The sequence below is a fragment of the Bactrocera dorsalis genome, chromosome 2 (genome assembly GCF_023373825.1).
Source record: "Bactrocera dorsalis isolate Fly_Bdor chromosome 2, ASM2337382v1, whole genome shotgun sequence".
In the NCBI taxonomy this organism is placed as follows: Eukaryota; Metazoa; Arthropoda; class Insecta; order Diptera; family Tephritidae; genus Bactrocera; species Bactrocera dorsalis.
The window spans coordinates 30,293,601-30,400,272 of record NC_064304.1 but is presented as its reverse complement, the minus strand read 5'-3'; the positions used below and the strand labels follow the sequence as shown (position 1 = coordinate 30,400,272).

Here is a 106,672-nt window from a genome sequence, read left to right as displayed (position 1 = left end):
AAAGTAGTTATTTACTCAGGGCATAAATAGATAATTATATATTAAGTTGTTTAAGGTGTAATTTTCTCGAATTATCTATGAGGGTGTTCCTCTGCAGTAAACACAATTATTGATTACTCTTTATATGGCAACTTAGCAGGAATTCGGCATAATAAACATTCATAAAATAGAAAAGGAGACCGAAAACGATTTTCCAGGTACAAAAGATAACAATTATTGCATAATTTTTCACTAAAACAAGTAGGAAAGGCATAAGTTCGTTAGTTCCTAAAGCATAAGTTCCTTAGTAAGGCTGTATGCAATTTTCATAGATTTTTTAATACATATGTATGTACATATCGTCACCTGAAATGCAAATTAACGTAACAACATTTTCAGAAATTTACAGTGGCATGAATGAAACACGGAATAAAATGGAACATGAGTGAAACAAAATATTAATATTGGTTAAAACTGGTTTATATATGACCGCAGAACCAGAAAATGTTGAACATATTTAAAATTATGTATATAATTTGAAGTAGTGAAGCGTAATCAATAAGACACTCAATTTCGAATTTTTTGATGATACGTTATTTTGCATTTCAGGTGACGATATGTACCATCCTTAAAAATCCTGTAAAGCCTTACTTAAAAAGACGAATATCTCGAGAAGTAGTAATAATAGCGATTTTGACCTCTGACCTTTTTTTATAGCAAATCAAATTTCCTACAAATTAGTCAGTTTTTCTATAGCTCCTGTCATTTACGAGATATATACAAAAAAATGCGAAATTCTTGGAAAAATCGGGTTTGGAGCCCCTTACTACCTCGCCAGTGTGAGTTACGACTTTGTTGCACTGAGCACTTTTGTAGAGTGAACAATTCTAAGAAATATGCGTCTGAAGTCAAAGCATTGTCATAAAATACCTCTGATCTGTAAGAATTTAAATATAAAAACTCACTATTGTAGTGTATTTTCTTTGGAAAATTTTTACAGGCCTTGGTCCAGTTCTTAATGGTAATCTTAAGGGCTAAAATTTTTAGGGAATTTTTTTAGGGTATTTCCAAGGAAATTTCGTGACGGGACTGAAGAAAATTAATAGATAAAAAAAAAACACCCTAACATACACGTATATATATGATATAGAGTTTTTTAGATGATACGTACAACCGTTAGAAATTAACCGAAGAAAATTATTATACTCTGTAGCCCACAGGTTGCAAGATGAAAAAACTGCAATCAATATTTTGAAAGGTGCTTGGAGTCGTGTCAGTGAAGAAACCCTAGCTAATTTCTGGAATAATATTTTAAATTTTGCGGAAAACGATGATGAACATGAAGATAATGAAAATGAGCAGCTGAGCTTCGTTCCTTGATGAGCAAGACAATCGAAGTCTTCCACAGTTTAAATCATGAGGTTTGTTTTTATCCAGAAAAATGCTCAAAGATATATAAGCTATTGCGAATTTGCCTCATTAAATTATTTAAAGAAAATGTACATTACCGTGAATAGAACGAAGATATTGAGGTAAATGATGCGAACGACGATATTGGACCAGAGGACGATTCAAAAGAAGACTGCGTCTCTGAGACACCGGAGACATTTAAACCAAATGAAACAGTTTAAGTTTTCAATAAAGCTCTACAGTGCGTTAGTCATGAAGGCTTCGATCAAAACAATTTAAATGTACTGAGACGCCTAAAGGATAAAGCTGTACTTCAATTATTAGAAAAACAGATAGAATAAAAACGATGACTGATTTTTTTTTTAATAATGGTTTTCACAAACTGTATAAAAACATCAACAACATATCATGTCCTGTGATATTTACTCGACCGAAGAGGCTACAGTTAATACAAGTATATTGAGTTGATGGGGAAAACGTCAACCCGAGAAGAGAAATTCTTTATATTAGGGATGTGAGGTTTAGACTAAGTTTTAAATTCAGTGGTAAACCACATAATTTTCATTAAAATTTCACACATCTTGACTAACTACAAAGTCAGTCTGTAATTCGGATTAGATTTTAGCGTTGTGTTGGACAATAATCAATGATGAATAAAAAAAAGTTTTTCTTACAAGGACTTATTTTAGATCGACAAATTTGTATGAGAGCTATTTACTCTAGTGGTCCTATTTCGTCCGTTCCGACTGTTCGCGTACATACAGGTGGACATTCGGTCAGCCTTACTGACGGAATGGGCTAAATTCACTTAGCTTATCACGCAGATCATTTATATAAGTAAATAAATATATTTAAAGGATCTGAGATATTTCGTTCTGCTTGTTACAAACTTCGTGCAGCGCGCGCAACCACTCGTTGGCAAGAGTTTATTATATACATACATATATTTACATACCTGCAAATATACACAGAAACATATATTCATATTTTTTTGTCTTAATTACGATTTACCTTTTTTAGTTTCGCATTGAAACTCATTTTCGGAACTTCCATTATTGACCAAAGCAGATGCACACTTATACACACATACATATGAGTACACTTGTAAACTTGTACACAACTAAAAGTTCTTCCCAAACTATTCTTCACATTTCGAAGCACTAACACATTCAACTGCCCCATTGTAGCATATTATGCCATAAAAATACACTGTTTGCATAATTAATCAAATTACGTTATATAAAACGCACACAGCACTACATAAATATTGATAAAAGCAATATTTTTGCACTTTTCATTGAACATTTTTGCAACTTTCCACAAATGAATCGGAAGCGAATACGTGACGTTTGAAATGGCGGCGGAAACTGGAGAATGCAATCGGAGAAAAGTTGCCAATGCAGTTGGTAAAAATAATAGATATTAGTTTAAGCCATTTAACTTTTAATTGTTCAAAATATACTCTTAAGTAGTTCTCAAAACTAGTAATAAGCGAAGAAATATCAAATGCTAAAAATAATTATATGTATATGTGTAACAACTTACATATGTATGTTATTTGTTTGTATTTGCTATCTACTCCGTTCTTGATAGACGTGGCAACACTCTGTTTATGCTTCGTGCATATCTAGATCCTGAAGAGTATATTGTACCATCTGTCGGTCAGGGGCTGTATATTGTGAATGCCACAACAAAAGCATAGAAATGTCATCCCTATGTTTATTTCCAGTTTCCGCCGCCATTTCAATTGTCTTGCATTCGCTTTCGAGGCGCTTGTGAAAAATTTGTGAAAATCGTGATTTAAATATAAAAAGTATAAATATATGTATATTGTTATTTATAAGCGAAGTATGTATGTAAACTCATGCATTTTAATTAATTTGTAGCCCAAGAGGCAAGAGTTTTTAGCGGTTTATGAAGTAACTGCGCTATCATTGTAGAAATATGGAAAGCTTGTGAGTTATAAAAATGCTTAATAAATTAAAACTGAGAAACTAGCTAATAGCTGCGCCATTTTTGTGGTGGTGAAGTCAAAGCCTCATTGTGTCCAATTGGTGAAAATACATGAGGATAACACAATCCCTTATTAAAAAATGCAATACTATTTGTTTGATAAATAAAACAAGAAAAAACGTTAACTTCGGCTGCACCGAAGCTAATATACCCTTCACAGGTGCATTTCTTTTAGTAACTATGTGTTCAGTTTATATGGAAGCTATATGCTATAGTAATCTGAAAAAATTTTTCGGAAGATACCACGTCAAATGCAAAAGTTTTCCATACAAACTCTTGATTCCGACCGTTCAATTTTTATGGCAGCTAAATCTTATAGTGAAAGTGAATGTGAAAGTTTTCCATACAAGAACTTGATTCCGATCGTTCAGTTTGTATGGCAGCTATATGTTATAGTGGTCCGATATCGGCAGTTCCGACAAATGAGCAGCTTCTTGAAGAGAAAATGACGTTTGCAAAATTTCAAAACGATATCTTAAAAACTGAGGGACTAGTTCGTATATATACATACAAACGGACAGACGGACATGGCTAAATCGACTCAGTTCAACATACTGATTATTTCTATATATATACTTTATAGGGTCTCCGACACTTCCTTCTTGGTGTTACAAACTTCGTGACAAACTTAATATACCCTGTTCAGGGTATAAAGATATGTACTTGTATTGAAATATTTTTTGCACATATAAATATTTTATATGGAAATTTCGGAAACGATTACTTTTTTAATTAAGAAAAATATTTGAATATAATTTTGTTGTTCAATGTTTAGTACTATTAATTATAAAACCAAAAAAATTCAAATTCTTTCACTGTTTCTTTTAAAAATTATCAAAGTTAAAGTATTGCACATATAATTATTTGACCTTGGTATACGATATAGACTCAACCAGTAGTTCGAATGTCGTTCTGTTAGGTATTTGTGGGCTAAGGAAAAGTATTGGCTCGATTCAACCATTTTTGACATTCAGACATATGTATTATTCTCAGGATTATGTTCTAGTTTCACTTACATATCTCACATATTGACGGATATTTTCGATACAAATTTCGTAATTGGAACTGTGATCCACATAATCGGTATCTGGAGCTTTGAAAAATATTGTTGTTAAACAGGAGAGACTTCGTCTTGTCCTCGTCCGCAACCAGATTCATACGTTTCGGTTTCTTATCCGGTCTCGAGAATATCAATATCATCGGCGTACGCCAGCAGCTGTACACTCTAATAGAAGATTGTACCTTCTGCTTTTAGCTCTTCAGCTCCGTTCGAAGAGGTTCTTTCCGATTCCGACGGTGCTTTTGGTGTTGCTCAACATCAGCTTCCACAGCCGTATTAGCTCTGTGACGATACCAAGTTCAGACATAGAGGCTACCGTAGGCGGCTTTAAAATGGACCAAGAGGTAGTATGTGTCGATCTTCCTTTCACGGGTCTTTTCCAAGATTTGGCGCATGCTGAAAATTTGGTCGATAGTGGATGTTCTAGCTCTAAAGCCACACTGTTTAGGTCCAATCAGTTTGTTGACAGTTGGCTTCAGTCTTTCGCACACTACGCGGCATAAGACCTTATACTCGTATGCGATATTAAGGAGGCTTATTCCACGGCAACACAGAAAATGTGTATTTCGAAGATTTTTAATTCTGACGATTTGCAAAAGTATAGTATGTCATTGACTCTTGTACTCGTATTCGATCTGTCTCTCATATGAGACAAGATTTCGATGACTTTACGCCCCCCCTGAATACTTTATGATGGCCAAAAACTTGTATATGTGATAAAATAGTCTCCGCAAAACTCGTCCGCAAAAGTATTTTCATAAATTTGCGTAATTAATTACTCAGTTGCGTATTGATTTACACAATTTATTTGATGATTCGCCGTTTACGTCGAATAATACTTACCGATTCGCTATTTTAAGACAAACAAATTAATTAGCATAGGTATATTTAGATTTTATTATTCTCTTTTTTGTGTTTGCTTTCTGTTTTCACGTTTATTTTATTTCGATATTCCCATTTAGCTTAGCTTAGATTTTTTACAACTATATAGTATGTATAATATTAGAATTCTATTAAATCTAGACTTTGAAAAAAAGTAAATAATTTCTATAAGTTCTGAACATTACGAAAACAGTAATTAATTACCGAAATAAGTATATATTTTACATATTAATTTAACTAAATTAAATAATTTAAGTAGTAATTAATGGCATAATTGAGTTCTAAGCAAACATTTATAGATCATTATGTCTGTTTTTGTTTTATAAAAATTCTGTTTTATGCGTCCAGACTGCAGTGTAGATTGAGCGTATCAAAAGTTACAAGTCTAAAGGTATATTAAAAAGAAAACGAAATCTATTTCGAAATGACAAGTCGAAAAGTTATGCTAAATTCTAGCAATTACAGGTATGTAATTCTAAATGAATGCTCATGTGTGTACACGATGTACGAATTTGTATGTTTCTATATATTGAAGTATTGTGAAGTTTATAAAGCAATAAAAAATTTGGACGGACAAATTGCCGAAATGTAATGTGAAAGAAGCGAAGAAAATGACTGAGTAAATTTCAAAATAATACACAAAAAGTTATATATCTACATAATTATATGTTATATAAAGAAATATGTGGATTATTTATATTAATATTCTAAATTCTGGCGGAGTTGGTATGTGATTCTTTATTGAAAATTTATTTTCTACGGAAAATTTGAAAAAAAAAAAATATTTTTTTTTGATAAATACGGTCTAAAGTTGGTTTCTAAAATATAAAAAATATCGAAAAAATTTTATAAGTATCATATTTGAGAAATTTAATTTGAAAAATAATTTATTAGAAAAAATTGAAAGTTTTTTCGAAAACTTTTTTTCTAAAAATAGTCTTAATTTTTTTGGAAAACACAAAAAGTTTTGAAAAAATTTATACATATAATTTATACACATAACCGACTTTAAGAAATTGAATCATTTGATTGCATTTTAATAATAGGAAGAATACCATATACGGTAGTTTCGAAGAGTTAAAACTTGAGCCTCGAAGTTTTTCCATGAATGTCCAAAAATCACTAGACTCCATTCCGATTGACTCCACATAAAATTACATGGCTTTAAGAAGCCTAAAAATAGCCGATATTTTATGAAATCGATTCTAAAAGCTTGATTAATATACAATTTCGTAGATATCAGAAGTCTTAATGTAACCGATTCGAAAATTATTGAAAATATTTGTACTCACAATTCAGTGGATGAATCGCTTGATTCAGCTTTAAAAATACTGAAGTGTTGAAAGCTGAGCCTTGAAATTTTTCATTGAACGGCCTAAAACACTTGACCATATTTCGATCGAGTCCATATAAAATTGATATAAAAAGCTTAAAAGTAGTTGATATTTTATGAAATCGACACTTAAAGAGCGTTTGTACTGATTGGTCTTAGGTCGAATGTAAAGTATTGTAGAACCGTTTTCAGTTTCGTAGACCCGATATTACAAAATTTGAGAACGGAATGCTCAAAGACTTATAAGTCTCCGTATAGAGGTAGAACGCTGAAGTAACAGTTCTTAGTTACAGTTGAAATATAGTTCGATGGATAAAAATATCGAACCAAACTTCGTGTGCGCAATCATTGCGAATGTTGGAAAATGCTACGATGATTCAGTTTTATCAGAATCTCAAGCCTACTAGTGGTATAAAATCTTTTAAGACGGTAGAGAGTTCGTTGAAGATATGGTGCTTGAAAATTGTCAGACAAGTGTTAAAGAGATGGCAAGAGAGCTCGACATCTCTCGTAAGTCCGTTCAAGTGATTTTGGGGAACATTTTATGTATGAAATGCGTTCTTGCTCAACTCGTCCCGATGAAGCTGAGTTTTTTTTTTCAAAAAGAATACAATCCAAAGAGGACATGCTTGATCGGGCGAGTTCTGATCTGAGACATGGGTTTATGAGTTTAACATGCAAACAAGTCAATAAACTGGACTTTTTCTCATCTCGACGTACCAGCTTTGTATGCTTAAAGCTCGCAGGAAAACATTTTTTTAAATTTCTTAAACTTTCAACTCCACCAAATTATATTAGAAAAAACCATACTTCTATAAATTACTGATTGTATTTTTGTTTGCATACGCATATACTATATAGCAGGTATGCTTTTTATGTCTGTATGTAATTATGTAGAGTTGCTTTTTTATACTTGTTCACTTCTTATTTTCATACACTGTAAAATCTACTGTAAAGTTGTCTATAAAGTTTTGCTCACAAAAGTCCATTTTGTTACTGTGTTTTGTTTTTGTTTTCTATTATCATTTGCGCAAATATTTGATTTTCTTTACACTTCAGTTTGCTATGCTTCAATGTTTCCAGTTTTTTTGTTTTGTTTTTTCGTCTTAGCTAAATTTAGTATTAAAGAGTAAAATATCTCCAAAATGTAATATTCTTCACTAATTTGTTCTGTTTTTTTTTCTATTTATTTGGTACTATTATTTTTTTTAATGTTTGTTTTTGAAAATTTTTTATTTATTTTATTTGTTTTTGCAGTGGATTGACTTTATTTGCGCATTGTTAGTGTAAACTTGCAAAGAAATTCTCATTAATTTTTATATTTATTAACTAAATTATTTAATGCTAAAGAATTGGTTTAAATTGAACTAAATTCGTAATAAAATTCGCTAACATTTAAACATATTTATTTACGTCTATTTTACGTGTTTTAGAAACTAGTGAGTGTAACAGTAATTTTATGCAAAAAACACCGTAAGCGAGTAACTAAGTGACTTAGGAAACCAAAGAGAACACAACTTAGTGTTAGAAATTTAATTAATTAATTACTAATTAAGTGTGTATGTACGTATATATATTTGTCTAAAAACATACATATACACATTTTGATTCCTACTTACTTTAAATATTGTTTGCTGTTCAATATTTCAATATATCCACGCTTTTGTAAATATTTGTAAGTAATATTTGCTTGTAGTTTTATTATTATAATTAAATTATGATTTATATTATATATACCATCAAATTAGTTTATTTATTTATGATGTTTTGTTTTGTTACTTTAAGAGTTTTAAAAAAATACTTGCTTGTAATTACTATGGTACAATTACAGTTTAAGTACATAAATAATCGCTATTTACTCTTAACTTATCTCTCTCTGCTTTACTGCCAGTGGAATCTGGAAACTTTCAGAGTTCCGTGTGTATTCTATAGGCAGAATCATTTCTTAAAACTATATATTAAGTGCCCAAAATGCCTTAATTAGAAAAAATAAAAAAAAATTGTTTGAAAGAAATAACAATAAGAAAATAAAATTGAATGAGAACAGGCAAACATCTCTTTTGCGCCGAAACTACAATATCCTACAAAATAGAAAAATTTCCGTACAAGAGCTTTGACCTGCAGCTATACGCTACAGTGGTCCAATATCGACGGTTCTGACAAAAAAACAGTTTCCTAGAGAGCAAAGAACGTGAGCAAAGTTATTCCCTGGAGAAGGCCGGAAACACTGCAATAATCAGAGATCTTGGAAAATATTTAATTTTGTTAATAATATTACTGGAAAGTAAAGCACAAAAAATATATTTCGAAAAATTTAGCAGTTATGTGTTAAACTTGCGCCCAAAGCTTTTCGCCCGCAAAACCAATATTATGTTGACAGCTCTCTCCATCCTTTCTCTCTCTCCCTTTATCTCTTAAAAAAAACTATGCATAATCTCATAAGCTTCACTTCAGCTCTGGTGATCACGCAAATAATGTTTAGCGGTTTTAAATATTCTCTGTTAAGACAATTTTAAATAAATAACTGTTGGCCAATATTTAAAGGCAAATAAAAAATAAATGTCTATACTTTACATTCAAAGTGTTATTTTGAAGTTTTGTGAACACATACACACATATACATACTTTCTGTGTTATACATTTAAGCATGTGTTAGTACCACTATAGTTATACAAAGTATATAATTAAATATCTATTTCTTACCAGCTTGAAATTGGAAGGGTTACTGATATTCTAAACATTATAATACATACATACAATTAATTTTAATAATAATTATACGTTTGCAGTGTTTATTTCATAACAATTACGTTTAATTACTCGTACTTTAATTAGACAAATAAATATGGGCTTATGCGACTTAATGTGAATTATTATTTTTTTAATAATTATTTTCATTTTGAAAACTTATTTTTTTAATTAACTAATGGTATTGGAAAATTATATAAGAGTATATATTATTTTATTTTGGAAATGAATACATATGGTCTCTTATGATAATTTTTTGAGATCAGTTATAGAGTTACTTGGCTTTCAAAACTGAATGAATTTGTTTGTCTACACCAAAAAATATATATTTTTTATGGTTTTTGGACTTTTAACTGTATGGTATTACTATAATTACATATCGTCACCAAAAATGCAAAATAACGTAACATCACTTTTGATAAGTTTACAGACGAAGGAAAAACGATATAATAGAAACCACTCAAATTGAAAAAAAATTGAGTTTTGGTTTTGAAATGGTTATGTATCGGTTATCATACACTCATTCAAAATTTGTGTTTTGGTTATGAAATGGTTATGCATTGGTTATCATACACTCATTCAAAATTTGTGTTTTGGTTATGAAATGGTTATGCATTGGTTACCATACACTCATATCGAAAGAAAATTTGAGTTTTGGTTATGAAATGGTTATGTATTGGTTATCATACACTCATTCAAAATTTGTGTTTTGGTTATGAAATGGTTATGCATTGGTTACCATACACTCATATCGAAAGAAAATTTGAGTTTTGGTTACGAAATGGTTATGTATTGGTTGCCATACACTCATATCGAAAGAAAATTTGTGTTTTGGTTATAAAATGGTTATTCATTGGCTATGATATCAGACAGCGATCTCCGATTTGTTTTTGATGATACGCTGTTTTGCATTTTAGGTGACGATAACAACTAAAACATAAAACCACCATTAAAATTATTTGAAAAAAACCGTAATTAAATTAAAAAAATTTAAATTGAAATTTTTAATCAAAAATTAATAAAAAAAAACCAATAATTTGAAAAAATGCACCAATTCTTAGTTTTCTACACACACTTAATATAATTTAGCTACTATACCCTTTAGATGATATGATAAACTTATATTCCAGTACCTTTTTCCTAACCTATAATTAAACCTAGAAGACTCCCTATTACTGTTTTTGCGCCAACCACTAGCCATAAGCGGCCCAATAATGCCTAGAGCTGCGCGATTTACGCATTCTATGTATGTTATGTAAGTTTGTATGAATATGTATGTATGTATAAATATTTATGTAGTAGATAAGGAACATAATTACAAATGAGGAAATGTATGCATGCGTGTTTGACTGCTTGTTATATATATATGTATATAAATATATGTAACTATATATAAATAGTATGTTTGTATGCACATGTGTAGCTACATTCATATGTATGTCTATATGTACGTTGTGATAACTGTTAGTATGTATGACTTTTACAATGATTTTGAACATAGTTTTAGCTGTATGATGAGAATCTCTACAAGTAAACTAAAAAATAGAAACAAGATTATCAATAATATTGTTGTTGCTTTTGTTTTGCAAAATCAATGCGAATGCAAGTTGCTCTCCACCCATTTATACAACGATGTCTGAGAGCGCGCCACCCACTCGACATTGGAAGCGACGCTGCTGAGCGTCATATTCAGCACTTCCATGCCGGGACCGCGTCCAAAGCGATGCACCAGCGATTTAAGCTAAAATTTAGTAAAAATATTAATTTTCAGTTTCACATTAAAGTGTAATACGAGTAAGTAAGCAAACGCACCTCATCATAGTCGAACTTCGTCGCACCATATTGTGTTATCGCCGATATCACTTTGGCGAAGCTTAGCGTACCGTGACCGAGTCGCGTTTCCAATTCAAACCATTTGGCTTGCAGAAAGCGACACGCCATCGCGCCACCTGTCGGTGTGCCAGCAATGGCCTGTAATACTTGCACCACTTCAACAGTTGGCAGCATGGTGACATGCGACAGTAGGCGGTTTTGTAGCCAAGCGTCTTTGGTACGGCCGAGCGCACGCAGTAATTGCATGCGTTCGACGAAACTCTCCGATGTACGCTGGAGCGCGATGAAGCGTTCCCAACAATGCTGCCAGTAAATGTATTCACCGGACAGTATGGAGCCGGTATAGACTACCTATCAGTTGAGCAAATTACGCTTATTGAAGAGCCTACTAATAAATGTTTTACAAAAATCACTTACCTCTCTCAGGTTAGGTGGTATCGCCGTGCCGTTGTAGTACAGAAATTGGTTTAGCATGTTTTTGGCCTTAGTTATGCTGTCAATATCTTCCCAAAGCACTGAGCTTAAGAGTACTTCCGGTCGCATTAGTCTAAGGGTTCAGGAAAGCACATATTATTTGATACGAAATAAATGTAAGACTTAATTTAAGATAAGGTATTGTTCTAAGGAACATTAAGCACTCGTAAAAGTTTCAGACCCTCTTAGAGCTTCAGTAAACATTTATATTAAAATCTCTGGTTTTCTACTTGCTTGGTGCCAACTCGGCTAGGGTAAGATTGTAAATTATCGAAAGAGTTCTAATGACTACTATCATTGGGAAGGCCTTTTCATAATCAAACTAAAAACAGAAAACTTAATTCAATAGAAACGATAGTTAACCACCTAGAGGGAATTGTAGAACGTTAAACGAATGTTTCAAAGTTAGGTGAGGAGGTTAATCGTAGGTTAGGTTAGGTAAACAGGTTGTTAGTTGTGAGAGCACGAAGAGTCGCACTTGAACACTTGGAGACGCCTGTCCTTTGTGACGCACAGAACTCCAAGGTATCGGCAAAAATAAACCGTCGAATATCGGCAAAGTGCCTAAAGTCAATTCCATTCAATTCGCCAGGTTCTTAGTAAGTATGGGATCCTTCAACTTTAGATTGGCGAATGCTGGTCAGTGAAGGAGAAAGTGTGTAGATGTTTCTAGTTGCGAGTAGAATTGACAAGTTGCATCAATGTGGAGTTAGCCTCCGGTTGTTGTCAGTAGGGCAGAGTTCTGTTAGTACACCTATCATTTCGGCGAGAGCTAGTAGTTCAATGAATCTTTTACGTTCCTTTCTGGGACAGAAAGCTGACGATACCCCACAAGTGCTGGTTACTAAGCTATAACACAAAAAGACAGGGGAACACAGGCTTGTTCCTATCCTGAATGAATTTGAGTAAGGGCGCCCTTTCATGCAAGCCGAACGGCTTTACTTTTTCCGACGATTGCTTTATGATCAGGGGCCTAGATTAGTATAATATGGCAGTAGTAGCGGAACCGTCAGCGATCGAAATAAATGCAATTTTCCCTGCAAAAAGCCAGATTTCGGGGAAGTACATTTTCAGCTACCTTTGGAGCCTGATAACATAACCAAGGTTGTACATAGTCTTAAAAATTCTTGCATGAGCAGTCCTATTTATAAGAGCAATCCCTCTTAAAGCTATGAACATTTTTCTTACAGACAAAAGGTAATCAGTTTTTTTAATCGATTCCGCCTAAACCAAAATTGGCTAGAGGAACCTATCTATTGTATAATGTTAATCGAAGCGTAATGTTATGCCGGACAGCTAAATGTCAGATGAGCTTACTAAATTGACATATGCTATTACAATAATTTCTCCTTCACTCACCTCTTTGCTTCATCGCCATCATCGGTCCAACCGATTTTCTCAATCACCGTAGCCAATTTCATTTTAATAAATTCCGATAACATCAGGAAACATTCTGAATACTTCAATATGCGACGCCACTTCTCCAAGTGCCGCAACGCCACTGTCATTGGACCCCAATTTGTTTCACTAGGTAAATATTGTATCATATTCATGGTGATCTCACAGGGCAATAGATTCGCGTGACAAAGAGTAAACGAATCCGACAGCAAGCCAATGCGATCCTTAAGTAGATGAAAAGAAAGATTGTGTAAGGCTTTTGAGACACCAAATTCATTGAAGTCACTTACTTCACTCGATAACTTCTCGGGGTTGTTAGAAAGTTCCTCAATCAAATTTGCCCAGTTGTCATCGTTGTACAAGACGCGATAATAACCAGATTGCATTGCATTAACCTTGATCCATTTAACATTCTCCGGCACATTGAAAGTTACTGTAAATTAAGAGGTTTTGTTGTTGGTTGAATTTTCCGTTGTATGATTCCAATTTTGTTTATTCACACTCACCGTCAATATTTTGTAGCCATAAAGTCTCACTAACATTATTAGTATCGGTTATGTAGGTTATTGGGAATATCCACTTCATCTTTGTCGGTTGCTTGGTTTTGCCCGCAGCCGTTGGTGCCACAGTGCTCGGCGTCCCTGTGACATTCACCACCGTTTTATTGTAGTTGTTGCCGTCGTAAGTCTCATCGTGTATGGCAAGGAAGTCAGCCGGCTTGAAGGGCCGCTGTGATATGGATACGCTGTTGCCCAGTTTGGTAACAGTCAGTAGCGGGAAGCCCGGTTGATGAGTCCACAAAGTCATCATGTCCTGTGGGATATATGAAATATCATTTTGACTGATAATCTAAATGTCTATCTTGGGTTTAAACTAAGACAACACTTACTTTGATATTTTTGGAACCGTTGGCTTTCTTTGTACAAATCGTCCAAAGATCTGTGGGTTCGGCAGTTTTAAAACGATTAATTTTCAGAAAAGCGCCAAGGCAACCGCGGAAGCGATCTTCGCCAATAGCAGTGTGTAACATTGAAAATATGGCAGCGGTCTGAAGAAAGTTAACCGTAATTTATATTAGGCCTCTACTGTTTCGAAGTCAAAATTACTTATTACCTTTTGTATGAAAAACTCCTCATTATTACCATCATGCTTTGTGCCGTTCATAATGCTATCCCATCCTTGTATGGCGTCAATGTCCAAAGCCGTTGTAGCTATTTTAAGCAGGTACATTTCTCTCAACGGCCAGTTGGTTTGTTGCGGTGAAAGCGAATGTATGCCCAAATATTTTATGAGCCCCTCCCACAGCCAGACATCTTTCAATACTTTCCTCGATGTAATGCCACCAAAGAACTGTCTCACCATAGCCTCGGCCACTTGCAGGGCACTCTTCTGATATTCCTCCGTAGTTATGGACTCGGGATCGGTGAGAAAGGCAGTCTTCAGCGTAACCAAACCCAACGAAGAGATAATGTTACGATCCAGTGAAGGTAACGCCACAAAATCGACTTTCGTTAGCGGATACAATATGTCCAACCAGGTTTGTAGATGTTCCAACACGTCACGTGCAGTGTGTAGTATAAAAGATGAGCGTGGCAGTAGATCACGTGGCGCATAGAAAGTATACGATGGCGCACGTTTAATTAGCGAACCCGTCGACTGGCTGAGCGATGTAAGATTCTTGCCATTGCTTTCGGCAGTGGGCGTAACGGTCGTTGTGGTGGTATTCTTCATCAGATTAATATTTAATGAATGTGTGAGCGCGGTTATATTGCGTACGGGCGGCTTCTTTTCCTTCAACTGGGGGTAATTGCTGAGCTGTGTGGACTTCTTCGAACCAACGCTGCCAGGCGGCGCCGGTGTTGTTGGCAAATAAGCTGGCGATGGCTGCAGAGATTCACGCTGGAAGTCGCTCACCACCCAAGCGACAGCATCGGCGGGTAGTGGTGGCGTCTCGATGAAATCGTCACGTAGCTGCGGAGTATGAATTGCAATTAGCGTGATGTAGCAGATAGAATTTGGCGCATACTCACCAAACCGGTGCCCATGTAGAAGCCCACATCCTCCGTCGTATGCACAATGGAATTGGAAAGACCAATGTGGAAGCGATCACGGAAAACAGATATGCGAAATGGCGCGCGTATTTGCGGTTCATCAAAGCAGGGGAATGCGCGACGCGCGCTATTCGGCCGAAATACCGTGGCTGCTAGCAAACTGCACACGTCGCGGGAGAGTTATGGAAATATTTGTTAAAGTAAATATATTTGCTTTCTTTTTAAGCGCACTTACCGCTCCAGTCCGTTAGAGCTCTCATACTGATCCACGTAAAAACCCTCCGGCTCCGGATTTAATTTCGAATACCAGCGTAAGTTAAGTGTGTAATTCGACTTCTTCTTCAGCTTCTCCTTTACTTCGATGTACAATTGCTGTCGTGGTGGATATTCCAATACTTTGACAATTTTAATGGCGTAACCCTTGTTGCCCGTCGTCACAATGGCCTGTGAAATAATGAAAAATGTCAGAAAGGAAAAATTTAATGCAAACTTAGTGGAATTTCAGTGAAACGGGGACCGGTTTTGTTCATACCCCAAGTAAAACTTATGTAAAACATACTAAAGTGAAAGAGAGTACAAGGTAAAGCTTACCCTATCGGTGACGTTTAGGTCCTGTATATGCAACACTATGAAATTTGTTTCTATTTCCATGAAGAGATCGATTGTCACTTGACCTAACGAAGAAATGCCAAAATTAATTTTCTTAAAACTTTGAAGTTCATTGCATTTATTTCGCTTGCTAACCTTTGACGTCCAGCGTCGTTAGATTGGGATGTATTGTCACCATGTAACGCAGTGGACGCGTGCTCGTTGGCAGTGCCACCTCCAGCCATGGATAAGGCTCCCCATTCGTCGCAATCGGATTGAATGGCTGTGTGTCGTTCTCTTCATCCGTTTCGAAACCCGGTGCCATTTTACCAGCGCACGAACAATCTGGAATGGCAAGCAAGCGAGAAGTGATGTAAGATGTGCCATTTCATGGGGGAAAGTACTCGTTTAGTTACTAGAGTTCTTTAATGATAATCTAGTATATAGTTCATTATAATTGCATGTTATGTGGGATTTTGGGTACATTACATACGCGCATTTCGATACAACTAGTAAAAAGTTTTTTCTTTTATAATAACTAAAGTTTGCTAAGCTTTAATATATAGATAAATATTGTTTCTGACCTAAATATTATTTGGTGTACTAAAATATATTTCCAAATAATAAAAGAAATAATTCCAGTGTAAAATCTCTATTATTCTAGTGTTTACGGCCAGTTATATCAGTGCATAATTCAAAAAAAAAATATTAAAAGTAATATTTTTTATTAAATCTAGTAAAAGAATACATATGTTATATTTACACAATTTTCTATGCGGAGACATATACGATCCAGAAAACACTGTTGTAATTCACATATAGTCATGCATTAAAGGTATTTTTGCAAATGTACAGTAGATATATGCAATGAAATATTCTTGTGAAAGCTTTCCATTATTTTATTATATTACATATTTAACCCAAAAAGAAATGTAAATTTTAGATTTAATGGATTATTTTCAAAGCATGCCTACATGCACTGTGAACCTGATTAATGGCTAATCTCATCTTATATTGTTTGGTCTTTTTGAAAACGCTAACATTTAGCGAGTGACGAAACGAATGAGCGAATAACACAAATAAAACTCTAACAGTTAAAAAACCCTTACAAATTCGTTAATGATGTTATAACTTCGTACTGAAATTACTTAATAGTTATCTATAAATCAAGAGTACGAGTAGTTTCCCTAAATAGTCTTTCATACTATATTATCACGAGTAAAAGTTCAACGAAATCAAAAAATCTTTTCACTCGTTGCTAACTGTTAGTGCTCCGAAGTTTTCCACACGTTCGTTTATTTTTGAGCTAGTATATTTACTAAAAAGATGTAAAACCTTTAAGCAAGAATGATTTTTGCCAACAAGTTCACCTTTAAACTGTGAACTTCGAAAGTAAGATAAAGCCTTCTCTCATTGAAGAAAGTTAATAAGGCCTTCGTATTACATATACTTCCTAAGATTGACTGTTGGAAAAATATTATAACAAGTGGTCCAAGTAGAGGTACTTTTTTCGATCACTTTTTTTTTTGATAAATCACGCGTGAGTCGTGTCAAGCTGTCATGTTATTTTTGTTCAGTATTGTTTGGTATTTCATCAAGGAAAGACTTACGTCTGAACAACGTTTACAAATCGTTCAACTTTATTTAAAATTCACCTTCTATAAAGAATATCTTTCGCGCGCTTCGCTCAATTTATGGTCAACATAATCGACCTACTGAGCTTACAATTCGCATCTTGAGATCCAGCATTCGTTATTGGATAATATTCGACTGAATAGTCCACGTCTAGCACGCAGTGGAGAAAATATAGCAGCCGTAGCTGATAGTGTACACGAAGACTGTGGGAAGTCTATTCGGCGACGTCCGCAACAACTCGGACTGACGTATGGAATCCATATTTCTTCAAAAGTAATGCCGGTGAGAACGTAATCGTCAATGGTAACCGTTATCGCGCCATGATAACCGACTATTTGATGCCTGAAATTGAAGACTTTTGGTTTCAACTAGACGGCGCTACATCCATCGTATGAATGAGTGGATTTATTGAGAGAATACTTCGATGAGCTGATAATTTCATATTTCTGTCTGTCGTTTGGCCATCAAGGTCGTGTTAGACTTTTTCCTGTGAGGATATGTAATGATCTATCGATCAGATCTTGGATCAAAACATCCCGCGTTTCATTCGCCAATTATAAATTCTCGAACAAGTAATCGAAAATTGGACTCAACGGATGGATCATCTGAGACGTAGCCGCGGCCAACAATTGAAAGAGATAATGTTCAAAATATAAATGCCAAGGAATGTTTTTTCGAGTGATAATAAATATTCCCGATTAAATTTGAAATTTCTCTCGGGAACCTCGAAATAAATCACCCTTTAATTAGGTTGACTCTTGGAAAATATTATTTAAGAAGAAATTAAAATATCGAAAAATTAAAAAAGAAAAAATTAAAAGCGTCAGAGTACCAGGTTTTGCACCATAGTTTACTTTAGCCGTCAAGAGGTTTTATAATCAACGCCATTATTATTTATATACATATACGTCCGATATTAGGCAATTGATTTTTGAGAAAAAATGTAGAATCTGTTGAGATTCATCGTTTGGCCGTTACGCATTCCGCTCACTAAAGTACGATTGTGATCTTTACTAATTTTCTATATAAATGGAAGTGTTCAAAGACCTCAAATTACCAAAACCAAATGGCTCACAGCTTCAGCTTTTTAAAACCACCATGCATGGTTATTTCTGCAATAAGACGGCACGTACGAAGTGGCGGGACGTGAGGCATGCTTTCAAGGCATGAAGCCATTTCATGAATCACTTAGTCGCAAAGCCTTAGTGTATTCGCATATTTGCTGATGCTTTTAACTGATTGTTTAATTATTGGTAAACACATGGTGGTTTTTAGACATGGTGTTTTCAGAAGAAATTAATGTATATAACTTAAAGTTACGGCCAAGAATTCAGCTTTCTTTTGAAATTAGCCGTGAGGCTCAATTCTCGACCATTTGTTACAGCAATTGGGGACATACATATATCGGCAATAACACGCAGAATATTCTCTTCCAAGGCATCAATCGTCTCGGGCTCAGCGACTTTACATAATCCCACAAAAATTGTCAAATGGTGCTAAATCGCACGATCTTGAAAGCCAGGCTACAGGCCCACGACGTGAAAGTTTACTTTAATAAATTAATTGTTTCGTTGGTTGTTTATAGGATGTAATGTCGTCCTGTATTGTCATGTCTTGTTGCAACCAAGGTCGCCACATCAACATCCTCTAATTCAGGCGCGCAAAAGTCATTAGTTAGGGCTCTAATATGGACGAATAACTGTATAATTTTAAAACACTATTTGCGACAGTTATGAAATTTTCAACTTAGCATTCAACTATCTTAACAAAATATATTAAAAAAATATTAAACACGTGTGTAATATTCAACAATACTAAAATTTGAGCTGTCTAGTACAGTCCCTACTTTTTAACTTACGAGTGGACTTACTATTTTTAATATTGGGTCGTTCACTAAGTAAATTCGTTTGATGACAACAGCTGATGTTATTTAATTTTTTCCCAACCAACTTGACGGCATTACCGTCATATATTTGAACAGCTGATACAAGGGGGCTTGTTTGTAAAAAATTTTGTCTGGTAGAGTTTTTGTTCGGTCCTCTATGGAAGATAGAAGATCGCTAACAACCGACTGATTTTACTGATTTACTATCAAAAGGGTAAAAAACAGTTCAAGCAAGGCAAAAATAATGTGACACAGAGAAATTATGTTGACCGAATGCCAATGCAAAAATTGGTTTGCAAATTTCGTACCAGCAATTTCCGTCTTGAGGATGCACCACGTCCTGGAAGGACTCTTGAAGCCGATGTGTATAAAATAAAGTATTTATTCGATGTAGATCGTTAAATAACAACTCAAGAGATTGCTGAAAGGATAATTTGCATTAAAATATACGAAATTACCGGTGAACGACTGAATATAATTTTAATTGAAACTATATTAGTATTAATTCAAAGAGGTTTTCACTCAAAAAGCAACTGGTTTTGTGAATATTTATATAAGAATAAGGCAGGCAAAAACAAAATAGTTGAAGAAAAGGTATATAGAAACCTGTAAATATAACCTTTATTTACATATTTATTTCGAATAAATTAAGACATTTAAAACAAAGAATAAATATTATCACAGACATCAATATGCTGGTACTCGCATCTATATCATACATACACACTATTTATCCAACGTGTATTAAATTTTTTTCACATTTTACTAATGAATGTAGAGTGATGCCTATTTTTACCCGAAAACAGCGTCATATGAAAGATGTTACTAGATGTCAGTAACTCACTCAAGAATGCTAACATTTTTAAATGTTTTTGTTTTATTTTATATTGCTTCGACACCAACATGCCATAATTAATAGAAAAAGGTACGATATTTATTTAGAAAATGCGTGAGAAGTAAGGTCTAAGAGATGTGAAGGTATTGCGCATTAGATAATATTTCTTTAAGAATTTTACTCACATTTTTTACCAATCAAACAAGCATAAAGTGAAATCGTTATTTATTTATTGTTGTTGTGTTTTTTAGATTTAAGTTTTGTTCAAAAAAAATATCAAGTAAATATAAACAGAAAATATATATAGAATATATTGCATTTGATTAGCGAAAAATGTTTGCAAACGTTAAATAATACATATATATGTATGTTTGTAAATATATTTATTTATATCTTTAAAATATATATTTTATACCTATGTATATAAGTTGATAGTTATGTTTTATAGGTAGTACAGTAGTTCAATTAGCGTACACACTCACACAATTTTTTTTTTTCAGTGTATGAAATTCGGATATGAGTTAGTTGTGATTAAAGTGTGTTTTAACAATTAACATTTTAAATATTTGTCGCTTTAATTGGAATTTTTATTGAATTTTTATTGTTATGTGTGTCTTCGGAAGTGTAGGCGAAGAATGAAAAAAACAGAAAACCCTGTGCTTATTTTTACACTCTTGCAACATGTTGTTACACCTAACGGTTGTATGTATCAACTAAAATTAATCGAGATAAATATAGGGTTGTGTATATATGAATGATCAGGATAACGAGACGAGTTGAAATCCTGTGGGGAAAATTTAAAAAAAAAGTGGGCGTGGCACCGCCTTGTAATAAATTTAACGTATACATATATCTCCTAAAGCACTTAAGCTACAAACAAAGAAAATACAAATATTGTATGAACTACTACCGACAGTATAAAAATGTACGAAATCGGATGGTAATCCTGCTCATTCGCCATATAACGGTACTTTTAAAAACTACCAAAAGCGCGTTAAATCAATAACTAAACTAACTAACTAAAGCCATAGACATTAAGTTTTACCTCCGAGATGGTAAGACAGGGCTTTTATGGAACCATGGTCTGGACCATGGTCATAGCACCACCTAATTTTAAGTTTCTCATTTTTAGACGAAAACGCATCTCTCGAGACCAACCCGACCCAATTCAACCAAATTCGGTATATGACATTCTACTGACTTTTCTATGTCACAGTGTGAAAATGAGTGAAATCGGACTACAACATACTTCTCATGCAATTTTAAATTTCATTTGATTCCTTCATTTCCTTGCAATATGTGGATCCTAGTACCCATAATTGACTCTTTACCGAAAATATCGTCAATGTGTAAGATATCTAATTGAAATGCAGAGGAATCCTTTCCTGATGATAGTATGCCTAGTATAAAAATTTTCGAATTTCCGGTGACTTTACCGCATATATCGAAATTTGCACAATATTTTTTACTCATTACAGTATATCTTCGGGCCTAAAATAGATAGAATACCACCAGACGTGCCGAATATCCGGCTGACTTTGCTCCATATGTTGGGGATTGTATGTTAGGTACATTGATGAAACCAGGGAACACTTTTTTAGTTTGTTTTATGATAATAGTTCCTAGATGAAATCGGCTCGATACTACCCCAACTCCCATATACTACATATGTACATACTATGATATTCATTTTTCTAACACACTTTTGCTGATTACTTGTATTCACCTAGAGAAAACTTTATTTGTCTCTCTCCTACTCGATCCAACCTATTTTACAATATTTAGAAGACCTATTCCACTGTTGGCGCCATCAACATTCCTTTAGATTGGAAGGAATACGACAACAATATTATTTGTAAGTTGAAGAGAAGTGGAAAGCATTCGGCTCCACACCTCGACAATCGAAGAAAACTGTCAACATAACCTTGATTTTTGATCTGCTTTGCCGTGGTTTCTTTGGCTTCGCCTCATCTTTGCCACGATATTCGGCCGATAGATCGTCTGATCCCGGGTCGTAAGCTTGGATCTAAGACTCATCGCCTGTAATAATACGTTTCATGACGTCATGGTAGTTGGAAAGCATGTTTGATCTTGTTCTTCTTTGTTGAATCATCGACTCAACGTAAAAATTGCCGAATACACTTTATGTACTTCCGAAAGACAAGCGTGTACTAAACTCGAATGATTATTTTGTTGTGACATTTGGCACAGTCGTACAAACCGAAATTGAAATTAAAAAGTCCTACTATTTTTTGCCCACAGCAGTCCCAACATTGTTTTCTTTGTTTGCTTCGTTGGTACTTTCGGAAAGTAGGACTAAGGGGTAATGGAACTTAGCCATAACTTTAGTTAATCTTGACTAAGAGTTCAAGTTCACGTTTTTCTCTATATGAAGTTATCAAGTTTCCTTTTTCTGTCACATGTAAGCGTTGTGAAGCAGTAGTGGTTGGGCAGAAAAAATTACAAATATTACATAAACATGTCTGAAAATCCTTCGAGTTCAGTTTTTCAATTTAGTATGTTCTCCACGCCTTGCATCCACCGCCGTTTTACAAGTTGCAAATAATAAATAATTGATTTTGTCCCAGGTTCATATAATGTCATGGTCTTAATAACACCGCATTTTTCATGTATCTTATGCGAACACACCCTTCTTTAATCACTACTACAGTCAAACACACTTGTGGCTCTTTCTACTGCTCGCTTGTCAATTCAATTTACTTCCTAGCATTAAAGGCCATTAAATATGCAATGATAACCTGATGTTTACGCTTTGCATAAATTAAGCGTGTTTTATTTATTTTTTCTTACGTTTTCTTTTCACCTATACTGCCATGTAGCTTGTTGCTACTAGTGTTTTACTTTTTTCGATGTTGCAATAATTACTTTCATCTCCTGCCTTTTGTCCCTCACGGTGCGTAGCTGGTTTAATTGAGTTGATGTCCTAGCCAGCCCTTTTACAAACACACACACACACCTTTTCGTATACACTGTGTTATTAATTTGTATACGGTACGTCGATATCTCTCTTGTGAGCGGCAATGGTGGCTTAACAAGGTTAACCTCATGGCAACACGGTGCATTTGAGCGACACAAAGGACTTTTTACAGTGTGTTCGATTGTTGGTTTATATATACACACACATTTATATATATACTCATAATATATATATATATATGTGTTAGTATGTGGTATATCAAACTACGCTTGGATGCGCGTGAAGATAACCGTTAATTGATAATGCATTAGTCAAGGCTTTTTAGCGGTTCCGTTGCGGTTACTTTGTGTCTCACTTACGAAGAATTAATAGACTTTGCTAGTTTCCGTTCAATGTTAGATCAATAAGCTTTTATAAATTCTTTAATTTAAATTGCAGTGAGAGCAAGTTTATATTACGAGTATGTAACATATTTAGTCAATAAGAAACTCGTTCAGACGTCTAAATACTTTTAGTGGAACATTTGTATCAAGATCGACTTTACCACATTTTTATAGTCTATCATGATGACGAGACGAGTTGATAGCTCCTCTCGATTGGTCGAGAGAATTGTTAAAATACGATAACGGTGCTTCGAAACACGTCTATGATCTAGGATCGTAACATATGCATTAATAGTAGAATTACGCCTACGAACCCGAAAGTCAACAGCAGACGACTGTAAGGGTGTTTCAAGATAAGCGGAATGTAACAAAAGTTGTTTGCGTACGAAGTACTTCCAAGTAAATGGTTGCCTATTTTTTTGGTTAAGCCGAATTCGGAGTTATGCACAACCATTTTTCCCAGTTGTTTTCAAGAAATAAAGAAAACCAACAACCGAAGACATATGTATAACTCTTCACCACGGGAATGCGAGGTCTTACACATCGACTGAAACGACTGCACTTTTGAGCACTCAAAGCATTGATTTTATGAGTGGTCCTCCGTATAGTTCTGACTTGGCACCGAATGACTTCTTTTTATTCCCGTTTGTAAAAAATAAGCTAAAAGGTCTACGTTTTTCGACACCACGGTACCACCAGTGGTTTGATAATACTATGATAATTGGTTCAAACGCATACAAAAGTGTATAGATCTTAAAGCCTATCTCTCTTAAACGCTGGAGAATCAAGAAGGAAGTGTCGAGATGCTTCCACATCGTCTTCTTCAATAAGATAATAAGATTCGCAACGTAACAACGTGGACGTCGATGACCTATTAGAAACATCACTACTATGGAGCGGTTCGCCTTCCTTAAGGCTAAGAACTTGCTGGATCTTTTTCGATGAGTCTTGGGGCAAATTGGGGATTTTACGACGGAGAACCGATGGTAGCCAAGCGCTGGCCAAGCTTCTTTTATGAAGATGTTTGTCTTGTTTTTGACTAGTTAGTTGACTAGTTTGTATGTTAGCTCTATCCGATATAAGCAATTTGTACGAAGATTGTCAATATGTATATATAACCTATGCCAAATTTCATGTATGCAGCTATATCTTATTCTATAGTAATGCAAAATTTCACTTTGAGGGACTTCTTCTTTTTTACTGGCGTATACACTGTTTATGTGTTTACAGCTGAGTTAACAACAACGTCCCAGTCGTTTCTTCTTCTCGCTATTTGGCGCTTATTCGAGATAACAAGGGCAGTCAGGTCCTTTTTCACCCCAGATCTCCAACAGAGTGGAAGACTTCCTTTTCCTCTACTTTCTCCAGCGGGTACTAAATCGAAAACCTTCAAAGCTGGACTCTTCCATCCGGACAACATGACCTAGCCAGCGTAGTTGTAGTGTTCTGATTTGATGAACTATATCAATGGCGTCGTATATGTCGTACAACTCATTATTCCGATCTGCGGTACTCGCCGTTGCCAATGCGGAAAAGAACATAAATATTTAGCAAAACTTTTCTCTCGAATACTCCTGAGGCCGAACTATCAGATGATGTCATTGTTCATGCCTCCACATCATATAGCAGGATGGAAATGTTGAGGGACTTGCAGAGTTTGGTCTTTGTTTCGTTGGGTGAGGACTTTACCTCTCAATTGCCTATTCAGTCCAAAGTGACAGACGTTAGCAGGAGCGATTCTGTGTTGGATTTCAAGGCTGATATTGCTACTGGTGCTGATGTTAGTTTCAAGATAGACGAAATTATACGAATGCGATTACTGTTTGTTTAATGACAGGAGATATTTCGTCTTGTTCTCGTTCACAACCAAGCACATTTGCTTCGCTTCCTTATCTACTCTGGAGAAAGCAGAACTAACAGCGCGGCTGTTATGGCCAATGATATCGATGTCATCGGCGTACGCCACCACTGAGGGACTAGTTCGCGTATATACACACAGACAAACGGACATGGCTAAATCTTTCTGGATAATAAAATATTCGTGGAAAACGTAATAAACCCTGTTTTGTGTATACAAATATAAATCTAAAGGAATATACATATCTGCTTATTGCCCTCAAACATAAAATAGTATTAAAATAATTTTAAAGTTTATTACGTTACTACTTTTTAGTCAGAAGAGTACCTTCCCTGCAAGAAATTTCTTACTAATCAAATGTTTGGGTAATGGAGAAATTCTAATCGTAAAATGTTATAGACGTAGAACAACATTTTCAGTCGACTATACGAATCAAGTGATAACAAGGTTGAAAAGATATGTCTAAATACACGCCTTAGGATTCCATCCTTTTAAATTAATTTGTGAAGATTTTTTTTTGTTTTTATTAAAATAATCTTTATGAGATGATTTTCATATGAACTACACTTCCGACATGAAAATGTTCTAGACAAAACTCCCTTTTCTAAATTTTGCTTTTTTCCACGGTCAGGCTTTGAGAAAGACTTTAAAAATATATGAATAAAATATAATTCCCTGCCCTGGTACAGTTAAATTAAATCAAGGTATAAAAGGTATACAAATTTCTGGAACACAAATGAGGTAAAAATTAACAAAATAAATGTATGTGTTTGTTCAATAATTTTCCTGCAGGGGTGCTATATGCTGCCTAAATTTGATAAATATTTCATTTGCATATGCTGCCGTATATTTTTGTGCAGATGTATGTATACTACATATATTTGAAAAATTAAAATAAGTAAATGTGTGCAAAAATATGTATGTCTGTATGAACGCATAGCCACAAATATTTCAAATACCATACACCCGTATTAGATACTCGCGCACTGAAGCACTCAAATTCACACACACACACACACATGCATGCAAGTCGGTTTTCAACCTACCATTTTGTGGTCCAGCATAGGCAATTATCAGCGCGGTGAGCAGCAGCGAGCTGAAAACGACGCCAGCAACCACTAGCGCGCGCCTCTGTGAGCAAACAGCGACTCCCTGACGCGTCTGTCGACCACTCGATTCGCCACCTGTAAATTTAATTAAAAACTTTATTCGTTTTTATTCCCATTCTGTTTCTGTTTGTTTGTGTTTTTGTTTTTGTTTTTAAATCTTTTATTATATTCTTCATTGTGCAAATGCCCGAGTCAAGTGAGTTAAGTGTAGACAGTTAAACAAACCGAAGGGGCATGGCGCGGCAAGCACTGGGAAGCCCACTCAAACCTACCAACAACCACAACAAGTACTCAACAGTTAAAAACAGACAGTTACGGCGTAAAAGTTTATTTCGGTTATTTGTGGGTAGTAAATAGTTTTGATAAAGTGCGGCGATTATTTTTACTTTAATTATTTTGCTGATTTGTTTTTGGTTTTCATTGAATTGTTGTTGGCGCTGATATCTACAAGTTCTCATCGTAAATAAGATATTGTTATATAGATAAACATACCTAGACAAAAATAGTGTGTTTACTTGGCAATTTGTTTTATAATTTAAATCACTATAATTTATATTATGAGGCTTCAGTTTCTGGCCTTGACTTTTATACCTTCGCAACACACAATAGTTTTATACACCCAACGATTGTTTGTAATACTTAAGACTAATCGTGATAGATATAGTGTTATAAAGGGTGTTATCATAGGGACCCCACAAAAGTAGACCAATAGGGACGGCAAACGATGCCATATTTTTTCAGCTCTTTTTTGACATTTCCCTTCTGTAAGGTTTGCCATTTTATTATGGAAAAATATACGATCCAACAACGAGTCAAAATTATTAAAATTTACTACCGAAATTCGGAGTCAGTGGCCTCAACTTTAAGAGCGCTTCGTCCAATTTATGGTCATCATAATCGTCCTGTCAGATCAACAATCGAGCGTCTAGTGGAAAAATTTTAATCCACAGGAACAGTACAAAATGTTCTCGTGCTAGTGAGACAAAGAAATGCCCGTAGTGTCGAGAATATTGCTGTCGCGAACGCATCAGATGAGTAAAACCCAAATCAGTCTAACACACGTCGTTCTCAAGCATTTATCACCCCTGTTACGTCGTTGTGACGAATTTTGCGAAAAGATATTTGCCTACATTCTTACAAGATCAAATTGACGCAAGAACAAAAGCCGTTTGACCACCAGAATCATCGTATGTTCATGAATTGGGCTGAGCAACAACTTGAAAATGATTCGGATTTTCAACGAAAATCAACTTCAGCGAGGAGGCTCATTGCACGCTGAATGGCTTCGTCAATAAGGAAAGTATGCGTTATTGGTCAAGTAGTAATCCACACGTACTCCATAAGTCACCATTGCATCCTGAAAAAATTACGGTTTGGTACGGTTTATGGATCAGTGGCGTCACTGTTTCGTACTTCTTCCGTGACCGACACGTTACTCTGAATGGGAATCGCTACCGGTCAATGATAACCGCATATTTTTGGCCCGGATTGGATGATATAGACTCGAACAATATGTGGTTTCAACAGGACGGCGCCACAAGCCACACAGCGAATGTTAAAGTCGATTTATTGAAAACCAAGTTTAATAAACGTGTTATCCCACGATATGGCCAAGTCAATTGACCGCCTCGGCTGTGAGATTTGACGTCGTTAGACTATTTTCTGTGGGTCTACGTGAAGTCTATGGTCTATGCCAACAAGCCAGTTACGATTGAAGAACTTCGTACGAATATCGAACGTGAAATTGCAGCAGTGTCGACCGATTTATGCTTGAAAATCGTCAAAAATTGGGTTCAGCGTCTGGACTTCTGCAAGGGGGCCCGTGGTGGTCATGCAAAAAAATCGATTTCCATACATAATGGCATCCAATTTACTTTCACAGGAATACATAAATAATTTCATTGTCCAGAACGCAGTGTAGAAAATATAGCAACTGTAGCCGAGCGTGCACACGAAGGCAGTGGAGGGTCAATTCAGTGCCGTTCGCCGCAACTCGGACTGACGAGATCTTATATTTAGAGCACTTGTGCGAGAACTGAAAGCGGTCGATCTTTCCGAACGACATCGCTTCGCTCTATAGGCTCTTGAAGTTCTAAGAAGATCCGACGTTTCCGAACCAATTTTTATTCAGCCCCATTTATGGCTCGATGGGTATGTAAAAAATCAAAACTGCCGTATTTGAGACGAAGAGCAACATGAAGAGATTCAAGAGTTGCCATTTCATGCAGGAAATTTAACGGTTTGTGCGATTTACAGGCCGGTGGAGTCATCGGTCCATATTTCTTCAAAAATGATGCCGGTGAGAACGTCATGATAACCGACTATTTCATGCCTGAAATTGAAGCTCGTGATCTCGGCGATATTTGCTTTCAACAAGACGGCGCCACTCCGAAACATTCCATCAATCAATAAATTTATTGAAAGAACACTTCGGTGAGCAAATAATTTCACGTTTTGGTCCGGTCGTTGGGCCAAAAGATCATCAATTAGAGTTTTCCTGTGAAGATATGTAAAGTTTAAAGTCAAGACAGACAATCCCGCTTCGATTCAGGACTTGGAGCAAAACATCACGTAAATATGCCATTACCAACGATTCATCGAAAGTTAGACTCAACGGATGGACCATCTGAAACATAGCCGCGGCCAACAGTTGAAAGATATAATCTTCAAAAAATAAATAACAACAAATGTTATTTCGAATCATAATAAACATTCCCCATTAAATTTGAAGTTTCTGTATTTTTCTTTAAAAAATTAAGGGACCACGAAATGGATCGCTCTTTAGTATTAAGTTCAAATTTTTCAAAATACGACCATGGAGTAGTTGATGGTAGCAATTAAACGCAACCTTAAAGTTGCCATCTTTTTACAAAATTTTTTTTTTTTAATTTGTAATTCTTATGAAATTTTACCAAAAGCCCTGTATTACTTCAAAAGAATCGATTTATCGATAAACGCTTATACCGAAATAAAATTATCAAACCTTTTACCTTTGCGAAGTATATTATAACAAATGAGAGACTATCAAAAACATCCATAAAAGACGCTTGTCAAACAGGCTACGCGAATCTTTCTTCAACAAAATAATCGATAATATTGTTTCATCGCTATGTAAAAATTTCTCATTAATTATATGTAAAGATATTTTTATACCTGATAGAAAGGCACAGTCATCTAAATCCGGATCATTTGTCATTTCGATGCGTTCGCGTCGCCAAACTTTCGAACCTCTCTGACCGCCGCCAACGAACGATATCTTAACGGGGCCCGCTGACCTTTGTCTTCCTGCCAATACGTACGAATTTTTGCGTTTTACTTAAGACACGTAGAACGAAAGAGAAAACGACGTGGACGCGAATTCGTTCGTTCGACGTTCAATACGGAAATCACTCACATGCGCGAACACTTTTTGCACTTAAGCTTTACGACAGAATATTTTCAAATAAAACAATTTGTTTTTTTATTATTTTTTTTTTATTTTGTAGTGATTTTGATGGCAGATTTTAATTATATTTAGTTGAGTGTACTTTTCCTAAAGTTAAACTAATTATACCGTTTGTCAGTAGACGTGAAAAGTGAGCAAATATAAACCGTTAGAAACAAAGTTTGCAAAAGCAAATTCGCTGATTTTGAATACACTATTTTTTCGTGTGCAAATTCACTTTGAAGTGCTGCCCAGTTAGTCGCGTCTGCCGGCAAAATGTAAACAAGCTCAAGTCAACAAAACACTTCACGGCATAGAAATCTCGGTAATCATTATGAACGCCGGCTGCATCCCACTTAATCCAGCTCATATTTTATTCAACTAAAAGTACACACATCGCCGAATACTGATTTTCGTGGGCATCCATTCTGCATGTCCTTGCCAACAAGCACACCTGCAGCGACCCAAAAAAAAAAACTAAAAATTGAAAACATAAAAATAAATAAAAAATGGAAATTCCGAAAAGGTTGAATTTCAAATTCAACACAGGCACGTCGTCGCCACCAGCAGCGTAGAAAACATAAAAGTCTGCTTTTATTTTGGGGGTAGTTTATCGCCTACGGCCTTCCGCTTAATGCTTTCGAAAATTTCGCCGTCTCCTTGTTCCGTTACGTCGACAATCGCGCAATCTTTGTCGACTCTTGTAAATGGAATAAATGTAATAAATGCAAAATGCGAAGAGTCAGCAACACAAAGGACACGCTGTGTAGGTGGCCGCCTCAAAAGAGCAGGCAGACAATTTTAAGAAGACTACGGCCAGACAGCCGAAAATACACACACATACACACGTGTACGAAAACTTTTGGCGCAAATGCAGTTACTACTTGAAACACTCGGCACAGAATCCGCCACCATCTCCACGTAGCTCAGCTGCCACCCACCCTTGTGCGCCTTTTTATGCATGGCAGGCCATAACTTCCATCCCCATCACCTTAATCGTTCTTATCAATGTACTTTTGCCGGTTTCGCTACCGCCGTGTGCTTGCTGTTGTTTGTGTTTTTGTAAAGCAGTCTAGTACTCGTAATCATGTAAAAGTGAGGCCTCCAGCCGACAGCAGCGCTGAGGTATGCCCCACTACCTACCCTTATTTATAACTTTTCGATATTTTTGGTCTCTTGCTCTTAGGAAATTTTTGCTTTCGCATGTTTTCAATGCCGCATTGAATTAATGAATAAAAGCTTTAACATTGGTTGAATGTTTGCCGAACAACTGTGCCATGACATTTAAGAGGGCCATCGAAGCTTATTTGACTATTTTAGTGAGTGCTAGTTAAAAAACTACAGTCAACCTAATCATTCGAAGGTTTTTTTATTTAATTTAAGATGCCTTAGCAATCTTTGGAGTGTAGCGAATCGAACAATCCGTACCGCTTTAACGAGGTATTCGAATATGATGTTACTTCAAATTCAAATGGTTTTTTGTCAAGAAGCAGTACATTATGATAGTGAACAGAGCAATGTTGAATCGAAGACAGCTTTGAACTAATTTTATTTACTTTATATTTTGAAGTAAAATTCTCTAAATTTAGAGGACATACAAGTATGACAATTTAGTTTATGTATTCCCATGCCTTTACTTAAATGCTGAGAAATTTAACCTGTAATCCTCACATAGCTTTCTATCTCATTTGATCAGTAATGTTTCTTATTGATACGAATTACTTGTTATATTTCATTCATTAGCAACCCAAAGTATTGTTTTGACCACAAGTAAATTAAATATAACTATATAACTGTAATCTAGTACTTTTCCAAATAAATATAAAGCACATGCTAAGGCCTAGTAAAAATTAGATAATTTACATAGCATTTACATTACGAATGATCCGATCTAGTTTAAATAAGCAAATTTTCTAGATAACTTTTTTTTATTTGGAAAGTAATTTCATAATGACACTCTTCAGCGCTATTAGGAAAAAACTAAGACATTTTAGTTTTGCAAGCTTCTCTTGTGACGAATTTTTGACCGGCAGTAATCATTTTTTGCCACGTCCGACCTACTACAAAGCGGATGCATAAGCATCTCCCATCTATGTAAGCTACTGGAGTTTCTGATGAGTGGTCATCAATATGTGTGGCTTTGTGCTGTCCCAATGGAACACACTTCTCCTGCTATTGCCTAAAGCTGTCCACTACTGGGCGATTGCTTCTTCTAAACAGTATAGTGAGTAATAGTTTCCATCAAAATTCCCTGCCAATCGTATCAAACATGTCGCAAAACTGTCGTGACCAGAATCTTGTATCGGCTTACCGTTTTTCGATCACGACCTTTTTGGCTTTACGTTGTCCTAAGTGACCCACTTTTCGTCACCAGTAACCATCCGCTTCAGAAAATGATCAATTTTCGCAGATGGAAACTCGGTTCATAAGAACTTTCGCCTTCATCGGAAGAATGACTGTAGACCTAGATTATATTTATTCTAGGTAGTCGGAAAAGTCTTTTCGTATTTTGTGAACAGATGTCATTGCAGTCGTATATCCCCAGTGCTACCAATTACATTGTGTCATACTATATAGTGTTAGAAAGGTGAGATTTTAAGTTTCATTTAAATTTCAGAATGTCGGAAATAGGCTTCAGCGATAATTGTTTGTCGCGTGCAAATATTTTTGATTGGTACAAATTATTCAAAGAGGGTCGAAAACGCGTTGTCGACGAATAACGTACAGAACGGCCATTAACAACAACTGATGATTCATACGTCAAAAAAAAATTAAAGGAAATGCTGCTTGAGAATCGACGATTAACAGTCAGGAATCGTACTGACATCGTTGGAATATCGAACGGATCAGTGAAAACCATTTTGAAAGATCATTTGGGTCTAAGAAAAGTAAAAGCACGCTTGGTTGCAAAATCACTAAATTTTTTTCGAAAATCAGGTTTGCGTAAACGTCCGTTAAGCAATGCTTTCCGATTTTCTGGATGTTATGAAACCTATTATTATTGGCGATGAGTCATGGATCCATGCTTACCAACCGGAAACAGACGATAAATCGGCCGAATATGTTGGCAAAGGTGAGCCGAAGTCAAAAAAGGTTAATGTGAGTGAATGTGAAAGGTTATGTTGACAGCCAAACTATCAACAAGGAATACAATTTGAGTGTTAGCATCGTTTGCGTGAAGCTGTTCGTAAAAAGGGGTCGCAAATATAGAAGGCCGACATAGATTTTGAAAAATTATAATTTGAAAATTATGAAGAAAGTCTTGTTATATTTTGCTAATAGTAGTATCAAGAAATATTTGAGGAACTTGGAGAAAGCTCGAAAAGGATATAAATTGGACAAAAAAAAATAAACTCGCTTACTTAAAGCAATAAACAACTATACTTTACTTTTATATTGATTAATGAGCATTCTATTAGGAGACCAAATGTAATTACTGCGCTTGTTGCCGGAAATGCGTGCAATGGTATACATTAGACTGTCAGTATGTCGGCAAACAGAAGCTATTTATTTTGATTACGACATTTTATTTCTGTAATTTTTATTAGGAACGATTGCCGCAATTCCGTTTTGCGCTGCTGTTTTGTTTACACGCGCGCTCAACATATGATTGCCACAAACATTTACCCACACGCGCCTTTGTATATGAACGGACTATATACGTGTGTGCATGTGTTAGTGCGGCAAATGCCAATGGCGGGACTTTTACCAAATAGGAAATAAAATGAAAGAACAAGCGAAACCGCAAACCACCGGAGGATTTTCGGTGAAAAGTGTGTATGGGTAGAGAACGAGTGGTAGAGAGAGGGAGAGAAATAGAAGAAAAAGTAAGAGAGAGAGAGAGAGAAAGTGGAAAATGAGCGAAAAATTGAGCAATGAGAGAAAGAGCGTAAGCGAGTGCTAAAGCACAGTTTTAGGCGCCAGTTGAGCTCACAGTGAATTAAAATAATTCCAGGCTGCAAAGCAGATAAATTGCAGAGAACGATGGTTAGAAAAGTGAAAGAAGAAAATTTTTAAGAAAAAAAAATCAAAGAAGTAATGGAAAATGCTTTAGAGCAATAAAAGCTAACTTCCAGTAAAAGCATTTCGCTTTCAGGTATTAAAACAGGAAATTGTTGTTAATAAATTAATTTTTTTAAAACTATACGACAAATAAAAAATAATAATTTTATAAAATAAATAAAAAAAAACCCAGACTTGCGTTGGTGCTTCTTTTAAGCCTTCTACATCACTTGTATTTGAGTTGCATGTATGTGTATTTCTTTAAAAGCCTTCACGCTTGCCAGTCAAATCGGTTAAAGCAGCGTCAAAGCGTTGTGGAGTGCATGAAGTGCCTTTGCTGTCAAGCTAAGCAGCACAAAGCAGCGCGCACAAGCAAGGCGTTGCGGGCGGAAAGGCAGGCGCAAACAAATGCGCGGCGTATGTATGTCAATAGTGCGCTTTCCAATGTATTCTTTTTCACTTGTGCTCATTTTTACTTTTCTTTCAGCGCTGCTGCCGCACGACACAAACGCTGTTTGCCATGGTGCTGCATTGTATTTATTTGTTTTTCCGATTTTTTTGCATTTTATTTTAATTTTTCTTTTGCTGGATTTGGCTTAAAGGCACATTTTATATTTGTTTTGCATTTATTTTGCTTATTACTTTTTGCTTAAACGCGCCGTGTTCGTTTTGTTGCTTGCGTATACATATCCACAAAATATATGTATGTATGCATGTATATATGTGTTGGCTTGTGACCTTTGCTGCTTTAATTTAGCCCTATCAATGACCGAGTGTTTTTATTGGAGTGTAGTTAACGCTGGCCTTTAATAAATAGCCACAGGAAGTCACAAACGGCGGAAGTGATTCGCTAGCAGACCCAACAACAAGCGCTAAGGATAAATATGTACATAAGTATACGGCAAAAAACTGTAGTGTGTATGTATTTATAGAGCGCACAATAATTTATGTACACCCTACCAAAAGCAAAGCGCTACCAACATCTTGACATTTACTTTATAGTTATGTAGGTTAAATATCACGTATACGCCGTGTAGGTGCACTGCTACACAGCGATTAGCGTTTAACCATCGCCGTGGAATTTTTTGTGCCTACATAGATTAATAGTTAGCTAAATTTAGTCTTTGCCGTGCATTCTAGTTAAGGATATATATATAATTTCTTCAAAGCTAACGCCAGAATTTCTTTGCTTTTTGCCTACGAGACGCTGACTAACTGGACTTGGAAAATTCAATAACACTTGTATGCGCTACTTTCTTACAGCTGTAGATTTTCACTTTTTTTGTACACACACATACCGAAGAAAGAAACACTTTCTTTGCCACCACGCGCCGTACTGTGGTCCCCGGTGGCGTATACGCAATATTTTCACTTCACTTCACACAAATTAAACATTCGCTTTGCACTGTACAACAACTGTACATTTACAACAACCACCGCCACGGCACTCCGTTGTGCTATTACTACAACAACAACGCCACTCACTGCCTGTATATATTCACTTTTGTGCTGCTGTTGCATACATTTAGGGGCGTATAGGCAAAACAGCGCAAGTACGGGTATTTAATAGCGCAGAAAAGCAGCACATGTATCACTTGTGAGCAATATTGAATTATGTACTTTTTAACGTGATTTTAGTAATATAATAGTCCACACTTTACTTTTAAATTTTGCTTTTAATTTCCATGCGATTTCACGATTTACTTTTTCATGCCCGCACTGCGCCGCCTCAGACATGCATCATACGCCGTGGCTGCCCTGTCTGCGGCATGGATAATTCATCAGCCGCCCAGCCGCTATGCCGCCGTGCTGCTTGAACTTGATACCGAGCAAGGTTCTGCTTTAATCTTTTTATATTTGTAAGCGTGAATATCGCATGCGATTTTTCTACTTCAGCACAGCGCTAGCGAACTCAAGACTGATGAACGATTTTTCTACACACTTTCTTAGAAATATTTATAATTTTTATTTGAGCAGCAAACACATTGAAAATCCAAAAATTGTTTATTTGCTTAAGGCAAGCACAGAGTAGCGGACGCGCGGTCCGTCAGTGTGTTGTTTGCGCTTACAGACGTTTCCCAACTGGATGCTGTTCACTGCCAGTGCCCAAAGTGAAGTTCCAACTCAGCGCTTGAAGAGCGCAACCACCACGCGCAACCCCCACCAAGCCACATAAACTCTCTGCAATGTTAAACTAAAAAAGCATTTTTGTTGTTGTTGTTTCACAATTTCTTTTATTATTTTACTGCTTTGGTGTAGCGCTTGGTGTTTCACCACTTAGCCGTTGCAGCGCATGCGATTCGCTCCGCGTTAAACTTGCATCTGCTGGAAATCCCGTTACTGGCCAGCGCCATGCGAAGCTAACAGCTGGAGATTTATGCTCGCGAGCGCATTTCTCTATCTTTACTCGCCGCTATGTATATATGTAAACACCGTATTATTTCTGCACAAGAATGGTGCGTGCCGAAAAGTTCGTAAGCTCACGCGTCGTTCGTTTATTTGAGCGCAAGTTTTCGAAAAGTTTCCTCACATAGTTTGGCGCGCCAGCTGTCGACGCTGCTACCTTATATTGTTGATGTGCCGCGTGCTGGTGTTATTTCAGGTGGTTTTCCACTGTCAACATTGCCTATAGTCACCCCCAGTTGCCCCCCTCCACTCGTACAGCTACGCCGGCTTACAAGCCGTTTACCTAGCAACCCTCCTGCAACCCATCCCCCAACTGAGTCATTAAAACCACCCTGCTTTTAGCCCATCGAGCACATCAAATGCACGCACCGAAGCGCACTTAACGATGTACACACACACACACACAAGCACTTTAATTGCATACATATGTACGCAGTAAATGACTATCGAATATTCGCATTGTCTGCTCGGAAGTGTAGTGAAACGCGCTGTCGAAATACTTCTGCTGTGTTTACGAGTGTTTATGTCCTTATGCTGCTGTCAGTTTGCTATTTTGTTTGTATTTGGTTTGTGTGTTTTGTTACTCGGCGCCTTTTGCCTTTCACTTACTTCCGTTTTTCATACTCCGTTCGTGTGTGTGTGTGTGTATGGGGCTGTAAGGTATATATTTAAGGGATGCTGTTGGTATCGGCGTTGCTTGTGGGCTGACTGCCATTTCAGTGCTTTGGAGATTTATCGTTTTGGGGAATCCCTCATAATATGACAATGTCAATGAATGTCTACGCTCATATATTCACGCCATAAATTCTACGATTAGGCAGCGTGTTGAGTGTGCGAGTTTATTTTTAGGTTTTATGTTCTAGATTTTTAGCAGTCAAAAACTGCCGAGTATGCTCAAAATATTCTAAAAGCCGTTAATAATTTTTTAGGTTCGGGCTGAAGTTTTTTCCATCAATTGTGAATTCGAAAATCTGATAAATTATTCAAAGCAAGTTGAAGGCCATTAAAGGGGTTTGGATAAAGGAATTGTCAACCTACGGATTCATAAAAAATTTTAATAAAAAAATGCTATAATCCTCCAGCTCCAGCTCTATCGATTGTCAAACACCCAGACGTACATTAAGCACAGAAAAAAACTTGATGGAAGTTCAATCTAAAAAGTCTATTAGTGCCTGTTTACCACTTCGCCGATTAGCTTTTCGAAAGCTGTCCGCCACAAGCGTACTGCTGCAAAAATTATATTACTTACAACTTTGTCAAAAATTTGGCCTTCATGAGACCATGGAATAATCCGCCCTTTTTAGCAAAATCTTAGATTCTCTTTTATGTGTTGCGTGAAATTAATTAAGAGTGACTCTTAGTGACTAAAAGCCGCGGCTAGGATGGGCTTCAATGTGGAAGCCGATTTCTCAGTTTCGAAAACAGAAAAAGGTCACAGGGAGCAAAAGCAGGGAGCAGTAAGCTTTATCGTGCTTTAGCAAGAAGTGGTGTGTTTCGAGGGCACCAGACCTTTCTATAGGTCCGGGAAGAGGTCGCTGATGAAGACCGGAAGAATGAGCAAATCCAAAGTGAAAATCGATGTTCATTGTCTTTTTTGACATCAAAGGCATCGTCCATCACGAATTTGTTCCTCCTGGACAAACCGTCAATGCCAAGTTTGAAGTGGAAGTCCTCAAGAGACTCAAACGAAGGGTCAATTGGGTACGACAAGGCATCGCAGTCGATTGGAAGTTGCACCACGACAACGCTCCGGCCCACACAGGGTTTCTTGTGAACAGCTACATAACCAAGACCGGCATCCCAACGCTTCTGCAGTCGACCTTCCGACCAGATGTGACCGCCTCGGACTTTTTTGTTTCCTTGCCTGAAAAAGCCGATGAAAGGCAAACATTTTGAGATGACAGAGGAGGTCCAAGCAGCATGCACTTCAGCGGCTCTTAAGGCTGTTCCGGAGAATGCCTTCCGTGACGCCTGCAATGCTTGGATCGCATTGGCAGTGTTGCATCGACGCAGAAGGTGCCTATTTTGAAAGTTTTTAAAGATTTGTAACGACTTGTGTAATCATTTTTTTTAAATCAACTTAGTCCTATTACTTTCCGGACAAACCCTATATGTACATATATATAAAATTGCTTAGATTCCGATCCTCTGGTGGACGTTTTACATCGTAAGGTATTTTCCTGGTTTTGATTTCTGCAAGTTGCAAGAGTATAAAATGTTCGGTTCCACCCGAACTTAGCCCTTTCTTACTTTTTGTTTTAAATATTTTCAAATTTGTTCCACCGTGCCACAAAACCCATAGTATACATATGATGTATATATGTACTTTGTGCAGTGTGCTTCCCAATCGGCACTTGCTCCATGGTAATTTCATTAAAGATTCCCATAGAAAATACACACCAAATACAATACACAACAAATAATGCTAAAATCAACAGTAAAGTAATGTATGTACGTATATATACACAATAAAAGAATTGAACAATGGAAAAAATAGGAAATCAACCCTCTTCTACGTGGTTTGAGAAGCTGTGGTGGTGAGTTGCTGCTGTTAATAGTTGGAGATGCCGGAACAAGCCACACAATGGAAACATTACACATTAACAACAAATGCAAACTCGAACGTACAAATATACATATATATAGCAAATGTTTGCATACAAGCGCCCAGAGGGATAACCCAATAAACATAATTGTTGAATGTTGAATGAAATAAGTACGATTTCAGTATTCTAGCTAATTTTATGTCGAATATATTTGTCAGTGAGTGAGTTATATTTATGAAATTTATCGAAAGCATATTCTCTAGTATACTTGAGTCTTATATTATATCTAGTACTTATATTATACAATATCTACAACCTGAATAAGTTCAAACATATGATCATCTTCTCTAAAAACGCAGTTTGTGGCGTTATTTACTGATCATATGTCATATGCATAAAATGAGAATCAGCTGGGCAGAATGTGGGTCCAGCGGCCTTGCAGTGTAGACACCATAGCTTACTTATGTGCTCCGCAATGTTAAGAAGATGAAGTCGGCCATCGGAGCTATAGACGGGTGAGAGAGTTACGACATGTTCAGGCGCGCTGCTAAGCCCATTTAATGTGACTAAACTAGATGCAGTGATATGATAAGAGGAGTGGCCATAATAGATCACAAGTGGTAGTGTGTTGTATTTCTCATCATAAGTTCTAATTTCACTTATTCTATTCTTATCTATGACTTAAGTCGATCTTATTTCCGAACAAATTCCTATTTCGTTCGTCCGTCTGTATTTACACGAATTAGTCTGTCAGTGTTTGTGATATCGACTTAAAATTGTGCACATTTCCTTTTTCTTCCAAGAAGTTACTCGATGGTCTTAAACGGCGATATCGACCCATTGGATGATATATGTAGCTGCTATAATATGGAAAACTTTTTTATTTGACAAGATATTCAAAAAATTTGGTTTATATTCGTTTTCTTTCTCTTTCGCACTACAACCGTGAATCAGTCTGGGCCGAGAACAAGAAATTTCACTAGTTGCCTCAATCCTTTGCGAGGTTACGCTAGATTTACAAATCGCTATGCACTTGGTCCTTCCATTAGATGCGTGAGATTGCTTCAGCTTTTCGTTGGAGCATCATCTTCCATGCGAACTACATGGCCTAATCACCGCATTCGTTGAATGTTTATGCACTTAACTATAATATCCATTCCGGCGTATGTATAGCACATACAGTTTGTGGTTTCATCCTCTTCAATACTCATCCCTCACGTAAAAATCTCTAAAGATCTTGCGAGGAGCAGTTCTTTCGAATAATTCAAGTGCTTGCTCATCTCGGATCGTATGCGCTGTATAACAGGATAATAATGAGAGACATATAGAGCGCAATTTTCAAAAGTCGACAGAGGGATCTGCTTCTCAATTTCCTATCGATCCCAAAGTAACACCGGCAAGAATTACTCTACGCTTGATCTCCAAACTTATTTTATTTGTGGAATTTATGCTCCTTCCGAGATATACAAAGTTTTAACTTTATCGTATTTATAGCTGCTAACGGTGACTTAGTTCTCTAGACGCGGGGAATCTTTATACAAGATCTCCAGCTACTTTGTCGTGCTCTCGTCCACCACAGAACCAAACTCTTCCGCTTCTTTTACTAGATTTGGAAAGACTGCGCTGACGGCTCTGTTGTTAAGGATATCAATGCTGTCCACAAGGTGGAGTTCTATACCACCTACTATGGAGCTTACTAACAATGGGATTCTGTGCCAGGGGTATGACGATGACATTGTCATAATGGCACGAAGAAAATTTGAGAACACTATCTGCGACATAGTCCAAAGTGGCTTAAGTCTAGCAAAGGTATTAAGTCTATTACAGCATGTAATAGGGTAGGGTTAAACATCAACCTGTCAAAAACAACCGTCGTCGCTTTCACTTGGTGGCAGGGAGTTAGAGGTATTTAAAGAGGTCAAAATCCCAGACCGTACATCAGACTCAAGATTACGGTGGAATGGGATTGTGAAAATAACACTGTCCAGAGCCACCGAGGCACTTTTGTATGCAGACGCCTAGCCGGTAGTCTCCTTGGCGCGCTCTATACTTGGCACTGCAGGCTCATAAAAGACTTGTCCAACATAGGCCTAGACTCTTTCGAAAACTGCCGATTTTGCGACATGGAACCAGAACAACTGATTCTAGCTTGCCCAGCTATTTTTGTTTTCCGATGGGTGAAAACCGCTGGCGCTCACGTTTTCAGTTTGGGATAAACACAGAGTTGCTATAAGAAATGGACCTAAGGAAGGGATGACCTGAAGGGGTTAAGTACCCTACTACTAATGAATACTTGGTATATATTGGAGATGAGCGATATTGCGATTTTTAAATCACTGTGATTTTATATTGCTATTGCGATCGCAACTAAGTCGACGTTAAAACGGAGACCTTTTGTTGTTGTTGTTGTAGCGGCAGATTCTGCCGATTTGACAGTGTGTGGCCGAATACAAGTCCGGGTCCCGTCCAGTTTACGTACACCCGACTGTCGTGGGAACGACTGAACCTTTTGTCGGTATTGGCGGTAAATTCTCTTTTGGTTCCTGTAACTCGAGTCAAGCTTTTACGCCTTTCTTTTCACTACATTTTCGCAAATGTTGGAGCGGTTCGGCTACCTGAAACTTAGAGCTTATTGCATAGTTCATTTGTATGTTGGTATGATCTGCTTTTAATATTTTCAAAGAAAAACTATAAACTCCATAATCCATCAGAATGTTTTGAATACCCGCTAATAATATTTTCAAGACCAAATAAATAACGGGAGTTTTCCTAATCTTTGGGAAAATATTAAAAACCCGTAATTTTTTTTTATTCCATAGTTTTTATGAAATTAATTAGTTACAATTCTTGTTTTTCAACACAAAAAGCTTTCAAATTTGGTTTTAACAATAAGTAAAATTAAAAATTTTATTAAAACAAATTAAAATATTCCATTTTGATTATATTTCATCTACCACTTCAAACATCACACTTCACTTCTTTTCCTTGATACATTTCCTGCCATTATTAAAAATTATAAGAACGTTACACTCAAAATTTCAAACCGCTATGACGAAAAATAACATATACGTTATATACAATACCCTGAAGAAAGTTGTTACTTTTCTGCTATTTGCTATTGTGATCGTAATTCACAGTTTCGAACTGCGATCACAGTTTCGCGAACTGCTATTTATAAAAAGTGATCGCAGTTGCGATTTGCGATTTTTCAATCACAGTGAAAAAATCACCGGTAGTGAAATATCGCTCATCACTAGTATATATATTTAAGAAAATAATAATAATACATAAAAAAACAAAGATAAAAGATAACGATAAAGAAGAGTACTTCGTAGTCAAGAAACTAGTATTATCTACAAGGGTATCGATATTAAACATTATTCAATTGGTTTTCTGGGTAGTCAATAGACTGAAATTTCCCTCAAACGAATGTTGAATGTTGACTGCGTCTGACAGTGAATATTCACTCACTTTTGTCTTGCACTGCAATACCACAAGTTTGTAACTGTACTGCATTGGTGTGTGTTGCTGACGATAAGCGTTGCGCACAATCACGCAACCCATGCGATAAGCACGTCACAATACTCGTACGCAAACCCATCAAAGTTACACATTATGTCACTGTGGATGCACCATTAATAGCATCATTGTGGACACCACCCACTGCGTGCAAACGACGGCAACACAACCAACCTGCGCATCGCCCGTTCCTCGAACGCCATCGTTATCGATACAGTTAAGCATAAATGTGTGTGTTTCTATATTTCTGTATGTATGTATGTTTGTGTGTTTGTGTGTGTGTGGTGATTGTCGTCATCATCTCAAGCGACGTCTATTCGCATTAATTTTTGAACGCTCGAGCTGTTGCCAAAGCTGATAATTATGATGACGTCTATGCCCAAAGCAATTTTATCGGAATATCATTGATTACGCGCCAGCTTACTACATACATACATACAAATGCGCATACTTGAGCAAGTTTGTTAACTAGTTGATTGTTTGTAACGGCATTGCAATGATTTCTGTTTTGATATTGTTGAAAATAACCTCGAGGGGAACAATCGACTAAGTCTCGTTGCATATTCGACAAGAATAGTCAATTAGCCATGGAGCATACTTCACAAGAGTCTTTATGGATTTTAACGACTGAACTTGTGCTGCTCATAATCTTATTATATTAGAAAATAATTGTTAAAGGGTTCTTTTACGCAAATAAAATGGAAAAAGTTTTGCAATTATTGATTCTAAGTATTTTTCTGCAAAAGCCGTCGCATAAAATAATTATTTTTGCTCTTCACAAAGAATTTAGAATTTAGACGTTTTGGAATACAAAAAGTGGCATTTTTAGCAATATGATCTCTTACTTTTTCGAGTAAGTTTGCTGAAATATTTGTCCAAGGATTGCAGACGTATGCTTTATTATATCCAGAACAGGGGATATTAAGTTTACCACGAAGCTAGTAACACTCAGAACGGGATTGATTTGCACGGGGACGATTTGTTTGTAATATCTAAATCGGGATACATACAGCGTTATATACATACATAAATGCATAAATGATCAAAGTAACGAAACCATTTGAAATCCAGGCATCTTTGTTTCCTTAAGTCTGTCTGTGAAAGCGATAACTTGAGTCAAAAATGAGATATCGTAAAGAAAATTTGTACAGCGATGCCTTTTCCTTTGGATTTTAATGAAACCGACAATTTTTTCAGTCCTCGAAACACTTTTCATAAGCATTTTTTATGATGGCCTTCAGCTACTTCAATGAATTTTGTTTTATCTCTTCGATCGACTGAAACGGATTCCACGGAGCGAAATTTTCGATTTCGGGAACAAGAAAAAAACACTTGGAGCCAAATCTGATGAATACGTTGGTTGAGCGATGGTATTCATTGCGTTTTTGGCTATAAATTCGGTCCGAATCATGGCTCAATGCGATGGTGCATTATCATTGTGTAAAATCCATGAATAGTTTACCCACAATTTCGGCAGTTTTCGACTCAACCAAACGCCTCAATATGGCTAAACAGTACTCCTTATTGACCGTCTGTCCCACCGGAACAAATTTTTGATGAACCAAACCCCCAATATCGAAAGAAACAATGAGCATCATCTTGATTTTTGAGCGGCTTTGGCGTGTTTTTTGGTTTAGGCTCGTTTTTCCCCTCCATTCCGATGATTGTTGACTTGTTTGCATAATCCCATGTTCTTATCGGCAGTTATAATGCTTTCCGTGAATGTGGGATCGGATAAAGCATGTCCAAAGCGACTTGTTTACGGTACTCTTTAAAAAAAAAATCAACTTTATCAGGACGAGTCGAACAAGAACGTGTTTCATACTCAAAATATCCACCTAAATTATTCGAACGGACTCGCGAGAGACGTCGATCTCTCTTGCCATCGATCTAACACTTGCCTGACGATTTTCAAGCACCTTCACTTTATCATCAGTTGAAGAGGTCGAAGGCCCTCCAGAACGAGGCATTTTTCAGCGATCTCTCGACTTTCTTTCAAGGCTTGGTACCAGCCGTAGGCTTGTGTTTCTGATAAAACTGAATCACGGTAAGCCTTTTCTAACATTCGCAATAATTTTGAAGTTATCTAAAAATGCTTGACTACTCTGCAGTACTATTCCTTTTCTCCTTCAACGTTTCCACCTATTTAACGTATACGAACTGCTCTAGATTCACATATATCTGAAGATTTCGAAATAAGACTTTACATTTGGGATTACTACACCTCGCATAAATCAAGCGCACTTGGAGCAGGTTCCACTAACCTCAATGCATAAATTGATATCAAGCTTATAACGGGTGATTTTTTTGAGGTTAGGATTTTCATGCATTAGTATTTGACAGATCACGTGGGATTTCAGACATGGTGTCAAAGAGAAAGATGCTCAGTATGCTTTGACATTTCATCATGAATAGACTTACTAACGAGCAACGCTTGCAAATCATTGAATTTTATTACCAAAATCAGTGTTCGGTTCGAAATGTGTTTCGCGACAAATTTTGTTCAGCGATGAGGCTCATTTCTGGTTGAATGGCTACGTAAATAAGCAAAATTGCCGCATTTGGGGTGAAGAGCAACCAGAAGCCGTTCAAGAACTGCCCATGCATCCCGAAAAATGCACTGTTTGGTGTGGTTTGTACGCTGGTGGAATCATTGGACCGTATTTTCAAAGATGCTGTTGGACGCAACGTTACGGTGAATGGCGATCGCTATCGTTCGATGCTAACAAACTTTTTGTTGCCAAAAATGGAAGAACTGAACTTGGTTGACATGTGGTTTCAACAAGATGGCGCTACATGCCACACAGCTCGCGATTCTATGGCCATTTTGAGGGAAAACTTCGGACAACAATTCATCTCAAGAAATGGACCCGTAAGTTGGCCACCAAGATCATGCGATTTAACGCCTTTAGACTATTTTTTGTGGGGCTACGTCAAGTCTAAAGTCTACAGAAATAAGCCAGCAACTATTCCAGCTTTGGAAGACAACATTTCCGAAGAAATTCGGGCTATTCCGGCCGAAATGCTCGAAAAAGTTGCCCAAAAATTGGACTTTCCGAATGGACCACCTAAGACGCAGCCGCGGTCAACATTTAAATGAAATTATCTTCAAAAATAAATGTCATGAACCAATCTAACGTTTCAAATAAAGAACCGATGAGATTTTGCAAATTTTATGCGTTTTTTTTTTAAAAAAAGTTATCAAGCTCTTAAAAATCACCCTTTATAATATAAAACAACATAGTCATGTGTTTGGAATTGTGACTACCATATATAGGTTTATTTTTTAAGTTATATACTCACTCATCCGGTTAATAGTTATTTCTAGTATTTTTAGTTCATATTTATATTTATCTAAGCCTTATCCATAAGCATTTGTAAGAGCACCATAAACAACACAAAAAATTAATACCTATTTAATAGTGCCTCAGCTTTTATATCAAATCTCCTACTTAAGTAGGACGCCTTGATAGTATTGAATATTATTATTATTTTGCATATTATAATAGCTATTGACACGCGAGTCGTGGCATATACCAAACACTATCAAAGTGTATATAACACATGTGTGTATGAACCCTATACATACTCGTACCACAATAGCACCAGCACTATCTGCCTTTCCATTTAATGCTGATGTGTATCTTTATGTTTTACTTATATTATATTGTATGTAGGTATGAATTATGTACACGATTGTGTAGGCTATAACTGGAAACCCAACATCGATATCAGATGCCTGACCAATCGATGGTATGTATTAATCTGTCGCAATATGACCTTAATCTGACGAAAAAGGACGGCTGAGAAGGTGGAAGACTAAATAATTTAATGCTGATATCGATTTTCCCTAATTTAATATGACTATTATTATTATTATTATTATGTTGTTTCTCTTTGAATATCAAATAATATAGATAATATAAAACGAACACACACACGCCCATGTATTGAGTTGTAGAATGAAAAATAACCCCATGTCTCAGGACAATATACATTTAATTAGTAAAGAAGGGCTAAATTCTGGTATAACCGAACATTTTATATGCTTGTAACTTATAAGGATTAAACCTGGTGTAATACCTTCAGATACATCAGACTTGTTAGTTATATGGGGTCTGGAGCAAGTTTTCACTCGATATTATTCATTCTAATACAAAGATGCACCGTTATTAGAAAAATACGTTCTCTCAATTTTATTAAGAGAATTGACATATTGGCCGATATATGCGGTATAATGTCAGCCGTAAATTCGAAAATCTTTAAATTTGATGTATAGACGGAAAAGGGAAGTGTTTACCCGATGCAACCTATTTTCGGCTTTCAGACATCCTATTATTAGGAAAGGATTCTCTATGAATTTTAATTATGTATCTCACTCATTGACCAATATTGTCGGTCAAAAGTCAACTATAGGCTCTGGGGTCCACACAGTCAGTACTTGGAGGCTTGAACAGTTTTGATTCGATTTGGACAATTTTGGTCATAAATGTGGCAATTCTCTCATTTCGCAGTGTAACAACAGAAGAATGTTTCTTACCGAATTTGTTTAAAGTCGGTCGAGCAGTTCCCAAGATACAATATGTGATTTGCCCTAAAAGTAGGCCGTGCCCGCCCATCGACCAAATTTGACACCGGTTCCTATAAAGCCCTGTTGTGCCATCCTGAATGTATAATTTAATGTCTCTGACGCCAAGTTATTGATTTATAGAGATTTTATTAAATTTTAAAAAAGCAATACTTCCTTTAGTCCCAATATAAATAATATAAAGATTTTCGACCTTCAGGTATAAAGTCACCAATATGTGAGTTATTATTATTATTATCATATTACTTTCTATGATTATTATTATTCCACCAAGTTTTATACCGAATTTGTCGGTCAGTGTATGATATACATATGTATATAATATATGTATTGATTTCGATCCTCTGGTTGACCTTTTGTACCTTAAAGTTTTCCCTTGCTTTGATTCGTGCAAGTTGCAAGGGTATTAAATGTTGTACTAGTTCTGGACTGGCAAGCTTGCGGCCTGCGTTGAGCTGCCTTTCAACTCCAAGGACGCCATACATAGGGATGGGGTCAAAATAGACATTAATAAGTTCACTTTGAATGGCATTCAGAACTTAGATGAAGCTAGTCACGAACGAATTACCGGCGGTATAGTACTGAATCTCGGTAGCGTATTGTAGGCTCTCTTGATGTTCCTAGGTGGCGGTTTCACTACAAACAGAGAAGAATGATTTCTGCAAAAGCAATTCAGCAGAAACTGCTTGGAGAAGAGTGGATGATATCTTTTTAGGGATCATGCGGGTCTCATACGGTGCAACGAGAAACATCTTGCGATGTCTGTCCGAAATGCGGTGTTGTGTCAAGTCTTTATCTTCCTCAACTAAGTGCTTTTGCATCAAGGCGGGCTTATCTGTCGTGAGTAGTTTAATACCGACCTATCATTGACCACATAAATGGGCAACACGGTTTCTTTGTCGCGGCCCAAAGCACTGCCCGTTAACGACTTGAAGATTTTGTTAGGCCTCTTTACCTTGATAATTGATCGAGATCGTATGCAGAGTGAAGAAATACAGACTGTCAAATATAACATCTAAAACTTATGTGTAATTGACTGTAAGAATTTTAGAACCATCGAGAAGAATGTTGAGGCCTAGTATCATGCGTTCACTTTGTGCATATGGTTGTTACGAATTTAGCAGTGGAGAGTTTTATGCTCCTTCTCCCTCTTCTTCCTCGTCTGTCGCTGAACCACGCTGTTGTAACGCAATGTAATGTAACAGTTGAAAGAGTGGAATTCGCTTGGCTAATCTGCGAAAAAGAGAAGAAAACTCAACGATTTATCTCTCCGTCATTGCTTCGGTCAAAGAGTTTGAATTAGGATACCCCTTATGGTACTATGAGTATAAGAAGGAAAATGGTGCCTTCGAAAGCTAAATTTCAAATGAGAACAAAATAACTCGTTCATCAAATAAAATATTACCGTTAACAGTCATCAATTGTTTTTTGTTAGCTTTAATGGTATTTATAGTTCCAGTATGATTTGAGCACGGATAAGATTGAAGGTTAAATTTGCATTTAAAATAATTCCTGCTCAATCGAAATTGCACGAATCGAGTACTCGTCTTGATATACAATATTCAAGTGGAAATCGATGGCAAACAAGCAAAGCCATTTCACTGTCCACTGCTCGATTGTAGAGGTCGCTCGCTGAAAGTGCACACGCTCAATTTCATACAACTTTTGAAGAGTCTTAATTAATTGGCAGACCGTGTTAAAGGGCTCAGCATAAAAGGTTTTCGCAAACAAAAACAACAAAACTCAACTTGGTTGAATGGTGCATTATTTGCTCAAAGACGCGCACAGCAATCGCACATTAATGCAAGTCATCAGGCAGGCAATCAGACGTAGCCGTGTAATAATTGACTGATTACAAGTAAAAATTCCGACAATCCGACAAGTACCAGTCAATACAATCGCAATTAAAAGTGTGCTTCGTACAAGTGCTTGTAGTGGCATAACGGCGGAAAAGCGTCGGGCAACTTGAATGCACTCACACACCTACAGATGTATGTACCTCTGTGTGATGCTTATGAAATGTGAATGTGATCAAAAAAGGCACATATACACACATAGACGTTTACACACAAATATTTGCACGGCAAGCAAGGCAAGCGCCCGGTGGCAAGTGGTTGTGGCATGTTGCATGTGGCATATAGCCATTTCGTTTGGCATTTTCCACGGCACGTGCATTTAATATTGTTATGCGCTTTTGTTACTGCTAATGTTGTTGTTGTTAGTCAGTGGCAAAAGCCAGCTTACAACAAATCGTTGCAAATAAGCTGCTGGGCACATACACCATAGACCCACAACGGTTGATTGAAGAAGATGTTAATCCTGGTAATTGAAAATGTGCGCCGCTTGTAATTTTTTGGATTACTACAGCGGGCCACTGCACCGAGCGCCGTAACAACAAGCAATCAATAAAATCTAATAGGAATCTGCATGCTTTGACGAGGGTCAGTGGAGCAATGGAGGCAGCGCCAGCATGCAGTCGATGCAGCAGCAACAACTCGCTTGTTTGGCTTAGTGGGTACAATGAACTTAAGGCAAATACCTGCAGTTGATTTTAGGAAAAATCCTACAATTTTTCTTCAGCTCCTCTCCACAGCAGCATTGGTATGCTGTTCGCTTAGCGCCCTAAATGGCATTGGCGCAATATTCACCGTTGAAGTGATGCAATATTGATGGGTGCATGGACCCCATATAATGTGCATGTAAGCTCCCTTGCAGAATCAGTGTGTTTGTACATGCGATTGAATGTGATCACAAGTAGGCGCCTGTGAAATGTAACTTAATCGCCGTAGGCAGGCACAACGTAAGCACTGTGTTTTATGGTTGACAAAATGTTGGCAAATAATTATAAAAAATAAAAATATTAATGCTAATATAAGCCAGAAAGTGAAGAGACACACCTATTGTGAAATTCCGAATTTTTTTTTTTTTTGTATTATTTCCTATATTTATAGGGTAATCGAGGTTCTCTACATATAAAGCTCAAATTAAATTTGTTTATTATCGTCCGAAAGAACATTCTTTGGTATTTATTTTTTGAAGATTATATCTTTCAAATTTGTACCGCGACTACGTCTCAGATGGTCCATGTGTTGAATTCCATTTTCGATGACTCGTTCGAGCGATTTGACTGGTAACTGGTGAGTGACAGGCGAAATCTATTGCTCGAAGACCTGAATTGAAGGGGGATTGTCCGCATAGGCTTTAGATGTTACATATCCCCATAGTAAAATAATAATAAAATAAAATCTTTTTCTTTGTAATTATAACTATGCAGTGTATCAAAGAGTACTTGAATGCTGTATACGGTGACTCTTCTAGTTCGATAGCGACCGTCAGAACTTGGTTTAATGAGTTTCAACGCCTGACAAAAGACGGAGTGTATCATTCTGGCCAACAAGCTGACGACTACCGTTGAAAAAGATTTATAAAGTGTGATCTACATCGATTACCTGAAGAAGAAAACAACCACGGCCTTTCTCATGCCAAATTAGATTCGGCGATTCGACATCGATTTGCCGTAAAAATAGCTCCTTTCGGCGAAAAAATGTTCTTTCACCATAACAACGTACCGGCTCAGAACGGCGCCGTTTTTATTGGCAACTTGGTTAAGGGTGTATTTTAGTTTAGAAATTTGAAAAACTTAAAAATTTTTTCATAATTTAAATAAGTCGTTCTTCCTTTTCACCATTTGATGCCACTTGTAGATTCCAAGTGTAGCCACGTTCTTCTCCACCTGGTTTTTCCAACGAAGTGGAGGTCTCTCTCTTCCTCTGGTTTCACCGGCGGGTACTGAATCGAAAACCTTCAAAGTTGGAGTGTTCTCTTCCATACAGACAACATGACCTAGCCAGCGTAGCTGTTGTCTCTTAATTCGCTGAAATAAATATGTCAATGTCGCCGTATATCCCGTACAGCGTATCGTTCCATCGACTACGATACTCGCCGTTGCCAATCCGCAAGGGAACAAAATCTTTCGCAGAACCTTTCTCTCGAAAACTCGTAAGGCTAACTCATCAGCCTCACTGATAAATTCCAATATGTTTGCTGACGGTGGGCTTCAGCCTTTCAAACACTGCTCTCAATTAGACGTAATATGCGATATTAAGGAGGCTTATCCCACGGTAATTGGCGCAGATTGTGAGGTCCCCCTTTTAGTGTATTGGGCATAACAATTGTTGCGATTTACGTGAGTACCTACTGGCGACGGATTAACCGCACGGTGCTTCCTTTGAAGCACATAGATCAATACAATGCGTTGATCAGCGCCCCAAAGTATAAATGCTTTTTGCATGTATATTTTGGTTCCAATTGATTCAGGTGAATAAGGACACCTTAGACGCCTTGGTGGGGTACGATGCCGATCTAAAACCTCTGCCGTACTTTGGGTTCGCCACCCGGTCGCAATGCGATTCAACATTGGACTGAAATTTTTCAACCCTGCCCGCATTTAGGTCCAAACCACAGCCATCACGAATATCTCACAAAGGGCCAAACCCAATGAGCAGATTGCAGTAAACTCTAAGGGCTAACTGCTTCCCGTGGTACCAGGTTATAGTCTCTGGTGATACTTTGTAGCTTTTGCTACTGCCAGTTGAGCCCCTAAGAACTCAAATGACCGGTGACATTTGTCTCGTAATTCAAATGCCTTATACCAAGAATAAATATAAAGTGACTAATAACCAATTTACGGTGAGTATTATAGCGCTATTTCTGACATGGACTATGCTGCCATTTCAAGGCAAGCCTAGAATGCCAGACATAGTGCATATGGATTTTAGTCGCCTCTTACGACAGGCATGCCTTACCACTGGTATATTCTAAGTCCTACCCGCAGGGGGAAGTGTATTGGGCACGGTACACTTGGGTTCTAATCGTCGGGCATGCTTTCATCCGAACGCATCTTGTAAAGAAGCTGATGCATGCTTGTCAGTTCTTCGCCGTCGCATTTGTATATATCGGCCAGTAACCCAGCGGCTCTCAACCTGAAAATGTTAGTAGCCCTTGTGTAAGATGCGATAGCCAACCCATGTGGTGCCTGGCGTCACGTATAAATGAAAGGAAGGTTCAGCGCAGCGGTTTTTTCCGACATATTCGGTTAAAGGGTTCGCTGAAGTCTAATTGCAGCGTCTGCTCACTAGAGGTGTTGCTGCGAGCGTGCGTTGGTCTTGAAACAAACGTCTCGCTTTATAAAAGTGTATAAAGCTTTATACTACTAGAAACCACTCCAAATGAAACAACAGGAAACAACAGTCTCGCATGAAAGTCCACACTTTCGATGACGACCACAACAAATTATTTACCCAACTAAAGGAAAACTATGTATGTAAAATTGTTTGCAACTTTAAAAATAAGAAAATATGTACATATATATGGTCTTATACTGTATATATATATACAAGGTGCGTTCCAAAGTAAACAGGACATACAAAAAATAGGAAAAATGGTTTTCTCGAAAAAATCAATTTGTTTTATTCAAAGCAGTCTCCCTCTGCTTCAATACAGCTTTTTGCACGGTTCAAAAGCGTGTCGAACGAGTGATTTAGCTCGTTGGCTGGTGCAAGCCTTTTGAATGGCATCTACGTCTGCTAACGCTGGGCAAATGCATTTTTCCAAAAAGGAAGAAGTCGCACAGTGTCATATCAGGTGAATACGGAGTGGTTAATGGTTAAAATGTGATTTTTGGTCAAAAAATCATCCTTCGAATGTCGATTCTGAGCAATATTGGGTCGTCAGTCAATTTGTGCGGAACAAACCGTGCACACACCTTTCGTAAGCTCAAATGTTCGGTCAAAATGCGATAAATCGATGTTTTGGAGATGTTCAATTCCATTTCCATGAATTTCAATGATGATTTCGGCTGATTTTTGATGGATTCGCGCACAGTTTCGTTGGAATTTCCGGTGATCACGGATTTTGAATGGCCCACATGTTGATCGTCATTTATGTCCTCAGAATCACTTTGAAAACGTTGAAACCACTCGTGTACTCTGCTACGGGATAGGCAATCATCGCCATAAACTTGTTTCATCAATTGAAACGTTTCGGTAAAAGTTTAAAAAGAAAATTTAAGTTGGTTCTTTGTTCGATACTCATTTTCGCACCGATAACACAAACATACTGACACATAAAACGCAATAACTTCACTTCCAATCAATGAAATCTCATGAAATTCTCACTGGACAATCGATAAATATAGCAGATTCTAACGCACCCATCGACATATATGTAGATGACGCCACCAGGGGGCGTTAGATTCAAAAAGTGCTGTTTACTTTGGAAAGTACCTTGTACATATATATTAAATACACAGTAAGATAGCAGGCTTTTACCACAATAAATGCTTTAAAGATAAAATGCAATTAAAAGCGTTTTAAGTTGATTGTTAACAAGCACAAAGAAAGCTCCACTGTGCGTGTGCATTACAACGGTAGTTAGCAGAAGGCCACACCAACCAGTTGAGTGCAATTTCAATTTAATTATGTGGCCAAGCTAACCAATGGAGCGGCTTGCTGCAACGGCAGGATGCAGAATATTGCATATTATTTATAGCCAACTTTTTTCTTGCGCGCGGCGCAGCCAGCAGCTGTGGCACCGCAAAACTTATAGTTCGTGTGTTTGTGTAGGTTAGCATATCAACGCTTAATATACAGCAAATGCAAATTTTTTAGATGTATGTGTGTGTGTGTGTAGTGCGTCTTTGCTCATGCCTTCATCACTCACTTTGCACGCTTTGTATCTAAATTGTGCCACAATTCCTTTACACTATCAAGCGAGATGACAGGAAATACAGGAGCCGCTGCCGCAGCCGCAGCCACGTTAAAAGCAAATGCAGCAACAGTGCCGCGCCACATCCGTTTTCGCACTACCAACGCCAAACGTTATGCCATGTACACACACACAACCAAACATCCGTTGCCATATCCGTTGGCATTTAAATTGCGACTTTTTTGCTTACTTCCTAGCTTCTCCTATTTTCCACAATTTTCATTATTGAAGTACCCACTTTGACCTAAAAACACATTTTTCTTACAGCTGCACTCCACTTTACTTTCACTTGCAACACACGCGCGTACTCACGTTAATGTACATACATACATATATGTAAGTATGTTTGTGTGTATGTAATTGTCACATATACATATATATGTTTGCACTCGTATTTGCAATGAATTGCAACTTACAGCGCTGACAAGCAGGAAGGCAGCACGGCACGTTGCATGCAACACTCTTACATATGCCATAGAAAATGGAATAAATAGAAAATAAACAAAAGTGCGATAAAGGCAAGATAAGAGGCGAACATAACGGTGAAGTAGAGGAGCAAAGTGAAAGGCATTTGCCTATTGGCTTATATACATACACATACCATTATATGTACATATGTATGTACCGCAGATTATTACATAAAATTTGTAAAAATGTTTATGTGTATGTGTGCTTGCGCTATCATTGTTCCGTCAGCACATCAAATGTTGATTGTATCTGAACCACTTAGCACCTAGTCGCTCCCTCTGCCCACCACTTGCTTCGTCTCACCCATTTCGCAACCCGTTGCGCTGATAACGCTCGCTAAATTCGAGTGTGCAAATGCAAAGAGTAAAAAACAAAAGCGCTTACTCATAAACGTGCTCACCAACACATAACCACACATACACACATATACGCACACATACAAATGTATTTGAATACGTATCAACTTTCAAAAAAAAAAATACAACAAAACACTGCTTATACTTTCTTTTCTATGCTCAAAGCTTTCATATGAGCGCAATTACTTACAGACAAACATTTACCGTTACATCTATGCAGGCATCATGGCAACAGCAAGCACAAAAACTCACAAACGCACGTAAATCGCATAAAAATTTGTTGTTGTTGTTGTTGCATGTTGCATGATATGATGGCATGCCACATGGTAATGCCGCACCGATATTCATCCGGCAGACTGGCGCTCCTGCATGCTCCTTCGGGATATGCCACGTCATGCTCCTCAACGGAGAGCATTTAAGCTTTTTCGCTTTTATTTTGTAGCGTTTGTTGTTGTAGCATTTGTTGTTGTGGCATCTTAAGTGGCACCGCCGTGTTGCAAAAGATGTGATGTGCAGCTCGTTTGCACAGCATGCAACATGCGCTGTTGCATGCATATTGTCTGCACAATACGTTCACTAAACGTTTGTGGCAAATGAACACTAGGCCACACACACACACACACACACGTCGCGCGTACCTTTCTATATAGGTATTCGTATATGTATTAGCGGCACAGCACGACATGCCACTCCACAGCACTTCACTGTATGCTCCAACTCAACTCTGCACCACTCTCTTCATCACCACTCGACGCGTCTCGGAGTTCGACTCGACTTGTGGCTTGCTTGCCGTCAAGTTGACACACAGAATTCTTCCCAAGTGGATTTAAGTTCGCGAATGTTAATTGCTTATGTTCAAGTGGCACAACATACTCAACGCATAAGCCACAATTGCGCATACATACATACATACATACTGCTAACTGCATTGCTCCATTATTTGGCTCTGAGTATGCATTTTATTTTTGTTTAGAAATTCGTTGTGATTTTTCAATTAACTGTACATAAGTATGTATTTGTTGTTTTATGTTTTTGCATATGTAAGTGCATATTGTCAAATTGAATGTAAGGAAAAGAGTGCGCTTCATCAGAGATGTAATCGTAAGCACTTGGGTGCGTATTTTGGAAATACATATGTTGATACCATATGTACGTATGTCACATTTTTGGTGTAATATTTTTATTCGAAACGTTGTTTCCAAAGTCCGTAAGGGAAATTTCTTCAAAGCGGTTAAATCGATCGTCTAGAAATTTTAAACGACCTTCTTAAGGTCAGGTAATGGTCGAAGGAATAAGAATAAGGAATAAATTCCAGTCAAGACGCCACTCTGGCAGAAATTATGGCGGTATGCCAGCAATTACGAGTCGAATATTTGGTTCCAACACATCAATTTGACATAACCGAATAAAATGTAGACAAACGGCGTTAAATCGCATGATCTTGGATCTTCAAAGTTTTCTTCAATCAATTAATAATTTTGTTGATTGTATAGCACGTTTCGCCATCTTGTTGGAACCAAAGATCGCCAAACCATGGCTTCTGGCTTATATATACTCCAAATACGACAATTTGATTTATTAACCTACCCTTTCAACAAAAAGCTTCATTGATGAACAATATTTTCTTGGTGGTCATCTCGTTTTGACCCATCGCACCGAACGTGCGAATAAAATGAATGGGCACAGATCCAATTGATGCGACCGATAGCGGATGAACTCATTCGGGTCTTCCTTGATACTCTGCTCCGCAGCAGCAAAGCGCTTTCGGTGCGCACTGTATGGCGTCCACTAGAGTACACATAGTGCGAAACCGATCCATTATTGCTCGAATTAGTGACTATGTTGGGCGCTTATGTCGACCGAATATTAGAAGCAGAGAAAAAAACCTCAGGTCTAAAAAAAAAATTATTTCAAGTTTCTAAACCTCTGAAGTATACATTTTTTCACAAAACAACAACTTTTTTGGGATACCACCATTTGTTAAAATTTTGACGAGTCATGTCAATCTGTCATGTTATTTTTGTTCAGTATTGTTTGGCATTTCATCATGGAAAAACTTACCCCTGAACAACATTTACAAATCGGTCAACTTTATTATGAAAATTCACTTCCTGTAAGGAATGTGTACTCGTGCTTCGCTCAACTTATAGTCAACATAATCGGCCTACTGAGCATACTATTCGCAACACCATCGCACTTCTTGGGACCCAGCATTCATTATTGAACAATATTCGACCAAACCTACCGCATCCAGTGAAGAAAATGTAGCTCCGTCGGACTGATGTATAGAACGACTTGGCGCATTTTACTTCGAGATCTTAAATTGAAAGTGTATAAAATTGTACAAGAACTGAAGCTGCTCGACTTTGAACAAGCGACACCACTTCGCTCCATGTGTTTTTGAAAAGTTCCAAGAAGATCCGATGATGTCCAGCTAAATTTTGTTTAGCTTTGAGGTTCATTTCTGGCTCAATGAGTATGTAAATAAATAAAATTTGTCGCATTTGGGACGAAGAGCAACATGACGAGATTCAAAAGCCGCCATTTCATTTAGAAAAAGAACTTCTTGGTGTATTTCTTCAAAAATGATGCCAAAGAGAACGTAATCATCAATGTCGACCGTTATCGCGCCATGATAACCGACTATTTAATGCATGCAATTGAAGCTCGTGATTTCAACTGATTTCGGTGAGCAGATCATTTAACGTTTTGACTGGTCAAAGATCTTGTTATATCACACCGTTAGACTTTTTCTTGTAAGGATCTGTGAAGTCTAAAGTCTATGCGGACACTTGTAAATTATAGAAATAGTCTCAGATTGTCTATGAAGCTCATTTTCTATTTAAGATATTAGACTTAACTACTACGACAGAATACATATTGCAATAGTTTTTGATAATGAATTAAAGATGGATCTGTTTCGGTTACGTAGACCCGACTGTTATGGAAACGGTTACTAAATTTTCATATATTATTCCAGTTCATTTTGATTCAGTTATTACATATAGAGGCTTTACTATTGTTGTTTTTGTTTGGCAAAACCAATTATGTCAAAAAGTCAAAACGAAAATTATAAAAAATAATAATAATGCCTACTTATACTAAAACACTTGCACTCTATTTGTGCAACCATCAATGAAGTTTCAATAAATCGCACACAAAACGCCGGCAGAAAAAGATTGGCAGCGATGTCGTTACATTAAAAGTGTCCGTTACAAATTAGATCTAGCCCAAATCTGTCACGTTTCATTTTTACAACACTACTGACAATGGTGACCATCAATAAATGGTATGCCAGCCAACTTATAAGTACAGAACATATTTTCTATGACGAAGTGAACCAATGAAAAAGTACCCAGTAGGAAATGCATTTAAGAAGAAACATTTCCCGTAATGAAGACCAACAGCTTAATTTTTTGACTTTTCCGAGAGATATCACACTTTCATATATAATAATTCCAGAAGATGATGGATTAACTAAAAATCTTTAATTTATGCATTACAATGTAGTTAGATTTATGTGATTTGGGTCAAATATGCAAAGTTTCGTTCGATAATTGGTCGCCATTTAAAAGTAATTAAAAAATGCTAGTCTCATAGAAATGGTTTTTTCTGTTGGACTTGGACTGCCGATTTTCACAAGCTTCTCTTAAAGCGAATGTTTCACCACAAAATCAGTCACCAGAAACATATAATAATGACTGGGTGCCAGGTCCGGATCATAAGATGGCTGCATGTGAACCTTTCAACCAAGCTTCCGAAGCTCTGACTCGTCACTACATTGTATGTGTCCTGGCGTTATTCTCTTGAAACACAATTTCTCTCCTAATGGAAATAGTTGGCCACTTTTGGCTGATTGTTTCTGAGCGTCGGTTTACCATGATTCAAAAACTACATTTTTACCTTATATTCTCTGTCAGTTGCTCTAATATGTCCTATACAGTGGGGAGCAAAAGTGATTCCACGATCAACATTTTCATGTTTGAGCGCGCATAAAAAATAGACAAATGCAGTAAATGACAAACACTTTTTTTTTTCTTGAATATCTAGTTTTATTTGTAACAATTAGGCGTAAATAGCAAAATAGTAACAGAAGCAATGGCACAGTTATAAATCAAAAACAAAAAAAAGCGGCATGTACTCAGTTTTGCACCATCCGTGAAAAAATGAAAGTCAATGTTCATAGAGGGTACTTGGATAAAATCGCTGCGCTTTCCACTTACTAATGGAGAAAACTCCTGCTCTCAAGATTTTCTTTTCATTTTGAATGGACCGAGAAAAGAAGGTGGTGCATTGCCTTCACGAATCTTTAAAGTTGCCGCCAGACTTGTGTAGTATATTCTGTTAGTTCACGGAGCCGTTGACGGGTGTGTGGGTGTTGGCGACGCGTCTGTGTTTGCAAATTACCCAACAATTTCGTTACCACAAATATAAATGAAGCAAATGTACCTTCACCAGCTGCCAAGGAGCCGCTCCCAATGAGCAAACAAAAAAGAACTAAAATATAAGTGGAGAACGGAACGAAGAAAGGCTGGCTTTGGCTGGCTACCAGTTGCAAATCAGGCTGCTGCCGTTTTAGGGGTGACTGGGCTATTGCAAGTGCAAACTCACTGTTGGCGGTTATCCCGCAATTTTGCTGTCCCTTCCTGTGTGCTTTTAGCAGCTTAACACTGTATGACAACTTAAATATGCCGCGTTAATTCCACTAAGAATCTACCATACTCGTATATATGCATGTGTATGTCTGTATGGGGTCTTTCACGTGCACTGCTGTTGCCGTTGTTTTCGGTGCTCTTGTTATTGTTGTTTTTTTGTGGTTTGCTGCTGTTGTATTCATAATTAAAAATGGCGAGAAAATTGTGAATGTGTTGATGAATAAATTCAACAACAATAACAACAAAAGCAATAAGCAATGAAAGGGAACGTTTTGGACCGTTTGGCATAGAAACGTGTGGCATACCAAGTAAAGCGGGCTCTGTCCGTAACCCAGTAGTAGTAGATAAGGGTTTGCGTATGCCAATAGAAGCAGAGAATTTGAAAACCAGTGAAGGACTAAGAAAATCTGTTAGGAAAACACAGATCCACTCTATTATGATTATGGCTTTCTTATGAGAGCCTTCTCTAGTTTGGATCTATTTTAAAATTATACTGCTGAGGTATATTGAAAACGGAGTTTTAACTGATAACATTAAAACTTAGCTTAAAATCAGCAGTATGTTTGCTTCATGGGAATTTTTCAAAATATTATCAGAAGAGATCTTGTTCAATAGAATCTCAAATACAATCTCTCTCATAGAATCCTTCGGTTCTATTGGCAAAAACTGAAACAATCCATTTTTGAAGCTTTTTTTGAGGAGAGACTTTCAGAAACAAGATCATGCACCACAGAGAGGAGCAGTAACACCCTGGTTAGAGGTTCCGACTATGAGGTGGATGCCTAAGAACCTCCCAACTACGCTTACGGCGAAAATTTTTGTATGTGGCATGGAGATGATTAGATGGAAAGCTGTCCGCTTCTGGGCGATAATTTTCTTTAGATGGTCTAGATTAGGTTAGATGGCTGGTCTAAAGAGATTGCACGTGGACTGCCATATGTTGTTCAATGTGAAACCATAGAAATCCTACGGCCGAACTTATAAATTAGCAAATCTCTTAGTAATCAATACAAATTCCCGCCATTTCGGTGGGATGACTGAAAGTAAGCGCTCCCAAGTGTTTAAGCCTTGACCTCCCATTGAATTTTTTCCACCTTTTATACTTCTATACGGCTTCTGCAGATGGCATCTCGTAAGATTCCCAGCTTTACAGCATGGACCCCCTTAAGGCAATGCCTTGCTAAAACCCACAAAGAGATCACTCTCGCGTTCGATCTTGAACCAAAAGGCTTTTGCGACAGCGCATGTACCGATGGTGTCCCACCGCTGGCCAAGCTCCCGCGAAGCCCAACAACCGTTCTACTGACAGCTGTTCAAAAGTTCCTTTCCTTGCGAGCTCATCAGCTTTACAATTTCCTGCGTTTCTGTTGTAAACTTGCACCCATACCAGTCTTATCACAAAGGCACTCAATGTTATTGATAACGAGTTTATGTTCTCCTTGACCACCTCTGAACGCACTATTAATGAGTTCAAGGCTAGTATCGCCGCCCAGCTATCGGAGTGGATGGTCACATCTCTGAAGAGGGCTACGCCCGGAGCAGTAAATTTACTGCTATCTTAACGGCTGCAAACAGGAAGTCTGAAGCTGGAGTTGAATGAGAGCTCCTCACCCTCAAAGTTTTGACCGATCCATATACAAGCTCACTGCGTAGAAGCTTTGACGCGATATCTTCTAATAAAAACAGTTGCTGTTAAACTTTTTCGAGTGTAGACATCCTCCAACAAAACCCGATAAATTTAGAATAGTCATGGTCTTAAAGATATTGGTAACCAACCAGTTATATTATAATTCCCAGCAAGGTATTATTTTCATACATAAATCTGCAATCATAAATTCATTTGTTCGCTGCTTTTCGTTCGTTTCTGATGTGGCTTCAGGGAAAACGGTTGAAAATAAGTTAAGCGATAAATTACACGAGTGCAATTAAGCAATTGTTCCCTCTACCTATATACATACAGAGGTATCTTTGCATGCACACACCTAGTACTTCTTTGCTGTTTTGTGTTTTCATGATTCGTTGACTCTATTAACTTTGCAATTCGTTTTCCACTCCGCACTTAGTACAGAATATAGCGAGATGAAAGTAAAACCGTCAAAAAGATGTAGACGTATGGTTGAACGAATTTTCTTCTATGAAAATCGTAAAATGATAAAGCAGCACAATTTCAAAAATCTCTATATTAGGGAGGAGATGGAAATGTACTTGATTGACATAGTTCTTGTAGGGTTTATAAACAGCAACTTTTGTAAGAGATTTTTATTTCTTGAATGGAGTCTTAAAACAGACGTTTACCTATTTGAAATCGTTTATTCCCGATTATGCGATTATCTACTAACGGAGGATGGAGCCATGTATAGAAGCTCATGTTAGTGAGGAAAGTTCTCTGAGCACCTGATATGGCTCAAGCAGCTCACGCCGGAAGTCCTCCTAGATCATGTATCCTCTGAGTAACCAAAAGACATCCGTTTGAAGGCGAATCATTTCTCCCTAGGGTTTTGACATGGGTCTTTGATTAGTCACGAGCGTAAGACGAAATATCTCCTGTAATCAAACAGTCATTCGCGACGTAACTCCCATGTCTTTGTTGACAGTCATAAGGCGAAGTCGATCTTGGACCCACCATTCACACAAACGTCAGCTTCGAAATCATAATCAAATCACAGCATAAGTCTCGCCAACAAGTGCCACCTCGGACTGAGCAAGTCATTGAGAAGTAAAGTCCTCTCTCGACTATCAAACACCAAATTCTACAATTCTCATCATCTCCGACTTGTTGCACCATGCAGAGGCAGGGACGATGATAACATCTAATGAGTTGGCGTTAAGAGTTTTCGAGAGACAGACTCTGCGGAAGGTTTATGATCCTTTGCGCATTGGTAACGGCGAATGCCGCAGTTGATGAAACGATGAGCAGTACAGGATATACGACGAACAGGATAATTCAACGAATTAAGAGAAATTAGCTGCGCTGGTTAGGTCATGTCGTCCGAATGGATGAAGACACTCCAGCTCTGAAAGTATACGACGCAGCACCCACCGGGGAAAGGAGAGAAAGAGGACGACCTCCACTCCGTTGGAAAGACCAAGTGGAAAAGGACCTGACCTCGCTTGGAATATCCAATTGGCGCCACGTAGCGAAGAGAAGAAACGACTGGCGCGCTGTTGTTGACTCGGCTATAATCGCGTAAGCGGTGTCTACGCCAGTAAAGAAGAAGAGCCTCACAGCTTTTGGCAATAACTTGACTGACCGTAGGAGTTTTAGCCAGAGCAGTCACTGGCTCGTAATTCGCTTGACTCGGTAGATGTTATCATGGAACTTAAACATATGTAGCCAGCTTGTCAAACAGAGCCGAACAGTTGTTTCATCCAATACTGTCTAATCTGCACCTCATGTAAAAATATGCAAAGAGACCTTGAAGTAAAATTTTTAAACGAGAGATCCTTGCTCAACCTAAAATAAGAACTCTTAGCGAGTTTATTACTAAATTTTGTATAAAGTCGAATAGCGAGGCCCGAGTGTTAGCCACTCTCGGCTATTACTTTAATGCCTCCATGAAAGTCGAAAAAAAAACATTTTTGTTTCTCTAAGAAACCACTTTTATCTATTTTTATTCTACGCTCGTTTCTCTATAGTTTGCCCTTCTCATTGCATACTGCAAACTTGGCATTTAAGCCAACAAGCGCCCCCACTGAATCTCATAAATTTAGTCTAGTGTCATTAATATGTTTAAATTTACTTACCGAAAGTCACACCGTTCGTTTGCTTTTCTTTATCCTTTTCCTTTTCCTTGTCGATTTTTTCGCCACCCAACGGCTCCAGCTCGATGCCATCCATTGTGGCCACCTTGTAATCTCGTTTCGACATATTGCCGCAACAAACGCCACAACATAACATTGGTGAAATTCGCTTTTTCCCCTTCGCACTCAGGTTGACAGAAAATTAAGTAAAATTGACAGGATTTGACAAAATTTGCGGAAATTGCCGACAAGCGTGCAGTCAGCCAGCCGAACAATATGGATGATGTTCGTGTACGTGTGTTACTTTGTTGTAATCGACGACTCGGTTCAACAGCAACGGATGTGCCGCCAGCGGGTAGACACGAATTATTGCTGTGTATTGTTGTTGCTGAAGAGAGGTTGGGGTGCAAAATGTCAATTTGAAGAGTACCGAAAGTGGTGTGGTTTCTAATAAGGCCGGTGTTTGAGGCACTAAACGAAAATCTAGTATGTACTACGTTTATGGTTTTGGCGCAGTGTCGTTTTTCGGGGAGGAGTATGTGTGTAAAAAGTGCTACTGCTGATATTTGTTGGGGATATTGTATGGCACAGCTAAAGGTATCGAGAGTCTTTCTACATGTGTTTCTTTATCGTAAAATATTATTGGAAATGTTTGTATTTTTAATTTATTTCTACAAAAATTTTGGTGGGGTCGTTTTCTGGATTCAACTACTTATTTGTAAATTTTTTATTTTGTAAAATACGTTAATGTAAATTTCCTTGTAGATAGAAGCTGACGATCTGCAAAGAAAGAAAAAAACTATTTTAGTTAATCCAAAAATTTTATAGAGAAATATTTTCTTTCTAGGGCTGAATGATGTACAGATATAGAATTTTTCAACTGTCTTAAACGTGTTTATTTACGAATCCAAATAAAATAATAATAATTATACGGGTTTTTTGTAATGTTTGGCGAGTCTACATTAGTCTCCCTGTTTAAACAAGCTTCACAGGCTGGTTTAGCTTGAATACTGTCAGCGCTGTAGCAAAAAAAATTTGGTTTATAATTTTGGCCCAAAAACACTTGCGTCACCTTTTTTTCCACTCCTTAAACAGTCAATTTCCAGAATAGTCTTCAAAGCTTCACATTTAATATTTGCAATTGACTCAAATCAATCCCCGGAGCCGTCGTTTCATTTTGCTGAATGGCCGGAAGTCACACGGAGCTAAACCAGGCGAATACGATGATTGCAGCATAATATTGGTTGAAAATTTGGCGAAAAACTCATGAACCACACTTCGACAATCGAAAGAGAACTGTCAACATAACCTTTATTTTGACCAGCTTCGAAGTAGTTTTTTCGGCTTCGGCTCACTTTTGTCATGATATTCGGACTATTGATCGGCTGCTTCCAAGTCGTAAGTATAGATACAAGACTCATCTCCAGTAATAATGCATTTCAAGACATCCTGGCAGCCGGAAAGCATTTTTTTCACAGACGTTAACGCAACGCTTTTTTTCGAAAAAAATTGAGAGATTTTAGAACCAATCATGCTTTTAATAATCTTAGGCCCAAATGATCTTTCAAAAATGTTTTCACTGAGCCTTCTGATATTCCAACAAAACCGGCAAGATCTCTAAGTGTAAACGTTGATTTTCAAGGACAAATTCCTTTGTTTTATTGGCATGTTGATCATGAGTTGATATTGATGGCCGTTCTGGACGTGGTTCGTCGTCAACGAGTTCTCGACCCTATTTTAATAATTTGTACCAATCAAAAACAATTGCTCTCGACAAACAATTATCACCGAAGACTTTTATAATATCCAGAAGGGTTCGGCACCAAAAGTTTGATTCCGCACTCAAAATTTAATGGAACTTCTTTGTTGAATAATTTCAGTCATCTCGCCGAATAAACTTTATGTCCTTCAGAAAGACAAATGTATAAACACTAATGATTATTTTGATGTGACATGGCGCACATATGTCACTGACAGTCATACTTAAAATACCTAAAGATATTTCGACAAATGGGTTTTCGGGTGAAATTTAAATTAAAAAGTCTTATTATTTTTTGCCCACAGTACGGTAGGCAGCAACCGTTATAATCAGCAATGTATAACATCGAACTGCGAAAGCTCAGTTTAGTCTGAGCTTCGTAATCGTTGTCATTGTGGAAGAGAACACCACACCATTTTCACCAAATTAGAACATTTACTCCACAATTTGGCGTCATATCGACCCAATAATTCGGCATAGTGCAGTACAGTGACCATTTGGCCTTCTCAGGGGTGTTGATCGGAGAATTGACTTTCAAGATACCATAGCCGGTTTCACCATACTCGGTATCTTGAAAGTCACTTTTCCGGATTAAGTTTGCCGAAGGAAGTCTACTATTTGGAGTATATGTTTTAGTCTCATTATCAATGGATTCATATTTCGTCGGCGGTCACGGCGCAAAAACTTGTTCGAATTTCATTTAAACAGCTTCAAGCTCGGCTATAAAGTGGTCTCGTTGTTCTGCTTGTTGGCCTTGTTGTTGGTGAGGAAATGCGGCACTAATTTCTCCTACATTGTTCTCATGCCCAATATTTAAAGCAGGAATCCCATACAATACTTGGAGATGACTACTGTCACTGTTATTTCGAGCACCTTCAACCGGCGGCCCGTCAAAATTATATCGTGGACTTTTACCACGTTACGTAAACTCCTCCGACGACATGTTTGTTTTTTTGAGCACCTAGTCATGACTTATCAGAAATCGGCGTGCCACAAGATTGAAACTTGTGAAAACAATGTTTTACGATTGCCGCCGAAAGACAGCACTCATCGGATATACTTAGATAGCAACCAATCACTCCTAGTTTTTGACAGGCTTTTCTACCAAAGTACAGAGCCGCAACAATATCCTCAAGTCGCTAGCCGGCAGATCATAGAAAAAGGTCTATAAAAAGTTGTAGGTAACATACAAAGCAATAAGCCGACTGGTCATAAATTGTGCTGCATTGATATGAATAAGCTTCAAATCAAAGCACATCATTTCGAACTATTACAGGATGCCTCTTGTTGAACATTTATATAGCGAGGCCTGCATGCCTTCGGCCAAGGCGCTTAATGAACTGGTCTCCAAGCAGTTTCAGCTGAAATGTTTTCGCAAAAAACGTCAGTGCAGTCATCTGTTGGAAGCAGAGCCGCCTTTTAGGAACATCAAGAGGTCTCTCCTTGATTACGTTGACGGCATCGAACAGCCATCGGACGCAACAAACTTTAGACACGCACTGACCGCCTTTCACAGTGAAGCCATCAACCCCAAATCCCTCTCAGTAAAAGGCCAACTAGGAGTCAAACCACAAACCAGCGTGCAACGAATCTCGGAATGGCTCTAAACTCTTTGCATACCCAGTGAACCCCAGTCATCTAACAGACGTCTCTCTGTTACCCGACTTCGCCGAAATAGCATGTTTTCTAGGCCTGCCGACAGATGATTTTACAATCAACCCGTACCTTATTTATAGGTGTTATTAACCTAGACATGTATTATTTCCTTATCTTTTTGTATTGCAGAAAACTTTCCCGAAATAGTTTCGAAAAAATATGAAGATATACGTCAGAATTCGCTCTGGTTACATCGAGGCAACAATTATGGGAACATCCAAAAACCTGATTGATCTAGTTTTTTTTATTGTATGTGTTACGTAATAATTTAATTTCAAATTGATTTAATATACACTTTTTTCGTGCCTTTGAGACCTACTGAAGCTCTCTCGGTACGACGAACACTGCTTTCTTGATTTACTAAAACTTTCTTTAATTTCTGCGAAGAAAACTACTTTTTTTGCGTGTGTGTGTGTACAATAACGAATTATAAGTTGTTTATTGCTCTTTATATTCCTTATGTATTTCATTTTATTCTCTAAAACTTTTGCTCAGCTCATCGCCTTCAATCGACAGAATCGATATGTCTCACTTTAAACTTTTAATAACTTGTCGTTCGCCGGGCTTTGTGCACTCGATAACCTGCACTATGTACTTGGGCGCAGACAAGCACAGTGTTGGTTGTGTGTGCGCACGAAGAGGTGGATTGACAAAGTTAGCGCTCAAGCACGCCTCCCTTCACCCTGTGCAGCTTTGCTTACGAGATGGATGCGCTTTTTCGGAATTCCCATTTTGTCGACAGCTACCTGAAGCATATTTTGTGTAGGCTCCAGTAGACGATCACGCTCTTAAGGACACTGCAAACTGCGAACTGCACTACACTACACTGCCTGTTAAAAGTATTGCAACAACAATAATAACAACATCAAAACTAATATGTACCACTGAGGATGGCGTTGACACAACATATCAACTCTCATCACCTACCAACAACTACTATACACTGACACAAGCGCAAACACGCACACACATCCACAGAGCACAGTTCACCGAGTCACTTCAGCTGTGTAGCGGTACATCAGGAGTAGAGCGGTCGTTGAACTGCACATTTGGTTTGTGCAAACTTTTGCACTAGTGTTTGTTTGAATTTGCAATTTTTTGTGCATATACATAGGTGTGTGTGTGTATGTGGATTTCCGGCACTAAGTAACCGGTGTATTGGCCGGAATTCGTACTTGCCTCCATTTTTTCAGCAGCTAAGCTTTTCGTTTTCTTGTTTTGCATTGTTCTTTTACACACGCCGAACATGTTTTCTTCTACTTCAAGTTGCTTTTATTGCTGCTCCTTTCCAGCAAATGAAACATTGTTGGTGCAACAAACCGACAAACGACATACATGCGGTACATATGGCATACCATTTCAACGGTAAAAAGTCTAAAAGTTGCTTTTATTATTACTTTTTACCCAATCCAGTTGTAATATGCCACAAGTTGCAATAAAACTGCAAAAAATCGTGGTATGCGCCCTAAAGTAGAAGAAAAAACAAGAAATTAAAACAAAACAAAACAAACAATAACAGGGAGTAAGACCCGAGCACAATAACAAACAACGAAAAGAACATTCGTTAATAGATGATTGCGCTTTGTGTGTAATAAACGCAAAGAAGGAGGTTAATGTGTTTCAGAAAGTCGCCCGAAGCTGGAAGCTACGGTAAGGCGGTGTGATTGTACTGCGATCTTATAGCCACATGTTGTTGCTGATGCAAACAGACAGGTTAGTAACTAGTTACAATGCACTTACTTTCCGTTCGTCTCATTTTATTCACTTTTTTGAAATTTAAAGTAAATTGTGTCTTGCAAATGAGAAGATAGATATTAGCACACATTCCGACTAGATCTTTTCAATTAATCGATTCTCTAAGATGACGTGCCACTATTATGAAAGCAAATTAAAGTTTCGAAGTTTTAAACCTTATCTAAAGTGTATCAAAGACATTTACGACAGGGAACTGATAAGTACGTGCCTTTGGCTGTCGGAGTCGTAGTTTTGGTTTGGCCGCGAAAGGAAACACACAAGTCCATGATTTGAGAAACGTAAGCAAAAGGATAACGGTCGTTGATTAGACCCATCTTCTCTTTATATGGCGATCGCAAAAAATTTATTTAAGGAGTCGCAATTTCATCGCATGCTGGCTTCAGGTGAAGCTAAAGTGACAAAAGTCCACAATTTCGTATTGGTACTTGCTGACTTCCGACAAAACGGCGCAACCGTAAGACCACTTCACTGCAGTGTTTGACGCTGCAAAAGCGTTATTTTAAGGAATTTTTTCACTCGGTGAACCTGCTCCGAAGTAGGCGAAGACTTGAAGATTCATAAAGTATCCGTTCCCATGACGGTCGGGTCTGCGTAACCGGAACGGACCCGGGTTTTTATTCGGCCAAGGACTGTAAACTCGGTAAAATTCTGCATATACAACAATAACAACATTCAAAAAGTATGATCTATATAGACTGCAAGTTAAAACACTTTCAGGATTCCGATCCGATGTCGAATTATAGAAAATCGATCTTATTTGTCAAAAAGTTTCTCTTCCACCAAGACAATGTATCGGCTCACAAATTCACCGGCGTCTTAGCCAAATTATTCGGATTAGACAACGAATCGCTCTCCTATTCACCGTACTCTCCACATTTATCTGTCTGTATATACGCGTACTAGTCCCTCAGCTTTTGAGATATCGATCGGAAATTTTGCAAGCACGTCTTTTCCTCCATAGGAAGCTGTTCATTTGTCGTAACTGCCGACAGCATTTAGCTGAAATACAAACTGAACAATCAAAAGTCAAGTTCTTTTATGGAAACTTTTGTATTTTTAAGGGTATTATAGCCTCGGAGACAAACGCAATAAAGTTTTTACTATTTATATACAAATATCAGTATGTACATATATAAATGGAGGATGGATCCATGGGTAGAAGTTCACGCACGTGAGGAAAGTTCTCTGAACGCCATTCACTTCAACATACTATTCTTTCACATATGGCTCAAGAAGCTCACGACTTCCGGTCTTAGACCAAGTATTCTCTGGACAGCCAAAGAACATCTGTTTGAAGGCGAGCTAAAGTGAGAAGGCCAAACATCCCCTCCACATGGTTGTGCGCTGCCTTTGGGACCTCACACGATAAAAAAAACCCAATGAAAAGAAGAAAAAAGCCCCGGATTATATTTTACTCGGCTATAACAGCGTAAGTAGTGTTTAAATCGATAAAAAGAAGAAGATATGCATTTTTATATGAAATTTAAAATAAAGAAAATAAATCTCTTAGCTTATAATAAAAGTATAATAACAAACATCACCTTTATAGTATCCTTTACTGCTGGGTATTGGCCAACTGTCAGCCGCGCGTGTGCATTCAGGTCGCAACCATTAAAAGGAATCACACTTGAAAAGAAAATGACTACGTGTGCATATTGCTTACAGTTACCCACGTACATATCTGAATCCATCTTCCAGCACTCTCTCCCACAAACTTACTACTTGTAATACTTTGTGTGTATACATACATATATTTATGTATACTTACATACCACATAGTGATATATATATGTGGGTGTATATTTATTTATAGAGTAGAAAATCTATTTGCTCAGCAACTTTACTCGCCACTGTTCTTAAGTAAACCCATTTCCGTTAGGAACACTTCGATGCGTTCGAATACGCCCATTTCAAGTGGCAGCAGCATTTCTTTGTCAAGAAGTTGAAATAAAAGAAACACAATCATTTTTCTTCTGCAGCAAAGTTTCCTTGATAAATGAGAAATGCTTACAGGTGTATATCATGCTCTTAATAATATATGTACGTGTGTGTGTGTGTATACGTTTGTTATTTGAAAGGAGCTGTTGGCGCTATTATTGCTTAGGGCTCTCCCATGCAAAAGGAAGAAAATGTCTATTTCTAAATTGCTCCATTTCGATTACATGCTTGCTTAGCACATTATTAATGTTTGTAAGGATATTTACACAATATGTATTTTAGCTTTGTCTTAGCTGAGATGTTTCTTTACTTAAAACAAAAAAAGTACGAAGAAATATAGTAGGGAGCCATATGCATGTATGTACATATATTTAAGAATTGCGAAATAATAGTATAGGGCTCTGAGAAAAAGAAATCTGTGTTCAGTATTAAATAAGATCCAAATCATAATCAGTACGAAGCATAAACTCAAAAGATCTACAAAAGAACTCATCGGTCCTATGTTAAAGATTAAAGAAATCTCACTGGATCAGCTGCTATTACTACCTAAAAGGTATTGGTCCTAGTCCACAGTCAATGATTAAATATATTGCCATACCAACTGAAGTGGAATCTTCTCTTTCTTCCTTCTTCATTAGCTAGCGTTTTTTATAGGTGGATATTTTTTAATTTCTTCCGACAAACTCTATAATAGCCTTAGCTACTCTATTAAAGACCAATACCGCTTAAATCTTCTTCTTTATTGGCGTAGACACCGATTACGCAGTTATAGTCGAGTTTACGCGCCAGTCGTTTTTCTTTTCGCAATTTGGCGCCAATTGGAGATTCCAAGTGTAACCAGATTCCTCCCCACGTGGTCTTTCCAACAGAGTGGAGGTCTTTCTCTTCCTCTACTTCCACTGGCGGGTACTGAATCGAAAACCTTCAAACCTGCATTGTTTCTTTTTTCCGTCCGGAAGAATGACCTAGCCAGCGTAAGCACGTCTTTTAATTCGCTGACTATGTCATGTCATTGATTCTCGTAAGCTCATCGACTATGATATTCGCTTTACCAATGCGCAATGGACCATAAATCTTCGCAGAATATTGTCATCGTCCATGACTCTTAGATTTTGATCTTTGTTTGTCAAGAAAGGACTTTACTTCTCAATTGCCTACTCAGTCCGAAATAGCATCTTTTACTGACATCAATATTGGTTTCAAGATAGACGGACTTACCTACGACTTCGAAGTTATAACTGTCAATAGTGACGTGGGAGCCAAGTGGCGAGTAACACGACTTTTTTCTTTGATGACAGGAGATATTTTCGTCTTGCCGTTGCACTACCAGACTATTGCTTCGCTTCTTTACCAGTCTGGAGGAAACAGAACTAGAGGGTTGTTAAGGTCAATGATATCTATCCATCGGCGTACGATAGCTGAATATAGAATGGAAAAAATTGAGATCTATTTTCCTCTATAACAAGGACTCGGACCCAGTACTCTGAGGAATTTAGGATTCCTACTGGCCGTTATTGAGACAATTTGCTCTTTTTGTTTTTTCAGATATATAGATCCAAGGACCTTGTTTCTGAGTCTGCAGATAGCTGCGCAATTTAGAAGCAGGTGCTTCGGAGTTAATCTTATAACACGGACGACGGTTATTGGAGTGGAGAAACCTTACTTGCCTTTGACGCTCAGCATTGACCGTGAAGTGATTTCTGTTTTCATTGTTGAAAACAAAATTTTTTCAGGATGCAAAGACTCTAAACATCATCCCCTAAACACTTATACAAAGGATTCTATTAACCAGAGAGCTAAACTTCTTAAGCAATATCTCCATTCAACAACAAAACGGAGCAAGAGCCCCTATTGAATGCCTTTATTAAGATGTCTCTCATGGTAAGCCTTGATCCATTCCACTCTATCAAAATGCCATGAAGCGAACATTTCAATGAATGAAAACAATTTTTACAAAGGCTTCTCATTAATATGTATAGCATAAATTAAAAGCATTTTTTTATTGATGTTTCAATTCGCCCATTGGCGCACGCTGTCATGAATAGATCTACCACGCCCACCATACGTTTGAACATATTGTTTCACCCACCAATCCATCTTCTGCATTCCATCAACATTAACTTTCCCCCAAGAATATAAAACACTTTCCGCTGTGGACTTTGTGGCATGAACATATGTACGAGTATATCGAAAGTTAACTGTAAAAAATAACAAACAATGTAAACAAACAACATACAGCCACACCGACTGCCGCTGGACGAACAAACAACGCGCCAGTCGCTGCAACTGGCTTTTAACGTTAGCGCCCAGTGACAACGGCAACTCCTCTAGCAGGACCTCAGGGCTGGAGTTAAAGTGCAGTCAACGCTGGTCATACCAATTTCAAAATACACGCTTGCTCCATGGCGTTCCTACGAACGAATGAGCATTGATACGGTTATTTTAATGTTGCCAAGCTCTACAACAGCAACACCAACACCAAGCTGCGTTCGTTGGTTAAGCCAGACATTGTAAATGGTCATTGGGGGCTCGTATACATATTCGGCTGGCATCGAAGCTCGAAAGCAGTAGTGTCTAAAGTGTTTGCGATTAATGGCCAAATAGCAAGTGGCAAATGGAGTCGAATCAGTCGCAATGCCGTTGTGTTCACGACCCTTTCGCAGTGTGGCATTTCGCCATTCCCTGCCGTTGCTTTCCATTCCCTTCCGTTGCGTCGCGTTGCCATTGTTTTGGTTTGTCTGATGTCGTTGTTGTTTGTTAGCTTGTTGTTTATGGTGTTCGGTGGCTTTTGTTTGATATTACTACTGTTGTGGTGTTTCATTCTGCAGGCATTGTTATTTTTTCATTTTATTTTCATTTTATTTTCTGTTTTTTTTTTTGCTATTTTGGTCTCAGTGCACAAAGGTTGGACGCGCCAAAAATGCATTTGTTCCATGCAAATACACAAGGAGACAACGGGCGAGCAAAAACAACAAAACGTCAGGTGTTTACCGCAAACGCAATGCAGTCAACGGTTTATGTTTGACGTTTTGTTTGATTTATTTATAGTCACCATTTTGTTTTATTTATTAACTTCCGTTTTGTTTTGGCCGCATTTTGTTTACCTTCAAAATGGCATTTGTTAAATGACATCCGTGGGTAATAAAATTTGAGGAGTTTAACAAGTATACAAATAGACATACATATGTATGGTATGAGTACGATTGGAAGTGCAAATACTTCTATACAAGGGTGGTTCGACAAGGTCTTAGCCTACAAAACACAGGAAAATTTTGTTTATTTCTCAGTTTCAGTTCAATATACCGCGATCCATTCAAATATGTTTTGTTGAGGTCTGACCATTTGAGCCTAATTTCTGCTCAAGTTTGGAAACAAACGGAAGTCAGACAAGTCCAAACCTTCGGAGACGAAGTTCATACCATAATTAGACCAATTTTGTGATAGCGATTGCCAAAATTTTACTCGATGTGTTGTCATGGTGGCAGAACACTGTGCCCAAAAAATAAGGTGACAATGTATTTATTTTGAAAATTCTTTATTTATTCTTCCAAATTAATTTCATCCCCTTCAAAGTAATCCCCTCCCGATGCAATGCACTTATGCCAACGGATTTTCCAATCTTCGAAACACTGGTTGTAGTCACTTTCCGGGATGGCCTTCAGTTCCGTCTTCGCTGCGGCTTGAATCTCCTCTATCGTACAAAAACGGTGTCCCCGGAGCAGTCTTTTGAGCTTGGTGAACAGTTGGAAGTCGCATGGCGCCAGATCAGGTGAATACGGTGGTTGCGGAACGATATGGGTTGAGTTTTTGGCGAAATGATCACGAATTACGAGGGCAGTATGGGATGGTGCATTATCGTGGTGTAAAAACCAAGAATTGTCTTTCCACAATTCCGGCCTTTTTAGGCGGATAGCGTTACGCAAACGACGCATAACGTTCAAATAATATTCCTTGTTGACTGTTTGACCGGTTGGAAGGAATTCATAATGCACAACACCACGATAATCGAAGAAAACAGTCAACATGACCTTGATTTTTGAGCGACTTTCGCGCGATTTTTTTGGTCTCGGCTCTCTTTTGGCACGATATTCGCTCGATTGATCGGTTTTTTCGGGGTCGTAAGCATAGATCCTCATCGCCAGTTATAATGAGTTTCATGACACCCTGGTAGTCGGAAACCATCGTTTCACACACTTCAACGCGACGTCTTTTTTCCAAAAAATTCAATGTTTTCGGTACCAGTCGAGATTTGACGCGCTTGAGGTCCAAATCATCCTTCAAAATGGTATTGGCAGAACACTTATACCTGCGACAAATGCTGGCGCTTTGTACAAGTCATCATCTCATCGGACCAATAATTTCGGATAATAGAGTAACTGTAAACGGTGGCCATAAACTTTCCGATAGGGCAAGCCTGATAGGAGATTATTTGAAGCAGGTTCGCCGAATGTTAACTGTTTCGAATCTTCCTTAGTTTCTGATGTATACCAATGGATACAAGTTACGTCAACGATCACGAAACAATGCAGAATCGCCTTCGTATTGCGCATAAACAATGTCGAACATTGATGTAAAATGACCAATCGCGGCTCCCATCGCGCCGATAACGTTCTCATGCCTAATATTTCATGTAAGAGACACATAACTTATTCGGTCTTTTGAGTTGCCTAGTGTCTCAGCTTTCTGACGCACATTCAGTCGGCGGTCTGTCAATACGAGATCTTAGGCTTAGTGGAGCACCTGTTAGTGACTCATTATAAAGCGACGTAAGACTAAAAAGAAACTCGGTAATCCGATTTTTAACGGTCGCCATCGAAGGAGAAAAGATGCGGTATACATCATCTTTGATTTCATTGCGCGATTTCGATTCCAAAAAAAAAAACAGAATCTAGTATCATATTTTTTCCTTACACGTCGTTAAAACTACAAAAACTAGTTCCATTCGTCCGAATCTACGTGAATGTAATACACGATTAGTAAATTTATTTTGCAGTAGTGCTGTTATGGGCTGCTGAGGTTACGTACATATCGGATTGCCCTCTTATGTAGTGCTACAAAATATTTACATAAATTATTTTGGACTATACAATCAATGTTTCAAATAGGTGTACTTATTTTTAAACGGTTCTAGTAAAAGTTTGACACATTGCCGAGTACAAGGCTGGCTTAGTGGTGATGAATATGTGAACCAAATATATATGTATATATGAACTGAAATATCCTGACCTTCATAATATAGTTTGATATGAAAGTTAAATTGTCACATTTTCAATTCTCGAAACAGACAGGGTATGCGTAGTTTGTCTTTAGATGTCAGGATTCGAATACAAAAACAAATTTCAAATATCGAAAATCACTTCTTTTCAAAATATTCTCCATTACGATCCATACATTTTTGCAAGCGTTTGAACCAATTGTCGAATCACTTTGGCTACTCTGATTGAGGTATCTCCAAAACATGCCGTTTGAATGCAGCAACCGCCTCTTCAGATGTCGAAAAACATAGACCTTTTAGTTTATTTTTTACGAACGGAAATAAGAAGAAGTCTTTCGGTCGAAAGTCAGGACTATTCGGAGGACGATTCATCAAATCCATGTTTTGAGTGCTTAAAGATGCAGATGTTTCTGTCAAACTGTAAAAGGTAGCATTGTCGTAGTGAAGAGTGATCCGTTCTCAGCGGTTGGTTTTCCTTATTTCTTGAAAAACAACTGGCAAACCAATGATTGCATACCATTCAGAATTTACTGTTCTGCGTTGTTCCAGTGGTATAGTTGCGACATGTTCAGTTTTTCCAACGAAACAGACAACCAATTCCTCGGAAGTGCTTCGTATGCTAACCACTTTTGTAGCATTCGGCTCATCTTCAAACATACATACGGTCGACTGCTGTTTACTTTCGCGCTCAAACGCATAAATCCACGATTAATGACCGTTAGCTATGTCATAGACGTGTTTCGAAGAAGACCTATCGTATTTTGTTAACATTTCTCTCGGCCGGTCGACGTGAGGTTTTTTTCCGAGCGATTGACAAATTATGTGGGATCAACGTGAACACATTTTTTTACAGTCAAATTTTCATGTAATAGCGAATGTATGCTGGTCCCACTAATGCTAATAGTTGTCTCAATCTCACGATAGGTCACATGACGGTCTTGTGATATCAGTTTTCACCAATAGTTTTGGACGGACTTCTCGAAATTCGTCTTGGAGTGATCTATGATCTGGATTAAATGCACAATACTATCGATAAACACTGGTCCTTGACGAAGTTTGATCGTCAAAAATTGAATTAAGTTCATCTACACACTTTTGATAAGTTAATCCACGTCGAAAGTTGTAAAAAATAGTCGCGCGAAACTTTTCGCTTTTTTATTAAATTTTTTGATCAAGAAGAATATTTTAAGTAACTATAAAAACTATAAGCAACACAAAAAGCGATCGTATGTCAAAACATTTTCAGTATGCATACCATGAAAAATGTCAAACTTTACGATAAAATTGTGAGTTTCCAGATTGCAACACTAGTGTTGCCAAATTCCGAAATATAAAAGGCAACCGACGTATTAATTTTGTCACGAAGTTTGTAAGACCCAGAAATATCCATCGGAGACCTTATAAAGTTTAAAAAAATTATGAATAAATAAATAATTAATCAGCCTACCTAGCTGAGTTGATTTAGCCTTGCCAAACTTAAATACGTCAACTAGTCCCTTAGTTTTCGAGACATCGATCTGAAATTTTGTATACTTCCATATATATATCAAAATTATTGTATATACTTATAATTAAGAATATTCTCCAAAAATTTCAAGCTGATCCAAAAATAATTTCGAAAATATGAGAATATTTCTAGGATTTTTTTAACTTAAGTAGTCTAATCGGCTCCCTTTACACGAAGTTTTATCTGAACGCTGTTTCCAGAGTCGTTGAGAAAATTTTCTCGGACTCCAAAATTTTTCAAAATGAATATGTTTTTTTATGCTTTAAATTTATTTTATTTTTATTTAATTATTAAATAAAATGCCTCTTTAGAAAAACAAATTCACAAAAAGAAACATTTTTTCTGTCCTGCAAACTTATTTGCTACTGCGCCAACACATTTAAACATTCTTAAACTGTCTAAACTGTCTTTCTAAGTAATATATATATGTACAATATGTACTCTTTAATGATATGGCAGTACAAAAAAATTCCAGACATTTTAACGCACATTTAATATTTTGCGGAATTCACATCAAATTTATTTTTTGCTCCTCGTTAAATGTTTTCGCTCTCTTTAACGCAACAAATGAACGTGACGTATCTGCGGAAAATCAACAGTTTTCCTTATATGTATAAACAGGTGTATATATATAACTATATGCATAGTATTTTATGCATGTATGTATGTATATGTTTGTATTTACACTCGTTTGAAAAATCGCGACAAAAAGTTAATCCTCAAGCTTTTACACATTTTTATATTTATTCATACTCATTTATATTTGAGCGCAGCTACATTTACGTGTGTCACGACAGTGTAGCTTATATACTAGTTATACGTAATATGTATATGTATGTATGCATGTATGCATAACGTTTGCAAGTGAAGGCGACAATTTATGCGCTTGTATGAGTGTTTACAAATCACATCCTGGCATCATAAGCAGATGCCAAACTATTCGTGCGTAAAAATAAAAAAATATACATATCTACATACATAGATATAAATATACATACATATATGTACATATACACAACCATATGCTCAGAGAGTTTAATATGACAAGAGTATCAACGTTAAGTTCTTGAAAATCGTGTTGGTATTTCCAAACAACACTTGTAAACATACATTTATGCACATACATATATATCAACATATGTACATATAGTACTTAGCTGCAAATATATAGTATATATGAAATACATAAGTATGCACATATGTATGTATGTACAATGCCTTAATGAATATTAGTAGTCAGTGGCTTTTATACAAATTTATGAAAGCTATTGTATACATTTCGGCGTTAGACCGTGTAGCGTACATATATTTACACACACACATACACATGTAAATGTATTTGCGAACTGCGTAATTTATACTGCTGTTAGCAAATTTACTTTTATATTTGAGCAACTGAGTAGTTTGCAAAATGTTGAAGGAATTCGATTTCTATAAAAATATTTTATTTTTACGCAAGTATTTGCAAACTTAACAATATATAATACATAAAAAAGAGTTATAACGGCAAAACTTCTAAAACACACATTTTAAAGCTATTTGTTGCCTATAAACACATTTATTTTTTACATTTCACTGACACTTTCAGTAAATTAATATTCGTTCTATAAAATACGACAAAATTCACAACTAATTGTTATCAAATTAATCAATAAACTGTCTTTACAACAAAACAAGCAAAAACGTTAACTTCAGTTGCATCGAAGCTATAATCCCCTTCACAAATACAAATGATTCCATACAACCACTTGATTTTGAGCGTTCAGTTTGTATGGCAGCTACGTGCTACAGTGGTCCGATCTGAACAATTTCTACGTAGATTATAGAGTTATCTTGGACAATCATCTGTACCAAATTTTGTAAAGATATCTTCTCAAAAAAAAAAAGTTTTCCAAACAAGAACTTCATTTTGAGTGTTCAAATTGTAGTACAGTAGTCCGATGTCGGCGATATCGACAAATAATCAGCTTCTTGAAGAAAAAAGCACATGTCAGAGCGATATCTCATAAACTGAGGGACTAATTCGCTAAAATATACAGATGAATATGGTTAAATCGACTCAGCTCATCACGCTGATTATTTATTTAAGGTACTATATACTTTAGCAAGTCTGCGACGTCTGCTTGTGGGTGTCAAAAATTTCGTGGCAAACTTAATATACACTGTTCAGGGTATGAAAAATTTAATAATTTGATTTTAAACGCATATTTACCTAAAATTCTCTACAGCATTAAATATCACCTTTTAATATGCAAAGTTCGCTTAAATCGCTGGATCACTTTATTTTCGAAAAATACGATATGTTGTTGCACTTATTCCCTGCTGTTTGTTGGTCAAGAAGTCCCTTAACAATTACACCCAATTTCGTGCAAAATATCAATAAATATTAGCTTGCATTAAAGCGTCTGTATTGCGTCTTTGCCACTTTCACAGCACACACCTTCGGCCACATACAACACGCAAACAAAAGATATGTAGGTGTATATGTATATGCGGGTATATAATATATGAAAGACTTTTGCTTTTATGCTTTAACAAGTAATGTTTGTTTTCAATATATTATTTGTCGATTATTATTATTGTTGCACTTAACACACATGGAATTTTGGCTTAAACACAAAAAAATTGATAAATATTTTTTGTCGTTTTGTTTGTTAATGCAGTGGAAAGCGTAAATTTAAATTGTGAAAAAAATTAGAATTTTTGTGCGATTGCTAAATATCTGCCTGTAGATTTATGTTGTATATTTGAACAAAACAGAGAACACAGCCATTTGCCACAAAGGACTTGCTCTTTCTGAACAGACCGAATGCGAAGCTCCTGTGCACGAATTCGAGTCACTTCGAATCTGCAAAGTTTTAAAACTTTCGTCTTCGCTTCCGTTCTACAAAGGTGAGATGCGCGAGCGAAAGCGCTTTGCTTTGAGGTGTTAGTCCACGAGGAGGCTGAACTTTTTTTGGGGGTGGCGAAAGCGGTGGTACTTGCGCAGTTTGGTGTGGTTGTACACAGCACAATGCTCTCCTGTCAATGCAACCGCTTTGCACCCTCATTGAGATTTGCGCTCAGTTGCTGTATGATTTTATGTTAGTTGCAGATATTTGTTAAATGTGCTCAGGAATTTAATTACTCATCTTTTCCCTTCTCCCATCAAATGCTTTTGTTGTGTATTCCATTTTCCAGTAGCGTTTAGCTGAGAGCACAGTTGTTGTACAACAAAATATTGTACGCAGCTAAATGCTAGAAAAATTGCAGTTTAAAGACGGCGTTTAATATCAAAAGTAATTATATTTAAATGCATAAAAATAATATTCAATTGCTTATTATATATATGCATAAATTAAACAAAATTAAATATATACGTTTTGGCTGATAACATGTTAAAACTTCAAATTTGTACAACAAATCATAATTTTATCCATACGGGAGATTTATAGTATACAACATCTTTATATTCGAAATAAAAAATAAAAATCTACCACTTACTTCTCAAACTTAAAAAAAAAACAACAATTTCGACATAACCTCCCAAACACATAAAAAATGAATATAAATTGTAGCATATAAAACTATTAGTCTTATTTTTTCTTTACACGCAAATCAATCGCCTCACCGCCTTCGAATTCGAAGTCTTCAGGCGTTTCATTGAAGCCTAAGTGATCACCGTTGAAGCTAAAAATACAAATTGGATTTTTGTAAGGAGTATGAAATTTTTTCATTATAAGTAATACACAATGCATACCTTAGAACAAGCTCCTCCGCCGATTTTTTCAATTCTTCGGCACATTTGATATATAAGATTTTCAGTTTATCGGTTTTACCAAGTTCCACTTGTAAGGGTTTCTTCGGCCACAAGTCCGACTGAATTTTCAGCGTAATCATATTGGCATCACGCTTCTTTCTCAAATCACCGGCATCAAAGTGATGGGTCAATGCACGACCACCTGTAATGCAAAAATTGTGAACACTCATTGATATGACATTAAATAAAATCCGTATGGGTACACTTACTGATAAATTCGTAAACTTTATAATTAATACTGGCAGGTGTATCACTGGCTGATAAAATGCGATTATCAATATTGAAAACTAGGTTGTCGATGGGTGTATCTTCCCGTTCTGCTATTTTACTAAATATATCTTGAAATTTTTGATATTTCCGTAGCTTAAAAATTTCTGGTGCTCCACCATCCCACTTTATTTTTACCGATACCTCCGGATTATCTTCATCAAATGAGCATTCTAGCGCTTCGAGTACAGATGTATTAGGCGTTTCGACGCTGGTGACTTCAACGCCATCATCTTCACAATCTGAATCAACTGCAATCTATTGTGTTTAATGAAGTGAAAAAATTACTAACATTTATTTAAAAACAACTTACAACGCCCTCAATGTGCGGCAATGGGCTCGACACCAAATCCACATAGTCTACATTTGTGGAGCGTGCAGCGATTTCTGCAAAGTAATTTCGACGTGCGCGCATCACACTACGTCTAGTCTGCAGAAAACAAAATTAAATATTTGATCTGTTAATTGAATTAATTTCAGAAGGCAGCACACACCTGTCCTCTCATTAATGTTCTTATTACATCAAGTGATTGTGGCAAGGACATCGTATTACTCGATTCTACAATATCGGGTTCATTTACCCCACCTCTGCTGCGTCCGCGGCGACCGTTTCTTGCTCTACTCGTCGGGGCGCTAGTTGTTGTGGACGCTGTGACCGTTGAACTTGGTGCTTGCGGGGCTGCTGCAGTTTTACTTCGCGTTCTACGACTACTGGCAATAGGAACAGGATCAGCCGGTTGTGTGGATTGGTTATTAGTCGCATGTTGAAGTGCATCCTCGATAGGCTGCGACTGAGACTTTTTTGTCTTTTTAGCAGCAGTTATTGAAGTGGGTAACTCCACTTTTTTCACAGGAAGCGGCTTTGTCTTTTTATCACGTCCTTTTCCTTTGCGTTGCAAAGACGGTGGCAGAAAATCTTCCTCATCTGAACTATCGTTGCTTAACGTATTCACTGTATTAGACTTAAGAGTTTCGAGAAATTTGGCTTTTTCATCTACAAAAAAAATATAAATGAAATTTAAATTTTTTGCAAAACGCGGTTCCAAGTATATAGCGTCTCATGTAGTTACCATTATCATTGCTGTACAAATCAGCGAATACGTCATATTCCTGTGACATAATTTATTTGGCAAATTGTTTCAATATTTAACTTTAGTTTTCAAACAATATAAAACAAATAAATGCAATTTTCGAAGCGCCAATTTGTCATTTGGTTTAAGGATGTGATAAACAAACTCAGGTAATCAGCGATTATTAGGTAAAATTATCGATAACCAATAGTACTGTAGGCAGAAGAAAAATTTTAATTTCTTAAGTACTTAATAGATTAGTGTAGAAATGTTTGATTTACGAAAAGATTTCAGATTTTATTACTCCCCTCATATAAAATTTTACACATCGATGTAGAACTAAGTATTTTATCGAGTTACATTATGAACACTGCACAGAAAACATTTACAGCTGTCTGTCATGCAACACTGTAAATTTCAACTTTATTAACATACCTATTCAACGTCAATGATTGTCATTTAAATAATACCTTCATTTCTTTTCTGACATTAGATGAAATAAAATAGTGTTGCACTAATTGTTAAGTTATGAAAATTGGTATAAATTATAATATAATAAGGCGTGAATTCGGAAAATTGTCGCATTACAGATCGCAAAAAAGTTAAAGGCGTGAGAATGAGGGATTATAGCCCTACGTGGGAAAGGGTGTAATTTCTAAATACGTGTGATTAGTAAAACGTTGAAATCGTTTTTTTTTTTCCAAAAGGCCTGTTTCATTGACACTGGAATATTAAACACCCAAAAAGTCAAAATAAAATCGAGAAACACAAATTTTGTAAAAACGTCTGGTGCTTTTTCCACGTATAGACAAACAAATCAATCGTCAAATAAGCACAATTGCTTACGTTAATAAAGTTACTTGGAACAGCAGAAGCAGTTGATAATGTCTTCTACATCTATATTAGGTGTTATTCAACATTATCAAAGAAGCATCGAGCATTCCCAGGACGATGAGGGCAGAGTAAGTTTTCGATACATAAATAGGAATGCATGTGTCAACACTTTCCATATCTCAATTACTTCGGATATATATGTAACTATGTTTAGCTTACTAAATTACACTATCGTACAAAATACATATTGGGGTCTGAGTTGAAAACCACACGCTATCAATTTACTTGTATGTGTGTTCGGTAAATTTCCCAAATTCTAATAAATTTTTCTTTGATGTAGTTATGTTGCAAAGAAAGTCAAAAATTGATACTTTTACAAGTCAGATGTTAATCATGCATCTATTCCCATATGTAATTAAGAGTGTTAACAGATGCGCTCAGTTTTATTAATTATTATAATAAACATGTTCTTGAGGAAAGATACTAGGAATTATATATAATTGGAAAAAAGTTTTACAACATTTTTAAGCTTTTATCTGTTTATATATTTTGTTATTTTTATTCTTGCTCCTTACAGCTTTTACACTGTATCAACAAGTTGTATAAATTACCTGTTAAAGTGGAACATTTACAAGAGACCGGAGTTGGCAAAACAGTAAATTCACTGCGCAAATATAATGGCGAAATTGGTATTGCTGCAAAAGCTTTGGTTACCAAATGGAAAGCTATGGTTGCAGCTGAAGAAGAGCCAGCGGAGGTCAGTAACTGTCAAGGCAATGACGATGATGATGATATGAATAATGCCAATGGGCATGGGTCAAGTGATGATGACCGTCACAATCACTCAAGAAAGACTTCTCCACAAGAACATACTCATTCAAATACGTTAAGTGAAAATACACCAAAAGAACGCCAAAATAAGCACAGAGACAAAGGCAATTCGGAGCATAAATCGAAATCACATAATGAAACACACAAACATGAAATTTCAACGACGAAACGTAAGCGGGATGTGGAGCAAGAACAAAAAGAAGTATCCGCCGTAAAGAAATCCAAACATGAAGATCGCCGAAATGAGGGAAAGAATCGCGAAAATGATAGACATAAATTATCAGATGAGAAATCGACGCGACATCACGAACATGGTGAGAAACACAGCTCAAACAGGGATACTAAAACTACCTCTTCTTCGACAACACATCACAAAAATGGTGGTGACTCTAAAGAAAAAAGAGAAAGCCTTAAGGGTGCAAAGTTGAATGAACATACAAGTTCGTCGAGACGGGAAACAAATTCTTCGTCAGAGAAAACAAGCAAACAGGATGAAAACGAAAAGCATAGATCGTCGAAGGACAAAGATAGGCATGAACGATCAAAGGAGGTAAATAATGAGTTCTTAGTTGTCGTAATGATGTCATATACATATATTTAAGGCAATGTTATTTGTAATTTCTTACATATTTATTTTGTTATAATTTTTCGTTATTATTATTATTTAAAAAAAAAATATTTTTTTTAATAAATTTTTTTATTAATTAAATTTTTTTATACAACTTTTTAAATTAAGATAAAAAAGCCAAACAATTTCTGATTCAAAAAATATGTTGTTTAAAAAATTACATTTTTATAACAGAGCAAAAATGATAAAGGTAAATCTTCATCAAAAGACACATCACATCGCGACAAGCACCACAACTCATCCACATCACATTCATCTAATGTCAGCAGCAAGCCTTCCACATCGGCAACCGAACAAGTTGCTACCTCATCATCATCGCATGCCAAAGGTGAGAGCAGAAATAATAGCAGAAAACGTCAACTAGACAGTGATTCGAACGATTCAACGCCAACAAAAACCAAGGGGCCGAAGACACCAAAAGCTACAAAACAAAAAGCCCCTATTCATAACGACAATGAGGAGGAAGTTGATGCGGATGATGGTATTGATTCGTCGATGGGCGCGAATTTCGCCGATGTTCTGGGCATGCTTAACATGCCAACAAAGAAAGCGAAAAAATCGCTAAATACAAGCAAATCGCCCACAGCCAGTACTTCTAGCAAGAGTACGTCGAATGATAAGCCGAGCGGTAGCAGTAGTTCAAGTAAAAATGCTAGAAGTGAATACATACCAACCCCAATAAGCTCAGCCAGCACTTCAGCAAAACCTGTAGATAAAGTAAGTTAAAATTTTTCATTTGAATATTCCTTATTTTCTTATAAATATTAATATTCTGATTTGAATTTGTAGAAACCAGATTTATTGTCGGCGTCGGCGAAATTGGCGCCACTTGATCCGAGCATTGCGCTTGAACTACCAACGATTTCAGCCAATTATAAACCGCTTCCACACAATAAGACTGTAATGGATTGTATTTACCGTAATAGCGGCGCGGTATTGCCCACTCCTAAACCCGTGCGTACACTCACTGATGCAGAGGCACTGAGTCATGGTATCTCATCGAAAACAATGCGGTGAGTTGTCCGATATATACCGACAATAATTAATTATTTAATACTTATTTTTAATTTATTGAATTTTTTTGAAACTCTAGTACGAAAATATACTCTGGTGTCAAGACAGGTCAAGTCTTACAAGTACCATCACTATTTGATCTATGCATACGCGTATTGCAGAAGAATATCGATGGTTTGTACTTGATGCTTTGTTTTTATTATTTGAGGCTCTGTGTAATTAAATTGCTTTTACAGGTCTAGAATACACTGGCGGTGTACCGTTTGATGTGCTGCGTCCTGTTTTGGACCGTGCCACACCGCAACAGTTACTCACATTCGAAGAATATAATCCATATTTGATGGAAGACAGCGATTGCTTGTGGCAGATACATGTGCAACGCAATTATCGTTCCAAAAAGCGCTTAGAAATGGAGTCATGGCGTGAAATGTATTTGGTAAGTTGGTAGAATCCCTTCATCTACGTTTATAGTACTTTGAATTTTAATATGCGTTTTTTTAAACCCTTTAGCGTTGCGAGGAGGAAAAGGAACAAAAGTTGAATAGCCTCACGGCGACTATCAAGCAATCGCAGAAAATAATTGCTGCACCCGTTCGTAAAACGCAATTGGCGTTTGTTGATTTGATGGTGAAGCCGCCGCGTAGTGTGATGCGTAAGCAGGAACAATTTGGCACGAAGGCAAAACTGGTTGCCACACCAGCGGCACGCGTCGCAGCACTATCCAACGTCACACCCAATGCGGGCAAAGTGGGTGATACGCGTCTACGCGTAGCGGCTACCGTACGCGACGCGGCACAAGTTTGTAAGTACAACGATTACGATTTTATAAATTTAACTCTGCTGAGGCAACTTTTTGCACTCAATTATAGCTCATGCGCCGATGCGCGCAAAGAAGGCACCACTCATGGCGAAAACATTGCAGTTCATGCGTGGCCGTCACAAGCGTTAGGCTAAAATTTTTGTTTCGTTACTTTGTGTTCGTTAGTCTGATGTTTGTTCAATAAGGCCTCAATCAAAAAAAAATTCAAATAACTAATGTATTTTTAATGAAATTACCATGTTACTACAAGATTGCGTATACTTTCGTATATAAATTAGCTGTATGCTCCGTATTCATAATTTATAAGAATACAAAAAACAAAATATGTTTTAATTCATAAAATTAAAAATTGTAGTTGTTTAACAGTAAAAACAAAAACATTGCATCACACATACACACTCAGATATGCATATTAGTACGTATTTAAACATAAACTATATATAATCTTCGCTTTAAGTTTACCGAAGTTTGCGTTCAAAATTTGTTTTTACTATTTGTCATTTTAAGCCAATGTAAAGAACTACACACAGACGCCTACGTACACGTGGGTGTGTAATGCAAGCACTAGGGCTGTGCTAACTGTTAAAAAGATTTCAAAACCTTTGTAAAATTATAACTAGTTTAAAACAAGATATAGCGTTAAAATAGGCAATTTCTGAATAAATATCAAGTATGAAATAATGAGGATTGTATTATATGAAAAAATGTGTGTTTGCGTCTGACATTAGGCATAAACTGGACTAAAATTCATAAAATGGATTTTGTGCTTTAAAGTATGAGTTTGTGTACTGTAAGTGAAGGTAATGGTGTTTGTTATGAATAATGATTTAAATTTAAATTATGTATTACCTAATTTCATGTTTCATCTCTGCACTTTAATGCTCAACTAATTTTTTGAAATTGTATCTACATGGCTACACCATGCCTATTAGCTAACAGTAGTTAACTGTCAGTTAAAAAAGAAAACTTCACTCATATACACTTTAATTATATTTAATCGCTTAATTTATTCGGTTTTTTGTTATTTTAGTCAGAACTTAATAATTTAGTTTCTTAAAATAAACTAATCATGCTCTTTAACAAGTACGAGTACAACACTCTTGTTTGATTCTAATAATAATTTGTTCTTGCATTACTAATTTCTAAATACATAGAAGTCTTAACACGCAGTTTTTGCTGTATATACTAATAAAATTAACGGTTAATGTCTTAGCTGCCTATAGCACAAATTACTTCATCTTGCCGGCTAAATGACACTTTCACTAAACGCTGGCAGCTGCTGCTCAACGCCATAACCTTGTTCAAATTAGTTGATGAGGAAGATGAGGTGTTTGTGTTGCTACTGCCGCTATTGCTGTCACTACAGAAATAAAATGTGATTATTTGTGGATACATATAAATAGATAGAACATACTTCATGGGTGAAAGCTTTTTGACATCCCACACACGCAAAGTGCCATCGCGACATGCCGACGCTAAATGTCGACCGCCCTTACTCCAGGCAATACTGTTTACTGTGGCAGTGTGGTCTTTCAGTTCGTTCAGCTGTGCGCCGGCGGCTAAATCAAAAATACGTATTTTGGACTCCTCACCGCCAGCGGCTAACATTTTGCCATCAGGACTAAATGCAATATTCGTAACAGGCTGTTTGCAGTCGGAGAATACGCGCATGAGTTTGCCACTTGTAACACACCACAAACGTACCGAGAGATCCGCTGAGCCAGTGGCAAGGTAATTGCCATTCGGATGAAAGGCTATGCACTAGAAGTAACAGAAAAAAAACTTAAGAAAAAATGAATAAATTTAAAGAAATCCCTCCGTTCACTAACCTCAACATCTTGTGTATGACCAGCATAAGTAATTAGTGGAAATTCACGCTCTAATGACCACAAACGTGCTGTGAGATCCTTCGAACCGGTCGCAACGTACATGCCCACCGGACTCTCATCGATGCACCAAACTGGGTAACGATGACCACGATAGATGTTTGCGCACCCAAAACTTTCGGCACGCCAACTACGTATTGTGGCATCTTTCGAAGTACTAAAAATGAGCGGGTAATGTGTGGAGAAGCGTACGTCCGTAACGCCAGCGCCATGACCACGCAACTGTATGCCACCATATTCATTACTAAAATTGGAAATTTCAATATTGTTAATATGTTAGTATATAAATGCAATATACACTAAAATGCTTACAATGAATTGCTTTCGTATTTGCCAGCTTCGTATTTTCTTTTCCGCCTATCGTTCACGTTTAAGCGCGAATGTTCTCTAACATCCAAATCAATTTGATCCTCAGTCTCACTTTCTTCGGCGCAAATATTATTTAGCTCCCAGCGACACACAGAATCGCCAAAGCGTGCGTATAGATTTTTACCACTACATGTTTGTTGATTTAGTTGCCAGAGTTGTACCACAGAATTATTGAAGCCAGCAACCAGGTGACATTCATTGGCATCAACATGAGCGGCGGAAAGACTACAAAAAGCAAATATTGTGCGTTATAAAATATTTATAATGATTATGCATAACCTATTGCTATCTCTACCACTCACCCTCTATTCCGATCGGCAAGTTTAATAATGTAGGGATGTTGCACTTGAGTTTTTAACATTTGCTCTCTACACATTCGCAAAGTTTGCATGCTATCTGTCACTTGTTGGACGCGAATTTTTTTCATTTCGTCTAAAACGTCTTCGGACTTTTCAGTTTTTACCATAAGTTCTTCGGGTGGTTCTTCTGCCTCCCGCTTCGTAGCCGAGCGTTCATTCGTCGCACTGATTTTCGGTTTGACCTCAGCCAAATTGTATTTGCTTTCTTCATCTTCTTCAGTCGCCTCAAAGCCCATAAGTATGTTATCTTCACTCCATTTCGGTACCTCATTATCGATGACATGCACGTGTATCCATGTATATAGGAGATTGAGTATGAGTACATGACCACGTTTCTCCAAGTAGCCACGCAGAGTGTCGACTACCGCCTCCGTAGTGTGTATTTCATATTTGGATGCACGAAAATGTGCCACTTCTTGATCACTTTCGGCCGCCTCCAATTTTGTACACGCAGACAGTGTTTGTATGAGTTTTATGAAATACATCAGTTCCGGATCTGTAGGTGTATCATTTGTTGCATTCACAAAACGTATGCTGGTATGTGGAGTGGTATTGTTGGTTTGATCGGCATGTGTGTCATTTGCAACGGAACAGCCATTGATTTTTGTAGGCAAGGGTGCTTCGTAAGTTTCTACAGGTGCTATTAATTGTGCGTATTTTTTAAGTAAGTCAAATGCAGCTTTTTGTTCGCGCGCTCTCATCAGCTCCACATATAGGTGGCATAGCATGGGCGCATAAAAGCGTCGTAACTCTAAACGTATGAATTCACTTTGAGATTCCACAAATTGTGAGAAACTGTGAAAAGAATGAATGCACAAAAATTACATATAATTCGCACATCAGTATGTATGTTTGTTCACCAAATATAACTTACCGCCCAAATTGTTGATCAACAATGTGGTGATTATTCGTGATGCATAGCACATTGGAGAAAGCGAATGAATTCCCAGACTGTAAATCAAGATCCAACATCTTTTGTACCATAAATTGTCGCTTATTTTGTAATAGTAGAAAGTCAGATTTACGAAATTTCTCATTACCCTGCAAGAGTGGTTTGGACAGTATTTGTAGTTCATGGTTCTTAATTAAAGTTATTCTTTTTCGTATATTTACCACAAAACTCTTCTGTTTCAGATAATATCCTAGTGATGTGCGAAACAAGTCATTTTTTGACTTTTTCACTTTGTTTCCACTACTTTTTTCGCCCATTTCTGGCATTCCACATAAAACTTGATAAATTACAGCAATAAATTTACTGAATACAATTAATAGTTTTGCAAGTAAACGTCAAAATTTGCACAGCTGCTGCTGTTGACAGTAAACAGTGAGCCAGAGTTGTATTTATAAGAGGCTTGCAGAGTTGTAATAATACGAAACCAAAACTTATGAAAACTATTAATGTTATTATTAACTGTTAAGAAAACATTTTAAATTCGCATTTAATTATATTTATTAAAAACTTATACGCAGAAAAATGTGAATTAGAGTAAGCTGATACGGGTGATTTCAATAAAATGATGTGAATAGAAGCGATTTAAGGAGTTTTGATTACGAATATTTGATACTACGAATTGTAACATTGAAGAGGTACCTTAATTTGCAAACATGTAAAAACAGCTGATTTTCTTTTTTATTGACATTTTTAAAAATAAAAACAAAGAATTGCCGATGAACTATTTGTTTACATGAAAAATGAATTCCTAAAAAAAATTGGGCGCTATTGAAAGTAAAATGTGCACGTTGATTCTTTAAATAGGTAGTTATAATATTAATATAAATAATTAATAAAAAATTACTGGTATTGTTGTCACACAAGCAGTTTAATTATTTAATTTCATAATTAGGTAGATTGGCATATTTGCTAAAAAATATAGACTAATATGTACGATTAGTTTACAGCTTCAAAGCCATAAATTGTTTAACGATAGGTCGCTACAGTAGAGTATGATTAGGAGACAGTTGCTCATTCACTTTTAAACACCCAACTTGTACGTTGATATTCGCGGCAGTGACAGTGAATTTATTGGCAGTTCATTTTGACAATCGGTGTGCGAAAGTTGCGCGGATTTCGCAGCTGATTGTTTATTTACAATAGAAAAATTCAATCGTATTAACTTAATTTTATAAGTATTATTACTTATCGTAGTCACACGACAATTAAAAATTACGGTTTTAAAATATGTCGACGACGAAGTTTGTAAATGAATTTTGTGAAATTATCGACACTTACGGCGGTCGAGATAAGGTAAGCAGTAGTCGCTTAATGGATATCGGCAATTTAATATTAAATTAAGAGCAAAAACTTATCTTTCCGGATATTAAACTTGCCACGCATTGCGATGTTGGCATAGTATAACATGTGGTCACTCCCACCATACCAATCAATTGGAAGCTCTTTTCGTGTCAACTTGAACAACAGGTTTTTTCCTTACGAGACGTGTGCGCATATTTATTGAAAGTGAAATGTGTAAACATTTGTGCATATATGTACATATGTACATAGATATATGCTGCATAGACGTGTAACTGTAAGATAAACATGCTTATGTATGACAAATTATCAAAACACCGGACCTTGAATTCACCTGTTCCGCTACATTAAAGTAATAATGATTAGACGACTACTCGTTGTGATGAGTTGAATTAACATATTTTTCGTTTTCACGCCTAACACCTGAAATGATTCGTAATATTGCGTTATTGGTCACAAAACTAAAATCAATTAAAAGTAGTAAGTTTCTGTCTTAATGAGTTAGGTGTGTTTTGTCTACAATTACATAGACATCGCATTGTGCCTTCGCATGCATACAAGTTTAACGTTCTCTATTCCCTGCAGTTTATACCCTGATGCGAAGTGCCGTTTATTGTCAATTGAAATTGTTAAGCAAATACAATATACCTTCACATATGTACATATGTACTTTTGCCCATATACCCATGAGCATTTTAGTTTAGTACTTTTTGAGAACATTTAAAATTAAGTACACATTTCCAATTTGATCTATAATATTCATACAATAAAATTCGCAATATAAAGTCTGTAGGATCATGTGGTGTATTAACTCTTTGATTGGCTGATAAGGGTTTGTTAGTCATGGTTTTCTTTTTTAAACAACTATTTTGATAATCATAAATGCTAAACATTGTTTTCTGATATGAATATCCGTCTACAGCGTCACAAAATCACATGTGTTAACTCGAAGTGATATCTTTAGACACATACACTTATGGACAAAATAATAGGTGTGCTTTTTCTGGTACTTTTTCGTCAAATGGTGTTGTAACTGTTACTTTTTATACCATTAGGTGTTAGTAATATTTAAAAAAAAAGGTGGTTATTTCGAAGTATTTTTGATATCAATTTAAGTATTCGGAATATTATATTCCTGTGCATAGCATAAACTGAAAAGAAGAAATTATTTAGAATGGGTCTTAAAAGCCACTGCACTGAAATTGAGCGTCGATTAGTAAAAAATGCGTGATGAAGGAAAAGGGTACAAAATCATTTCAAATATGTTAAAACCTTCGAAAAACATTGTAACTAATGCTTAAAATTAAAAAAATAAAGGACATGTATGTGTCCCGATTGTGGTCATTCAAGAAAAACTGGTCTGGTTGATGATTCTCATTGCATAAAGGGCCCTTTTGTGACTTCACTACAAATTGCAGCGGAAGTTGGTCTAAATGTAAGCACGCGGACAATTCAGCGTAGATTAGTGAAGGGTAATCTCCTCTAGGTAAGGTAAAATAACTCCGTCGGCCTGAAGGTAAAAAATTTGATTGTAGATTCACAACAAACACAATTAAACATGTTTCTGCGCCTCATAATGGTGTGATTGTGTTATCAACAAGATAACGACCCGAAAGATGCAAATGTGCAATGGCCTACTCAGTCCCCTGATCCCAATCTGATTGAAAACTTGTAGAGAGACCTTAAAACTAGACTGGCAGCCCTTTCATTTCAAAAGAAGGAGCAGTTGTGGCGGAAAGCAAATGAACTTTGGGATTATAACCAATTCATGCCGAATAAAATTGGAGAACTTATGAAAAACAACAGAGGATATGCAGGTTATTAAAATTTTTTTGTTTTTATTTCGATAGAAATATTTTTTTAGTTGCAAATATTTCAAAGTTATTAAGTAAAAACTGCTTGCACCTATTATTTTGTCCATAAGTGTATGTAGATATATGTACATATTATGTAGGTACTCTTTAGGCATTTGAAAAAAAAAATGAGACGTTTCTGCACAGGAAAAATAAATTATGACTTAAGAAATCCTTATAGTAAATCTTATTTGGATTTGGGACACATTATTATTATGTTATTTCATAATAATAATTTCATGGGTATAATTGAAGTTTTGTTATTACTTATAATACTACTCTTCTACTATGCATACATATCTTGTCACAATTTTTTCATTTGTTTGACGTATTCAGATGCTTTTAACGATTTCTTCAAATAAAAGCTATGAAACAGAAAAATGAAAATAATAATAATAATTTAAATTAAATTAAATTTCATCGTCACTACCACTGAAGAAAAATGCATACGCTTGTCAGTAATTGCATTGAAATAATATTTAATTAATTGATTATCAAAATGTCGAAAGCATTTGCAAATTATCGGGACACATTCATATTTTACCAATCCATCTTGATAACTGTCTGAATATAAGTCGAAAAAGTCGACTACCCAACATCATCCAAAGTGTAACGTGTTTAGCCAAGCATTAGCGAGAAAATAAGTATTTCTTATAAAGCTTTCTAGATAAGATTTAAACTGTCAAACAGTTTTAGCGGTACATTATTTACATTGACTACTATAAACTCTCGGAGAAAATTGATTTATAAGGCTTGTCTACTTACCACTTATACATATATCACTTTTCAATCTCTAGAATGAGCTAGTGCATAAATAATATTGTCAAGTAGCATTTCATTAGGTGACAAATGATAATTATCAATTTAGAATGCTTAAAAATTAACTTTGTCAATTAAGTTGTTTCACGTTTTTCGACGTCATTTGAAAAAGGTAAGTAAATTCAAATATGTACATATGTAAGTACTTAAACGATTAAGTGATTAAGCCGTCAAAAAGTGAATCGCGTGCGCTTTGCTTTGTAAACATTCCGTCCAACTAAATAAACGTTTTTCTTGTGTGTAATTGTCTATCTTGTTTACCTTAACTTTTTGGGGGCTTTGGAGGCTTAACTTTTTCCAACTTTTTTCACACAATTTCTATTAATTGTTAATGAATTGTAAACAACAGTACTTATCGCCTAAAATGTGCTTCTGAATTATTTGTGAACTGTCTCTAGACGTAGTGGGAGGAGTAGAAACCTTATTGACTACAATAGTAATGTTTAAATAGTTGATTCTAAGAATGTTGTTTCACACTTAAGTGCTTATTTTAACACATTCAATTATGATATTCAAAATTTGTGTGTTCACAAAGGCTCGAATCGCGCTCGACGAAGAAAATTAAATTACAGAATTATTTTTAAATATTTTTTACTATGAAAAGCAAATTATTTTTCTCAGGTTTTGAGATCTCTGTCTGAAATTTTGCGCACGTCTTTGAAGCTGCTCAAAACCGCCGTTATCGGTTCACTATAACATATGTATGTATATGTAGCTGTCATAAAAATTAACCGAACAATATCACTTTTCTTCACTTTTTTATTTGTGAAGGCTATTCCAGCTTCGGTGCAAGCAAAGTACACGTTTTGTCTTATTTGGAAATAACACTAAAAACCAAAGGGGTTTGAAATTTTTCGTTATTAATTATTAAATACTCATTATGTATGTTTGTACTCAAAAACTCTGCCGCATCGTTTCAAAATCTACGTACTTGAGCTATTTATAGCAATAAAGTGCTATTTACTCAGCATGATAATTAAAAACAGAATCCATATAGGGTATTCATAATGCATAGAAAAATCATAACATCTTAGATTTTAAACTCGTTTAAAAAAAATGTTATTTGATTACATAAATAAAGGAGTTTACGTAAGGCTACAAAATAATACTGGAAATTTTGAAAAACGGCGAATTATTTGTGAACATAGCCTCAAGATCTTCGAAGCAGATCTCCATTGCGACGTCACCTCAGACGGCTCAAATTTCTCCCCGACGAAAGACTCTTTCAAGTTTGAAGGTAAAAAGAAGTCAATTTTGGAAAATATAGTAGATGAGAGAGTAGTTTTTGGCCTAATTCGATCAGCGCCGACGTCGGAGATGTATCCGTTCACACGACAGTCGAGTCTAAGTAACCGGAACTGACCTGGATTGTTATCAAGCCGAGGACCGTCAACTCGAAATTACTTGAAGGATCTTTTCTGCCACTATAACAACAACGGAGACGTTTTTAGCCGATGCTGTTATTGATGATGTTATTAGTATTACCATGGACATGACAGAGCTCTTTGACCGGCTTAAGTAGACCGGCCGATAGAACAGTCCTCGCCATCTTTGAAGCAGGCTCGCCCGGTTAAGTCCATTGTTTTCACTGCTCCTTTATTTCTGGTGTGTACCATCTATCTATGTATCTATGTTTTTTCAAACTTTCAAATAGCACTTTAACAACGTCAAATACTGCTGTAAAGTAGTTTCAAAATCCCGTTTGTTAGCTTCAATCGGCAATCTAGCAGTCTAGCAGTCGAACATATTGATCTTTTTTTCACGCTTTCATATGTGGTGGAAATTTTAGAGGCATTTTTTAGTTGGTTCAAATCGGTCCTCAACTTTACTTAAGTCGCCTGTATTTTATTATTTAGAAACTTCTTGTTAGTTGAGTTCTTAACCTCTTCGCACTTACCAATTTATCGTTATTTTCTATCCCATATATTTTTTGGTCTCGGCTTGTAAAAATAGTTATTGTTTACCGTGATACTTTCTTTGGTTACCTGATATCTGAAAACACAACTTTCTAGGTTTAATATATATAATATAATTCATAATGCTTGAACTCTAATAAGCCAAACCCTTTAATATAACTGCATTTCAGGTGATGAAAGCACTTTGCTACAGCGCCAAACTTGTTGCCGGCTATCATGCCAAACGCAATCCGGAGTTAGCCAAACGTTATGCCATCACCAGCTCACGTATTTCAGGCGCTCGTGCCACTCTCCGTCTCATCGATGACATACCCATGATCCAATACGCCTTGGAGTACGGCTTAGGCGAAGGTGAACCAGACCGTCTAATGGCAGTGCTGGGCGTCACAGCGAATATTGTGGACTTACTTTATTACCCAATTGAAAAGATTTGTTGGCTGTCGGAACACAATATACTCGATGTAAAAAACGCTGATGCTTGGGACGTGCTTAACTCAACGTTTTGGGTACTTTCCGTCTACTTGAATTTAATGAGGTACGTCGAAGCGATTAATTCATTTTTAATTACCCAATTTATTGGTATTTTTTATTTATTTTAAATTGTTTTGTCGAATTCATTTTCAGAACCATGCGCAATTACGCATTGAATCAACAAAAGGTGGACGCGGCAAACGTTGCTAAGTAAGTAGCTAAATGCAATTACTAACTGAGAGTATATATTTAATATATCTATATACTAGATGCCTTAGAGAAAAAGATTTTTTGTTATTATAATACTTTGTGATTTTGCAGTAGCTTCGGTTTTTAAATGACCGGTCTTTTAATTTATTTAATTTTCTCACTATTTTTCTTTTATCCAGCTCTAGTGTGGATGAAAAATTACTTAAAAAGCATCGCCTGGAATTGCTCTCTGTTCTACGGCTCTCACTCGACTTCACCCATGCCGTCAGCACTCTGCCTAAAGGCTACCTTTGGGGCGGAAAGCTGTCTACATTTCAAGTGGGCGCGATCGGCACACTCTCGGCGGCTATTGGCATTTACCAGCTGTTTGCCAAACGACGTTTAAATAAATAAAAAAGGATACTGTTCCTACAGGCACACCTACACATGCCTGCTCCTTTCGAAACATATCGCCTTAGCACCACTAACTGTATTTTAAGTTTACACTGTGCTGTGTATTTGTTGGTTCTTATTCCTCAAGTTTTAGTTTAATCCAATTTTGTGTATTTGTGATGGGTAAGCCGCCCAGCGCATAGAAGAAAAGCAAAAGTTGCATTGTGTGCTTACTTACATTTTGTATTTGTATATGTATACTTATGCCTAAAGCATTTAGGTATTTTTTATGTGAAGTCAATGTAACTCAAGGCAATCAAAGACAGCGCAATAATATTGGCCATCTTGAACGTTTAATCATCGTGTAATAGTTTTTTCTCTATATAATGGATATACATACATATATAGGACAAGAAAACACAGTATCTATATTATATAATATTATATTTACATATATGTATACATAATGATGTGATATGGAAATAATGTTTGCAGGAAAAGAAAGAGTAAAATTATGAAAACAAATATTATTAAATTGTGTTATTTTTATAATTATTTATAATTGAAAACAAAGTTAACATCTTTGTAAAAACTTGGCTGTTTCTTTATAGGAGATTTAGGTCCAACTTGTCTAGGACTATAGAATGTTGACATTTATGAGTTTTGCAATAACGCATGTATTGTGGGAAAAAAATAGTAAGACTTTTTAATTTAAATTTCGCGCGAAAACCCAATCATCGAAATACTTTTTTTCTATGTTGGTATGACTGTCAGTGATATCTGCGCACATTAAAATAATTAGTATATCCATTTTGAAAGGCCATTTTGGCATACGAAAAATGAAAGCACGATTGGTTGCAAATTCCCTTAATTCTTTCGAAAAACCGTTTCGGGTTAAGAAGTTACATGGGTATTCTCGGATAAAAAACAGTCTTTTTTCAACAATTTTTTTCTCATATAAAAAAAGGAAATAACCCAAAATTTTATTAGATTTTTTATTATTACAAATATACACTACTAACAAAGAAATTCTGAAATTTTTGGAAAATAATTTTAAACTTGGCCATTGTGACGCCATTTGCGGTGAACCCTCAGAAAAAATATGCGCCCGCGTTGGCAGGATAACTCCTTACAGGATCATCTAAAGTGAAAAAAACGTGTTTTACTTAAAACCTTACTTTAAAACTTGTGCGAAGGAAAAAAAAACTGAAAATTAGATGTTTGTAATCGAAAAAAAAAATCCTTCGTTCAAGTCGTTAAGAATTGTATCTCAAAGACCTGTGTAAAATTTCATGAGGATCGGTTGAGTAGTTCTCAAGAAATCTTGCCAACCGACTTCAAAAAACTTCGAAATCTCCGAAACTATTATGCAGATCAACTTTATTATTTAGGACAACATTCTAGAGGCGTTGTAGAATTTAATAATAAAAAAAATATTTTTTTTTAAACCCGTAAACCCATGTAATAGTCTGGTAGATTCCTTGTGTAATTTTTTATTTGATTTTTAATGCCATCAACTGCAATATTCTAATCCAGTCTGTACTCCTTTGTGCAGTACATGAATATGATCGCTGTGGACTAAGTAGGGGAGAGTATTAGGCCCCAAAGAAGAAGCGAAAAATATAGGTGAGATAGTAGTTTACTTTTGAACATATACCACCAATTCCATTGGCCGACGTCAGTATCGCACAACCATCGGGGTATTAGGTGATGGAGGAGTTCCGAGAAATATAATTTAAATACTAGCGGGGAGAGGATAACATCCTATGGGACACCCTGTTTAATATGATTTATGGCCTCGATGAATGATTGAAGTCTTTAGTAGCGTTAAGTGTGTCAAAAGTTTTTGAAAGTCTTAGGTTACTAGGATCTTTCTCGTAAAATGGGCATTTTTGATAAAACCACGGGTTTCTTTTAACTGTTTATCATGATAAGTGCCGTGGTAGTGCAGTGCACGAAAGCCATTTAGTTAATGTGCCAGGTTCAGGTGGTGAGTGATTGTCGAAAGGAAGGAAAGTTGTCGATAAATAAAGTTCCCTTGGGTTGGCGAGCTTTTCAGATTTCAGTAGTAGGATCGCGATTCCAAATTTTCACAAATCGGGTACACATATGTAAACGGTGGTAAGCGACAAATTGAGAACTACCGCAACAAATATTAACCGTTCTCATGACAGTTGGGACTAAGTAAACGGAACGCACCCAGATTTATATCCGGTCAAGGACTGTCAACTCGGCACCATTCCTCGAAATTACTTGGAATTACAGAAATATTTTCTCGGTTTATTTAAATTATTCGGCTGATTGGATTTAGCTATGTATGTCACTCTATACATACATGTATATACTCAATCTTCAGTTTTTGAGATATCGAACTGAAAATTTTCTGGTCGGTATCTTTTTAGAAGCTATCAAGTTAAGCCAATTCTTTATATGGTCTTATCTAACTACCGTGGGATAAGTCTCTTTTATATCGCATATAAGGTTCTATCGAGCGTACTGTGTGAAAGATTAAAGCCCATGCGCCAAATCTTGCAAAATACCCGTGAAAAGAGGATCGACAGAAACCTCTACGAAAAGGAACTGCTTTTATGCCGCGATGTCTGAGTTTGGTATCCCCGCAAAACTAATACGGCGGTGTAAACTGACGATAAGCAATACAAAAAGCTCTGTCAGGATCGCGAAGGACCTCCCTGAGCCGTTCCATACCAAATGAAGTTTCAGACAAGGCGACTCTCTATGGTGCGACTTCTTCAATCTACTCCTGGAGGAAATAATTCGAGTTGCAGAGCGGAATAGAAGGTAAAATCTTCTATATCTTAAACAATTGCTGGCGTACGCCATTGACATCGATATCATTGGCCAAAACATTCACGCCGCTAGTTCTGCTTTTTCTAGGAAGCGAAACAAATGGGTCTGGTACTGAACGAGAGCAAGATGAAAATTATCTCCTGTCATCAAGCAAACAGACGTCACACTCACGACTTGACTCCCCCCTCACAGTTGACAGTCATAACTTCGAAGTCGTAGATAATTTCTTAGAACTAGTAATAACACCAACAACGATGTCAGCCTCGTAATCCAACGCAAAATAATTCTTGCCAACAGGTGCTACTTCGGACTGAGTTGGCATTTGAGAAGTAAAGTTCTCTCCCGACGAGCAATATCCGTCCAGCTATATGAAAACATCTGATGAGTCGGCGCTACGAGTTTTCTAGAGAAAGGTTATGCGGAAGTTTTATGGTCCTGTGCGCTTTGGCAACAGTGAATACCGCAGTCGATGGAACGATGAGCTGTATGAGGTATACGACGACATTGACATAGTTCAACGAATTAACAGACAATCTTCATTGCTTTCTAATGTATACATATATGTATGTATATGTAAGGCATCAGATGGAACTCAAAATAGCGTTATATTGGAAGAAGGCATGGTTGTTAACCGATTTCACCCATATTTCGTATATGTCATCAGGGTGTTCAGAAAATATTATATACCGAATTTCATTGAAACGGGTCTAGTAGTTCCTGAGATATGGTTTTTGGTCCATAAGTGGGCGACGCCACCTCGCGTTTTTAGTTAGTCGGTTAACGCACTTTTAGTGATTTTCAACATAACCTTTGTATGGGAGGTGGGCGTGGTTGTTATCCGATTTCTTCCATTTTTGAACTGTATATGGAAATTCCTGAAGGAAACGACTTTATAGAGTTTGGTTGACATAGCTATAGTAGTTTGCGAGATATGTACGAAAAACTTAGTAGGGGCGGGGCCACGCCTACTTTTCCAAAAAAATTACGTCCAAATACGCCCCTCCCTAATGCAATAATGCAATAAAATTTCACTTTAATATCTTTATTTATGGCTTAGATATGCCACTTTATAGGTTTTCGGTTTGATATCTCAATTTTTACTCAAGTTACAGCTTGCACGGACGTATATCTGACTCTTTTAGTTTTAGGACTTACAAACAACCGTTATGTGAACTCCTTAGCAACTTTGTTGCGAGAGTATAAAAAGTAAATGGGAGTGGATCTGTAAATCCGTTAACCCCAAATAAAAATAAATAAAATTGACACTTGTTATTTTTGTTTTTTGTTTGGTTGTGAATCCTTTATTGGTATACATACTCGTACATTTCAATTTCAACTTATAATACAGGCGCATATGTATATTGTCATACTCATTTAAATATTACTTCATATATATTTATATATACTATATATATATATATATATATATATGCATGTATTTTGTTAGTTGTCTATTTACTTGATTTGCCATATTACTATTCACTTCCGTTTGATTACAATTTTGCATTATTAAATTGTTATATAACTGCATTAATTTGTTTAGAATATTTTATGCTTTAAATATTTCATGCACTTTGTCTGTTTGTATATGATTTGTGTTGGCGTGTTGGTGCGCAGGTCTATTGCCTTTTATTTATTGTTCATTTTGCAACATTTGTTTTGATTTCTTGATTTATTGATGCGTTGTTGTTGTTGTAAGCAGCTGAATTGCTTTGTGGTCCGTTACTTTTTGAAAGTATCTTTTTTATTGTGTGTATGTGTGTGTATGAGTGGCTGTGAGATAATTTACGCAACGGCGATCACTTGCAATACATACATATATTTATATTGATCGCGTATATTTGTATATAATTAGCTATTGTTGTTTGTATTCTTATACTTTTAACTAAGTTTCAATTATAATTTTCTTTCATTTCGATTCGTTAAAATTGCATAAATATTGTATATGTATGTATACTATGTGTGTGTGTGTGTTTGTTTAAGGTAAGTAGTTATGCATGCCTTGTATATAACTTTCCAATCGATTTCTGGCTTTCTTCTACGAGTATATGCAGTCAGCTGATTAAAGATACTTGTTTTTTTGTTTTGTTTTGTTTTTGTTTTACTGTTTTGAAGCATTTTTCGTATTGCTTGTTTCGATTATTACTTCTTTAAATTGTTTATAATCCTATCTACATTTCCCTTATATTTAGTTAAATAGATTTGTTTTTTCTTGCATTTCTTTTGAAACTATGCATATACGGATGTGCATACATGTACATATCTATCTATCTATGTGTGTTATTATGTATATATTTTAGTGAATATGTTTTACTTTATTTTTAGCAGCATTTCTTCGATAATTGTTGCCTTTGATTAATTTACTAAGTGTGTAGTTCTATTAAAGGAGGAAAAATTATGAAATAATCAAAACTAAATGTGAAATTTTTTCTGTCAACGAGAACCCGTCAGGAGGATGGAGTCAAGTGTAGCAGTTCACGCAAGTAAGGAAAGTTTTCTGATCGCCATTCACTTGGGAGTGGCCAGAAACGATTCGTTTACATATGGCTCTAGCAGCTCATGATTTCCGGTCTTCTGGGTAGCCTAAGGACAACCGTTTGAAGGCGAGCTAAATGGAGAAGGCGAAATATCACCTCCGCAGGGTTGTGCGCTGGGTTTGGGACCCGCCACGCACTCAATGAAAAAGAACAACGAGAACCCTTACTTTACGATAAGTACAATAATTACACTACTCAATTAATCTGAAGGAAAAATTTGCGACTGATTTGCTAAGAGGTCTGTGTGATATCTGAGGTGTTCGGATTACGAATTCGACTTCAATTTTTGTAATTTTATTAAATAATGGTGGTTTGAACCCGCAGGACTACAAATAAAAAATTCTACGTGTTGGGACATTTTTGCTATCATTTTCAGTTTTAGCAACTCAAAACTAGCAAGAAACAGTCTCTGACATCACAGTCGCAAAATGACTGTAAAGTAATGTTATGTTATTATTAGGTTAGATTAGGTTAGAAGGCTATGTTCGAGCTTATAAATTAGCAAAACGCTCAGTAGCCAATATTAATTAAAATTGAGTATTGATCTCCCAAGCGTGGAACAGTCAAGAAGTAAGTGCTGAGTTGTTGCCACCTCATTTTCTTACATACAACTTCTGCAGATGGCGTCTGGTAAGATTCCCAACATTACAGAGTAATGATCTGTTAAAAGCCCCACTACAGCCTTTCCTTGCTAACTCATCAGCTTTACAATTTCCTGCGATTCCGCTGTATGCCCCATATCAGTCTTACTCGTATCAAAGAGATACTCGATGCTATTGATAGCGAGGTTAGGCCCTGAATGTACTGTTAATGAGTTCAAGACTTGAATCTCCACTTTAGCTCATTTTATTAATTTATTTTTCAATGCCAATTGATGATGTTGTAGACTTTATCGATGGAAGCTCCAACTGAAATACTCAACAAAAAGTTACTCAATTATTCATGCATTTCCAGTTGCCCTTGTTCGAGATATGCGTAACAACGGGTTCCTTTGAGACGTTCACGAATATAATACCAGGTTATTGACCAAAGAATGCTTTCGAAATTCCTTCCCAAATTGTACTTATCGAAAATATTGATTGCCTCTTTGTAAAGAAAATAGTTCAACGTTGTTGTAGGACCCAATATCGTATTGATAATTGTACTTAGATAATTTGTATCGATATTTCATGAAGATGATTAAAATGTAGCAGTCGGTGCTGAGAGTGTACATGAAAACCTTGGAAGGCCGATTCGGCGCTTTTCGCAGCAATTCGGACTGGAATGCCGTATGGAACGACTTGGCGCATTTTACGTCGAGATCTTAAATTGAAAGCGTAAAAAATACAACTTGTGCAACCTTTGCTCGACCTTTCCAAGCGACTTCCCTTTGCTCTATGTGCTCTAGGAAAGTTCCAAAAAGATCCGAAGATTTCGAGCCAAATTTTGTTCAGCGATGACACTCATTTCTGGCTCAATGCGTATATAAACAAGCAAAATTGCCTGATTGGGGATGAAGCGGAACCTAAAGAGACTCAATAGTTGCAATTTCATACAGAAAAAACAACGGTTTGTTGTGGTTTGTGGGCCGGTAGAATCATCGGTTCATATTTCTTCAAAAATGATGCGGGTGAGAATGTAACCGGCAATGGCGACCGTTTTCGCGCCATGATAACCGACTATTCGATGCCTGAGGCTGAAGCTCATGATCTCGGCGATATTTGGTTTCAACAAGACGCGCCGTCTCGTCACTTCCCACATATGGCATCAATAAATGGATTTATTGAGAGAATATTTCAGTAAGCAGATGATTTTACGGTTTGGGTCGGTCGATTGGACACCAAGATGGGGATATGTAAAGTCTAAAGTATATGGTGCAAAACATCAAGTGTATCATTTGCCGGTTGCAACTCGAAATGCTCGAACAAGTCAACGAAAATTGGACTTAACGGATGGACCATCTAAGACGTAGCCGCGGCTAATATTTGAAATAGATAATCTTCAAAAGCTAAATCCCAAATAATGTTCTTTGGAGTGACAATAAACATTACTCATTAAATTTGAAGTTTCTGCGTTTTTTTTTAATTAGGCAGCCTCGAAATAGATCACCTTATAGTAAAGTAAATTTCAAATTAATAAAATTATTATTTCGCAAATCTTTTAATAAATTATGGCACATTACTTAATGGGTTATACTAATTTAAAATGCTAGTAATCGCTAACGGTAACACATTTTTATCATTTTTTTTGTTTTCAATATATTTCAGTTGTTTCAACAAATTGCTGCATATTGCATTTGATAAATACCGCTTATTCATACATACCTACTTGTATTCCTATACTTCTATGTATGTACTTGTATGTATGTATATACTCGTATGTATGTATATAGTGTTTAAAGCTAAAGCTTAATTTAATTATTAGGCAATATTTTCATATTTCATATTGTTTGTATTAAATATTTGTTGTTTGTATTAGTATATATATCTATATTATATATGTATATGCAATTATAAATACATCTAAATTTAATTGCTAGTATTCATTTTCATAATTACATTAGTCAATTACTATATTTATATGTGTGTATAAGGTTCTTTAGTATGCATGTATGTATTATCTGTAATTAGTAGTACTTATCGGAAGCTATTTAAAATGGCACTGCAGTAATATTTTCATGTAAGGTGGGAAAACAATTAGAATATTTATGTTCTTTTGCTTTTTATAACTTTTATTTATTATACTCGAGTCATTTACTTGCGAATGTCAGTATACTTCTTTAAACATCGTCATTATTAACATCATGTTCATTACTATCATCATTATAATCATCACGTTCATTATTTAAAACATTATCATCATTATCAAGATCATTATGATGTTCATTATCAACATTTTCAGCATCATCATTATCATTATCATGATTATTATGATCATTATCATCATCATAATTATCATTATGTTCATTATCATCATCATAGTTATCATCATGTTCATTGTCATCATCATAATTGTCATCATGTTCATTTATCATCATCATAATTATCATCATGTTCATTATCATCATCATAGTTATCATCATGTTCATTGTCATCATCATAATTATCATCATGTTCATTACTATCATCATTATCATTATTTAAAATATTATCATCATTATCATCATGATTATTAACATCATTATCGTCATGGACATTATCGACATTTTCAGCATCATCATTATCATGATCATTATCATCATCATAATTATCATCATGTTCATTATCGACATTTTCAGCATCATCATTATCATGATCATTATCATCATCATAATTATCATCATGTTCATTATCATCATCATCAACATCATCATTATCATCAACATTATCATGATTATGATCATTATCACCATCATCATCATCATCATCATCGTCATTTATAAACCTCATCATTAATGCTAGCTTAAAAAGCTTGCTTAGGGTTCAAGCTGCCTATCTTCAATATATATATACTATACATATGTATGTATGTATGTATGTATGTGTGTATTTTTGAATTATTTATTTTTTGTTTTTATTTTTTAAATTTAAATACATACATATGTATTTGTTTTATTATTGTATAATATTTTTTTAGTATGAAAATAATTTTGTTGTTGTTATCTGTAACATTTCTACATGCTCTGACATACCCTGTCCTTTCCAAAACATCTAGCGCTCATCAAGTCATTTAAAATGTACATATGTATTTCTTGCAAGCGATTATTTTAAACAGTATATGTTTGTTTGTATGTAGTGGGTTATGCATTTTCTGCCCGCTAGGCAGCGTTGAAGCCTATCTTAAGGGTTAGATAAATTTTGCTTTTTCCTCCTTTGCTGCCAAAATGTGAGTTAAAATTTTTAAGTTACTCTTTTTAAGATTCTTTAGCCAGTCTATTTGCATACTTTGCGGTTTTCGAAATTTTCTTTCCCCCAAAATCATTAGTTTTGAGTTTTTATATGCATTTAAATTGTTTTTTTTTTCATTTGATACATATATGTATGTAAGTATATGTCATACATTTCTTATGCGCATTTCTTAATTATTTCATTAAAAGTGCTTCTTTATGCTCAAGTTCTAGTTAAAAATTCTTTGAATTCGCATTAAAAATTTTTGGTTAGTATTTTAGTTAGTTTAGTTAGGGTTGTCGGTATCGGGTCAATTAATATATGTATGTATGTATATAAGTTAGTATTGCGGTTGAGTAAATAGAAGCAGTTATAGTGGGGTACATACAGTTCCAGCATGCGCGAACAGTAATATGTATGTATATATGTCATTATATACTTATATATATATATGTATAAGTAGCTGTACTTTTTGATTTAAGGTAATAAGTATTAAAGGTTCTTTAGGCAGGTAGGTTTGTATGTATGCGTTTTAAGGTTTAAGGTATATTATTATAATAAACTTATATATGTGTGTGTATGTATAGTTAATAGCGTAAATATTTGTATGTATTTAGTAGGCATGTAGGCATTTGGTTATTTAGATATTGCATTTGCGAACTTGAAGCATGTTATCATTGTCAGGCAGCAGTGTGAACTGCTTATAATCATATATGTATATTATATATCTAAATCTATGGAGTTGTATAGTCCATCCATTTACTAAATGTGAACTAAAAATTTGTTTAACCTAACTTTTCATATTTTTTGCACCCGAAATGTTTTTTTTTTAATTTTAAATTTTCAGAAGTTTGCAATAATTTTTATTTATTTTGATGTTTACACTTAACCTCACATTTTGCTTATAAAACTCGCGTAATATTTTTATGAATTTCACTGTGTTTTTATTTATTTTTTTTGCTTATTAAAATTCTTCTTATTTTTGCTTAATTTTTTTTTAG

General features: G+C 36.5%; 5 protein-coding genes across 13 annotated transcripts; 2 read left to right on the top strand and 3 right to left on the bottom strand.

The window, feature by feature from the left end:
* Positions 1-7,678: 7,678 nt before the first annotated feature.
* On the bottom strand, positions 7,679-79,218 carry LOC105231884 (endoplasmic reticulum aminopeptidase 2). Of its 9 annotated transcripts, none has more exons than XM_049450553.1 (15): positions 78,925-79,218; positions 62,886-63,662; positions 26,350-26,487; positions 15,926-16,114; positions 15,773-15,855; positions 15,417-15,625; positions 15,161-15,341; positions 14,244-15,101; positions 14,020-14,178; positions 13,637-13,943; positions 13,421-13,563; positions 13,092-13,354; positions 11,676-11,805; positions 11,238-11,609; positions 7,679-11,166 (listed from the first exon to the last, which is right to left on the bottom strand). In XM_049450553.1, exons 2-15 carry the CDS (start codon positions 63,037-63,039, stop codon positions 11,017-11,019), a joined length of 3,336 nt encoding a protein of 1,111 aa, XP_049306510.1. In that variant the 5' UTR covers positions 63,040-63,662; positions 78,925-79,218; the 3' UTR covers positions 7,679-11,016. The 9 variants fall into 9 exon arrangements, with proteins under 9 accessions (XP_049306510.1, XP_049306513.1, XP_049306511.1 ...); XM_049450556.1 differs by having other exon boundaries at positions 15,926-16,066; XM_049450554.1 differs by having other exon boundaries at positions 78,954-79,218.
* A 147-nt stretch (positions 79,219-79,365) lies between these two features.
* LOC105231887 (TAF5-like RNA polymerase II p300/CBP-associated factor-associated factor 65 kDa subunit 5L) lies at positions 79,366-89,896 on the bottom strand. The gene is made up of 12 exons (XM_049449626.1): positions 89,703-89,896; positions 89,464-89,630; positions 88,533-89,384; positions 88,174-88,455; positions 87,805-88,105; positions 87,390-87,736; positions 87,193-87,335; positions 81,273-81,772; positions 81,092-81,208; positions 80,721-81,036; positions 80,452-80,653; positions 79,366-80,381 (listed from the first exon to the last, which is right to left on the bottom strand). Exons 1-12 carry the CDS (start codon positions 89,805-89,807, stop codon positions 80,288-80,290), a joined length of 3,426 nt encoding a protein of 1,141 aa, XP_049305583.1. The 5' UTR covers positions 89,808-89,896; the 3' UTR covers positions 79,366-80,287.
* On the top strand, positions 82,295-86,656 carry LOC105231886 (transcription elongation factor B polypeptide 3). Its single transcript, XM_011213390.4, has 8 exons — positions 82,295-82,810; positions 83,260-84,063; positions 84,316-84,858; positions 84,931-85,154; positions 85,235-85,329; positions 85,392-85,591; positions 85,666-85,957; positions 86,025-86,656. Exons 1-8 carry the CDS (start codon positions 82,733-82,735, stop codon positions 86,102-86,104), a joined length of 2,316 nt encoding a protein of 771 aa, XP_011211692.2. The 5' UTR covers positions 82,295-82,732; the 3' UTR covers positions 86,105-86,656.
* Positions 89,897-90,289: 393 nt separating the features above from the next.
* On the top strand, positions 90,290-97,006 carry LOC105231888 (peroxisomal membrane protein 11C). Its single transcript, XM_011213393.4, has 4 exons — positions 90,290-90,834; positions 95,599-95,963; positions 96,053-96,109; positions 96,289-97,006. The coding sequence occupies exons 1-4, from the start codon at positions 90,769-90,771 to the stop codon at positions 96,500-96,502; spliced, it is 702 nt and encodes a 233-aa protein (XP_011211695.1). The 5' UTR covers positions 90,290-90,768; the 3' UTR covers positions 96,503-97,006.
* Positions 97,007-104,828: 7,822 nt separating this feature from the next.
* Positions 104,829-105,233, bottom strand: LOC125776586 (protein PFC0760c-like). Its single transcript, XM_049449625.1, has one exon. The coding sequence runs from the start codon at positions 105,231-105,233 to the stop codon at positions 104,829-104,831; it is 405 nt and encodes a 134-aa protein (XP_049305582.1).
* Between the last annotated feature and the right edge of the window lie 1,439 nt (positions 105,234-106,672).

Coding starts and splice junctions, on each gene's coding strand:
- LOC105231884 (XM_049450553.1), bottom strand. CDS start 63,039: ATGTTATGTTGTGGCGTTTGTTGCGGCAATATGTCGAAACGAGATTAC. Junction 15,102..15,160: donor TCTACATGGGCACCGGTTTG/GTGAGTATGCGC, acceptor CATACTCCGCAG/CTACGTGACGATTTCATCGA. Junction 14,179..14,243: donor AGGAGTTTTTCATACAAAAG/GTAATAAGTAAT, acceptor AACTTTCTTCAG/ACCGCTGCCATATTTTCAAT.
- LOC105231886 (XM_011213390.4), top strand. CDS start 82,733: ATGTCTTCTACATCTATATTAGGTGTTATTCAACATTATCAAAGAAGC. Junction 85,592..85,665: donor CATGGCGTGAAATGTATTTG/GTAAGTTGGTAG, acceptor TAAACCCTTTAG/CGTTGCGAGGAGGAAAAGGA. Junction 85,958..86,024: donor ACGCGACGCGGCACAAGTTT/GTAAGTACAACG, acceptor ACTCAATTATAG/CTCATGCGCCGATGCGCGCA.
- LOC105231887 (XM_049449626.1), bottom strand. CDS start 89,807: ATGCCAGAAATGGGCGAAAAAAGTAGTGGAAACAAAGTGAAAAAGTCA. Junction 88,456..88,532: donor CTTGCCGATCGGAATAGAGG/GTGAGTGGTAGA, acceptor TGCTTTTTGTAG/TCTTTCCGCCGCTCATGTTG. Junction 81,773..87,192: donor TGAAGTAATTTGTGCTATAG/GCAGCTAAGACA, acceptor TTTTTTTTGTAG/ATGAAAAAGCCAAATTTCTC.
- LOC105231888 (XM_011213393.4), top strand. CDS start 90,769: ATGTCGACGACGAAGTTTGTAAATGAATTTTGTGAAATTATCGACACT. Junction 90,835..95,598: donor CTTACGGCGGTCGAGATAAG/GTAAGCAGTAGT, acceptor ACTGCATTTCAG/GTGATGAAAGCACTTTGCTA. Junction 96,110..96,288: donor GACGCGGCAAACGTTGCTAA/GTAAGTAGCTAA, acceptor TCTTTTATCCAG/CTCTAGTGTGGATGAAAAAT.
- LOC125776586 (XM_049449625.1), bottom strand. CDS start 105,233: ATGAGGTTTATAAATGACGATGATGATGATGATGATGATGGTGATAAT.